We start from the raw sequence: 110,393 nt of genomic DNA, 5'->3' as shown, positions 1-110,393 counted from the left end.
TTATCTGAGGCGGGATCAAATTTTCATGGCCTTCAATATAAATTTTACGAAGATCACTTCATATTTTCGCAGTTTCACATTTGTATTAACTTTTGTACATGGATGCGTTACGCCGATAATATGATTTTATATATACAACTGCTTTGTCATTCAAAGTCATAACAGTCATATAAAATGCATAAGGGACACCAAACAAACGTTGTGTCCTTCAAAATATAAGAGTTACATGTACATATATCAGAATGTTTTGATACAACTAATTGTTCTTTCAGACGTTTTAGTGACTCAATGCGATGCAATATGAAATTCACGACGATCATATGGTTTGACAAAACAATATTGGATGAAATGACTGTTAATTTAGCTTATTAGTAATCTTAAGAATTTAAACAAATTTTCCAATTTTCAATACTGTTCTATAATGATTTATGTATAATCTAATCACTGCACCAGTTAGATAGTGATAAGTAGATTCCAATACACTTCGGGGACCGAGAGAAATCCGCCACCACCACCAGTGTTTACAAACCGTTATCTCAAAGGATTGCGAGACAACACAAAATAAAACACTTCTAAAGATAAGACAGAACTGCACAGCTGCAATCAGCACATTTATTTATCCGGCGTCATGCGAAATGCTTGATCGTTGCTCTAAGGAGAATACAATTGTTTGTCTTGTCAATTCAAAGAAACGCGCTTCACGCAGTTATGTACACATTACCGAGACAACCACAGCATACGTGACGAGATATTGATTACAACCCTGATTATAATGAATCAGCTAATCACTCAACTCGTGTGTACAATATTTGTTATAAATAGCTCCAGGAACAAGAAGTGACACAGACCAATACGCGCACTTTAAAACTGATTTACGTATTTGTTTTCAACCAATAGTAATTTTAGACAGACTGATTAATAATTTCATTCTTAACATGTTCTAATCATTTCTGCTAGAACTGCGTAAGACGTATGTCGCCACGACTAAGATACATGAGTGTATTTTGATTGCAGTCGGTCAACTGTACGACGATGTTGGAAATATTACATATTTACTGTGAGTTGTATATATGGACTGGATATACACAAATCATCTTTACCATTCCTTGCGAAACGTTCACTGCTTCCATTACACTTTATACCACATAATGATATACAAGTTACTATAATACAAAACTACAATGTGCTGTTTAGTTAAAGGATTTGAAAACCATAGACGTATACCTAAATAGCTACAGTACCGCTTTTGCAGAGCGCTCACAAGCCTAAGTAATGTTTAATTTCTTTACCAAACTGATTGTATTGCACAATACTTGGTCGGTACGTTTTGTTTTGTTCAATAAGTGGCGACGATTGAACTTCCGGGTGACAATAACACCTCTCCTGCACTGATGGAGACATTGAAAAAGTGTCTTTGGACACTAGAGAGCACATCTACGAAAGGGAAGTCAGGAAATTCAATATGAGCCGAAATAAATGCTCAAATTAAGTAAACGTGAGACTCTCAAAAAGTCAACTCGCGTTTGTAACACAAATGGTTCCCATTGTGACAGCTTCGTCTCATCTATCAATATACTTACTCCACAATATGTCATCAGACGGTTTAGCGAAAAGAAAAGACTTTTAGACTTTTTATTATATATTTTCAACTTATCGAATAAATTCATTAAATTATGGTGCAGACAGGTAAAAAAATAACTAAATCACATCAGTATTTAACAACAATAGTGTCGAAGCATGTCAAGCCGCTCAGACATTTAATAATTGAAGTCATTGTGGGCCGGTATGTGTTGACCTAGTCTCGCACGCAAATACTCAGCATATTCTGAAGTTAGGCAGGTCTCGGACTAGTATTGATGTAGTGTTTTGCATTATTAATGTCTAGAGAAAGGAACCACGCGGGCATATTAGAATCCCAAATAAAGTCGTGATTTGTTGGAGGGGCAAGTGATAATTATCACCAGTTTTATCACTAGTTATCGGAACAGAAAACAAAAGCGATGTGTGGAGAATACCTAGAAATGCAGAATTTTGTTCACAGATGTTTACGTAGTTTCATTCTATGCGACCAATGTGAATAGTGAACCTCTTTCTGCTGGTGGTATATTCGGTATCGTAGTAAGAACAAAGATACAGGGATCAAACAAAACAGAAACAAACCAAAATGGAAAATAAAGCTAGATGTTGATATGACACAAGGAAAAAAAGAACAAACCGAAGGCATTAACATGGACAAATTGTAAACAAAATAATACAGTTTTACCAAGACAAGTAAAAGCGTCGAGAAAAAAACATAGCCATATATTTCAAAAGAATAAGAATTTTGTTCTTCATCACCGACACATTCGTTGTTTATCTATACCGCAAATACAAATCATCAAAATTCAATTAAGAGGTGGTTTCATGATAACATGACCGCTGGGCAGATTAAAATGCAGCCAAATCTCGGTTAGTATCACGGAAGGAAATAGATCGTGTATACATACCTTGAAAACCATATGTAATAGCATTCAGGGAATTTATAATATCATTTATTAGGTCACTAGAACTGAACATTATTTTGTAAAGACACACTATTTATCAGGGATTTATTCCCTATCTGGGAGCTGTATCGAAGGTCAGATTTCCGTGAGGAATTACACTGCCCCCTACTGAGATGGATTACAGGCTACGACAAGTTAAGTCCCGTTAAACCTTCAGAGAGTAGCTCACATTCCACCTCTCGTTTGATACTGTCTGTACATAGTCAACAGCATAGGGGACTGGGCATGAGTCTCATTGCGGAGAGGTCATAGGCGTCAAACACATACACAGATAAATGTAGATTAAATAATAAAAACTGATTGCTTTGCTACTTTTTTCTATTTAATGTAGTGGTGAATTAATTGAGCTTCTAGTATTCAGAAAAAATACCACAAAATTTACGAGGAAGAAATATATACTTAAATACAAGTTGTATTGAATGTGTGGTAAATTCTAATACTTGACATTTTGTATTGAATGGTGGTTTGTTTTAATTCCTGTCATTTGTATGAAGACGTGGCTTTCTTTTAATTCTTGACATTTTGTATTGAATTTTTTTTCTAATTCTTGTCATTTGTATTGAAGCCGTGGCTTTCTTTTAATTCTTGACATTTTGTATTGAATTTTGGTTTGTTTTAATTCTTGACTTTTTTGTATTGAATTTTGGACATTTGTATTGAATTTTGGTTTGTTTAATTCTTGTCATTTGTATTGAAGCCGTGGCTTTCTTTTAATTCTTGACATTTTGTATTGAATTTTGGTTTGTTTTAATTCTTGTCATTTGTATTGAAGCCGTGGCTTTCTTTTAATTCTTGACATTTTGTATTGAATTTTGTTTTGTTTTAATTCTTGTTATTTGTATTGAAGCCGTGGCTTTCTTTTAATTCTTGATATTTTGTATTGAATTTTGGTTTGTTTTAATTCTTGTTATTTGTATTGAAGCCGTGGCTTTCATTTAATTATCGACATTTTTTATTGAATTGTGTTTTGTTTTAATCCGTGGCATTTGTATTGAAGCCGTGGCTTTCTTTTGATTCTTAGTATTTTATATTGAATTGTGTTTTGTTTTAATTCCTGTCATTTGTATTGAAGCTGTGGCTATCTTTTAATTCTTAGTATTTTATATAGAATGATGGTTTCGAAATCGCATAATGTTTTAACGGAGAGTTTATTGCTCACATTCAACATGACCGTGATTATTTACTTAAGAACTTGAATAAATGACAAATGAAGTTGATATTTTATTATTAAGTTTTGGTATAGACATCGTTGCTATAAACAATGATGGAAAGCAACGGATATCTATCGTTTAAACACCCACACTAACGATACCTACATAAATCCAACTGCATTTAATCCATTCGTTAAGTGTTTTATCCTAAACAAAACCTATCGCCATATCTTGAACACAGATAATTCAGACTGAGAACCACCAGAGACTGGGATATTGGACCTTACGGAACTGAGGAAACCTTCAATGATATATAGATTGCCTCCGGCAGCTTATTAGATTTTAACTATTCAATCATGATGTTTTCATCTAAAACAATATGGACAAGACTCAGCATTAAGCACCCGCACACATGATGTTATTGATTACATAGTAAAACCAAGGTAATATCTTATTTCCCTAGAGCCACGTTTTCCATATCATGTCATAAATATAAGAATTAAATTAAGATTTGTATAAAACCGTTTGCAAATCATCGCTCGGGTAGTAAAGATAACACAAATATATATAGGCATATTATTAAATAGTTTTTCACTAGAAATAAAGCAATTATGTTGCAATATAAACATGAACGCTCCCAGTCTTTTATATGTATTTCAATTATTAGGCTGAACGAACATGAATGAATTTTAAGCTTCCATCATAAGACAAAAACGTCTCAAGCGTACCTGTTAAAGTATAGATTTATCTGTTGGCATGTTTCCACATTTGTTTTGATTTTGCACATTATGAAACGTTAGTATATTATAAACGAGAAAGACTTGTACGTTTAACATTACATTACTGCAACATTCCTAACACTTCAACGCAAAATGGTTCATGTTACTTAAGAAAATGGCAATTGACTTCGATTGTTTAATTAAAGGTCATCTTTTTTCAAATATCACCCAATAGTAGGTTTGTTTTACATGGTTATATGGAGGGGAAGCTACCATCAATACCCACAGGCGATTACCCCATCATACTACTACATCGACCCAAAATAAACAATGTATAACGAACGTCATATCACTTCCGAATATGTTTGAATAAAATGACATCAGAAGTTCAAAACAGCACACGACTGTGAGCTATACATTATTTTCCCCTTTAAATTGTTGGTATATGTGTAGCCTAAACCACTTATAGGACAAAGCAATATTTGTCCCAACATTGGATGCTTTCAAACATGTTATGTGACGAAATCCCTTCTCTGCCGTTGTTACTAAAACTGGAAACAGGCCCTACAACATATTGCACATATTACCTGGTATATAGACAAAAGTCAACGGGGAAAAACTCTGATGGCCTAGAACCTGCTGGAGTGATTGGCATGTGACCAGTCCCGGAAAAGACAGTTTTACGGATGATTCCACATAATCCAGATCTGTTTAATATTAAAGCACTCTGAATTGAAACACAGGACTCGAGGGGGACATTGCCGCCCGTCAGTGGACAATAATTATTGGTGTAATACCAGTCAGAGTTATTCCATTGATAGTCTAACCACGCCTTCAACTGGAAATCAACATGTCACTGTTAAACATTAATACACAAATAAAAATAGAACACTTTTCGAACATATATCAGTAAAATTAAACATTTAACAGAATTACAATCCAATTCATTCATGTGGCGAGTAAGTAATGACACTACCGAATCACGTATCATATGCATAGCACCAGGTAGATTTTGAGGAGTAATGATATCGCATTGTCAGCCACATTATATAATCAAAAATATGTTGAATAGCAGGCTTCGTGTGGAAACATTACGTTTCTTTATATATCGGGATCATGGAGTTCTGTATATCCATATACAGTCACCTAATTCTGACAAAACAATGTTCACATTAACTAGATCCATTCGCACGAAATTCTGGTTAAACAGGAAAAAAACCTATATGATTCATACCACTACTGCTTAAGGTTTAAGGTTGGTAAATCGAAATCAGTTTTTAAAACGTTTTTTGATTTGTTATAGATATACGGTAATCGCTGAATGCCATGGGTTTAAACGTTAATTCTACAGTATGGTTACTAATCCTGATGGACATCTATGTAGTCTGAAGGAAGATGGATATTTTCTCTGAATTTCTCTTCAGTGTTTTTCAAAACACTTGATGAAGTTGGGGCACAACAAATGTACATGTCCGTGTAATTCTAATCAACCTTGTCAAAGTAAAGTTGAATGCATGTCTGAGGTTCTGTTGTTCCATCTGAAATCAAAATCAAAATGAAACATACGAATTAAGTTCAAATGAAATCCAAATGGGGCACCGGGTTCGCGCTAAATTGCTTTCAGAACGCTCCCTAAATAGAGTAATCCCCTAGTTATGACAAAAGAGAGGCATACAATTGAAGAGACGATCCCGTACCCATGTTGTTTTCCCGTTGCTCCCTAAATGGATTCCACAACACTATCAACTTATAATTATATATTTACAGTTTGCACTGACATGGACTTAATAACCATGCTTTCTAGTATCATCGTTATCCGTGTATAATGATAGTACAACACGTGCAGCGATTCCATTGTTACGAGAATAGTCGCTGGCCTAGCAACGTGGGTCGTGACCCCACTTTTGGTGGGAACATATGAATAACTCAATTGCAATCAGCTGTTCAATCGAATTCGTTGATGACGGGAGAAAAAATATAGGTATTTTGATAAAAAATATGCACCTGTCGCGAGAATAAATAATATTCATTTACGTGAAAAACTGTAAATATAAGGAAACTGGGGTTACATAATTTACATGTGCTGCATTATCATTATACTCTCATAACCTCAATAAAACAAGGGCCAAATGGGCCCGAATCGCTCACCTGCAATCTGGTAATCATACATGGCTTATACTAAACAAATAGAATAAAAATTTGTATCATCCCTAACACATTAGAGGCCCCTTTGCCTGTTGATTATTAAAAAAGAAGTCGTTTAAAGATTTTAGCATTTGACCCCTGTGACCTTGAATGAAAGTCAAGTTTATTTATTTGAACAAACTTTGTAGCGCTTCATCCCAACATGTCACATGCCCAATATCAGGTCTTAGCCCTCTTGATTATTAAAAAGAAGTTGTTTAAAGATTTTAGCCTATCTGACCCCTTTGACCTTGAATCAAGGTCAAGGTCATTCATTCATTTGAACACACTTGGTAGCCCTTGATCCCAGCATGCCACAGGCCCAATATCAGGTCCCTAGACTGTTTGGGTATTAAGAAGAAGTCGTTTGAAGGTTTTAGCCTATTTGACCTCTGTGACCTTGAATGAAAGTGAAGGTCATTCATTTGAACAAACTTTGTAGTGCTTCATCCCAACATGTCCCATGCCCAATATCAGGTCTCTAGCCCTCTTGGTTAGTAAAAAGAAGTTGTTTAAAGATTTTATCCTATTTGACCCCTGTGACCTTCAATGAAGGTCAAGGTCATTCATTTGAACAAACTTAGTAGCCCTTGATCCCAGCATGCCACAGGCCCAATATCAGGTCCATATGCCTTTTGGTAATCAAGAAGAAGTCATTTAAAAATTTAAGCCTTTTTGACCCCTGTGACATTGGATCAAAGTCACGGTCGTTCATTTGAATAAACTTATTAGCCCTTCATCCCAGCATGCCACATGCCAAATATCAAGTCTCTAGGTCTCTTGGTTATTAAGTAGTCGTTTAAAGATTTCCACCTATTTGACCCCTGTGACCTTGAATGAAAGTCAAGGTCATTCATCTTAACAAACTTTTTTTAACAAACATCCCAACATGTCACATGCCCAATATCAGGTCTCTAGTCCTCTTGGTTATTAAAAAGAAGTTATTTAAAGATTTTAGTCTTCTTGACCCCTGTGACCTTGAATGAAGGTCAAGGTTATTCAATTGAACAAACTTTGTAGCCTTTCATCCCAACATGTCACTGGCCCAATATCAGGTCTCTAGGCCTTTTGGTTATAAAGAAGAAGTCTTTTAACAATTTTAGCCTATTTGACCCCTGTGACGTTGAATGAAGGTCAAAGTCATTCATTTGAACAAGCTTTGCAGCCCTTCATTCCATCATGTTACAGGCCCAATATCAGGTCTCTAGACCTCTTGGTTATCAAGAAGAAGTCGTTTAAAGATTTAAGCCTATTTGACCCCTGTGACCTTGAATGACGGTCAAGGTCATTTATTTGAAGGAACTTGGTAGTCGTTTATTCCAGCATGCCACATGCCCAATATCAGGTCTCTAGGCCTTTTGGTTATTAAAAAGGAAGTCGTTCAAAGATCATAGCCTATTTGAGCCCTGTGAACTTGAATGAAAGTCAAGGTCATTCATTTGAACAAACTTGGTAGCCCTTGATCCCAGCATGTCACAGGCCCATATCAGATCCCTAGGCCTCTTGGTTATCAAGATGAAGTCGTTTAAAGATTTTAGCCTTTTTGACCTCTGTGACCTTGAATGGAAGTCAAGGTCATTCATTTGAAGAAACTTGATAGCCCTCTATCCCAGTATGTCACAGGCCTAATATCAGGTTCCTAGGCCTCTTGGTTATTAAAAAGAAGATGCTTAAAAAATTCAGCCTATTTCACCCCTGTGACCTTGAATGATGGTCAAGGTCATTCATTTTGAACAAGCTTGGTAGCCCTTCATCCAAGCATGTTACATGCCAAATATCAGGTCTCTAGACCTCTTGGTTATAAAGCAGAAGTCTTAACAAGATATTTCAGCCTATTTGACCCCTGTACCTTGAATGAAGATCAAGGTCATTCATTTGAACAAACTTGTTAGCCCTTCATCCCAGCATGTCACAGGCCCAATATTTTGAAGAAGTCTATTAAAGATTTTCACCTATTTGACCCCTGTGACCTTGAATGAAGGTCAAGGTCATTCATTTGAACAAACTTGGTAGCCCTTCATCCCAGCATGCTACAAGTCAAATTTCAGGACTCTAGGTCTCCAAGTTTTGGAGAAGAAGTTGTTTAAATGGAAAAGTTGACGCCGGACGGCCGGACAGACAGATGGCCGGACGACAGACCTTGCACCATAGCATAAGCTCACTTGCCCTGCGGGCAGGTGAGCTAATAAAAATATGTTCCTTAAGTAAACGAACAGAAGAAATTTGAGAAATATTCCTTCCATACTTTCTGAAAAATAGCCGTAGCAAAGTTCAGCTGTCAATATCCATGAAAGCGACCTGTCGACAATTGCTTAAGGTCTTTTGAGAAAAACTGGTATCAAAAGTCATTTATAGACAAACAAAAGGAAGGATCGAATGATGACAGACCACAGCCGATGTTCAATTGGATAACACAATCTCTGACGAAAATATACTTAAGCATTTAACCATATTCCTATGGCATCTATGGTCTATATAGATGCCATAGCTTTGCAGACAATCTTCATAATGCGCACTATCGCATTTGAGATGATTGTCTGCAAAGCTTTGGCATCTATATAGACCATACATGCCATAGGAAAATAGTTTAATGCTTATATTTACATTATCATTTCATTTTGGGGTCTCTGCATTAACCCTGTTTAAGCTAGACCAGGAAAACCATTAATCAACGACGATTAGTGACGTCATAATGGTCTCGTTTTGGGTGCCAGTTATATCGTCATATAACTGCACTTTACCTTGGTTAGTTTATATAGTAGAATTGACAAGTAAATGTAAATATTAAACTACACCGTATCATATTTAAAGTTATCTTACATGAATGGTATGTAGAATGGTGATGTTATGTAAGTATAGAAAGACATTTATGTATTGCATTGTTTGATAAAAGATTACACAACAAAATTATGATTCTTCAATATTTTTTATTATTTTTTTTGTATATGCATTGGCTTTAATCCATTTACAATTTACATATTCATGTACAACAATTACCTTCACAACATAATACCTGGTATTCATTCAATATGAAAAATATTACACATTTCTGGCAATTTGCATTCTCTCCCTTCAATCACTCACTATGAACAACCGCCTTTAAATGCCTTTTTATATGATGTGAAATGTAAACGAGCGATCAATGTTTCGTTTACGATTGAGCCATCAATGTTTCGTTTACGATTCCAATATGAAGGGCTGGCCAATAGCTTTTCCATACATCAACCATTTGAGATTACTTTCAGTTTACATATACATTAGTAGCAATTGTATGCTACTTCAGAAGCACTTCATTGAGTATCATATCCTTCAGTATCTACTTTCATTTTCCCAGTATATTACACTGCTCACAACAGAGCCACTTGTTCCTCTGTCTGTTCTTCCTCCTCTAAGTCCGGAATCTTCCACTGAATACGACGACCCTCCTCGTACATTTCCTTGATGGTGGCCCGCACCTTGTCCATACCCTCTTTTGACATCTCCTGGTACTTGAGATAAAGCTGAAGAGCTGTGTGAGCATCTTCAACTGAGTCATGGGTGGTTGACTGGATATTCAACTCTGAAAAATTCAACAACAGCTTGTAAACTTCCTTAATTTTGCATTTCAAATAATTTGAAAATTCAGGAAACTATTGCTAAACCTGGCCATTTTGTAAACCTGGATGTTGTTGTTTTCTCTTTGATGCTCTGTGCTTTAGTCCAAATAATAACAACACAAGCAATGCCTATGTACATAGTTTCCTGGAAACAAGTCGGTGATAGACCTAGAGTTACATCAATGATGAATGGTAAACCAGACATTGCTAACACAGCAGTGGAAATCACTGATATATTGTAAACATACATATTTTAGCTGTAGATCATATTTTACTGCTTTCAGTCCCAGATGTTGTACTTTAAAATATGATTATGCTCTTTGAAAATCACGTCTGTGACAATTCATCACTGATCTGACCATTTCAAAATTAATTTTATGCTAAAATTTGACTTCACCAAATTAAGTTAGTTTATAGTGCCTAATTTGGTAGTAAGGCAAATGATATTAATCTTGTTTAAAGACTGGAGATTTAAAATCTGCCATTAAGGTAATTATAAAATTAATGTCAACAAGACATATTTTTTTTAAAAAAAACAACCATTTGAAATAAGAACAGAGCCAGGACATAATGAAACAAGATAGACAAAACAGATATTGACAACTCCACAGCTTGAATGCCGTAGTGGAGGGGGCGGCATGGTACTTACTTAGAAAGTACCAGGCTAAAAACTTGAGTGAGATCATCCTTTGGCGAGGAATATGGAACAGCTCCACTGTATCTATCACCTGGTCTTTGGGCACCTGTATAGCGATATAAATAATACAATATACAAAAAGTGGGATAAAAAAGTTGAGGGAAATTCTGATTTTATATTCCATGTCCTGCAACATAAAACCTCATCAGGATGAGCTTTCATTTCATTTCAAAATATTTTATTAAGCAATACAAGTTATACAGGAATTCCAGAGAAAGATATTATATTATTGTATTGATAAATGGATTAGACAACAGGCAAAGCCTATATAGGTCGTCTCCAGAAATCCAGTTTTACTAAACAAATTAATTATCAATAAATAAATATAGATAGTGTTGTCTCAGTATATAAATATAATAGAAATGAAAAGAAAAGTGTATAATATTAGGAGCACACCCAAGCAGGCCATAGAAAAGAAAATAACTATTTACAACAGGTAGACAAATAAGTAGATATGTATTTAAATGAACAGGTAATAAATAGGCAATCTCTTTTATAGAAAAAAAAATAATTACCCGTAAGTTACACATATCACATCCACACACACATACACACCCTCTCACACTGGCCTTAAATATATCAATACATGAATATATTTTAATATTATCATAAAACTATTTGTACAATTGAAATCTCTTAGTTTTTTTAATATAATTACTTGTATGAAGTAATATCATTTCATTAGTATCATTAGAAAAATCAATAGACCCAGACAACAGAATTTCAATATTAACAAAACCCAAAAGATTAGAAATAGAGATTATGTGATGTCTAAAATCAGAAAAATGAGTGCAATCAAAAAAATAATGTTCGGAATTTTCAGTTGGAGCACCACATAGGCATGAACCATCATCAGTCAAATGATCAGAGAATTTGTCATAATTTAAGTCACTGGCATTATTGCGCAATTGGCATAAAAGGATATTTAAATTTCTTGGTTTACAATTCATAAATATGTTGGAGATTATAGATGGAAAAGTTGTTTTTAATTCTAATTTAAAGGAAGAAATAGAAGAAGATTCTCTGATAGAGTGATCTAGTGAATTCCAAAGTTTCATAGATGCTGGGAAAAAGCTATTATTATAGTTGTTAGTCCTTGATTGTGGTAAGTTAAAGAACCTTTCATTTCTAAATGCATAATTATTATTAGTATTTATGTAGGGATGTATATTGTCATATAGATAAGATGAGCTTTCCATAGACATTGCATTGCATGAAACTAAGTTTTAACTGCTTTGTCTGGAATAAAAGTCGGACACTAGCCTTTATGTTCTAGAGGAGATAACTGCTACAGTTCATCTTTATAAGCATGTATATCATATATCAGGTTTATCTCCCTTGATTTAAGTATTCGCTGTTTGCTAAAAGTTTAAATGGTATACAACAAAGATATGTATTTTGGGAAGTTTACAATTGGCAAATAAATGAAATCTATTTATGTTGCCTGGTTTCCTAACAGTAAATCGATTATATACATGTGAAATTTCTTTTGAAAATATTATAGAATGGGCTGTGAAGATTTAAGAAATATAATAAATCAATTTTCTTTTGTTGCTAATAAATTTCCTATCAAAACAAATTTCTGGAGGTGATATTACATAGTATAAAAATAATATAATAACTACATTTCATCAGCAGTTACTGGAATGTTATATGACTCTTTCATATGTACATATGTAGGATAGAACTATTCCACCCGAGGGTACAGAATTTTGGGTCAGAACCGAGGCTTGCCGAGTAGCTATGTAAGATAGATTTATCTTACATAGCTGTCTTTCATGGGACAACTCTATCTTACATGGCTAGCTATGTGAGAAAAATATTTATTTGCTGAGATTATCTTTTGCAAAATAACCTTGATTGCATATTTGCATAAGTTCTTTACATGCAAAAGGAAGTTGGTTTACTCTAAACTGAAGCTAATGATGACTACATATACATATATTTATGTATGATGTATTGTTAAACCTACCCTGATATTGATGACACGGAAATCTTTCTTTAAACCATGACCCACAAACAGACAACCAGCATCCACCAGATATCTCAACTTCTGGTACGTTGATTTCAAAGTCGTTAAATGCTTTGAGGACACAGTAGGGTCAAGATCACCTGGCTTGATTCCTGAAAATTGGGTCAAGTAATCGACAACCTGCAACAAGATACCGACAATATAACTTAGTGGGATTGGACTTATAATTCATCATTTTTTATTGATGGTTTATTTAAAATCAACAGTTAAAGCCAGCTTGTTAACTTGACATTGTTACTACTAAACCACTTTGAATTAAACGAGGTCTTTGACTTATAGTAGTCCTAGTCAAGAAATGTTCTTTAAATATCGTCTGTTTTTGTTATTGGTTCACAGATATTGAGATATATGGATTACTATACATATCACTTTTAAAAGTAAAGACTTATGGGAAAGACCAGGACATGAATGGACAGAATAGATATGGGTTTTGCTATAAACTGTCACTCCCTTTCCTTATTTCATGGCAGGGATATAACAATCGTAAGATTCCGAGCTAAAACCGTTAAATGTGAGTGAGATGACGAACCTGTTCCTGTGTAGAGATGTAGTCATCAATGAAAGGCTCGCCACACTTCTCTCCTTGTCTGTAAATAAAACAACACAATATAAAGTTTAAGAATTGTTGTATAAAATAAATATCAAGGAGAATGTGAAATGGATGAAACTGCTTAAAAAGTAAAAGAACAGACTCCTAGGAGATCCTAGCTACTGTTGACCTACCCTCTGATACAGGAGATCCTAGCTACAGTAGACCTACCCTCTGATACAGGAGATCCTAGCTACAGTAGACCTACCCTCTGATACAGGAGATCCTAGCTACAGTAGACCTACCCTCTGATACAGGAGATCCTAGCTACAGTAGACCTACCCTCTGATACAGGAGATCCTAGCTACAGTAGACCTACCCTCTGATACAGGAGATCCTAGCTACAGTAGATCTACCCTCTGATACAGGAGATCCTAGCTACAGTAGACCTACCCTCAGATGCAGGAGATCCTAGCTACAGTAGATCTACCCTCTGATACAGGAGATCCTTGCTACAGTAGACCTACCCTCTGATTCAGGAGATCCTAGCTACAGTAGACCTACCCTCTGATACAGGAGATCCTAGCTACAGTAGACCTTCCCCCTGATACAGGAGATCCTAGCTACAGTAGACCTATCCTCTGATACAGGAGATCCTAGCTACAGTAGACCTACCCTCTGATACAGGAGATCCTAGCTACAGTGGATCTGCCCCCCTGATACAGGAGATCCTAGCTACACTAGACCTACCCTCTGATACAGGAGATCCTAGCTACAGTAGACCTACCCTCTGATACAGGAGATCCTAGTAACAGTAGACCTACCCTCTGATACAGGAGATCCCAGCTACAGTAGACCTACCCTCTGATACAAGAGATCCTAGCTACAGTAGACCTACCCTCTGATACAGGAGATCCTAGTTACAGTAGACCTACCCTCTGATACAGGAGATCCTAGTAACAGTAGACCTACCCTCTGATACAGGATCTCCCAGCTACTGTAGACCTACCCTCCGATACAGGAGATCCTAGCTACTGTAGACCTACCCTCTGATACAGGAGATCCTAGCTACAGTAGACCTGCCCTCTGATACAGGAGATCCTAGCTACAGTAGACCTGCCCCCTGATACAGAAGATCCTAGCTACAGTAGGCCTGCCCTCTGATACAGGAGATCCTAGCTACTGTAGACCTACCCTTTGATACAGGAGATCCTAGCTACAGTAGACCTACCCTCTGATACAGGAGATCCTAGCTACAGTAGACCTACCCTCTGATACAGGAGATCCTAGCTACAGTTGACCTACCATCTGATACAGGAGATCCTAGCTACAGTAGACCTGCCCCCTGATACAGAAGATCCTAGCTACAGTAGACCTACCCTCTGATACAGGAGATCCTAGCTACAGTAGACCTGCCCCTTGATACAGGAGATCCTAGCTACAGAAGACCTACCCTCTGATACAGATGATCCTAGCTACACAAGACCTAGCCTCTGATACAGGAGATCCTAGCTACAGTAGACCTACCCCCTGATACAGGAGATCCTAGCTACAGTAGACCTACCCCCTGATACAGGAGATCCTAGCTACAGTAGACCTACCCCCTGATACAGGAGATCCTAGCTACTGCAGACCTACCCTCTGATACAGGAGATCCTAGCTACAGTAGACCTACCCTCTGATACAGGAGATCCTAGCTACAGTAGACCTACCCTCTGATACAGGAGATCCTAGCTACAGTCAGGTGACTTGGTTTAATGGTAGATCTAGTGCCATCACTCCTCAGCTCAGATTCTTCCTGTCAATGGCAAAACAAAGGTTTTACTGCTTACATCAGACAAGAAAATAAAATATATATCATGATATAGCAAAATTCAAGGGACATGCTTTCTATACTACAGTCTTTTTTTACTTAACAGACAGAGGTTCTTTATGTTGATTGTCAGAGCAAATGAGTTGGCTCCAGTCTGACCACTTCAAAATACTTTCTTATGTTAAAACATGCCAGTATATCAATAAAGATAAAATACACATAATAATAATCTGTCAGTATCAGCATTAATTTAAAATTTCAAAAACAATACCTGATTTAATGAAACAAATTCTGCATCAAGGGCTATTATTTCCCCTTCTTTGGGGATTTCCTCCGGACTCAGCGGTGTAAATGATACTTTCCTTCGTTGTGGGTTGACTAGAGCAGTGTCCTCAAACAATATGTCAGCTGAGATGGGATTCTTAACTGTGTATTAAAGAAAAATAAAAAAAAAATGGATCAAATTGCTGAAACACAAGTGTTCATTAAAGAAGCAAAATATCTAGATACACTCAGGTCTATTTCAAGCTCTTTTCAGGTTAAATTGGCTGAAGATAATTTTGCCTCTGTATCCCGAAAATGGCAACAGAACCTCCAAAGTAACAGGCATATGGAGAATACAACTTTCTCTTACCCTGGACAGGGATATCTGCAATTTGATAATGTGAGATTTTTCTACCTCACCCTAGGGTAACGACAGGCTGCACAAGATCTCTACACATGCTCACATAGGGTAAGAGAAAAAGAATCATTTCGCCCTCTTTGGGGTAAGACAAGAAATCTCAACCCTCGAGAGAAAATTATCAAGCTGTCAAACACTCGGCAAAACCTCGTTTTTGACAACTTTAAAATCTTATCCATCGGGTTGAGATTCTCCTGTCTCACCCTGAAGAGGATGAAAGATTCTATTATTCTTTTTAGTGTCATACAATCCACATTATACACCAGATAGTTTTTTTTTTCTCTTTCAAAATTTTTTTATTCTCCAAAAACATCATTAGAAACAATACACAAATTTAACAGTGAAGAAAACATATGAATTGATGGAATGTACAAACAGTCATTCATAAAAGATATTATAATTATATATTTCATTATGAAAAAAAACAAATGCTTGAGTTATAAAGGAGAAAAATATAAAATCTGAATGTACAACATTCACTCACACTTCCACACATGAGCTGCATCGAATTAAAGTGCTATGATAGTCATGAAATAAGACCAGATAGTTAGTTTTTGCGATATTCTCAGTATATTTACAGAAACCAACCTGGTATGTCATAGTGTTTATGAACCTGTCTTCTCATGAAGTAAATCGTACATGGTACTTTCCAGTCAAGATTAAACTGCACTGCCTCATGCTGAAAAAAACAGTCAAGGGTTGAAAAATATTCTCATACTGAAATAAATGAAGGCTTTCATATGCAAATTGTTTAGCTTATCAAACATTACTTCTTTTAAATTGTGACTACCCGTTAAATGTACTGTATATCACATGCTTATGGTGAAAGTATTAATTATTCAAAATCAAATCCTTATTAATCTTAAAACTGGCACAAATGCAGCATGCTCACTTAAAACCATTGAAAGCCCATTACATTTTAGAAACAAAAATGGTAAGTTTATTGATAACAAGTAACAATAAAAATTAATATTTCTGGCCGAAGATGAAGTTGCAACACCAAACAAATGATAGATTCCATGTGTAAATCGATGTTAAGGTTCATTTCACTGTTTTGTCACATGGTACAGTTATAGTCGACTACTGCATGGTAGTTAGGATGATAAAAGTAAATGTAATTAAGACACCCTGTGTTATAGGAATTACATTTAATTTACATATTTAAAATTGTTCAAAAAGCAATGATAAGTGTAGTATAAACCGTTACGTATATCTATTGGGACTCAAAAACACTCTTTTTGCAATTACATTTCAAAAATGAAAAGGTGTTTCCATCAAGGAATGTACCTTTGAGAGTTGATTTAAAGACTAATATTTAGTGATGTAGCAGCAATAAACTGCTAGCAAGCTGTGCTACTTACTTTTTCGACAGGTGTAATAGAAAAGTCCTTAAACAGATACTGTGACTTACTTTTTCGACAGGTGTGATAGAGAAGTGGTTAAACAGATACTGTGACTTACTTTTACGACAGGTGTGGTAGAGAAGTCATTAAAAAGATACTGTGACATACTTTTTCGACATGTGTGATAGAGAAGTCGTTAAACAGATATTGTGACTTACTTTTTCGACAGGTGTGGTACAGAAGTTGTTAAACAGATACTGTGACTTGCTTTTTCGACAGGTGTGATAGAAAAGTCGTTAAACAGATACTGTGACTTACTTTTTCGACAGGTGTGATAGAGAAGTCGTTAAACAGATACTGTGACTTACTTTTTCGACAGGTGTGATAGAGAAGTCGCCAACAGATACCGTGACTTACTTTTTCGACAGGTGTGATAGAGAAGTCGTTAACAAGATACTGTGACTTACTTTTTCGACAGGTGTGATAGAGAAGTCGTTAAACAGATACTGTGACTTACTTTTTCGACAGGTGTGATAGAGAAGTCGTTAAACAGATACCACTGTGTACATGTGACATTCTCCTTACGATAATGATATGTCTCGCCAACATTGATGTGTGTAACCAGATTTCCGCCAGACTTTGAATCCTTTATATGTGCCACTGTGGCATACAACTCGTAATACTTGACATTAGGGTCTTCTTCTTTAGGTATTGGCTCCTGCATATGACAAATGGTCATCAATATTTACACATAAAATAATTTTGCAATTTTTTGACATATTGAAGCAATAAGGAGTCCTGAATAAATTGTTATTAATATTATATAAATACAGCTCAAGTACTCTTTATTGAGTTATTTTTGCGGGTCATTGCTATGATTACAAAAATTTGATTCACACAAAATTGAGACATTGTTGAATCATATTTTATACCCTGAAAGCCAATTTGAAAAAAATTAAAACTGCTAAAATTTTAGTTTTCTTTGTATCTAAAATTGTGGAAATTTTCACCCACGTAAATAACCAGTTGTATGGTATATCTGTTCCAAAATTATTTGTTTGGTAAAATACAAACTGTTTAACTATCAGTCTCATTTATCATATTTCGATGATATTGTATATACACTTAACATTTCAAGAAATCGTATTACAAAGACAGATGACATCTGACATCAGAAATAGTACACATTTTAAGTCATTAATTGTTGATGTAGTTAGAGAAAGCTATTATTGATAATAGAATGCATACATCATCTGGAATTTCCACTAGCTCTACCCTCCCTTCACTCGTAAGCTCCACTTTAAGGCCCAGAGGAATCCAGATGGAGTTTAAGTCTTCCTCAGGTTCCTTATCTTTATCCCTGTAATATAAACTTCTGTTTAGTTGTATCTTGGATCAAATGGCAGACAAACAGTTTTACAAATATTTCAATTTCCTAATTGACAATTTTTATAAAAACTGGCCACTATTTATCAAGCAGAGTGCTTGGAAAAAAACTGTCTTCATTGAACCAGACCAAATAGAATATAAAGATGCTGTTGTTTATGCGGGTATTCTTATGACAACGGTTATGACAAGTGACGAATGTATGGCACAACAACTAGAAAAAGTTAAAATGTTATTTAATTTGTTTATAGCACTGGGAATCCACAATAATGGAATGTCCCCAGCGTTAAGCGTAACAATCTTGAAGAATAATGTTCGACGTGTAACATCATGGTCCGACATGGAAATATTACAACGAAAAGTAGCTAGGAGATGTCAAGGGTTCGAATTCGATTCACCATCGTGTGTGACAACTAAATCTTTAGGCCTATGGGATATCCAGTCCCTCGTTGACAAGTATAAACTAATATTTTGGAATCGGCTTAGTAGAGGAGATCCAAATTTCTATGGAAACGGATTCTTAATGCCCATATGTGCGATTTTGTCATTAATGAAACTATTACGTCAGAATTTATTCCAGATATCGTTAGGCTGCATAAGAAGTATAAAATTAGTAGTTTTTTTGAAGATTTCTTTCTTTATGGGGACACGACTAGGAAATTATACTGGAAAAAATTTGTGACAAATGTAATTCACTTCACCCAGGAGGAAAAATGGAGGGCTATACTGAGTGAGCGTCATGAACTTAGTGTATACTCAAATACAACATGAATATACCGCAGTCTCCCATAACATGCACCTCGCACAACATACACGCAACACACTGCATACATGGGAGGCCGTCCTTACATGACCATAGCTGTTAATAGGACGTTAATTAATCAAACAAAAAAAAAACTACTCAGATATTCAAACCAGCCTTACATTGCACCCATTGTGGCAAATTGGCGAAAAACATCCAAGGTACATTTGGAAATTGGCAGAGATGATAAGGCTGTCATTTGTATATGTCAACGAATTAGTGGTGTGTAAACTATGTGGACAACAAGGCAGTAATGTAATAGTTCATTTCTTAATTCAATGTTGTAAGCTTTTCGAAACTAGAGATAAATTACTCGAAAATGTCATCAACATACACTTGTACTTGGTACAACAAACTATATTACATTCTCAGACCTGGACGAAACAAGTATGGCAAAAGTAATACTTGGCAGTAGAAAATATCTTGATATCGAAGATAATGTCTGGGAACAGTTCATGCTCATGAACAGTGACAGCATTGCAGCTATGACAAAGCTATTATATGAGAGACTGTAATGTAAATTACATATCCTGGTAAATTATATGGCCACAGACAGGGCATAAATGATACCCATCATTTAACAATAATTGGATTTTAACAGTAATTGGTGGTTAATTGTATATATATATGACTAATGAACATAAAAAATAATTAAAAATAATTTATTTTGCTTTCGGTGCATGCGCAATCAGTACTGCATTCCATATAGAACATAGTACTACAGATTTTTTTCGGGATGCAATTAATTCTTTTTAATATTTTTTTATTGAAGTAAAACTGGAAGCTCAAACTTTTTAATGGTGGTAATTGTGTAAAGAAAGTAACTCTTGTAACTGAAGAAAAATACTAATTTGTCTGCTTCTGTTTTTGATAAAGAAAAATTACCATTTGTCAGCGGTGAGGCATCTTTAAAAACAATTATTTAATAAATGTGCCTTTGTTTTAATTTGCATTTTGTGTTTGCTTGTTTTTCATAAAAGTAATCTTCAATATAAGAATCTTTAATCCTGCACTTCAATCGACAGATGCTAAAGGAGTAAGAACGGACAAAGAATCAGTTGTTTGTGTTAACATACCCATGTCCAGGTTCATGTTTGAAGCGACATCCCTTTCTGGTACAGGAGCGGCCATAGCGACACATAACTTGGGTGGAGGCTGGCATGTGGGGGGCTGTATTTGTACTAGTCACATTCTCACCAGACTCCTCTCTCTGTTGTTTCATTAACTACAAACAGATGAAGTAAAACATCAGTAATATTGGCAGCATTGGATAATTTTGTTTACATTGTGTATCATCATTTATACACAGACCATTGTAATACTCTCATTTTTAGGTAACAAAGACATAACAATATATAGCCATAAGTTTGCAGCCTAAAAACTCTGCTGTTTGTATAAATGTTGACTTAGAGTATACACTGTTAAATTTTCTCAAAGCTTTGAGAGGATATGAGAATAACAAAATCCACTGTAATTAAATAAATTTGAAATCATTTGATTGGAGTAGCAGTGATATAAGAATATCTATCATCTTTTCTTTATTAATAACTTACCATTTGCTGAATGAGCCAAAATTCAAAGTCTCTGACATTCTCTAACCCGCAATTAAATGCCAATATATCAGGGAGATTCTGTATAACTTTCAGTCTAGTCTGGAATTAGATGGGAAAATTTACTTATATTCTGGAACATCAAATACTTACAGGATGGCAAGACCTCCCTATATGTCATATTTGTATGCGATCTAATTTCCAGCTGTCATTTACATTTAAAGGTCACGTTAACATGAATGTTTATGCTTTTAGTGATTTAATTATGAAATTGACAATTATTGTTTCATAAATTCTTTTAAGACTTTAAGTTAGTATCAACTATCGATATTTTCATATTCACAAGGTTGGTTTTGAATGTTGTACGTACGTGGGGTTGGTACCGACTACACTCATTGCACCAAGCCTGTGTTGTCTGTTCCATCATCATGCTGTGTTTCAACACCTGGGCAAAGCTGAACATCACTGGCGGCTTATTAGGACCTACCGAGAAAATTATGTACACCATAGGTTTGATTTCGTATGTACACAAAGTTCACAATTACACTGATCATCAGTGGTATACTGCACTTACCAAATTTTACCACACCTAAGATTATTGGGCCTTAAATCTCCTTCAGAATCATTTGGACTACATCAACTTACATCACTTTGTATAAAGATTGGAAAAGTATCCAGGTTCAACATGGTGATATTTATATGGAATTAACCTAAAGGAGATTCCGGAGGGATTTGTAAAATCTATACAACAGACTGGCATTTGGAAAGTTTAATATGATTGTGAGATAATTACCTGGTAAGGAACAGTCGGGGTAAGAGAGATTGATCAGAGCGTTGTGTGTCACAATTACCTGGTGGGGAACAGTTGGGGTAATAGAGGTTGATCAGGGTGTTGTGTGTCATAATTACCTGGTGGGGAACAGTCAGGGTAAGAGAGGTTGATCAGGGCGTTGTCTGATGTCTTCTGGGTCTCAAGGCCACACCGGCATTTCAACGTTGTTATCATCTTCAGGTGCATTAAATTGGACAGAACAGAAGTCTCCTCATACCTGTAGATATATACATTAAACTTCAGAACAAGTCAGTTACAAAGCTTGATTACCCTTGATATATTTTCTATTCTAATTTTCAATCACCTATCTATCAATAAATTTAGCAAATGATGAAAACAATAAACATTTTTTATCATATTGTAACTGTAACCATATAATAATGTTGTAATTAAACTTAGAATTATTTTTAAAAGCTTTAAAACTAAAGTCCTTCTGCTGTAAAGTAGACTGTAGTAATAACACACTTTACTGTTATGTAATTATAATCTGAAATTAGAGAAAATAGTCCGCAGTGTCAATCAACTCTTTTTGTACTCATTCAAATTTTCGCGCTTGCTACCGAAGTAAATACACTGTATGGGGCTTTTCCTTTGCATATTGAACAAATGCATGTTGCTGGAAAGATCAATGAAACAATACTTATAACATCTGTATTATATCCTTTACTATGTTTAATTTACATGTATCAACTTGATTGCCAATTATTTCATTAAATTACAAGAAATACACAATATAACTGACATATGTGTCACATTTGTGCAAGTAAGCAATTTTCAAAACATTGTTTTTTCACTGCCTGCGGACATTCTTTGCACGCCCAAAATTAAATAACTTATGTATTGATATTTTATCATTTTTAATGGTTTTATTTTTTTTCTCTTCAATAGTTCTGCAGAAAATCAAAACCAAATTGAGTCCGTCTTCTTGTTGTCAGTGTAAACAACCAAGCTTCAGTTGGATGGTTTTCCGTGAATTAAAACATTTGCTAAACTGGTGAGCAAAACTTATGATTTTCAAATGACTCTGAATCATGGTGTTATAATGCATCTCAAAAGGAGAAAGACATGCTTACTGCGCCTGATTACTGCATCATGAAGGATACAAGAACATTTTACTGTGGTGGTGTAATGTGTCATGGGTATAGAAACTGGAGTTTCCTGTTAATACATTATCTATGAATAAATACATTATCAACCTACACTTTCTCCAGTGGAGTTTCCTGTTTATACATTATCTATGAATAAATACATTATCAACCTACACTTTCTCCAGTGGAGTTTCCTGTTTATACATTATCTATAAATAAACACATTATCAACCTACACTTTCTCCAGTGGAGTTTCCCGTTTATACATTATCTATAAATAAACACATTATCAACCTACACTTTCTCCAGTGGAGTTTCCCGTTTATACATTATCTATAAATAAACACATTATCAACCTACACTTTCTCCACTGGAGTTTCCTGTTTATACATTATCTATAAATAAATACACTATCAACCTACACTTTCTCCAGTGGAGTTTCCTGTTTATACATTATCTATAAATAAACACATTATCAACCTACACTTTCTCCACTGGAGTTTCCTGTTTATACATTATCTATAAATAAATACACTATCAACCTACACTTTCTCCACTGGAGTTTCCTGTTTATACATTATCTATAAATAAATACACTATCAACCTACACTTCCTCCACTGGAGTTTCCTGAACTTCCTTTTCATCCCCCTGAGAGCCTCCCTTGTCTTTCTCCTCTTCTTCAGTCGGTTCTTTTCCTTTCTTCTTTCCTTTCTTTTTTTTCTTTTTCCTCGACTTTGGTGGCGTAGTTTCTGTTGGTTTATCAGGTGATTTTTCATCCTCTGTTTTATTCGCTGCCTCTGCTGCTTCGTCTTTTGTATCCTCAATCAACACCCTTTGTAGAATTTCCTGAAAAGGTGAAAGCAAAGTTGTCAAATCTCAATTACTCAGCATATTTAGAATATGTTGTATAGCATTATTTTATTCTATATCACGCCAATCAATTAAAATGAGAGGATAAATATCAATCATATTTATTACATCATTATGTGGCACCTATATCTACCATTGTATGGTTTAGGTATTTATATTATCAATAATTACATTCATTCTATCTGACCATGATAAAAAGGAAATGAAAATTGACACAAGAATGTTTTTCTATCTGTTAGAGTTGTAGACTTGAGGAGTACTTACAGAGTGAATCTGTGGGAACATGAGGAGTACTTACAGAGTGAATCTGTGGGAACATGAGGAGTACTTACAGAGTGAATCTGTGGGAACATGAGGAGTACTTACAGAGTGAATCTGTGGGAACATGAGGAGTACTTACAGAGTGAATCTGTGGGAACATGAGGAGTATTTACAGAGTGAATCTGTGGGAACATGAGGAGTACTTACAGAGTGAATCTGTGGGAACATGAGGAGTACTTACAGAGTGAATCTGTGGGAACATGAGGAGTACTTACAGAGTGAATCTGTGGGAACATGAGGAGTACTTACAGAGTGAATCTGTGGGAACATGAGGAGTACTTACAGAGTGAATCTGTGGGAACATGAGGAGTACTTACAGAGTGAATCTGTGGGAACATGAGGAGTACTTACAGAGTGAATCTGTGGGAACATGAGGAGTACTTACAGAGTGAATCTGTGGGAACATGAGGAGTACTTACAGAGTGAATCTGTGGGAACATGAGGAGTACTTACAGAGTGAATCTGTGGGAACATGAGGAGTACTTACAGAGTGAATCTGTGGGAACATGAGGAGTACTTACAGAGTGAATCTGTGGGAACATGAGGAGTACTTACAGAGTGAATCTGTGGGAACATGAAGCGTTGCCAGCTCTGTACCAGACGAGACAGATTGATGTGACCTTCATTTTCCTCGTTCTCAGCTAAGACAAGTCCGAGAGCTGCTGCCTCAGGGACAGTTCGAAATGCTCGTAGGAAGTTACTAGCCTGCAATAAATGATAGGATAATTTAAATAACAACTGAATATCAATACTGACTTATTGTCATAATACCAACAATTGTATGTTAAGTACATTTTACATTAAACACTGTAGTAGGAACTGCACAATAACACCTGTTCTATCTATAAGACTTTTCAGTGATGTTACAGGCAAAAAGTATCGTTAATCTGAGATGGCATAATTTGTATCTTGATTAAACAGATCACAGATTGATCATGAGTATGTATTGAGTTGCATAGCTAATGAATGAAAGGTACACAATTTGATGAATTTTCAATAATGATATTTCACAGAACATGTATTATATAACTTGTGGATATTTAGGTTGCTGATTGTAAGATCAAAAGCTTGACAAGAAGGTCACAGATAAAACACTGCTATTTGACGGTGATGTATACTTAGACACTGGTATGGCTAGTTACCTGTGATGCCTGCCCTTTCTGTTTATCCAGCATGTGGAACAGGAAGCCGAGCTCACAGGAGAGACAGAACTCTTTATCACACAGATGACTTAGGAGTGTACATCGCAGGGGCTCTATAAAGTACAGCACCTAGTAACGATAAAACTTGACAGTATACATCTCAGGGGCTCTATAAAGTACAGCACCTAGGAACGATAAAACATGTCAGTATATACTCAGGGGCTCTATAAAGTACAGCACCTAGTAACGATAAAACATGTCAATGTACATCTCAGGGGCTCTATAAAGTACAGCACCTAGTAACGATAAAACATGTCAGTGTACATCTCAGGGGCTCTATAAAGTACAGCACCTAGGAACGATAAAACATGTCAGTATACATCTCAGGGGCTCTATAAAGTACAGCACCTAGGGACGATAAAACATGTCAGTGTACATCTCAGGGGCTCTATAAAGTACAGCACCTAGGAACGATAAAACATGTCAGTGTACATCTCAGGGCCTCTATAAAGTACAGCACCTAGTTACGATAAAACATGTCAGTATACATCTCAGGGGCTCTATAAAGTACAGCACCTAGGGACGATAAAACATGTCAGTGTACATCTCAGGGCCTCTTTAAAGTACAGCACCTAGGGACGATAAAACATGTCAGTGTACATCTCAGGGGCTCTATAAAGTACAGCACCTAGGGACGATAAAACATGTCGGTGTACATCTCAGGGGCTCTATAAAGTACAGCACCTAGGAACGATAAAACATGTCAGTGTACATCTCAGGGGCTCTATAAAGTACAGCACCTAGTTACGATAAAACATGTCAGTATACATCTCAGGGGCTCTATAAAGTACAGCACCTAGGGACGATAAAACATGTCAGTATACATCTCAGGGGTTCTATAAAGTACAGCACCTAGGGACGATAAAACATGTCAATGTACATCTCAGGGGCTCTATAAAGTACAGCACCTAGTAACGATAAAACATGTCAATGTACATCTCAGGGGCTCTATAACGTACAGCACCTAGGAACGATAAAACATGTCATGTACATCTCAGGGCCTCTATAAAGTACAGCACCTAGGAACGATATAACATGTCAATGTACATCTCAGGGGCTCTATAAAGTACAGCACCTAGTAACGATAAAACATGTCAGTGTACACCTCAGGAGCTCTATAAAGTACAGCACCTAGTAACGATAAAAAATGTCAATGTCAGTCACGCAAAATGGGGAATAAAAGCAGAAAATACCATCAACTCGTGTAGCTTATTACAATCATGACTTTATAAAAACAACAGTTTAAGGTATGTCAATATAATAAAGATGTTATCAATTTTGTCTTTTTTATTACTCTGATCAAATCATCCACCTCATTTGCTAATTTCTTTACAAAATATTTTTGTTGTACTGATCTTTGCAGCAATAAAAATGATCCAACAAGTATAGTCTATCAAAGCCTTCTCAATAAATCACATGTCCTTACACTTAATAACTTTATAGATTTACATTACTTTTACCTCATTCAGAAAATGACCCGATGGCAGCTGTAGCAATTGAATATCAGTATGAACTTAGGAAAAACAAATAAAATTTCAGTCTGTAGCAAGTCAGTGTTTATCTAATAAAACATTATGAGTGGTAAGAATAAGTACTGATTTACCGACCTGGAGCATACAGTTACAGTAGGCATTAGGGATGTGTGTTTCCAAGCCTGCGAAATGCGTCTTGTTGTACAGTCTGAAGTCAAAGTCCTCCAGGCCAAGTTTAGAATACTTCAGGTCAACTTTTCTGAAGCGTTTGGGCACCACAAAGAATGGATCTTCACCTGTCAAACACAGACAACTATTGTTACACATCTACTGTAATACTTTTATCAAAATGACTGTAAGACTTAGTTACTTAGATTTCATGATATCTTCTATATGACTTCACAAAACACCTTTAACACTCAAAGCTAGCCATGTTATATAGTGTAGCAAAAATCATTTGAATAAAAGTAAATCTATACCACATCTGAAATTAAAATACATCTTGATATTTTGGGATAACATTTTTATCAATTTATCAAATCATCTCACCTCAAAGTGCTTGAACGAGTGATAAATCCAGTAATTTCTCTAAAACTCTTATCACAATTTAGTAAATTGTCACATGCTTTACCTCGACCTAGTGGCGACTCAGGGACACCAGACTTTCCTTTCTTCTTTTCTGTCTTCATATGATATGGAGTTTGATTGCGACATTCTTTCCCCAGATTTTTAGCATATCCAACATTATGTTGAATTTTCATGGTCCGCAGAATTTCCGGGTCAATTTTCTTTGGCTTCCTGTTTCAAAAGTATCAATCAATTCTTTCTATTTCTAAATTTGATACAATAACAGATTTTTTCCTGAAAAAGTCGGTTGGTATCTTCATACACACATCAGGTACAGAGACAGACTAGATCTGCATGGTCAAAGTTATATGGCCATAAAGTTTGAAAGAACCCTTAATTATACTTAATGGAAAACACAATAGTATACAATAAGCTTTGAACAACAGATAAGAAGGAACAGATGATGAGGTATAACAGCTATGGTAATACTTCATTGAGTAGTGTCAATAAAATCACAAGTTTCCTTCCAAAACTGGTTCCACTAAGTTTTCCTGTATCAGATATATTTATCTTTGGATACATACAAGTTCAAATCACTTACTATTAATCAACCACCTGTACATGCTATCAATATTTTATATTACTAACGGTATGAGAAACACCTGTAAAATGCTCGCCTACCTGTATGTCCTCTCACAGAAGTGATCAGGCCAATCAGATAGCAGTGTGCCATTAGTAGGGTAGACCATAGGTATGATGGACAAGGGAGTTAACTCGTCTGTGATTGAGATATGTTGTAGAGGCTCCAGCTGACAGGGAAAACAAGTATTTATTTAAAAGTCAGACAGTTTTAATTTGTCAGGATTTATAAGAAATTAGGGCAAAAAACTCCTGTAGTAAATCATGCAGAAATAACACTAAGTTGGAATCAAGATGGATAGTTACAATTTAGAAACTTCTGATAAAAAACTAAATTAAATTAAAAATAGCTTAAGTGGGTTCTACATTTGAAACTGATGCTAGCCAATATTCTGACAATATTGCTAAGAACACTATTTGACTAATCTAGTCCTACTAAATTCTCATATAAACATCCATCATGCAGTGTCAACAAAACTTTCTGCAGCTAGTTATGTATATTGGGATGTAACAGAGTCCACAAGTCTCACATGGTCAGCAAACTCTGGGGCGTGGTGGTATGTGTTGAAAGTCGCTTGCTCTCCAGTCGCGAACAGGTGTAGATAACCTAAAGACAAAGACACTTTTTCTTTTGACTAAATCTTATTTAAAGGACCATTACCTTATAGGGATAACTCATACTTTTTTTTTTTTTTTTTTTTTACTTTTCATTGTTTTAAAAAAAATTGCTTACCGGTAATTTGTTGATATTCCCTGTTTTTGATTAAACTTATATAATTCATAGCTTATAACATCTGGAGTCATTCTGGAATTTTTTACATATTTACAAATTACAGAAATATACTTTTCATTTCTAAATTGAATACAGTTTAAACTCTAATATGTACCCACTTGCTGTATCCCTAAAGGCTAATAACCCATGACGTACCCACCTCCTGAATCCCCGAGGCTAATACAGTAACCCTTTGTACCCACCTCCTGTATCCCAGAGGCTAATACAGTAACCCTTTGTACCCACTTCCTGTATCCTAAAAGACTAATAACCCATGTACCCAACTCCTGTATCCCCAAGGCTAATACAGTAACCCTTCGTACCCACTTCCTGTATCCTCAAAGGCTAATAACCCATGTACCCACCTCCTGTATCCCAAAGGCTAATACAGTAACCATTTGTACCCACTTCCTGTATCCTCAAAGGCTAATAACCCATGTACCCACCTCTTCTATCCCTAAGGCTAATCCAGTAACCCTTTGTACCCACTTCCTGTATCCTCAAAGGCTAATAACCCATGTACCCACCTCTTCTATCCCCAAGGCTAATAACAGTAACCCTTTGTACTCACCTCCTGTATCATCAAAGGCTAATAACCCATGTACCCACCTCTTCTATCCCCAAGGCTAATAACAGTAACCCTTTGTACCCACCTCCTGTATCCCAAAGGCTAATACAGTAACCATTTGTACCCACTTCCTGTATCCTCAAAGGCTAATAACCCATGTACCCACCTCTTCTATCCCTAAGGCTAATCTAGTAACCCTTTGTACCCACTTCCTGTATCCTCAAAGGCTAATAACCCATGTACCCACCTCTTCTATCCCCAAGGCTAATAACAGTAACCCTTTGTACTCACCTCCTGTATCCTCAAAGGCTAATAACCCATGTACCCACCTCTTCTATCCCCCAAGGCTAATAACAGTAACCCTTTGTACCCACTTCCTGTATCCTCAAAGGCTAATAACCCATGTACCCACCTCTTCTATCCCCAAGGCTAATAACAGTAACCCTTTGTACTCACCTCCTGTATCCTCAAAGGCTAATAACCCATGTACCCACCTCTTCTATCCCCAAGGCTAATAACAGTAACCCTTTGTACTCACCTCCTGTATCCTCAAAGGCTAATAACCCATGTACCCACCTCTTCTATCCCCAAGGCTAATAACAGTAACCCTTTGTACTCACCTCCTGTATCCCAAAGGCTAATACAGTAACCATTTGTACCCACTTCCTGTATCCTCAAAGGCTAATAACCCATGTACCCACCTCTTCTATCCCTAAGGCTAATCCAGTAACCCTTTGTACCCACTTCCTGTATCCTCAAAGGCTAATAACCCATGTACCCACCTCTTCTATCCCCAAGGCTAATAACAGTAACCCTTTGTACTCACCTCCTGTATCCTCAAAGGCTAATAACCCATGTACCCACCTCTTCTATCCCCAAGGCTAATAACAGTAACCCTTTGTACCCACTTCCTGTATCCTCAAAGGCTAATAACCCATGTACCCACCTCTTCTATCCCCAAGGCTAATAACAGTAACCCTTTGTACTCACCTCCTGTATCCTCAAAGGCTAATAACCCATATACCCACCTCTTCTATCCCCAAGGCTAATAACAGTAACCCTTTGTACTCACTTCCTGTATCCTCAAAGGCTAATAACCCATGTACCCACCTCTTCTATCCCCAAGGCTAATAACAGTAACCCTTTGTACTCACCTCCTGTATCCTCAAAGGCTAATAACCCATGTACCCACCTCTTCTATCCCCAAGGCTAATAACAGTAACCCTTTGTACTCACCTCCTGTATCCCAAAGGCTAATACAGTAACCATTTGTACCCACTTCCTGTATCCTCAAAGACTAATAACTCATGTACCCACCTCTTCTATCCCCAAGGCTAATAACAGTAACCCTTTGTACTCACCTCCTGTATCCTCAAAGGCTAATAACCCATGTACCCACCTCTTCTATCCCCAAGGCTAATAACAGTAACCCTTTGTACTCACCTCCTGTATCCCAAAGGCTAATACAGTAACCCTTTGTACCCACTTCCTGTATCCTCAAAGGCTAATAACCCATGTACCCACCTCTTCTATCCCCAAGGCTAATAACAGTAACCCTTTGTACTCACCTCCTGTATCCTCAAAGGCTAATAACCCATATACCCACCTCTTCTATCCCCAAGGCTAATAACAGTAACCCTTTGTACCCACTTCCTGTATCCTCAAAGGCTAATAACCCATGTACCCACCTCTTCTATCCCCAAGGCTAATAACAGTAACCCTTTGTACTCACCTCCTGTATCCTCAAAGGCTAATAACCCATGTACCCACCTCTTCTATCCCCAAGGCTAATAACAGTAACCCTTTGTACTCACCTCCTGTATCCCAAAGGCTAATACAGTAACCATTTGTACCCACTTCCTGTATCCTCAAAGACTAATAACCCATGTACCCACCTCTTCTATCCCCAAGGCTAATAACAGTAACCCTTTGTACTCACCTCCTGTATCCTCAAAGGCTAATAACCCATGTACCCACCTCTTCTATCCCCAAGGCTAATAACAGTAACCCTTTGTACTCACCTCCTGTATCCCAAAGGCTAATACAGTAACCCTTTGTACCCACTTCCTGTATCCTCAAAGGCTAATAACCCATGTACCCACCTCTTCTATCCCAAAGGCTAATCCAGTAACCCTTTGTACTCACCTCCTGTATCCCCGAAGGCTAATGCCTGACAAGATGATGAGATGTCGAAGCTCGTGACAAAGCCTCCTTGAGTGTTGATGGGATACATCATCATGGACGACGGTGTCATAGCAGTGGTCTCTATAACTTGGAATTGTCCGGCCTACAATGATAATGCAATGACAGGATAATTGAATCAGGCAAATGGTCAAGTCTATGAATATATTCATTTTTCAATGCCATGATGTATATCGGAACAAATCGAGCCAGAATAAATTTTATTTTACTAAACTTACAAAACTCACTTTATCACTACTTACCTGGGACACAAGGGCTATTCGATTACTAAATGAAGGAATAAACTTGAGAAACATGGGATCTATGACGACTTGTATGGGAGACATTGCCCTCATCACACGCATGTCATACACCATCAGAAATCGATCCACAGTCATACTGTTTAGGCTGGAAAATAGAGTTTAAACAATGTCATCATCAGGAAACGATCTACAGTCATACTGTATAGGCTGTAAATACAGATTAACAATGTCATCATCAGGAAACGATCCACAGTCATACTGTTTTGGCTGTAAATACAGATTAACAATGTCATCATCAGGAAACGATCCACAGTCATACTGTATAGGCTGGAAATATAGATTAACAATGTCATCATCAGGAAACGATCTACAGTCATACTGTTTAGGCTGTAAATACAGATTAACAATGTCATCATCAGGAAACGATCCACAGTCATACTGTATAGGCTGGAAATATAGATTAACAATGTCATCATCAGGAAACGATCTACAGTCAAACTGTTTAGGCTGTAAATACAGATTAACAATGTCATCATCAGAAAACGATTCACAGTCAAACTGTTTAGGCTGTAAATACAGATTAACAATGTCATCATCAGGAAACAATCTACAGTCAAACTGTTTAGGCTGTAAATACAGATTAACAATGTCATCATCAGGAAACGATCTACAGTCATACTGTTTAGGCTGTAAATACAGATTAACAATGTCATCATCAGGAAACAATCTACAGTCATACTGTTTAGGCTGTAAATACAGATTAACAATGTCATCATCAGGAAACGATCTACAGTCATACTGTATAGGCTGTAAATACAGATTAACAATGTCATCATCAGGAAACGATCTACAGTCATACTGTTTAGGCTGTAAATACAGATTAACAATGTCATCATCAGGAAACAATCTACAGTCATACTGTTTAGGCTGTAAATACAGATTAACAATGTCATCATCAGGAAACGATCTACAGTCATACTGTTTAGGCTGTAAATACAGATTAACAATGTCATCATCAGGAAACGATCTACAGTCATACTGTTTAGGCTGTAAATACAGATTAACAATGTCATCATCAGGAAACGATCTACAGTCATACTGTTTAGGCTGTAAATACAGATTAACAATGTCATCATCAGGAAACTATCTACAGTCATACTGTTTAGGCTGTAAATACAGATTAACAATGTCATCATCAGGAAACGATCCACAGTCATACTGTTTAGGCTGTAAATACAGATTAACAATGTCATCATCAGGAAACGATCTACAGTCATACTGTTTAGGTTGTAAATATAGATTAACAATGTCATCATCAGGAAACGATCTGCAGTCATACTGTTTAGGCTGTAAATACAGATTAACAATGTCATCATCAGGAAACGATCTACAGTCATACTGTTTAGGTTGTAAATATAGATTAACAATGTCATCATCAGGAAACGATCTGCAGTCATACTGTTTAGGCTGTAAATACAGATTAACAATGTCATCATCAGGAAACAATCTACAGTCATATTGTTTAGGCTGAAAATTTAGATTAACATTGTCATCATCAGGAAATAATTCACTGTAATACTATTTAGGCTGAAAATCCAGTCATACTCATAAGGCTAGAAAAAACAGATTAACAAGAATACTGAATACTTACCGATTAGAAAAGCCACATGTAACAAGCAGATTCCCCTGAACATCAAAATCAGACAGTGTACCACTATGTGCATCAAGGACATGCTCTGGGTTCATAGTGTTAGGGTCATACAATGTCACCTGGAAAACCAAAAGGACTCAAGGTCAAATCAAATCTATATAATAATAAGAGATATATTGTAGTCAAACAGCGAAAATTATGTCAATTATTCATTTATCAAATTACAGAAGTCTTTGAATTAATTTCAAGTAAGTTTTAAAGGATTTATATTATCACATGGAATCTTATATAGGTCTGTCAAATGGACAGGGATATCTCAACCTGAGAGGAATTTTTTGGCTGGCCAACATAAGGCTTAACAAGTGTTGACTAGCAAATATCTTTCACAAGGGTCCACTTAACAGACTTGTGTTTGGTCATTACTCTATATGAATGACTTTTCTTTTCTACAGTCCTAAAACCAAATCTTCAAAATACCAAACAATGTCACTCATACAGAGAGATATTTATGATTTATTCAGCTTCAACCCTGGATAAAGCCCCACTTGATTGACCTACCTTGCCTCCAGTATCACCAGCACAAATAAACTTATTAGAACTCCTTAATATAGCACATCCTGGCTCCGGTATGTCAATCTGTAACATAGACCAATTCCTCTATATACAGTAAGTGATAAAAATTATATACAATAAGTAACAGTGATTCTAAAAACAGGACTCAGCTATACTTCTCTTGCTGCCTTCAATATAACTATTGTTTATATCCATTTCATTAGCATATTTGATGTATCTGCATTTTGCCCATGATATATCTATCTGTGTATGATTTTTTTATATTTGTTTTTCACTATTTTTGGCATAACAATAGGTTCATACATATTTTCATTTACCAGCTACTGACAATTTACTTGATACAACTGTTTTTAAATATTTGATTAGTTAACTACCGTTCTGATTTCCTTGAGCATCTCAAGATCTAGTTGGAGAGCTTTGGTCTGGTGTCCACCGATCAACACAGAATGACCACTGGTCATTAACATACACTGCATGTTGTGCATATTGGCACCACTGAAAATAAATTATAACAGGCATATCTAACTCTGTTTCAACAAAGGTTTTACGTGACTTTTCAATCTGAAACTTTAAAGCTTATCACAAAAAGTCATTAACCAGCTGCAAAATTACAAAAGGTGACATTATGAACCAATCTGATTGGTGTATATAACCCATAAAAGCGCTTCATACTATCAACAAATTTTGCCTCGTCATCTTTTGTGATAATTTGGTGATTTTGGTGGTCTTTATAGACAGATTTGACTGTATATGTCTGGTGAAATAATACACAAACTTACGTATACGTGAATACAGACAGTCCTCGTCTGAGAGAACAACGTAGACTGCCCTGTGTAAGTGACAGGATGCCACGTTCAAGGGGAACAATTTGGCGAATATCTTCTGTATTGTGGACTTGAAAGGAGGTGTATTTCTGTAGCTCTGTACCATAGTAGGACGTTACATGGCCCTACAAAAATAGAAATAGAATGTTCTAAACTTGAAATAGAATGCTCTAAACTTGTAATAGAATGTTCTAAACTTGTAATAGAATTTCTAAACTTGTAATAGATTTGAAACAAGTTCTAAACTTGTAACATTACAAAGCTGTTCTATCTACATAAAGAAAACAACTTCAGTTAATGTTGAGAGAACAATATTCATTGAAATCTCTTTTTTTCATTGTTGAAAGCAAAGAATAATAGAGCTATTATAAGGTGAGAATCATATATATACTTATTATAAGGTGAGAATTATATATATACTTATTATCAGGTGAGAATTATATATATACTTATTATAAAGTGAGAATTATATATATACTTATTATAAGGTGAGAATTATATATATACTTATTATAAGGTGAGAATTATATATATACTTATTATAAGGTGAGAATTATATATATACTTATTATAAGGTGAGAATTATATATATACTTATTATATGGTGAGAATTATATATATACTTATTATCAGGTGAGAATTATATATATACTTATTATAAAGTGAGAATTATATATATACTTATTATCAGGTGAGAATTATATATATACTTATTATAAGGTGAGAATTATATATATACTTATTATAAGGTGAGAATTATATATATACTTATTATCAGGTGAGAATTATATATATATATACTTATTATAAGGTGAGAATCATATATATATACTTATTATAAGGTGAGAATCATATATATACTTATTATAAGGTGAGAATTATATATATACTTATTATAAGGTGAGAATTATATATATACTTATTATAAGGTGAGAATTATATATATACTTATTATAAGGTGATAATCATATATATACTTATTATAAGGTGAGAATTATATATATACTTATTATAAGGTGAGAATTATATATATACTTATTATCAGGTGAGAATTATATATATACTTATTATAAAGTGAGAATTATATATATACTTATTATAAGGTGAGAATTATATATATACTTATTATCAGGTGAGAATTATATATATACTTATTATAAGGTGAGAATTATATATATACTTATTATAAGGTGAGAATTATATATATACTTATTATCAGGTGAGAATTATATATATATATACTTATTATAAGGTGAGAATCATATATATACTTATTATAAGGTGAGAATCATATATATACTTATTATAAGGTGAGAATTATATATATACTTATTATAAAGTGAGAATTATATATATACTTATTATAAGGTGAGAATTATATATATACTTATTATAAGGTGAGAATTATATATATACTTATTATAAGGTGAGAATTATATATATACTTATTATAAAGTGAGAATTATATATATACTTATTATAAGGTGAGAATTATATATATACTTATTATAAGGTGATAATTATATATACTGTCATGTTATAAAGACACCTGCCTCTATAAGACCATGAAATAGACATTTCTAACATCGACAGAGACACAGACTCGGAGTACGACTTCGACGGTTTGAGGGGTCATCTCACAATGCATAACAATGTATTATTAACATATCTTTGTACCTGTTCTTATACTATAGTTACATATTCGCTATAAATTGCAGCGCATTTATAGTATCAATATCTACATGACGCTGCAAAACTACCAGTTACAAGAAACTACGATAAAACTTAAATATCCGCCAGAGTACATTATCGTGTACGCTTGTCCCGGTTGAGATACGTAAGCTTTAGCTGGATATATACTATCATATGAACAAGCCATTTCGTCACATCATACATATGCTACAAAAAGATTATGTTAGCTCTAGGCGATGTTTCATTTTACCTTTATGATTGGCCAATCCGAGAGGTCACCGGAACTTAAGCTCTTAAGGCAATTTAGTGCTACGTGAAAAAATTGTCTATTTCTTAATGTTCAATTCGCACTTTAATTCGATCCAGACATCATGTGTATATCGTGCGAGAAAGCTTAGGGGTCGCCTACCCGATCACTTGGGTCTTCCCGGGGCACTCTGGTTTCCTTCCACTCTAAGACCCATCGCCCTCTTTCATCAGTAAAACCGAAAGAAACAGGGAAATCAATTAATCAAATCAAATAGCGTTTTTTTTAAAAGAAACTTTGAAAACTCATCCTCAATCAAAATATTTATGTTAACTGTTTCCAATGGCATTGACTCCAGTAACATTTTTTATACAAGTGTTATAAAACATATGAGTGAATAATGATAGTGCAGAAAATTGATTGTGTTGGTGGAATTAATGCAATTTTATTTATAGCTACAATACTATAACCACAAGGAATACTTTTTTTTTTAATTTTGTAGAGATTATTGATAGTGAGACAGTGTTTTAAAATAGCGTTAATAACTGAAGCAAAATTAAAACTTTTTTTAAAGATATAAAAAATGCTTAAACAAAGTGATAGTAAATAATCTTGATAATTGTTTGTTTGTTTGATTAATTAACGTCCTATTAACAGCCAGGGTCATGTAAGGACGACCTCCCATGTATGCGGTGTGTTGCGTGTATGTTGTGTGAAGTGCGTGTTTTGGGAGACTGTGGTATGTTCGTGTTGTGTGTTCTTGTATAGTGGAACGCCGAAGGCACTAAGCAACACACCCCACCCGGTCATATTATACTGACAACGGGCGAACCAGTCGTCCCACTCCCTGTATGCTGAGCGTAAGCAGGAGCAGAAACTACCACCTTTACAGACTTTGGTGTGATCTTGATAATAATATTTTATTTGCCATAAAAGCAGCATGGTGACTGTGGCTAATTCGTATTATAAAAAGAAATAAAAATAATTAGGAAAAGTAAAAATAATTTAGTATCAGTGAGGATCGAACCTGAGTCCGGTATGTATTTCGCCTTATGCAGTATCCATTTGCCCATCTTTCTAACAAAGAAAAATTCTATAGAGCTGGGATGTCCTCGGCGACGTCCGAGCAAAAATTTATATTATACATTTTGAGATGATCCCCGAAAACAGTCGAAGTTAGTCTCGGAGTCCGTGTCTGATCGTCGTTAGAAATTTCTATTAGCATTATAATTTTTAGTTTAGCATAGCTAATCAAAAATTATGTTTTTGCTTAGCTTAGCTAATCAAAATGTATGTAACTATTTGTTAAGTCATCTTTTATTGGCCGAGTCTAAACTAAGCCCGTTTTAAATTTTTAAACTCTTTGCAGAGCTCCAGATAAAATTTCAGGTCAAAGGGTTTTTACCCCCTATTTTCAAACTCAATGCTGATTTTACTCCTTGATTTTTTCCCAATGCTGATTTGAAAATTCCAAAGGGTAATTTACCCTTGTGAATACTTTAAATGCTGATTTTGACCTGTTTTTGTTAAGGTTTTCAAACTTTTTTATAGACTGTCACTGTGTTCATTAATATATAAAAACACAAACAGTAAAACCTGTCATAACAACCACCTCTGTATAAATACCAACTGCTTCTGAAGAGTTGAAGACTATTTTAGTTGGGTCACAGCTGACCAAAATCAAAGACCACTTGTCTATAAACTGTTTCTCTTTGTCCCTTGGGTGGTCATTAGGTAGGTTTGACTGTACATGTTATATAGATATATTTGGTTTCTTAAGTTCTAAATCGATTTCTTTTCTTCTAAAAAAATTGTCAGAAAATAATAAAAATATGCACAAAACTAAAATCAATTGTGTATTTTCATTTTACAAAATAGGCAATAATAAATAATAAACTGAAATGTGTTATCAGAATTCTTCCTATAAACCAATTTGAAAATGGTTACAGTTCTTTATATCACTATTATATTATATATCCACCGATTTGTGTCATTCCTTGAAAATTTGAAAAGTTAATAGGCAGTGCTCAGCTTCCTTGTGAAGAATTTTAGAATAGATGTGACATTCTCGCTCTTTTTAGTCCTATAGCATCCCGGTTTTGATGCCTCCATTTTGACGCAACTACTTGCAAAAATTGAGTCTGTCACGTGTTTAAATTCATACAGAAATCAATCTAAAACACAGAGATTAATCGAACGATTATAGATCAGCGTCAGACAAACGTTTAAAGGACATGCGTCATTGATAAAGCCCGAGAATTCCGAATGGTAGACATATTTCGATTTTTGGTTTCAGTTCCAGCTGTTCTCGGAAATATTTACGCATCGTTTCAGATATCAATGCGTATTTACTTTTTCTCATGCGTATTCTGTACGCATTTAATTTATTTTCAATGCGTTTTTATATATTTTTAATGCGTAATTAATCACTTACGCATCTTATTTGGAGCTCTGTCTTTAACCTTGGTACCTATACATATTTGTATCAAAATTAGCCACCTGCTGACAAATGATCATAACAATATTTCAAATAATGAACAATGTTTTAAAGTAAATAGTAACTTGAATTAGCATACCCCCTGATTTCCCATCCACAGAAGATCCTGAGTGTCAAAACACAGATGTGACACTCCGAACCTGTCTCCTCCATCCACCAGGATACTATGAAGCTCTGAGAATGAACCAGTATCGTGATGTGACGGTGCCGGCTGGTACATACTGTTATCCTGTGAAAGTTTACAATTATATTAAGCCGATATATATAGGTGAAGTTTATTGCAAATATTTAACTATTCCAGATTAAAATTGCATTATCACAGCATTATCTGTGAATAAAATTGGCTGCCATGCCATCTTTTCTGCACAGCTTTGGTTAAGAGTTACTTCCTTGTACCTGCTTAAGCGGTAAGAATTCAAATATGCTGAGTATTGTTATCAAAATCATGTTTGATAAAACAGCAAAGGAAAAGTCACATTTTAGTGTGGTTATCATATACTTATTACTAAGTCTGATATTCCATATCAGACTTAAAGAATATCAGACTTAAAACTCTCAAAGTACCAGTACTTCATTTAGTTCAAATTATAGAAACTATCTGACTATTGAAACTATCGATATCAATAGTTATGGACTTGTTGAAGAGCTTGAATTTGTAATATTTTTTTAATGATCGAATGGAGAAGCATATACAATCAGAATTTCTTGATAGTCTGTGTATTGTTATACTCTTCAAAGTACTATTCGTGACATCAGATGTCAAACGATAATAAGAGGAAATGATTTTAATCTTTACATGAGGAGGCGGTACGTAGTGTTCTTCCATCATGCCTGGTGCCATCATCGGGTCTCCGTGTCCCATCACATCCGTAGGACCGCCCATTGGAGGAGGAGTTGGATAACCATGGCTGTGTGGTATTCCATTAAAATCCATACTCGATTACTTCCACTATACTATAAAATTAAGAAAAGGAGTGTGGTATAGTAAGTTAGTTATAGATGAAGTTGGATTTTAATCTTTATAAAGGAATGCAAAAATGATGAAGTTTTTTATCTGTTTCACCTTATCTCCTTCATTCACCTATTCTGTAATCATGCAATATCATATTTGACTATGATATACATCAGTATTCGCATTATTTCCTCAATTAGTACTTTTCTTCAGTTACAAAAGTTACTTTCTTTAAACCATTAAATTACCACCATTGAAATGTTTGAGCATCAAATTTTACTTCAAGATAAAAATATTTAAGGATTAACTTGAATATATTTTTTATGTTATGGAGATATAACACAACAAGAGGCCCAGAGGGCCTGTATCGCTCACCTGTTTGTAATGCCAAGTAAGTTCTGAATACAGGTTCATTGTTTCTTTTCTGAAGGAATTTTTATATTAACCTCTAAATCCCCTATTGGGCCCCGCCCCTTCTGCCCCCGGGGGGTCAGAGCCAAAATTTATACAAGTTCTGTTCCCCTTCCCAAAAGGATGTTTGTGGCTAATTTTGGTTACAATCCATGCAGAACTCTAGGACTAGTAGCGATTTAAAGGATTTACCTCTATTTCCCCTATTGGGCCCCACCCCTCCTGCCCCCGGGGGTCACAGCCAAAATTTATACAAGTTCTGTTCCCCTTCCAAAAAGGATGTTTTGTGGCCAAATTTGGTAACATTCCATGCAGAACTCTATGACTCGTAGCGATTTAAAGGATTTACCTCTATTTCCTCTATTGGGTCCCACCTCTCCTGCCCCCGGGGGGCCAGAGCCAAAATTTATACAAGTTCTGTTCCCCTTCCCCCAAGGATGTTTGTGGCCAAATTTGGTTACGATCCATGTAGAACTCTATGACAAGTAGCGATTTACAGGATTTACCTCTATTTCCCCTATTGGGCCCCACCCCTCCTGCCCCCGGGGGGTCAGAGCCAAAATTTATACAAGTTCTGTTCCCCTTCCAAAAAGGATGTTTGTGGCCAAATTTGGTCACATTCCATGCAGAACTCTATGACTCGTAGCGATTTAAAGGATTTACCTCTATTGGGCACCACCTCTCCTGCCCCCGGGGGGCCAGAGCCAAAATTTATACAAGTTCTGTTCCCCTTCCCCCAAGGATGTTTGTGGCCAAATTGGTTACGATCCATGTAGAACTCTATGACTAGTAGCGATTTACAGGATTTACCTCTATTTCCCCTATTGGGCCCCACCCCTCCTGCCCCCGGGGGTTCACAGCCAAAATTTATACAAGTTCTGTTCCCCTTCCCAAAAGGATGTTTGTGGCCAAATTTGGTTACATTCCATTCAGAACTCTATGACTAGAAGCGATTTAAAGGATTTATCTCTATTTCCCCTATTGGGCCCCACCCCTCCTGCCCCCGGGGGGTCAGAGCCTTCGGACCAGGTGAGCTAAAAATCTGAGTGTACTCTCATCATAAACCGCTTCACGGTTTATTTAGAGTACACTCAGATTTTTGTGTTATATTTCCATAACATAAAAAATCTATTCAAGTTAATCCTTATAGTTCAATTTACTAAAGATAATCTCTTCAATATCTATGAAATCATTACGCCGTCATCTCAGCCAATCAGAAGCAACATTATAAACGCCGACGCCATTTTTTCCTTTATGGGCTGATAAAGTAAATTTTTAAGCCAATGAAAATGCTCGTAACAAGCAAAATTGAATTATTGAAAATTATTAATTGTGTCTTGGTTAAAATCTATGGGAATACATGTACAGTATTCACTACTATATGGAAAAAAGGAATGAAGAACTGATTGTGCATGCACCAAAAGCGAAACAAATTATTTTATGTTTCAATTTATTTTAACACAAATTATTGTTCAAATGATGAGAAACATTTATGCTCTGTTGGCAGTGGAGCATCTTTCAAATCTAAGTTAAAGCTGATAGTGATGTTGAAGTAAACCGTCATTATGCTATGACCGAAACAATTATACACAGCTAGTACTCATGTACATATATGTTGATTAGACTTTATAATGTTAATGTACGCATATTTGTCAGTTTTCTTTAGTTTAGACCAGTATATATGTTGTTTTAGCTACATTTTTTAATCGTTATTTTCAAAAAATAGTGAAAAACATATATTTAACTGGTCAGGAAGCTAAGGGTGAACAGGATTTAGGGAAATTAAAATCAACCCATAATGTGAATAAGTTTAAGGCCAAAATGGGACCTAGATTTCAAAGGAAAAATGTCGTTAAGAACCACTAAATTACACAAAAAAATACAGCTAGATCCATACAATATCCATATATTGTAAATAAACTTCAACAGGTTAGGCACAACCCTGGATATGAGCAACATTTACCCATGTTATATGCTAACCTGTTTAAAGAAACACTCATATAAACAACCATAGTTCTACATCCAAAATGACAGGAATTTGCCTTAACATTTGTTTTAAAAACAGTCAAAATACTGGGATTATTAAAACTTTAGATAAATGTAGATGCAGCATCCTCGGTAACCAAGCAATGTATACACTAACGTTAATATGTGTTATCAGACTAGCCTAGATTGCTGTGTAATATTTTAGGAATATGCCAAAGATGTGGATGAGAGTAAAATTGCTCCTTTGAAAATAGATGCCATTGCAAATATTCAGATTTTGTGTTGTTTTTTTTACTGACATTTAAATGATGTCATCTCAGTCACAAACTCACAAAACTTACAATTTTGCGCTTGAAATCAAAGGATTATATTATGATGAATGTAAAGTCTAAAATCCATTCGCGTGTTGTGCCAAATAGATTCTTAAAATCTACTGTTATTTGATAGTCAACATTTTCTCTCTCTCCCTCGTAATTTTCCTATGCTGGCCTTTAATGTTTTCAAAGTTAGAGAGTGAATAAGGGGAGGTAACCCTTTAATGTTTTCAAAGTTAGAGAGTGAATAAGGGGAGGTAATTATAAATATAACCCATGATCACCAGGTGCGCGAACAGACATTTGAGTCCTTGCATTAGTGATTTTTTAGTTTCCCTATTGAAATTATCTATTTTTACATATATCTCTACTTTTAATACAGATATTAATTAAATATAGATAAATACATACAGATTTCTGCATTTTTTTGTGATAAAATCGTGGATGTAAAACTGCTTTGCTGTTTAAAAGAGATGTCTTTATTTTTATACTGTCTGTAATCAAAATGCAATTCAATTTCATATATCTAAAATTTTATTCAGATATCTCTAAATTAATACACTAACCGGCCAATGAGCGCCGCAAACCCTCCTATGATTTACATTGGAAGGAGAATTTAGGAAGTTGGACATTACTTATAAAAAAAACAAAGGTTATACTATCCTGACGTCACCATGATGTTGCGTATTAGAACAAATCCTCCTAAATATATGGTTACAATATCGTACTTTAAAAAGTATTTCAATTTGAAATGTATATATAAATGTAATCAGAAAAAAATCAATCAAGTAAACCAGCTGTTGTGAAATTCATGCAAACAATTTTCCCTTATCCCAGTGAAATGGAAAAATATAGCAACAACATAAATTGGTAACATGAAAATCATTTTCTCGATCCTAGCAGAATCATATATGTATGTTGTTTCTGGTCTCAGGTGCAGATTGCACCGTCGTAAATTAAAAACTTTTGTTCTCCAAAACTGAATGGAATCGTTGGTATAATAAATGTATTACAAATTTTCGCACGATAAACATGATGATTTTGTCAAGAATTGTGTTCGATTTTTTCCCATTTGTTTTAAAGGGCTGTAACACGCACAAAGACATGTCAAAAAATGTCACGAGTCTTGTGTTTATCGGTGGGTGTACATGTCTCTATTGAAAACTATGAACAATACATTCAAAACTGGATTAACCGCTTCGATCACAGCCGGTAATCAAGTAGATGTTGAGTATTTATCTTGACTTTACAAATGGGTACACATCCAGATCCTGATATTAAGTATCTGAAGTCAACTATTACTCAGAAATTAAGGGATCAGTTCATCCAGTCGTGGTTCCAAGATATTGAAAACTCTTCGAGAGGTTCTAATTACTCTATATTTAAAAACCATTTTGGACTTGAAAATTATTTAATACGATTAAATGAAAAAGACAGAAAAACAATGTGCAAATTCAGAACATCAAATATTAAATTTCCGGCTGAAACCGGAAGATGGATAGGAGTTCAGCGTAACAATAGAATATGTCATTTATGCAATACCGGTATTGATGATGAATTCCATTATTTGTTTTTATGTTCAGATTATAATGTAAGTCAGCTACGTGGGGATTACATTCCTGCTTACTACACAAGAATCCTTATCACATTAAAATGAAAGGCATCCATGTTCTCAATTTTTCATAAAAAATGTACGCAAATTTATGCCAATTTTAAAGGTGAAACAATTTGTTGGAAAAAATGTTATGACACACTGAATTTTGTTTGTAAAAGTTTGAATCTTTATACAAATAATGCATTTAATTTTGCCTGTCATGCCTTAAAATTGAATTTTATATGTATGACCTCTTGTTATACACAATGTGTATCTGAGTGTAATAAAAGAATTGAAGAATTGAATTGAATTGAGAACGCGAATCGTAAATCATTCGCCGCGGTTTTATACAGCAGATTGAATCTTTAGGCGTCTGATTTCGAAATGTGCTGAATAACATAGAAAACCGCCTAAAATAATTCGGTACGACCTGAAAACCTCATTGCATATAAATTGATAATTTTATAATAAAATTCTATAATCAAATAGTTCAATTATTCAATCGGATTTACCAAATGGGGCAAATGATTTAAGGAACTCGGCTAAACCAGCAGGTATACATGTACAGTCGAATCTGTACTAACGACCATCTGTATTAAGCGACCCTCTGCTCTAAACGACCACTTCATTTCCTCCCAAGCGTTTTCACTATATATTTTAACTCTATTAAACGACCATCTCTCTAACGCGACAAGCGACCACAAGATTTCCTTCCCGTAGTTAACTATGGGAAATAGCATTCTTAATGATTTCATATTACCTTCGACTACCCCCAGGCTTTTCCCCCATTGTCACAATTTTTGACACAGATGTCGACAACTAATGGATAGCTACAGAGTGAGAGATACAGGTAATGGAGAGTTTGAGAATGTTTTTTCGGTCGTCTGAATTATACTATCAATAGATTGTATTTTTTTCCTTTTACGCAACGAAGACTTGTTTTGTAGCGTTAAGATTGTGGTGCTGTTTCATTCGAGATTCTGACGGCATTGGTGAAGCGGAAAAGAAATGGAAGTTTCCTCTTTTGGAGCACCTGGTTATATCCCCTTTTACGCGGTACATGTTTTTAATTGTTGCACTATTGTTTTCCATACCAGCCCTTCTTTATATTTTAGTGGAAACAATCGCCTTCTGAGTACTTGTCCAATAGCGTCTCACAACTAACCATACACAGGTACTTGGTTCGGTTTTTAGCTCACCTGGCCCGAAGGGCCGGTGAGCTTATGTCATGGCGCGGCGTCCGTCGTCCGTCCGTCCGTCCGTCGTCCGTCCGTCCGTCCGTCGTCCGTCCGTCGTCCGTCCGTCCGTCCGTCCGTCCGTCCGTCCGTCCGTCGTCCGTCCGTCCGTCCGTCCGTCAACATTTCCTTTAAATCGCTACTAGTCATAGAGTTCTGCATGGATTGTAACCAAATTTGGCCACAAACATCCTTGGGGGAGGGGAAACAGAACTTGTATAAATTTTGGCTCTGTCCCCCCGGGGCAGGAGGGGCGGGGCCCAATAGGGGAAATAGAGGTAAATCCTATAAATCGCTACTTGTCATAGAGTTCTGAATGGAATGTAACTAAATTTGGCCACAAACATCCTTGGGGGAAGGGGGAACAGAACTTGTATAAATTTTGGCTCTGGTCCCCCAGGGGCAGGAGGGGCGGGGCCCAATAGGGGTAATAGAGGTAAATCCTTTAAATCGCTACTTGTAATAGAGTTCTACATGAATTGTAACAAAATTTGGCCACAAACATCCTTGGGGGAAGGGGAACAGAACTTGTATAAATTTTGGCTCTGGTCCCCCGGGGGCAGGAGGGGCAGGGCCCAATAGGGGAAATAGAGGTAAATCCTTTAAATCGCTACTAGTCATAGAGTTCTACATGAATTGTAACAAAATTTGGCCACAAACATCCTTGGGGGAAGGGGAACAGAACTTGTATAAATTTTGGCTCTGGTCCCCCGGGGGCAGGAGGGGCGGGGCCCAATAGGGGAAATAGAGGTAAATCCTTTAAATCGCTACTAGTCATAGAGTTCTGAATGGAATGTAACTAAATTTGGCCACAAACATCCTTGGGGGAAGGGGAACAGAACTTGTATAAATTTTGGCTCTGATCCCCCGGGGGCAGGAGGGGCGGGGCCCAATAGGGGAAATAGAGGTAAATCCTTTAAATCGCTACTTGTCGTAGAGTTCTGAATGGAATGTAGCCAAATTTGGCCACAAACATCCTTTGGGGAAGGGGAACAGAACTTGTATAAATTTTGGCTCTGGTCCCCCGGGGGCAGGAGGGGCGGGGCCCAATAGGGGAAATAGAGGTAAATCCTTTAAATCGCTACTTGTAATAGAGTTCTACATGAATTGTAACCAAATTCTGCCACAAACATCCTTGGGGGAAGGGGAACAGAACTTGTGTAAATTTTGACTCTGGTCCCCAGGGGGCAGGAGGGGCGGGGTCCAATAGGGGAAATAGAGGTAAATCCTTTAAATCGCTACTAGTCATAGAGTTCTGAATGGAATATAACCATATTTGGCCACAAACATCCTTGGGGGAAGGGGAACAGAACTTGTATAAATTTTGGCTCTGGTCCCCTGGGGGCAGGAGGGGTGGGGCCCAATAGGGGTAATAGAGGTAAATCCTTTAAATCGCTACTAATCATAGAGTTCTGAATGGAATGTAACCAAATTTGGCCACAAACATCCTTAAAAGAGGGGGAACAGACCTTGTATAAATTTTGGCTCTGACCACCACCGGGGGGCAGGAGGGGCGGGGCCCAATAGGGGAAATAGAGGTAAATCCTTTAAATCGCTACTAGTCATAGAGTTCTGAATGGAATGTAACCAAATTTGGCCACAAACATCCTTGGGGGAAGGGGAACAGAACTTGTGTAAATTTTGACTCTGGTCCCCAGGGGGCACAAGGGGCGGGGCCCAATAGGGGAAATAGAGTTAATCCTTTAAATCGCTACTAGTCATAGAGTTCTGAATGGAATGTAACCATATTTGGCCACAAACATCCTTGGGGGAAGGGGAACAGAACTTGTATAAATTTTGGCTCTGGTCCCCTGGGGGCAGGAGGGGTGGGGCCCAATAGGGGTAATAGAGGTAAATCCTTTAAATCGCTACTAATCATAGAGTCCTGAATGGAATGTAACTAAATTTGGCCACAAACATCCTTAAAAGAGGGGGAACAGACCTTGTATAAATTTTGGCTCTGACCACCACCGGGGGGCAGGAGGGGCGGGGCCCAATAGGGGAAATAGAGGTAAATCCTTTAAATCGCTACTAGTCATAGAGTTCTGAATGGAATGTAACCAAATTTGGCCACAGACATCCTTTGGGGAAGGGCAACAGAACTTGTATAAATTTTGTCTCTGGCCCCCCGAGGGCAGGACGGGTGGGGCCCAATAGGGGAAATAGAGGTAAATCCTATAAATCACTTCTTGTCCTAGAGTTTTGTTTGGATTGTGACCAAATTTGGCCATAAACATCCTTGGAAGAAGGGGAACAGAACTTGTATAAATTTTGGCTTTGACCCCCTTGGTGGTGGGAGGGGTGGGGCCCAATAGGGGATTTAGAGGTTAATATTAAAATTCCTTCAGAAAAGAAACAATGAACCTGTATTCAGAACATTACTTGGCATTACAAACCAGGTGAGCGATACAGGCCCTCTGGGCCTCTTGTTTAAAGATGCTCCACCGCCGACAGAGCATAAATGATATTCATCACTTGAACAATAATTGGTGTTTAAAAGTGTATATATATGGCTAATTAACAGAAAAAGTAATATAAAATAATTTATTTTGCCTTTGGTGCATGCGCAATCAGTACTTCATTCCATATAGGATATAGTGCCGCGGAATTTTTTCGGGATGCAATTAATTATTTTTTGTAATTTTAACTTGAATCAAAATGAGAAGCTCAAACTTTTCAAAAGTGGTAATGGTGTAAAGTAAGTTACTTTTGCTACTAAAGAAAAATACTAAATCGTCTGCTCCTGTTTTTGACAGTGAAAAAATACCATTTGTCAGCGGTGGAGCATCTTTAAATGACACGTTGAAGTACATAATATCAGAAACATACATGCATGTTTATGATAATATATTATGTACTTCAAAATGTCATTAAAAAAGAAAAAAAACGAGCCAGGTACCTGTGAACCTGGTTCAATGATTCAAAAGAATCAGAAAAGCAGGTACTGAGAGAGTAAAGTGAAGTAATGAGGTTACTAGGAAACCAACGTCACGTGAGAAGATGTGGGGTAAGTATTTATTATGACCTCTTTGTTTATAATATTATATCATTCGTGAATTATTTATTTTGAACGAATTCTACCACGTGTTTGACAGTCGGACATGACTCAATTCTGAACGCGGTACTGTTAATAGCGACGAAACGTCTGGATCCTGGTATCGCACGACCCATCCATGTCATTATGTTTACGTATTTACTATACGCTGACGGTACGACTGTTAAAGGTTGTTTACAAGTTGAAATTTAGTCATGCGTAGATGTGCTGCACATTCCTAACATAGAAAGCAATTCTACGAATGTGTCATTGACGACCTTTTTATTTTACTTGAGAAGATTGCTTCTACATTTCACACGTGCGATTAATCATAAATGTCATCTTCTTTTTCATACACGATCATGTTTTTTTATCTATGTAAATTATAACACAACCCTTACTACCAATGACTTGTGTAATTTATTTCATGTTACAAATAATGCGCTGCAGAAATATATGAATTTTTAAATACTACAATGTGTTTTATCTTTATTTTCCCTCTATTCTCCAAAATTTATAGCGGTCGTTAACGTTATACAAAGAAGACAAATCGCACTAAGATTTTTAAAATGAATTTCATTAAATGTACACGTCTCGGAGTGTTGTGAATAAAGATAAAGGCCCGCTACCTTTCCGAAATAAAAAATCAAAAATTTCTTAAAAGCAATATTAACAAAGGAAAATATGTATGGATGGTCCAAGATGTGGTTACAACACCAAACGAATGCAAGATTTCCTCGACGGTGATAACAGAGGACAACGTGGCAACGCAAATTACATATATACAAGATATTTAAAACTGGCCCATTCAAAAGAAAACACCCACTAGCAATCCTACTTCCGTCTCGCATAACGCTGCCTATGTGTTTAGAAACACTTTCATAGATGAAGCATTGGATATCATTTGTGACTACTAAAAACTCGATAGAACTCGTGCAAGAACATCAACTTGACGTCACAGAATGTCTGAAATTGGTGTCGAGCACCACATCAACTTGACGTCACAGAACGTTTGACCTTGGTGTTGAGTACCACATCAACTTGACGTCACAGAATGTCTGAAATTGGTGTCGAGCACCACATCAACTTGACGTCAGAGAATGTCCGAACTTGGTGTTTAGCACCACATCAACTTGACGTCACAGAATGTCTGACCTTGGTGTTGAAGACCACATGAACTCAGTGAAGTCACAGAACTTAGTGTTGAGCACCACATCAACTTGACATCACAGAACGTATGAACTTGGTGTTAAGCACCACATCAAGTTGAGGTCACAGAAAGTCTTAACTTGGTGTTGAGAACCACATCAACTTGACGTCACAGAACGTCTGAACTTGGTGTTGAAAACCACATCAACTTGACGTCACAGAACGTCTGAACTTGGTGTTGAGCACCACATCAACTTGACGTCACAGAACGTCTGAACTTAGTGTTAAGCACCACATCAACTTGACATCACAGAACGTCTGAACTTAGTGTTGAGTACCACATCAACTTGACATCACAGAACGTATGAACTTGGTGTTAAGCACCACATCAAGTTGAGGTCACAGAAAGTCTTAACTTGGTGTTGAGAACCACATCAACTTGACGTCACAGAACGTCTGAACTTGGTGTTGAGAACCACATCAACTTGACGTCACAGAACGTCTGAACTTGGTGTTAAGCACCACATCAACTTGACGTCACAGAACGTCTGAACTTGGTGTTGAGCACCACATCAACTTGACGTCACAGAACGTCTGAACTTGGTGTTGAGCACCACATCAACTTGACGTCACAGAACGTCTGAACTTGGTGTTAAGCACCACATCAACTTGACATCACAGAACGTCTGAACTTGGTGTTAAGCACCACATCAACTTGACGTCAAGAACGTTTGACCTTGGTGTTGAGTACCACATCAACTTGAGTCACAGAACGTCTGAACTTAGTGTTAAGCACCACATCATCTTGACGTCACAGAACGTCTGAACTTGGTTGTTGAATAAACCCAATGCAAATACATGATATTGACACTATTTATATTATCATCAGTATCAAACACTTGTGAGAAAGAAAAGAATGGCGCCATCTTCCTCCTATGACGCATTTTGAATTGAAAAAAAAGATGAATTTGATTAGGAAAGTAGAAATGTAAATATTCCCAAAAGCGCTTGCTTACCAGTAAAGGACAAGTTAGTGAACGCTATTTTAAAAAGATGGCGTAAAACATATGGATGTTAATGTAAGTTATTCGACAAGGAAGTATAACAGAGTGTTAGCGTTTCTTCGGTCAAGACTTCTAGCCAATGTCATGTATACAAGGCAGACGATCATTTCCTATTCCTTTATTTAAAAAAAGGTGACAAACAAGATCCTTCAAACTATAGACCCATTTCATTATTATGTACAATTGGTAAAGTATTTGAGAGACTAGTCGCAAAATATTTACATAATTATTTGTTAGATAATTCGCTTATTTATAAATATCAGTCTGGTTTTCAACCTGGCCATTCTACTACTCATCAATTCATAGAAACCTCTCAAAATATATGTGATAATTTGGAAAAAAGACAATCAACCTGTATAGTGTTCTGTGATATCTCTATCGTTCGACAGAGTGTGGCACAGGGGATTGGAAAACAAATTAACTAGCTATGGTATATCGGGAAAATTATTGATATGGTTAGCTGATTATGTTAAGAATAGGTCGCAACAAGTATGTTTGGGGAATGCTAAATCTAATGTTAAAATTACTAAGGCAGGGGTGCCTCAAGGGTCTGTCCTAGGTCCCCTTTTATTTATTCTTTATATTAATGATATTACTGATAATTTAGACAGCCTATCTAAGCTGTTCGCTGATGATACTTCTCTTTTATGCACTGACAAATCCCCACAAGTTATAGAACAAAAAATAAATAATGATCTCTCGAATATCCAGTCTTGGGCCGATAAATGGTTAGTAAAATTTAATCCAGTAAAAACACAGGCTATCCTCATTTCGAATATTGACCTTAATTATGTAATTGATATTGTTTTTAAAAATGTAAATATCGACTTTGTTGATAGCCACCGACATCTTGGAGTGTATATTGATTCCGAGTGTAAGTGGGGCAGACATATAGACCATATCAGTAAAACTGTCACGAAACAATTAGGTGTTCTACGGAAATTAAAATTCAATCCCTCTAGACAAACGTTAAGCAAAATTTATAGAATTTTTATTCTTCCTATATTGGAATACTGTTGTGAGTTGTGGGACGGTTGTACGGTCGCTGAAGCTGAAATCTTAGAAAAATTACAATTAGAGGCAGGTCGCATTGTTACGGGATTACCATCGTTCTCAAGCAGAAACTCTATTTACTGTGAAACTGGGTGGGAGCCCTTATCTAACAGACGGTCTCGCAGAAAACTCCAACTCTTTTATAAAATACATCATGGGCTAACCCCAACCTATCTACAAACACTCCTTCCTTCTATAGTTGCTGATAACACCCAACACCTTCTTCGTAATGCAGAAAATTACACACTTCCTAATAATAGAATTGAATCTTCAAATATATTTTTCCCCGTTTACCGTTCGTTTATGGAACCAGATACCTATAAACACCAGACATAGCGAGTCATTCTCTAATTTTAAACATGCTATCCGGAACCAAGACGTACCTGTAGTACCCGACTTTTTTTATTTTGGAGACCGTAAATTAAACATTATACATACAAACTTAAGAAATCGTTAAAGTTCATTACGTAGCCATTTTAGGGGCCGCGGTGGCCGAGTGGTTAAGATGTCCCGACATATTACCACAAGCCCTCCACCTCTGGGATGCGGGTTCGAATCCCATGTGGGGCAGTTGCCAGGTACTGACCGCTGGTCGATGGTTTTTCTCCGGGTACTCCGGCTTTCCTCCACCAACAAACCTGGCACGTCCTTACATGACCCTGGCTGTTAATAGGACGTAAAAATAAATAAACCAAACCAAACCAAACGTAGCCATTTATTCAGAGCAAATATTGTAACAGATCAAAAATGTCATTGCGGTTTCACAGTTGAAGATCCACAGCAACCAGAAAACGAATTAATCTTCATGCACACTCAGCAATATATCAAAGATACTCATAGATTTTAACTTCGTCCTTCTATTATTGTCAAATATTTCCATATCTGCTTTACTCCCAACATCTTACTGGTTTTGTATTTACACGTAAATTATATTTGTATAACCCTCCGAGAAACGAATATTCAAAGAAAGCCTAGAGTGACCAGGAGAAAGACAAACCGAAGACAGGATGATATGAACATTGAGAAGTCGAAAGTTAAGAAAAGTGGTTTAGAACTTCTGTCGTCTTTATCGGAGGGGTAGATTTTAGATTTTAAAATAATAGTATATTACGAGTTGAAACTAACACCTTGAGGAGCATACTGGTTATAAAATAGCTCTCTCCCTCCCCCACCTCTCTCTTTCTCGCTCTTCCCTCACTCTCTCCCTCTCTCTCTGTCTCAAATACAACTTTATATATTATGTATATCTTTTCTTGTAAATGCCATCTTGTCTATGTAATTTGAATGTTTTATTATTTTTGGGAACGGGCTTTATATAAGTTGTATAACTTGTGCCCAATCCCATTGCACATTTTGCAATAAAATATGTTTAAATCAAAAAATCAAATCAAACGATCAGGGATGGAAACGATCATAGAAATATCAAGGCAGTAAAACTTGATTAGCATTTTAATATGATAGATAACAACTGAACAATCAAGACGAATAATTGTACTTCTGAAATAAGACAAAGGACCTCATGACTAATGGTAACCCCATGACCTTTGCCTGTGTGACACTCTGGACTAAAAAATACCTCAGGCAGACTTAGTACTCATGGACTTGTTTTAATCAAAATTTCTTTGGACAATGACAAGGCCAAGCCGAGTCTCATGAAATTCACACGAGCAATAATTGAGAGTCGACCATCTCAGTACTTCTGTCGATCTGCAACAGAAAGCATACAAGTATATTGAGAAATCAATCTAAAGAGGAAATGTACAATCGATGTAATTATCTACGGAAAATAAGAAAATAAATGAAACAGGAAAATATAGTCATATACACATGAATTATTATAACTTTGATGTGTGTTTTAATATGTTTTAATTATCACAAAGATTATATGTCGCAGATCTAAACCATAATTTCATTATTTAACACAAGCTTTATTTATTCCTTTAAAGTATAAACATAAGCTTCAACAGTTCAGAGATCACGAAGAACCGTGTGAGTTAAAGTGCCAATTAGATCACTGATAAATAGCTGTTACACATAAAATCACGAAATAAACTCGCCGCAAAATCACATAGACAGAAATAAGTCTAGATAAGGGGAAATCGTTTAATCATAAACTTAAGTTTAAAGTACTAGAAAGGAAAATGTTTAACAAAACTATGAACCATTTAGTTTATCAAAACGATACATATCTGAAAAAACTTGTTTTTGTAGTTAAAAATTGTCATAAGCTATCTGCCATGGACAAATATTGCAAGGCTGTATTATGTAATATTTGTTACACACCCAGGCAGTGTTTATATAATTACATAAACTATACTTTCCGACCTGGAGAGAATGTTTAAAAAGAGCCCCATCTATACAGTTTCAGACGCCATCTTGGAAAATTGAGGGGAAAAATAAAAAAAAAATTTCTGCATTTACATACTGTTTTAGTGGGTAGAAGAATTTTAAAACATCCCTCCAACCAACCCTGTCCACCTTTTACATGTGTGAAGTTATGGTTGTTTTTATTTAACATGTCTTTGTGTCATGGATATTGTTATTACCATCCTTTGTTGTTTACGCTTAGGTTATATGTGTTATTTTATTTTTGCTGGTAGCGTTGTTTTAGCTCACCTTTGCTAAAAAAAAAATCAAAATTTCAAAGAATATTTTCTTTAAATAATAAATGTGTTAAAGGGACAATTCAGTGCGGCTAATTCTGTTACATGATCACGAAGCCAAATATGACATACACAAGTAAATGAATTGTTCTAAATTCCTTATGAAACATATAACAAGAAATATTGACAAATTTCACGACATTGTTAAGTATTTTGATTGATACCGTTGAAATTCCAAATCGTTGATCAATACTATTAAGCATGTACAACATGTACGTTGTACCCATACCCGAGCCAAAGTCACGCACGTTAAACAAATGTAATACATAACCACTAAGGAGTTCATGAAATTATTTTTAGACAAGAACATGCATTTAATAAGGTAAACACATTACATTAATAGGGATTTGAGTAGTTCTAGACGAAAAAATCTTTACTACACTAGCAAGGGCCAGGGTTCGGCACACAAGACATCCTACCACTATGTGTATTGGCGGACAGTAAGCGGGTTTGAACATTTCACAAACATTTCACTACAGTGGGCTTTTGTGGCATATCAGAGTAAAACCCACTAATCTAATTTCTGTTAGAACTGGCTTGTTTCCGAAATATGTGCAAATTTTGATGTACTCATAGACTGAATTGTCCCTTTAAAATAAACGGCTTCTCCTGTTTATCAGTAGTATGCCAAGATTTAAGAGCCATTCTATTCTTTAGTATTCATGTCAAGAAAATTCGAGCAAAGCTCGAGGTGTGGACCAAGAAACCTTTCTAATTTGTTACAGATATGTACATGTATTTATCTTTAGGCTTTAGCAGGACAAAATAACATATTTTAAGCTACGTAACTTGTCTCGTTTTCCTACATTATCAAGAAATTAGCTATACGAAAGAAATATTCACAATATGCAAGGCTCACATAAACCTTTGACTTCATCTGAAGTTTTATTACCTTTAATGAATTTGGTGTTATGCCCAGGTAATTTACAGCATTTAAGTCGTTATGAAAGTCCAAGTCGCCACTCCACACCAGTAGTTTTATAAAATTATGAACTTATCATTGAAAATAATTTTGGGCGAGAAATTATTTTTTTTTCATTCAAAATTACTCTTTCATTCAATTTTCATTGAAAAAAAATAAAGACATTGACTGCATCTGTTTATTGGGTATGCACTGTGAATACGTAAAATATGAACGTAGAATTAAAAATCTTGTTTTTATCATTAACAAAAACACATTATTATATGCTTCAAACATACCAGTCTCGTTGTTTTAAAAGAGGTTCCACACAATTAACTTCTCACGTGACAATAATAATATACACAATAGTGTATTTTGTTTTTGTTCTTGGCCTTTCAATGCCACATGTTAATCGCGTTTGACCGATGTGTTTATCTCAAAATATGTTAATACGGTGTATACGAAGAGTAATGTGTTGTCATAATTCGGCCTGTCAGAGAGTTACCGTAGTCCAGACTGCCAACAGTTAACTGGTCATAAAAGCTTTCGACATACCAGAGGACACTACCAACGCTCTTACAAAACAGGTATGGTGAAACAACACTTACCATAGAATTGCATCATGCAAGTAATCATCAAAAGTAGATGTTTTCCTGAAAATAGTTATTTTAATGTAAACTTAAAATCTTCATTTTTTTATGGTATAGCACTGTTAGGCCATTGCATTGTCAACGCCTTATACTTAATGCATCGATACATGTATATCATGTAGACTATTAATGCTATTTTGTTGGGTTAAAAATGTTGATGCATCAAGGGACTTTTCATATGTAAACAGCATTGAGCATTATGGGGTGTGTAGCGCTTATCATTGAAAGTAACAGTATTAATTGCGCAAACCAATCGTTCTTTAACCCGTATATTGTATGATAAGTTTTAAGAAATGGAGACGGTATTTATATAATACACATTGCTGTACTGACCTAGTTTTCATATCGGAGGGTTCTAAATGTTGTTAATAGTTTTTGCCTCCATTTGGACTAGTCTCGCGTCTCTGTCTATAAATGTAGGCTTCGTGATATTATCATATTAATAAATGTTAAAAATTATTGATTTCACGCGAATGAATTTTAAAATTAGTATTGTGTTAAAATCATGTCAATTAACGTACATGAAGTGTTTGTATGATATAAGTAGTGTTTGAAATTGATTTTAATTGACTAATTTCATTTTATCATGTTTTTTGTTGTTGTTATTTTGATTGGATATTCACGTTTTACGATAAGAAACGGAGAAAGGATATTGAGTAATAAATAAATAAGTAAATAAATAAATTTATTAGTTAACACTTTTCACTTGTTTACGAATTTTTTTTTTCGGGTAGCATTTATCATTTTCGATAGTCCAGGTGTTTCTTTCAATGTCGTTATATCCACGATATGGCAGTGATAGTAACCCCTAGAATATTGAGGATAGACAGCTGTATGTTATTGCACTCGTGGTATGTTTTCCTTTTCAATTTGATAAAAAGGCAATTCTTTCTTTCTTTGTTGATAAATTAATTATGAATAAAATTCTTTTATACTTTGATGAAATATTTTCCAGGAAGGTTGGCTACTGCCATTTACAATGTCGGTTGGTTCGATTTAGGAGTGTAATAAACCAACTTCGCGGCGATTTACCTTCGCGATAAGAGTAAATTCACGAAAATTTATCACTGCAAATCAAAAATTCCCTCAATGTTTTATAATATACATTTTCCATTAATTTTTTAATCTGCAAAAGTAAATCTTTGCGAATTTGTTTTGAAATATTTTAACATTTGCTTAGGTTTAGAATGTCAGAGTTTGGTACCACAAGCATGCGCCTTAAATGTGGTTTACCAACGACAAACAAGATAAAGACTTCACTTTCTTTTGTATATTACAGATACATCGCTGAAAAAATACTAGCAAGAATGCGTGCGCTTGTCATTCTGACACTGCTGTGTATTTGTGGCGGATGTCTGGCCAACGAAGTGGCTAACAAAGGTGAATAATTAACCGAGATCCGACAGGCGTGAAAAAAATAGGTCGAGGGACGCTAAAAGTCTGGTATCGTAGTCATAACAAAAATATTTGTACATTCGTACAAGATTAATATGGACAGATGTGTCAGTTTTAATTAGATATAGTGTTAAACATATATCTTGTCTTCACGCCAGGTAACAACCGGGGCATTTCTTTTTTTTTGGTCAAAATTGTAGAGCCCCAAAATATTATAATTAAGGAAGGAAGAAATGATTTAAAGTTTCTGCATCAAGACATAATTAAATAGTCTAAATAGTTTATGTGTATAACATAATATTACTACTGTGTATTTTATACATCTGTACGAATATCTGTGTTTTTTACTTTTACAGGGACAATCGAAGAAGAACTTATGGCATTTGAAAATGCTGCAAAGGAGAGTGTTCCCCCGTATGAAATCTATAACAAACCCGCGAATAATAAAGAGGGTCCCACTTCATACTCTGCACAGCGCAGGCGGGAGTTGGGATACACTGCCAAGAGAAGGAATCAAGTGGGATATACAGCACGAAAAAGGCGAGATCTCGCATACATAGCGAACAAGAGGAGCGAGCTCGGATATACCGCGCGGAAGAGGAGAGATCTTGGAAACGCGAGCAAAATGAATATCGCATATTTGGCCCGCAGAAGGAGAGATCTCGCCAACAAGGCATGAGAGACCTATTTGTGTATTTAACCATTTAAACGAGTTCTAAATATAATCCATTATCGTATACATATATTCTATTTTATTTAGATGTGTTTTAACCTACGATAGTCGTGTGTACAGTGTAGATAAATCAACGTGTGAAAGTAAAACGGTAATGCGTTTCTGGTGCATTGTATAATTTTATTTGTGTGTTCATTGTAACTTCAGTTTACTTGTACAAATAAACCCATGTCTATTGTTTCATGGTTCTTATTTTAAACGTTTTTTTCTTGAATACTTACCCCTAGTTCATAACTTAGTTCAATTACGCTGCTACGTTCTCTTCATATATGCTTGTATATATACAAAAGGAATTTCTCTTTACAAAGCCAATTCTGTTATGTATCTAGTGACATCCCCCGTTAATAGTTTGCTTATTACTGCGATATGTTCTATGTGACGTAATAGTATGTACGATGTGAATGAAGTCCCATCTCTTAGAAATCGTTACGTCGTTGTATGAACCTATCGGAGGCGAAGTTATAAATAATGATGTCACTGTTTTAAGTTATGTGATGATGACATAATTTTTGCCAATGGAAAATGCAGTCAATGTCAATGCTTTAAGGACGGTCTCGCACATACGATGGGTATGTGTGGTGAAAGCGCCTGTGGAAGTATGTACTGCTAAGACCTACAACAGCAAACTATCACCAACCACATTAAACTGACAGGGACAATTGGTAAGTTGGCAGATACAGCACAAGGTTCACATGCAAAATATTTATAATGAAATTTAAAATAATGTTCAATGTATACTATCATAATAGGGGTTTGTTTTATCGTTTGTTTTTAATATTACTGCGACGAAAATACCAGAGAAGTGTCAGTAACATGTCAACCAACAGACATAAGAGATGGTTTCTTTTTGGCAGACACTTTGTGTGATATACCGTTACACTACCCAAATTAGGTACACTTTTTGAAGATAATTGTTAAAATTTTCTAACGTGTGCTTGGATACAGAATTTTTTCTTTAGCATTCCACAAAACGAAGCCTTCGGTTTTAATTTCCTCATTTGTAGGTCCAGCCCTGTGTTTCAGCAGGTTCGAGTACCGAACATGGCACATCTTTTATCTGATCTGTTTAATATATATCTAGACATAATAAAAATGCCAGAATTCATTTAAGGAAAGTTCAAACAATTTTTAGTTTATCTAAGTCACATATCTGTCAAAAATATCCCATTCAGCAATTGCTTTCATTGTTTTAAAATATACTGTTTTTCGGGTTGTCACACGACGTCGTTTCCCGGATTTGTTTCACAATTACATTATTTTTGTGTTTAAATAGAGACAATAAGCAACAGGAAAGAATATGATATATGTAAAAATATCGGTTACTATTAAGCACCTTCATTTTTGTTCAGGACAATTATTGTCAGTTTAGATTGGAAACTGGAAATTCTGCTTCATATTAATTAAAAGTGTACCAATTTGCAATGGGTAGCATCATGTTAGCCGTCATAAGACCTTTATCAACGAAGAGTAAAATGGAAATCTGTAATTGGGTGGCAAAATATCTTTTATCAAACTCAATTAAAATGTTTTGCACAGAAATTCAATTTTCAATGGTTTTATTTTTATCAACACTTTTTTTTCCATTTCTAATAAATACATCTTCCTTAAAGGGGACAGATTCTGAAAATCAAACTATTTCCGTTATATTGACAAAATGAAAAAAGATAACGAAGAAATTGATATAAAGGTTTTTTTGCATCTAATTTATCAAGAGTTGCGTTAGTTAGGTTCAATATACATGTATGAAAAAAACCCAAATATTTCAAAACTTTCGATTAAATAATCCGACATTCTACAAAAGAAATAAAGAGAAAAGCAATATACTAAACTGTCCTACATTTCACATAAAACTGTCACAACTCGTATAATTATTTCAGTATTATTCATCATCTAATTATTTGGTTCTTACCCACCCATCAAATAATTTTGTTGTAATTCAGGCATAACAAACTTTAATCTGAACAATAATAATTAAATATTATCAGTTTAGCTTCGCCATTCAGTTATCCTGACTTTATCTATCCACTCGTAATAACATTTTGGTTGTATTGCATGCTAACGGTCTAGAGATCATCTTACTAATTCATTCAGCATCTAAACGTTATTTATAAACTAGAACGTATTTTACCTGTTAACTTTATTAATTTGAAATACACACTTCATACTCGATACTCCAGGAGTTACTATCACTGACGGTATATCCACCCCTAGACTATCTCATAATAAAACTTAAGACAACAAAGTCGCCAAAGGTAATTTGACCCTTTGGTGTACATCAAAGGAATTACATGTATATAACGGTTCACTGTGGTTTGGCGTCGCTCTCTCTATTTTTTTCTCCTGAACTGCCTCAAGTGTTACTATGAGATAGCCCAGGGGTGGATATTACGTCAGTGAGAGCAACCCCTGGAGTATCGTGGATGCAGACATATATTGCAACCTGCATCCAGGTATACATTAACAGTGATGTGGCGTGCCAGGAGGCGGCTGATACTTCACAGAATACCAAAGGAAAAAGATGGTCCATATTTCGTGATTTTTTTTAAAATTTGTATTCGACAAAATAAAAAATATTTATACCATATTTGATAGAATAAAAGAACCGTCTGTGCTGTATTTGACAGAACCTGTCCCTCGATGTTCCTAATATTAAAGTGTAATTATTGTATTGAATACGGCATGCAAGGTTGGCTGGTTAGATCAACGTCCTAAACAGCTGGTCAGGGTGGGTAGTATATATACTGTCACTGTGGTTAAGATGGTTTCTATGGAGATAAACCACACAGGGATATCATCACAAATCAACGTCCGTTTTATAGTGGTTTGCTGATTTTTGTCTAATTGCTTAATTAAGGAAATATAAGTATATTCTCACAGATGATGCCACGTTGGTCTTGTGTTTAAAACTGCATCGTATACATTTATTTATGTCGGTTAAGAGTCCTGTTCCAGTTCATGATATTTTATCTTAAATATACAGGAAGTCAAATAAAATTGTAATTTTGATTTATTAATTTCCAAAAGGAACAATTCAGATAATGACAGTTAGTATAACAAACAAAACACTCGAAAATGATAAAGTACACATGGTTTTATTTTGAATGTTTCTTTCTAATCAGGAATGATATAGATATTTTCCAATTTGGTTAGATTTAATAAAAGGAACTGTTCATGACTTGTTTGCTATTGCCTTATCCTGAATAGGTAGTAAACAAAGCCACGAGACAGTTGCTTTAAATCAGATTGTATCGTTTATTAGCTCATTTCCACCTCAACATACCCTGGCCCTACGAAGCATTTAAAGTAATTGAAACAAGTTACAGAAATCATAAGGGTAACACTAGAGCAATAATGATAATAATGTTGATGTTAACCAAAGTCGTTGGCATTTTCAAGTTCTTTGTGTAGAGCTAATTGAAACAACAAACATTTTTGATTTATTTACTGCATTTCATTCCTCAACAATACCTTCGGTAAAAAATACATAATACTATCAACTTGTTAAAAACTTTAATTCTATAAATCTGATTTTATATCATCAAATAATAATATGCTCCCAAGTTAACAAATTGTCTGTTGCAAACGTCCAGATAGATTTATTCGTTATCGAAATGTTGAAAGATGCTCCACCGCCGACAGAGCATAAACGATACCAATTTTTTTAACAATAACTGATGTCTAATCGTGTATATATGTATCTAATTAACACAAAAATACATATAAAATAATTTATTTTGCTTTTTGGTACGTGAACAATCAGTGCTTCATTCAATATGGGACAAGGTGCCGTGGGACGCAATTAATTATATCTTGAAGTAAAATAAGAATCTCAATTTTTTCAATGATCGTAATGGTGTACAGTAAGTAACTATTAATTTGTCTTCTACTGATTTTGATAGAGAATGTAATTTGTCAGCGGCGGATTATCTTTATAACGAAAATGAGGTGAACGAACACAAGAACGAGTTTGTTATAAACAAAGACCTCTTATATAAAATTTATGAATTCTCAGTTTGTTACACATGAAGATACGTTTTAAGCGAGTTCGTCACATGAAATCTATGAATGAAATTTGGAAACAAAAATAATGAAGCAAAACTTCTGAAGCAAAAAGGTGTCTTATCAATTAAATGTCTGCAAATGCAACGACATGTGTTGTACTGTAAGAACAAGCAAGAACACAACACTAATACTGGCTCAAGAAGCTAAGATAAAATATGTAAATTCTACATACCTAATATCAACCACCAAATGACAAACGATTCCGGGCATTAAATATCTCATCCCTTTCAATGTAAATTGCTCCACATGTGGATCTGTCTAACAAAGTTTACACTATAACTTAATGTAGTTTTCAGTGATATTAGAATTTCTATTGATACAGCACGTGATATGTTAACTGGCTACAACAGTAACACCACCTCAATGATAACAAAATACAACAAAATTATCACAGAACTAAGGTTTCAAAGTCAAAACAACAGTCAAAGCATGCACCGATTACATTGGTCTATTTATACAAATGAACAGATCAACAAGCAGAGCTATAGTACAATGCAGGGAAAAAAATGTCAATTACATTTTAACATATTACTGTAATCAATATCACAATGTAACAGTTATTATATATCAGAAACTTCCTGTGGCTATTAATTTACCTATTCTTTCAATAATTAGCTGTTACAGACTTCCAGTCTTGGATTAAGACAACTTTACATGGATGTTCAAGGGTAAGTTAAATAACACAAAATCTACATTTTCTAGAAGTATACAAGTTGCAAAATCAGCAACCAAAAAATCAATTTTGAATTTCTTATGAAAAAGGACGCCAGTGATAATATTTCTGAAAGTAATTGTGTTTGACTTTTCTTAGCTGTGGTATTGTTTGCTGTAGATAAACATCTCACTTTTCAATGTTGAATTCTAATATTAGTGCAGTCAGTAAATAAAGTATATAAGAGTGTTTCATGTGGTCAAGTGTGTTTTCAAATCACAAACTGTAACAGTATCCAGTGACTGTACACATTCAGTTGAGCAAATAAATAATGTTTGGGGAATTGCAGTAAAAAGTGTTATAGCTAGTCTAGGAAATATTTCCTCATACATATATCAAACAAATATGTCTTGAAACAGTATATGCATTGGGAATCTTATTATTTCTTGCACACAGATGATTGTACATGTATGTTTTCAAACCAAACTAGGTTAACAAATGCATACCAGACATTCCTGGAGCTTGGTTTATCAAATATCATAATTTAATCAGTCCAATTAACACACAGTCACTAAAATGTTCTATGGGGAAGAATAACCGGGCATTCAGGTATCAAAGATAAACTAAAGGATATATTATCTCAAAATTATATACTACAATTATAAGTATATTCATATGGTACGTGTATATAAGGAATTCATTTAACATAATCAAACAATAGACGCAACGTCTTCATTTGCATATCAGGTGACAATCATCATTAACTTAAATTACATGTATATACAGTACACAGTACTAATTAATGAACATGTATATACTGTCAGCATGAGAGGTATATCTTTATACTGTCAGCATGAGAGATACATCTAATAAGGGATTTACTGTCAGCATGAGGGATATAACTTATAATCACACAACATTAATGTTATTATAACCTAGGATATCATGTTGACAACACCTTTTACAGGTGAAGTGCTACGTTCACCAAGGTCAATGTTCTACCTTTTTTGTCTCAGCTGATCTGAACTTAATATAAAATATTAATATTAAACTATACAGCTAGTACTGAAATACCTTCTCATTATCCACTTACCTATACAGTCAGCCATAGACTAGAACATTATTAGTAGGGGAATAAATATGAACACAAAAGTCTATACTGTAGCAAATCTGGATAAAATCAGGTGAGAAGTTTATTTGAATAAAATATTATTATGGATACATATTAGTCAACTACCACAGTAAGTCTTATCAACTGATACCAATGTATAACCACTTTGGTCTTTTTACAAAACAGTGGAAAAGTGAAAGCATCAATCAGCTCTGGGGTTACAAGACTACATTAATTGTAATTTAAATTAAATCAAAGATGGACATACCCCTGGTATCATCACCAACAAACGAATAAAATCAAGTGTTATATAAATGTAAATTTTGAGAACAAGTACAACCAGTGATTCTGTACATGAGATTCAGTACAAGGATATCTAGATTCTGATATTCTGTATTTATTGTATTTGTTGCAGACAACAATAAATTTGTCATTAAAATTCCTGATAAAACACTAAAATATCATAATACAATTAAATACATTGGTATGTGCTTAATATCAAGTAATCAAACCGGGGTTGTTCCTTACTTACTCAAATGAAATAATCCTTATCAAGCAATTATGATTGAATTATCCCCCTTTGTTTTGAGGATCTGTCGACTTTGATCATGAGGACACAACCTTTTTATTGAAGCACTAAATTATCATTTTCTGGAATCAATCACTCCTCATAATATGCGTTACCACATTATGAAGATTGAATTTTAACATACAAACAATCAGTATTAAACTGAACATCCTTTAAGATGCTCCACCGCCAACAAAGCATAAATGTTATTAATTATTAAAACAATAATTGGTGTTCAATCGTGTATATGTATGTCAAATTAACACAGAATTACTACTTTATTTTATTTTGCCTTTGGTGCATGCGGAATGAGTACTTCATTCCAAATACATGTAGGATGTAAAGTGCCACAGAATTTTTTGGGATGCAATTAATTATTTTTCACATTTTAAGTTGAAGTAAAATTAGAAACTCAAACTTTTCAATGGTGGTAATGGTGTAAAGTAAGTAATTTTTGTAACTGAAGAAAAATACTAAAACGTCTGCTCCTGTTTTTGATAGTGAAAAAATACCATTTGTCAGCGGTGGAGCATCTTTAATAGTATGCCAGATCAATGTATGTAACAGAATATTACCACTGTGTTTGACTTATAAATTGACCTTCCACAATGCATGTAGCAAATTAGTGTGTTCCTCAGGATACAAATGAAGTGTTTTATAGCACTGCAGAGACACAAAAGATCTGCACCATCACCTTAATTAATACAATATTCATCAACATCTGCTTATTAGAAACATACATTGTACATGCAAAGCAATGGTGACTTATCAAGTTGGTTTTTTAGAAAAAATAATCGTGTGAAAAATTACTGAAGCCATATTAGTTTCAAAATCTAGAATATGTTTACTTTCAAAGTCATTAATATTTTTTTAAGTAGTTTAATATTCAGAAGAGCTATCACAAACGTTTTCAATGAATTCTAGAAATAACTAGTACTCAAATTCGAAGTGTTGAATCCATCGCCATAAGTGTAACATGTAAGTTATAAAAATCAAATTACAGTGAACTTTTATTAATTACTAATACAATGTTCTTATGAGTGAATTTGTTTTTGTTTTTGTTTTTTTCAGAAAATGACACGATCAAAATAGATTTCAGCAGAAGCTTCACTTACAGCCTACAGCAGAATAAATCATATATGGTTTGATTCAATCTGTTAGCATACCTGAAGGGTATATACCACACATGTGGTAGTAGAAAATACTACTGCAAAAATATAATTGAAATGCAATTAATACCTGTGTCTAGATATGATTTGGAAAATTGATATTAACAACACTTTGTAACAGAATGACTGAAGTTGTTTGTGACTCCATGTTTTCAATTCTTGATAAATATAAAGGAATGAATTTAAGCATTACCTTACCACTAGCATTTTAACAAAATTTGACATTCCATTTTCAAAAACAATTTATCAATTTTTTTTTACAGATAGCTGCAAAAAACAATTATGAATCAGTAATTGAAACGAGATAAATCATTTCAGACATCATTTCTTTTCATCGTCTTCTAAGTCATACTGGTCCAAAAATTCAAATTCTTCACCAATGTCTAAGTCACTAGAATCGTCCTGACCAGGTCCTGTCTGTTCATCGTTGTTAGAGTGCACATTGAAGTCTACATTATCACCGGATTGTTGTCTGTATGATACACTTTGTGGAACATTAGAGTTATCTCCCTTGGCAGAGGTCTGTTTCAAGTTTGATATTCCCGACAGAGCAGATCCAAGAGCTGACCCAACAACAGAGGACAAAGTGTTTGTCATGAAGGCACCAGCCCCTGACGATAAGACACCCCTGGAGTCTGACTCTGATACTAACATGCTGTCTGACATCAGAGATGGGAAATTTAAGTCCTCTTCCTCAGAGTCAGATGTGTCACCAAAATGTTCTGACACAAAAGTCATGTCGCCCTGTTTCTGTTGTCTGTGTTTCGAAGCTTTCTTGGGAATGTGTGGCTCCAGTAGCTCATCATCTGTGTGATCTAATACATCCTCAAATGATGGCATCTCTTGGATCCCTTCCTCAAAATCAACATCAAAGTCAACCTGACGCTCTGAAACCAAAACTATAGATTGAATGTCTGCTTCTATTCCATGACTTCTAACATCAAAACTTTCAAATACTCGTTTGTTGGACAACTGCCCCTTTAAAATTTACTCATATCTTTTTCACTTGCCCGAAATATTTTGCCCTATGTAATAAACATTATACTCATTTTGTACCATAGTCTCTTTGTCATTGAGAGAAATGAATTATTCAGTTTTTCAGAAAATGAAAGTCATTTTAACAATTAATGCAACATAGTGAGACCAGGATATAATTATCAAGTTCTTGAATATTTTACTCATCTAATGGACAAAAATGAACCTAATTGACATACATTCAGTATAAGGACATAGTTTTCCTTGAGTGGATCATGCTTACCTTGCTCATCTTCGTCCTCCAAGTCTATAGATGGCTCCTTAGACAGGAGTGGTGTGGAGAGAGATGGGTCCAGACTCTCGTCCTCGCTGTCTGTGATGGCGCGGGCCAGGGCTGCCGTGGTAACAGGGTCCAGAGAAGGTGTGAACTCTGTCTCACTGTCAGTCTCTGTGATCTCCATCTCACCAGTACTGCTGACTGATGTAGGGGAACGGGGGGCTGCAATAAAAACAAAGAAGGATTTAAAACTTATATCATGGTCGATGTAGGGGAACGGGGGCTGTACCAAAAACAAAGAAGGATTTAAAACTTATATCATGGTTGATGTGTAGGGGAACGGGGGGCTGAACAAAAACAAAAAAGGATTTAAAACTTATATTATGGTTGATGTGTAGGGGAACGGGGGGCTGTAACCAAAAACAAAGAAGGATTTAAAACTTATATCATGGTTGATGTAGGGGAACGGGGGGCTGCAATAAAAACAAAGAAGGATTTAAAACTTATATTATGGTTGATGTGTAGGGGAACGGGGGGCTGTAACAAAAACAAAGAAGGATTTAAAACTTATATTATGGTTGATGTGTAGGGGAACGGGGGGCTGTAACAAAAACAAAGAAGGATTTAAAACTTATATCATGGTTGATGTGTAGGGGAACGGGGGCTGTACCAAAAACAAAGAAGGATTTAAAACTTATATCATGGTTGATGTAGGGGAACGGGGGGCTGTACCAAAAACAAAGAAGGATTTAAAACTTATATCATGGTTGATGTAGGGGAACGGGGGGCTGCAATAAAAACAAAGAAGGATTTAAAACTTATATCATGGTTGATGTGTAGGGGAACGGGGGGCTGTACCAAAAACAAAGAAGTATTCAAAACTTATATCATGACAAATGTAGGGGAACGGGGGGCTGTAACCAAAAACAAAGAAGGATTTAAAACTTATATCATGGTCGATGAAGGGGAACGGGGGCTGTAACAAAAACAAAGAAGGATTTAAAACTTATATCATGGTCGATGTAGGGGAACGGGGGCTGTACCAAAAACAAAGAAGGATTTAAAACTTATATCATGGTTGATGTAGGGGAACGGGGAGCTGTACCAAAAACAAAGAAGGATTATTCTTCTTATTGTCTCATGAATGGACTGTAAACACAGCAACAAGATCCTATGTTTTTTGGCAAAATTGTCTCTGCTTAATTCTACCAATGGTTATCTCTAGACCTACATAGATTTTGACCAACTAATTTAATCAGTAAATTAAAGTATTTTTCTATGTATGTTATAGGCTATACTCAGTCTTTGACTTACCTACATGTTAAATACCATTGGTCATAACCATACATGCCATATTTTGCTAGGGGTGGTAAGGGAGATTGATAACCATTTTAAGGGATTTTGGTGTCAAATAAGGGAGGTATACGTGCGACATATGTGAATAAATTCAATATCTACTTTTTTATGTTGAAATTCTTTTCAAAATAAACACAAACACATAATTTTTCATGTTCTGTAACAATTTTGCTTCGTTTAGGCATCATCTTTCACATTGCATTTGCTTTCTTTGCTTTATGGAATACAGCATTAGTCAGAGTGTAGCTGAAACAGTCTTCATTCATATTGAATTTTACTGAAATAAAGGAATGTGTGGTTTTGCAAAAGTAGTCACATCCCTATATACAACCAGTTCTGGAGCAGTTTTATTGTTCAAAATATTAGAATGGGCTTTTTAATATATCTTTCACAATAACGGATAATTATCTGACATAAAGTTCTTAAATTTACAAGCACTAAATAAGAAAATACAGAGAATTGTTACAGTAGTATTCAAAATGTAACTTAATCTGAGATAGAAAAAAAGTAGAATTTAATCTGAGAGAGAAAAAAAGTAGATTTCTTTTTAATTTGATTTATTTGAATTTCATGGGATGGCAAATTGACCGAGAACGCTCTAAACGAAGTCAGTTTCAGGTTAATGATGCAAGCCTTGATAATATAGTAATCCTTTACACATCAATATAATAAATACACGAAATATATCAAAATAGAGATAAAATAAAATCATATCCATACTGAAGAAAGTATTTTAACCGGCATGCTGAAATATGAGAGAGAGTAAGCGTGGATTCGTACGGCCGCCATGTTTGTTTACACACAAGTAAGCTTACGTAATGGCAGAATAAACAACAAACAGAAACATGACCAAGTCCATTTTGCTAAAGGTATTTACACCATAGTGAGTTTTTATTTGTTATATATTTACAGTATAAGTTTACAGACAGTTTTCGTGATTATAAACATCGATAAGCATTACCGTACTTCAATAGAGATCGATCGTATCAGAAACATGAAACACAGATGGTTACGTGGGTGCATGGGCCTAACTTTTGGGTGCGGCTTATATTACGGTGCGTCTTATACGAGTACAAAACCTGAAAAAATCGTAAAAAATGCCTCTGCGGCTTATACACAGGTGCGGTTTATTGTCCGGAAAATATGGTACCCAAAATTGCGGCCATTACGATTGTAAAGCTTGCGACATCCATCAGATATAGATAGGCCTATTTAACATTAAAAACGTGAGTAAATCATTTACAGTTGCAAGCAGTATTTGTTTTGTATTAATGCTCACTAGCTGTAGTCATAAAAGTTATTGAAAGGCCAGCTGATTGTTTTCTAGGCGGCCGATCGGTTGCTTGACTTCAATTTACGTAATACACAGACGTGAGTGAAAGTTACACCACAGGCAAAGGTGGAAACAGCCCGAGGCTGCTAATCAGGGCCATTGGGGTGTTTATCAGAGGGTCAGGGAGTGGTTACTCTCGTGCTAAAATTAACCTAGCATGTACACAAATACGGTGGCGATAATAAAAAGGAGGGGTTTACGGAATACGGGAATTTAGGCTCTCCTCCCGGGAGACAATAAAAGGCCTTCAAATACGGGAGGTTTTGTCTCACGCAGGGAGGTATGGCATGTATGCATAACTATGATTTTTGTATATGAAATACTGCTATTATTATACAAAACCAAAGAAACGCATTTTAAAATCAGTTTTCAGAGTTCTTCTACCCTAAGATTCTGCACCGCATGACTGTAAGGTTTGTAAAGATATTTGGCCCAAAATTTTTAGCCAGTAGTCAAATCATTGACAGATAAAAGTAATTGGTATTTGGAAATGTCGCTTGGTTGGTTGCATCCATGGGACATTATTTACCAAACCATAATTGACCTCTATATCAAGGGTATAGCCTGCAGAGGGAGCTTTCTTATATCCTTAATATATACCAACGTGGCTTTAATCATGTCATCTTTATACATGAAAACAGTTTACATAATATGTAATACGAGCATACCTTTAAAAGCCCACTTATTCTTCAGCTTGATGGAATAGTCCATTTTCATAAATATTGGTTCAAACTTGAGGTAGACTCTCTTGAGAAGGTTGTGATAAATAACACTGGGACACAGCAAGGTACTGATTACTGTAAAATAGACATGGTATATAACACACAGAGACACACTGCTTTACACATGTATAAAGCAGGATTGAATTAATGGTGGAATCACAATATATAGTCATATTGTACAGTGCAGTGGAGTAGTCACCATGCATGTGCTTATACAATTGTCAAATATCAACATATGATACAGGTTTTATTAATTAAAAGAAAAATTATGGAAATTTAATATTATTTCTTTTGAAACAATTGGTTCAAAATACCAATACAAGACCAGTGCTACTGTATATGATTTGTTACTTACCTATAATATAGGCTAGCATTATCCCTGGTATATAATGTCCGATCATTGCCAGGGTTAGGAAAAATGTACTGCTCACAACACAAAACTGTAACAAAAGCACATTTTTTTATCAAATAGTTTACAGTTTTGAATTGTAAATGCACTGTTCAAATGTTAGTGTTTCAAACAAGTTAGCACAATGATCAATTCGCATATTTGCAATAATTACTAAATTAATTGTATACATAAAATATAATAAACTCAATCATATTTTAGCATAAAATAATTAAAATTTTGACATCAAAAGCACTTAAATAAGAATACCACTTCTATAAACTGTATATGTTTCTCTATATAGTCTCTGTATAGTGGTCTCGATGTCACAAAGACTAAATTTTAACTAAATCAGAGATTTTTTTGATCATACAATATGATGGTAACTAGATAAAGCGACTGTGTCATGTCAAGCTGTCATTACCAAATATAAAAAAAATACTGCCTAGAATCAGTTAATACATAGATTGAATTTATTCTATAACCAGCTACCATTTTCAAAGGGACGATGTTTTTTTGCCATATTTCGAAAAATTGCTATGGTGGTGAGCACAGAAATTTAATCTGTGAAACAAAGAGAAATGGATGAAATAGGATTCCCTTAAAACCAAATCCCAAAATTTTGAAGACACTAAAGTAAACTTTTCTCGTTTTAGTCAAAATCGCAAAACAAATATATGATCCCATAAAAAGTCAGTTATAGTAACAGTTTTTAAGCAGTTTGTTGTTCAATTCCAACATAACAATTACCAGTAATACATCTTACGTGAAAAAAATTCAAAATGCATATTTGATTTTTATACTCCTACATCATCATCGGTAACCCAAATTAATCAGCCTATGGTCTAAATGAAGCATAGTGGAGTTTAAACACGATGTGCGATGTTCTCTAATAATAGATATTTAATTCTATGAATATTGATACTAAAAATTCTGATACGTTAAAAGAATTGTTGATAATTAACAATTAACAATGAGATGTAACATTATTAATACATGTATCGATAACAATCAAAAATAATATCGATATATAATTCTAAGAATACGATATTTATTATTTCATATGGATATCGATATCGTTGTTATCTTTGATTGGGAGCTTTGCTTGAATTGATGACAGACAAGTGAGATGACATTCTAGTGATTACTATTGAAAGCAACTGCATATAAGTACCGTATCTAGTTAGACATCTGAATAACTATTAGGTATCATTTGGACAAGAACTTGTGTTTAATCATGTATATTTATGTATATTTAACACAAAAATACATATGATACATAAAAACATATTTCGACATTTTTCGCAATGATAATTTTTCTTTATAATTGTGCATCTAAATGTATATAAAACATTCATTTTATCAATACTTGGGAATTATATTAAACCACACAAAGTTCTGATCAGGGATGTGCACAGATATTGGCAGGTGAACACATGAATAGAAGTTAGAAGACATCATGCAGCCAGGTTATAGTACAGAGCCTGGGTACTTACCAGAAAAGGATAGGCCCTTCTAAATGCCAGCCAATAGTGTACAATATGTGAAGCGGAGCACCATACATGTGCCATGTATTTACTTAGTTCTGGTACACTCAGGAGGCGTGGATGTACTGGTGTCCAGCTACAAACACAAGGTTATATCATATCAAATTAATCGTATACTACACATTATTTTAATATATTCATTGCTGGTACAGCTGTACTTTCTCATGAATGCACATGTACATCGTATGTCATATATCAAGCACATCAAGTGGAATTGAAGATCTACATAATTTTACATTGTATGTTCAACTGCAATCACTCCATTCTCAAAATAACACTATATATGCCTTTCTAAACAATATACAACTGTATTAATTTTAAGCCATTTAAATCATTCACCCCTGAAAACACATTTGAAATCTTCTCAAATGAATTGTAGATCAAGATTTGTCCTGCTGAAATTTACTACATTCTGTATTTGCTAATCTCCCCTTAGTTTCAATTTCCTTTCTAAAATAAACCTTATTATACCTCTGAATGTCATGAAGAAATAAAATTCTGGTTTGTATTTGTCCACTATGTTTTTGTAATTGAGGTACCGGTAATTCAGTTCTATACCAATCTAATTAAAATTTGATGTTTATTATCTACTCTGTAAACTCTGTATGAACATACACAGATAATTAACATAAATTTTAATTAGATTGGTTCTATACAAGTATTTAAGTAAAGATGATAAAAAACATAAATCTATTCCTAAATCTTTAATTATTCTAATTTATTTTTTCTGACTTGTTTCGAAGGCAAAAAGGTGTTCCTTCTATCCGGCCTAATGCCTAAAGTTACACTCCCAACTTGTACTATTTCATGGTAAATAAAAGCTGGACCACATTACCTGTCTGGGTCTTCGGGGACTGCTGGCGGTACTGAAACACAAGGAATAGGATATTTAACAACTGGTCAAATAAAAAAAATATCCTAGTTGAAGAACTAGATTGAAAAGTTGTTCTCTCATTATCTGAAAATGTTAAACATTTTAACAAGCTAGCACATTTTTTACTGCAGACACAGACACCTATAACAGACAGAATATTAAAATGTGTGGAAAAAATATAATAATTCCATTACCATTACATAAATAAATTGTTTACGCAAATGACAATTATGCCCTATTTTGATTATATTTATGGCGATGATTTTCCTAAATTCAAAGACGTCAACTTGTGTGGGATGGAAGACAACAGAATAAGAGAAATACAAGAGGCCCAGAGAGCCTGTATCGCTCACCTGATTTTTTTTAGTAATCATCACAAAGACTCTTACAATTAGAAAAATTAGCAAAATTGACTCTAAAATTTGTTCAATTTTGAATCGCAATCACAGATTTATATATCCCATATAGATATGCTTTCCAATACATAGAGAGAGAGTAATTTATATGAAAATAGTAGCCTAGATAATTGACCTTTTTGGCCCCGCGTCTAAGACCCCTGGGGTCAGCCCTATTATTTGAACAATATCAAATTCCCAGCTTATAAGGATGCTACCATTGCATTAAGAGTGCTCTACCATGCTTAGATGCAAAGAAGAAGTTGTTTAAATGATAACAGCCAAATTGATCCCTTTTGACCCTGCCCCTCAGGCCCCCATGGGGTCAGTCCCACCATTTGTACAATTTTGAATCCCCACCATATAAGGATGCTACCATTGCATTATGAGTGCTCTCCCATGCTTAGTTGCAGAGAAGAAGTCGTTTATATGGTAACAGTCAAATTGATCCCTTTTGACCCTGCCCCTCAGCCCCCAGGGGGTCAGTTCCATCATTTGTACAATTTTGAATCCCCACTTTATAAGGATGCCACCATTGCATTATGAGTGCTCTCCTCTTCCATGCTTAGTTGCAGAGAAGAAGTCGTTTATATGGAAATAGCCAAATTGATCCCTTTTGACCCTGCCCTTCAGCCCCCGGGGAGGGGGAGGGGGGGCAGTTATATCATTTGTACAATTTTGAATCCCCACCCTATAAGGATGCTACCATTGAATTATGAGCGTAATCCCATGTTTAGTTGCAAAGAAGAAGTCGTTTATATGGAAATAGTCAAATTGGCCACTTTTGACCCGCCCCACAGGCCCCCGGGGGGTCAGCCCTATCATTTGCACAATTTTGAATCCCCATCCTGGCACCCTATAAGGAAGCTACCATTGCATTATGGGTGCTATCCCATGCTTAGTTTCAGAGAAGAAGTCATTTATATGGAAATAGCCAAATTGACCCCTTTTAGCCCTGCCCCTCATGCCCCTGGTTGGTCAGCCCCATCATTTGTACAATATTCAGTTAGTAGCCTAGAAGGATGCTACCAGTCAAATTTTGTTGAAATCTGAGCAGGGGTTATATATTTATGGAGAAGAAGTCGATTCTTGCCGGACGCCGCAGTATATCCCATTAGCTCACCTCGGTCCTTCGGACCAGGTGAGCTAATTATGATATGTAAAAAGTATTTAATTCTGTAACTATCATATACTAATAAACATTGAACTTCATGAAAATATGAATAAGAGAATGTACTACATTTATACAGACGTGAATGATAAATTGAACTTTCAGCACTTATCTCAATATGATATTCTACATTTTTCTACATCACATTCAAAGGAAAGTTCTAACGTAGCATGCATATGATGCTAACACATAAATTACTAGGTAAAACCAACATCAACAAGATGCATTTCAAAGAATTCTACCATTTTTTTCTACCAACTAAAGCAGATATCTATATGTATGTCTAACTGATCTTTAATACATGCATTGATTAATCTTAAGTTTATATCATTAATTCATAAGTTTATATTATTTACTGAGTGAAAGTTTGTCTAGGTTAAAACTAGAGCTATCATACAGGTAAGTTTCAATATAATAGAGTAATTTGGTCCACATATATATAGTGTACTAAATATAATCCTAACAACCTCCTAAATCCTGAATGACAGCTAGACATGATTAAGTGAAGTCAGAAGTGATTATAACTATGGCGCTGAGCACATTTATTAAGTTACATAAACAAACAAGAATACATGCTGAATGAAGACATGTATACCTATTGACATCTGAATGGTGTGCATCCAGTACATACTGTATTGGAGTAATTACATCGCTCCCTCCCATCTTCAAACAGAAACCTATCATACTAACCTCTTATCTCTGGCCAGATCTTGTGTTTCCATGTCCGTACCAAATAAACAATGTAGCTGACAGTACTGACCACAAAATAAAATCGGCATCCTACTGCCGCTAAAAACCTGGAAAAAACACAGATCTGTTTAGCATTTAATACACAAATATCCAAAGCTAGACATTGTTGGGTTAATTGTTAGTATAGCTATATAGAGAAAATATTGTATTAGTAGTTCACAAGCAAGGTTATATTATATCTGTAGTCAGAGATTTTCGTTCTGAGATTTCATTCCAGATCCTTAATTAGATAATCAAGGATTTCTGAAAAAGAAACACCAGGAAATAACTAATGAAGATCTCTGAATCTACAGGTGCATAAGGTACAGGTTTGGGTATAGTTTGGTTACCGATAAATTTTTGGCCATATTTTTAACTTCCACGTCAGAACCAAGTACAATATGATGAGGGTGGTACTGGCGATGGAGTAAAACGGACATCCTTTCACTGCGAAAAACCTGAAATTAATGAAATGCTGTTTTAATATGACAGGGAACAGCAATACATTACTAGAACAGCATCCCTACTAAACCTACTAAAATAAAGATTTGTTTAAGATATAGCTTGAGAGGGAAATACACTTCAAAATAAACAGAATTTCACAACACAAACAAAATAAACACACAAATACATAAAACATACAAAATTATTTATATTGAGTAACATGTCGACGACATCATGTAGATATTTTTATTTAAGATCTCTGTAACAAAATTATTACTATATATTATAAACTTCAATCATCTCATCTGACACAGGTAATATCAGGTCTCTGGACCTCTTGGTTACAGACAAGATGTAATTGTTAAAAGATTCAAGTGAATTTGACCTATGTGATCTTGTAATTGAATGAAGGTCAAGGTCATTAATTTGAACAAACTTGGTAGTCATCCAATCATGCAGTAGGCTCAAAATCAGGTCTCTAGGTTTGTTGGCTATCAACAAATTGTTTAATGCCAATTTGACCCCTGTGACCTTGAATGAAAGCCTAGGTCATCCATTTGTATATATACTTTATACTTATTGGTAGATTGGTAGCTCTTCATATATACTAGCAAGTTCAACATGCTATAAGTCTAATATCAGGTCTTTATAGGCCTCTTTATTATTGATAAATTTAAGACATTGTGTGAAGATTTTGGACTATTTTACCCCTTTGATCATGAATATACAAATGTCATCCAGTCATGCAGTTATCCCAACATCCTATCAGAAGTTGTTTAAAAGGTGATGTTGGCTGCAAGGGCAGATGACGGACACTGCACCACAGCATAATAAGCTAGCTCACTTGCCCTTTGGCAGGGGATCTAAAAACAATGTACATGTACAAGCCGGTATGAATGTACTATAATTTTATTGTTTCTAAATGTTTATTAACAATATCCACATTAATTCATTCATCTAAGTCTCCTCTTTAAACACAAACAATGGAATCGTAGTTCACAAAATTACAAACTTTTTTTGGTTTAATATTGTCATAATCACTGATCATGATAAAAAGATTCAATAATTTATTTGCCTTTAGGTCGTGTGTGCTTTAGTGTTCTTTGGTTGAACAGCTTGAGCTAATGTAAATTAAGTTGTAATGGCAGGATCAATATATTTTTTATTTGATTTAATTAGTTTTTTACATGTATACATTTAACTGAATACTGCACATAACATGTAGCAAGGCCTGAATTTCAACATTAAAGGATATTCATTAATTTGCAAATAGACATTTAAATAGGTATACAAACACACTAGGACAATATTTCAACTCAAATCTGTTTATTTATATGCAGAGATTTAAATTATGATAAATTTATATCTCCGATTTTAAGTGTATATCAACTATGTTTATGACTGCTGACTTACACACTGACAGCTGTTACTACAGTACACGAATGACGAAACACTAATGTTTACATTCTCAATGGCCGATCAACTGTCAAAGGTTTATCAACCAATCAGCGGTCATTATTCACTGCCAAAGAAAACCCTCCCATGCTCTGCCAATACACAACGCAATCACTGATCAGTGGAATTATTCGTCAAGACGCATTGGTCTTGTGGGTTTTTAATCGTGAAAGAAAACAAAGTGACAAATATCTCCCTGATTTATGCAAATCAAAAAGAAATGCTTAGGTGTATCAGCGATCTCAGCGTAAATGTAACCTACCAAAATATTCCATGAACAAAAATAAATAGGACAGCGCTTTTCCTCGGATATTCCCACACAAGCAAACTCTGTACACGCATTACAAAAGGTTCGATCGGATTCAGCATTCTCTTAAACATATTCTCTGCCCGTTGGACATCATCGTCACTGCTTCGGGTCCCTGAATTTTCCATGGTGGGCACATATATCCTTCGACAGTATCTCTATCAAAGTCAGTGCCCAGTATTTTTGTTTTGGATATGACGTCAGACCATGTGACAGTTCAGGCATTTAGGGCATGGCCTAGTTAATTATCGGTCGATTTCATATCATACGAATATTAAGATTTGACGTACACAATATAAATGTTGTACAAACTGCACAATCTTTAACATTCTACTAAAATTATGACAGTAGAAAAAAATCTCGCTTGACAGAGAACAGGAAATGAAAATGACAATCTAAAATGATTTTTTTTTTCGACGATATTGTCCGGATAATACCTGTATAACGTTAGTACCTGTAAAACAAATCAACCATAATTTCAAAGAAATCAAAACTCATTATGTCGTACTTATGTCACTGTTACTAACAAACACACTGTTTTTTTAATTTTTTAATTTTTTTTTATTTCATAATGAGTTTTTTAAGGCTCTACTAAACAGTTAGAACTTTATTACTGGAAGACAGTACTTAGTATAGTATTGCAGTTTAACTGTAAAAAGTCAAAGAGTAGTTTCCTTGTATATAATTTAAAAGTTTGAATACTTCTAAATGTTCACTTGTTGACATTAAAATATTCAATATTCTAATCACTCAAAATCGAAGTTTTTTCATTTAAAAAAATCAGTTTAATATTCCGTCATTTTTTAACCGTATTTGTTTTAATTTTAGTTATTACCGGAAGTGCTTCCATCCTCTGCCGCCATTTTTCGAGTATCAACAAGTTTTGTCTGACGAGATTCCAAAAGAAAGATATGGTGTGACAGGATAATAGTTGATAATCAAGATGCCACGCGAAATCATCACCCTCCAACTAGGACAATGTGGCAACCAAAGTATATCAAATTCTATATGTGACATTATTTATCGTCCTTTTCTGATTTTTGACACAGAACCTGTGCTGTAACGTTACTAGATATGTCTTGCAGATCACAGGGCCATGTATAGTTTCTATATGAAAAAATAGCCAGAAGTACATATAAAATGTATTTCTGGCTATTTTTTTCATATAGAAACTATACATTGTCCTGTGTGCAGATGGCAGCCGTCGCACATCGCATTCGTTATTTTTACAAGATTTTAACTGCGAATCTGGATGTAGGCCTATAAAAAAAGACAATTGACTCAGTCGATTAGGTTATACTTCATTTTTAATTTTAGAAATGCATTGAACAGAAGTTGTCCTCTTTCATGTGTTATAAAAGGAGCTGGTCGGTTTGTTACAGTCTCTGTCCACTCGGCTGACAGAGCATGCTTCTTTGGCTCAGTCTGTAGAGCCGTATTCAATTCCTGGTCGGGACATGAAATTGCAAATTCCCCAAAAAATGTAATACAGGTATCAGGCTCGGATATGGCTATAACGAACTCATGATCAGGGGACCATCAAAAGTTAAAAACCACTCTGTTATAAACACAATTCGTTATGAACATGTTTTACTGTAATTCATCAAATTATGACATGTCATACAAGTTGATTTTTTCCCCTATTTCAATCTTTCGAACATCTGCATTCAATGTTTAATATCAAAACAGCATGTGAATTGAAAATACATTTTGTAAAGTTAAATTGGAAGCAATTTCATCTATTTAAACAACTGGAACAAATCTTTCGAACATCTGTATTCAATGTTTAATATCAAAACAGCATGTGAATTGGAAATACATTTTGTAAAGTTAAATTGGAAGCAATTTCATCTATTTAAACAACTGGAACAAATCTTTCGAACATCTGTATTCAATGTTTAATATCAAAACAGCATGTGAATTGGAAATACATTTTGTAAAGTTAAATTGGAAGCAATTTCATCTATTTAAACAACTGGAACAAATCTGTTATAATGAAAAACACAGAAAACAGGGCATCCTTCCTGTGACTTTTATCAGTTTCAGATGTCAAATAACTATTTCTAAGAATCTTTTAAAAGAGTCAAATTTAAATCTTATATGACAAATAGACATATGTGCTTCAAACCAAAAAAGTTGATAAAGTCAGATTTTTTAGTGTCAAAATTATAAAACATACTCTCAGGGATTTACTGGATGCCTTGAGTGAGGAGCTTAACTATTATTTCAAAATGAAGGAACATCTCCATTTAAGCTAGCTGATATATAATACAAACATATACTTACATATATGATAGTCTTATTATAATTTTAAGTAAAATGAATTAAATATTCATTTTCAACTTTCAGTTGGTATGGAGTTCTGGAAACAGCTCTGTTCAGAGCATGGTATAAGTCCAGGTATGTATTTAATGCAGTATAGCTGGTTAATTATTTTTACTGAAAATAAAATTTTGACTTTGGTTTGGTTTTTAGGTCATCTGACCTGAAGTGTGATTTCGCTGAAACTTGCATGAAATGATCCTAACATGGTCCCGACAAAGAGTTGATTTATTTTCATGTAGATCTGAAATCCAAGATCGCCGCCACAGCCGCCATCTTGAAGACACATTTTGAACTTCTTCTCAAGTTCTACTGGTGCGATTAGGCTGAAACTTGCATGAAATGATCGATCCTGACATGGTCCCGACAATATACATGTGTTGTTACATCTCTGATTGATCCCAAATCGAAGATGGCTACCATGACACTATATCTAATAATTTGTTTTCTATATGATTATTGCCATGGTATTCAGATGACCGTTAAGGCTCTTGGGCCTCTTGTTTCGGTTTAACATCCTATTAGATTAAACAGAATATAATTAACAGCCAGGGTTATTTAAGGATGTACACCTCTGAGAAGTCAAAATTTTCTTGTATTAAACTTTTTTTCTCATATAGATTTTTGGAAAAAGGAGTTAATTCCATAAAAGAAAATGGAAGAAAAAACATATGTCCGTGTGCTCGTTTTTGAGCTTTTGTCACTCAAAGACACCTAGTTGACAAAATACTGGATTTTATGGGAATTTTGCCGTTTTGGCCATATAAGATAGAGATTAAAGCCATAATTTCCTGATGAGGTGTTTGATATGTATGAATGTTTGTAGAATTCATTTTCCAGTAGTCTTCTTTAAAAATATACCAGTTTTGATCAATTAGACTAATATTTTTCTCAGAATAACGACATATGCTACCCCTACCCCTTAATTTTGTGCTACAAAATGCACCATTTTCAGCCATTTTTGCCAGATTTAACCCTTTACAAAAAAAAGTTCTGGTATTAAACTTTTGTTATTATTTTGCATATCAATAGGGAAAGAGTTGATCTTTCTAAATCAGGAAGAAAAATTGGGGGTCAGTGTGCTTACTTTTTTGCCCCATTTGAAATTTTGCTATTTTTCAGTATTTCAGAGTAAAAAATAAAAGTGCCCAAATTACCATTCAATATAAATATAAAGTCACAAAAGTGTATCGTTTCACATATTAATGCTCAATATTTTAATTACTACGAACCTAGTAATGATTTGCAGCAAAAATTAGCTAAATACAGCTAAAAATGCTTGCGCAGTGATGATTTGAGTAAAAACAATTTCAGTAAAAAATGGTAAAACTGTGACGCTACTTGAAGCGAAAAAAGACACAATTTCAAAATGGCCGCCAAATGGGCCATTTCTTAAAATCCCCGTATGAAAAAATCTACTAAAACTAGAAATGTAATTTTTTAACAAAATTTGCATATGGCAACTTGCTACAGATACTGATAAATTATATTTGAAAATCTCATAACTTCTTTGATCTATGTCGAAACGAGACTTCAACAGGACTGAAACCTCAGAAGAATACATCCTTAAAGACTAAATTTTAATGGGTTTGGCTTGGGCAATTTGACTTCAAAACTACATTATATTGACTGATTTGTTGTTTCACAGATCAAATTTTTGAAACTATGTCCCATAAAATCAAGAAAATAAAACACACACATCTTTAAGTATTATTTTGAAGTATGAAAAGATGATTATAAAATCATTTTGGAATTGATTTATAAATTTAAAACTTGCAAATAAAAAATTACACTTTATTTTTGTCTGAAAATAAAACTTGCAAATAAAAAATTACACTTAATAGCTATATATAAGACACTGTAGATGCTATAAACAGGTATATGCCACTCTGTTTCAATATAAATAATTCATAATATAAAAATAACTGAATAAGTAAATCAATATCACTTTGATTAAAATACTAAATGATTAATTGATGTATTGCAGAGGGTATTTTGGAAGAATATGCTACAGAAGGAACTGATAGAAAAGATGTCTTCTTTTACCAGGTATGTCTTTATATATAATTATCTACAGATTTTTACACAAATACAAAAAAAGAAGTATATAATTGCTAATATTTACAGCAGCTGCAACATTCATCAGTTCACTGTAGATTGGTAACTTTCAATGTGAGCTGGTTGCATGAACATCTATGTATATTTAGCATTGTTATACCCCTATAAAATAGTTTCTATATTAACTTTATTGAAAAAAATGCCAATAAATGAACTGTTTCGTTGAGCGGTCCAAAGAACTGTTAAAATCGACTGTTAAAATGTGCTGTTGGACAGAAGTGACTTCACACCTACAATTCATGATGATAGTGCATTGTTTTGAGTCAATGGGTATTACAAAACAGTTATTACTGAGTTTTCGGGCAACAGATGATTTGTTGAACCCTCAAACAAACTGTTGCCCTTGGCCTTCGGCTCGGGCAACAGATTGTCTTCGGGTCCAACAAATCATCTGTTGCCCTCAATTACAGTCAACAACTGAATAATATAGTGCACACAGTGTGTTATTTCAAAGGAAATATGGAAGATAAGAACAAAAACAAATAATGCTGTCAAACCTTTACATTTATGACATGTTGCATGCTGATAACAAACCTGGGTCTATGTTGATATTTGAAATGCTGATTAAAACATCTTTAATGTTATGTGTTGGTATTTAACAGGCCGATGATGAACACTACATTCCCAGAGCCGTCCTGCTTGACTTGGAGCCTAGGGTCATCAATACTATAATGAATTCCCCTTACGCCAACCTGTACAACCCAGAGAATGTGTACCTGTCGAAACATGGAGGTGGGGCGGGGAACAACTGGGCCAGTGGATACGCCCAGGCAGAGAAATTGTACGAGGAAATCTTTGATATCATTGACAGGGAAGCTGACGGTAGTGATAGTTTGGAGGTATTTAGATATATACATTTTGATAGACGTGAATTTGTTTAATGCTTTTCTTTTGAGAATCCTTGAAATTTTAAAATAATTGTTTTGAGCACATCTGGCTCCAGGCTCCGATATCTAGAAACAAAAGTGCAGACTTAAAGTTAAAACTTAATTTTATTTTCCTCTATAAAACATGTGAAAAATTTTGACAGAAGTCAGTTTTTGACAATTGTTTTGAGAAATCGGGGCCTGGATCATGAAACAAACTTATTGACTAAATTTTTTGTACAGCCAATAGAAAAATAATGTGTGTTTTTGTGACGCTCACTGTGATTGGCTAAGTCTAAATTCAAGACTGTTTTAAATCTAAGACTGTTTCATGTTCTGGGCCTAAAGTTCAATCAAGATAACTCACAAAACTCACTGTTTTAAAAGCATGCAACATAACTAAAGATGGTATTCTTTTAGCGTAATAACTTATTGTAGGGAAGAAAGTTTGGCACAATATGAATTATATAGAACATAAATTAAATCCTCAAAATTCTCATAATGATATTATCTTTGTTAATTTGAAAAAAGACAATAATGATTGAAATATGACTAATTGTTATATGTACTTGACAGGGTTTTGTGGTGTGTCACTCCATAGCTGGTGGTACTGGATCAGGTATGGGGTCCTATCTTCTGGAGAAACTTAATGATAGGTAATACACTTCTTATATATAAGGTAGAAAATCATATCGTTAAAACACAACTTTTAAAGATCTTCTTTTCATTAGCAAGATAATAAGATATATTGTAAACTAATGTCTGGCCAACACTTACATTCAATGTTATCGAAATGTTGTTTTTCTGTAAAATCAATCCAGTTCAAACTTCAATAAGCAGTGACTCATGCTGTCGAATAAGTAGTATTCGCCTGCTTGATAATCATCTGTTTTTAACCTACCTTGTAAAATATCATGGGAAATGAAATGTATAAACTGTAAACCTTTTATTATATTCAGGTTTCCTAAGAAGCTGATTCAGACCTATTCTGTGTTTCCTAACATGGACGAGATCTCAGATGTGGTGGTGCAGCCCTACAACTCTATACTGACATTGAGACGGCTCACACAGAATGCTGACTGTGTGGTGAGTTCACCAGGGAGTTGATCCATGTTGTTGGGAGATATGGGATGATAATACTATTAGCACTGCATGTAAATGGAAGGGCATTATAAACAACTATGCGGCCATGAAGTATAGTGTATCTTAAACAGGATTTTAAGAAAAAGGCATTGCAAAATAACTTTTACCAATATTTCATAGTATATGTTATACATAATATGGTGTCGCGATCCTTTGGTAACCTGTATATTAAGACACCTGTCTAATAAGACATTTTTGTCTGTCCCTTGGGATGTCTCATTACACAGGTTTGACTGTACATTGAAATTAAATTACAGAATTATTTCAAGACAGTTGTCAGATGCACCATGTTTAAATTAAATACATACATGCATACATACCATACCCATATTCCCATCCTACCAGGTATTTGTACTGCATTGTGGTTGGCTGGCATGGGGATAGGTAATTGTGTCATATTCTTCTTTTTAATACCCTTATTACAAATAGATATTTTGTAAATTACCAAATATTTTTTGAAAATATGCAAAACTTCTTTAATCTTTAATCTTATTGCATGGTGAGTAAAACTATAAAATGATTGTTTTTGCTTGATTTCCAGGTGGTTTTGGATAATACAGCCTTACACAGGATAGCCGCTGACAGACTCCACATAGACACACCATCGTTTGCCCAGATTAACCAACTGGTATGGTTGATTTACTCTTAAATGTTGAAAGATAAAAGGAATTCTTGCGTTTGAAACTGTTGGGAAATAAATAGGTTTGACGAACAGTGGAAAGTTTAATCATTATATAAATCCTAAATTGATACATCCAGGTTAACTGAAAATTTCCTACAAATTCATAAACTCATTTGAGGATATCTTTATTTACAAATATCCACCAGAATCAACATTATTTGTTTATAATATATCCAATACATCGCCATTTGATTAGGATTCTGTTACAGCCGTAATATAGTAATATTTATATGAGAATGTTTACAGTTTCTTGATGTCCAAAGAAATGAATGTCCCTTCAATGCCTCTTAGGCTTACTGTATCATTAATATTTTGTAAAATCATTGATGATGAATGAGTAGAGGCAGAATCTTGCACTACACTGCGATCATAACATGGCCTACTATTATGCTAATCACATTTTGTTTGTTACAGGTATCAACAGTAATGTCTACCAGTACGACGACACTTCGTTATCCTGGCTACATGAACAATGATCTGATTGGCTTGATAGCCTCCCTTATACCTACACCACGTCTACACTACCTGATGACAGGATACACACCCTTAACAACAAATTCACAGGTAAATATCTATTGTCATGGGTAAATATGTGACACCCAAAGCTAGTTACTTTTCTTTGGTTATAGACATGCCAATCACTGTAAAGTGATTATATGTATATTGCTACACAAGATAAACCAATTCAGTTGCAGAGACGCCTTGTGTAGAAAATGAAAAAATAGGATTATGATTACTATCTACCTGACTTTGAATTAGTACAAAAATCATTTTTATCTATGGTAAGCTTTTCTACCTCAGCTTGAAAATGATTGCAATGGATAATCTAAACCCAAAGTCCATTTTTTGGGAGACCGATAACTTAGTGGAGGAGATGACACTTTATTTTGACTTCAGGTTGCGAGTGTGAGGAAGACCACTGTACTGGATGTGATGAGACGATTGTTACAGCCTAAAAATATGATGGTATCAACACACATCAACCGCCAGGCTGCTCACTGTTATATCTCGATTCTTAACATCATACAGGGCGAGGTCGACCCAACACAGGTACAAGCCAAATTTGTCACTGTTATATCTCGATCCTTAACATTATACAGAGCAAGGTCGACCTGACAGGTACAGACCAAACTTGTCACTAATCAGGACAGCGTGTTGATAGAATTGAATTGTCATAGTACCTATACAATGTATAGAAATGTGGAAAAAAACTGTTTAAGTTAAAATATTATCCTATATAGCAAATTCATTGTAAAACTACAATTGTTGTGACTGATTAAATTGCTAAAAAATGAAATGTTCTGATAGGTTCACAAGAGTTTACAGCGGATCAGAGAGAGAAAACTTGCCCAGTTTATCCCCTGGGGTCCAGCCAGTATCCAGGTGGCCCTCTCACGGAAGTCTCCATATACACAAACAGCTCACAGAGTCAGTGGCCTCATGTTGGCTAACCACACTAGTATATCCTCAGTAAGTGTATTACTGTTTGTTTTTCTGATTATTTAATCATTGTACATTGTAAATTCGGCAGTATATCACTATGAGTATTCCAGTTATGTTAAGTTGATTGTCTTGTAAAAGGTTTCATCATGTTTATTCATTGCAGAAGTTGTTGGGCTTGTATCTTGATCTGATCATGCTTGAGTACTTGAGTTTTAATTTTCATCTTCTGTTCTAATGAAGTCTAATCCAGTTTTTTTGTCAGTTGTCAATTAAAAGAATAGAAGCTCCTTGAAATCTTCATTTAGTAATTGAATTAAATAAATGATAGAATTTATATCATTTCAAAAATACAATTGAATTTTTGTTTTATTTCTTGTAGCTTTTTGAACGAACTCTTCGACAGTACGACAAACTAAAGAAACGGGAAGCTTTCATGGACCAGTTTAAGAAAGAAGCTATGTTTAAAGACAATTTAGATGAGTTTGATAATTCCAGGGAGGTAATTCAGCAACTCGTGGATGAGTATGAGGCTGCCACCAAACCTGACTATTTGTCATGGGGAACACAACAGGTAGACTGCTTACTGTAATAGTCTCGTTAGATTGTAGTTGGATTCTAGTTATGGTAGACTTGTAGCGTGTGAGAATTATTTTGTTACTGTTCAATAAATTACTACAATTTCAAGCTTTTCGCAAAAGACCGATCATTCAATTTGTAAAGTGAGCCAAATCTAGCATTGATTTTCACAATCACATTTTAAAGGTGAAAAGATGCTTTTCATTGTAGAAAGTTTTCATGTAATAAGCGCTAGTTTATTCAGTATATACTGGCTATATGACTACCAAGAGAAAAAAAAGTTTGATATTTAGGTATATTGTATGTTAAACTGGTTAAAGAAGGAATTTTTTTAGCTAAATTCATTTAATATTATAATTCACTTTGTATCAGTTAAATTTAAATTAGATTTCCCAGAATAATAATGATAATTAGTACTCACTAATGAACCACAGACTTAAGTTACCAAGCTAAGGCAACTATTATAACTACAATAAGTCTAATTGCTTGTCTTCAGTAACAGCCCCCAGGTAATAAGCTATCCGGTATCTGCTGTGTAAACTGCTAACCTTGGTGCTCCAACTGTTCCAACTGATAAGTCCCTGTAATCCTGCCTCATCCGTACATGACATTAACTAATTATCACTTTTCTGTATATAATGTTGATCAGCACAGAAGATAGTTTTAACCTAACATGAGCATCGAGCAGATTTTAAGTGGTAGCCCAAATATAAGTACTATGCTTTCATTAAAATATTAAATTGTTTTGATTAGATTGAATTGAATAAAAATAATTATGATGCGATATATTTCTGGAATACATTTTATATGGATGACTAATATTTGTATATAAAGTCCATTGCGTTCCTTGAACAATTGAAGAGTTACTAAACATTATGATCAATTTGTAATTTTATTGAATTTTATATTGACTCTTTTGTATGAAAAAGTAATTTCTTATATTAAGTGCGATATATATATTTGGTTATGTTTGTTTTTGTAGGCACCGGCCGCTGAAAGAATCTAAGGAAAAGTATTCTATGTGAAAGTGGAAAGACACTGAAGCCTAGAATGCTCCAAATAAGATTGTGAGAATCTCAATGTGCTGATATTCGAGGATGAAGAGAGAACTGATGACCATATGTCTCTGGATAGTGCCTTTGTATATAACATGATAAACCATAACTATATATTACACCAGCCTGTTATTATCCCTGGAGACTATACACATTCAGCACATTTGTACAGCAGTAATCGAATGGTCTGACATAAACCCACCTATATCTCTGTACTGTTCATTGGAAGTGCAAACTTATTGTACTTAAGGCTGTTGACTTTTGTTTGCATGTCACACTGTAACGTCTATCCAAGCCCTGCAATAATTGGACATCTTGATAATTCTGTGGTTAGAGCTATCTAATAGATATAGATAAACTGACATTGATTATTTTGGGCCAGATATTGTATCTTAAATTTGAAAATTTGGTTTGTTTGTGGAAAAAAACTACACATGTGGTCCTGTCACCTACAGGTGTAGCAACTTTGTAGTAGTCAGAAGCAGTTATATGTTGGTGCAAGTTACAATGTTAGGCTATGTGATGCAGATTAATACCGCGGTATGTATGTTGGTACAGTTCTAATGTATCATGTTAGGGAAGTGTTAAAATCACCTGTGTAGAGACCATGACATTTACGATCTCGGGGGAAATACCCAGATGGCTATTTCTCTTTAATCTACATACTTCATGGGTGAGGTCCTTGGAGCCACTCGTTCACTTAATGTAAATAGGATACCCATGGTTGTGGTCTGACAATATCTGGAGTTAAATTTGATTCTATAGCTATGATAGTAGTTAGGATAATTTTCATTTCATGGTTAACTGCATGCACATCAGTATCCGAATAATCGGAATATTTATGTTGTTTAATCTCATTGTTTTCATCAAAATTTTAATGTACAAAAAAGAAAACTGATCATATAAACATTGTTAACACTTGCTTGTTAAGAATTTAAAAAGGTTTTGAAGCATATACTGATTATTGCTTTCATTCTTTCTTGTATTTGAGTCTCATGAAATATGAAACCAACCTCTAAAACTGAGGTATAACTTTATACTTATCAGTGATGATTGAATATTTGTGGTTCATAGAAAATGGAGTTGTACATCTGCTTTTACAAAGAATTGTACATCTTTTGTATATGTATGAATAAAAGTGAGAAAAATATTTATAGATTTAATTGCTTTTTAGTGTAAATGTTGAGATACTGTTATCTGGAACAACTGAACTTAATTTCTACATTGGTATATGATTACAAGTGTTGTGATGGATATAAACAACTATTTAAAAAAGAAAATGATGGATTGAGACCCAATGTTCCAAGTTAGTTCAAATTAATGACCTTGACCTTCATTCAAGGTAACAGGGGGCAAATAGGCTAATTATTTAAACGATTTGTCAATTCAACGACTAAGAGGCCTAGAGACCTGATATTGGGCCTATAGCATGTTAGGATGAAAGGCTACTAAGTTGGTTCAAATGAATTAAACTTTATTTTCATTCCATGTCACAGGGGTCAAAAACAAATCTTTAAACGACTTCATGTCAATAACTAAGAGAGCTAGACCTGATATCGGGCTTGTAGCATGCTGGGATGGATGGTTATTAAGTTTGTTCAAATAAATGACACTGAACTTCATTCAAGGTCACCGGCAGGGATTAATCTAGGTTTTGGGGGAACTACCCTTTTTCGAAATAGGGGAAAAGTTTTGCGAAATATAGGGGAACTTGACTTTTCTTATTTTTATTCAAAATTATATTCATTTTCATGAAAAAGTACTGTAAAACAACTAATTTTTAGGTCATCTGACCCGAAGGATCTGGATGACCTATAGTCATGCACCGTCCGTTGTCGTGCGCTGTCCGCCGTGCGTAAACTTTTTATTCAAACGACTTCTCTATAACCGAATGGCCCAGGGTACGTACTGATATTTGGCCTGTAGCATGCTGGGATGAAGGGCTACCAAGTTTGTTCAAATGAGTGACTTTGACCTTCATTCACGGTCACAAGGGTCAAAAAAGCTATAAAAAAAAATAAACGTCTTTTCAAGAACCAGAAGGCCCAGGGTACTGATATTAAGCCTGTAGCATGCTGGAATGAAGGGCTTCCAAGTTTGTTTAAATGAATGACTTTGACCTGCTTTCAAGGGCACGGGTCAAATAGGCTAAAACCTTTAAACAACTTCTTGTGAATAACTAAGAGGTCTTTAGACCTGATATTTGGCCCGTGACTTGCTGGGATGAAGGGCTATCAAGCTTGTTCTAATAAATGACCTTGACCTTCATTCAAGGTCACAGGGGTCAAATAGGCTAAAATCTTTAAACGACTTCTTCTCAAGAACTGAAAGGTCCAGGATACTCATATTGGGCCCATGACATGCTAGGATGAAGGGCTATCAAGTTTGTTCAAATGAATGACATCGACCTTCATTTAAGGTCACAGGGTTAAATAGGCTAAAATATTTAAACGACTTCTTCTCAAGAACCGAAAGGCCCAGGATACCCATATTGGGCATGCAGCAGGCTGGTATGAAGGGCAAAAACAAATCTCGTTGGTATGAAATCTACGATTAATATATATAATAGCCCCAGTATCACAGGAGACAAATACTGATAAACCAACAAACGGTGGCGACACAACTTACACATGGACACCGTGTTGGTGTTTTCTTTGTAATTTTGTAGATATTCTCCTGCAACTTTATCCTTAAAATCCTTGTAGACATTTGGTTCTCCATTTGTTCTGAGCTACAGAAATGTTCGGGGAGCTGCATCAATATATTGATAGTGTGGCAACGACCTCTTTAATAGGAATACATTTTCATCTTCCAATTTTTAACTTATTTCAGGTCTATCCTACTTTAGTAGCTGCCACCCTTCTCCCCTTCTTATTTCAGGTATATCCTAGTTTAGTTACTGTATCCTTTTCTCCCCTCCTTATTTCAGGTCTATCCTAGTTTAGTAGCTGTCACCTTTTCTGCCCTCCTTATTTCAGGTCTATCCTAGTATAGTAGCTGTGTCTTCTTCCCTCATTATTTCAGGTCTATTTTAGTTTAGTAGTCGTATTCTTTTCTCCATCCTTATTTCAGGTCTATCCTACTGTGTAGCTTAGTAGCTGTATCATTTTCTGCCCTCCTTATTTCAGGTCTATCCTAGTTTAGCAGCTGTTTCTTTTTCTTCCCTCCTTATTTCAGGTCTATCCTAGTTTAGTTGTATTCTTTTCTCCATCCTTATTTCAGGTCTATCCTACTGTGAAGCTTAGTAGCTGTATCCTTTTCTGCCCTTCTTATTTCAGGTCTATCCTAGTTTAGTAGCGGCATCCTTTTCTTCCCTCCTTATTTCAAGTCTACCTAGTTTAGTAGCTGTATCATTTCTCCTCTCCTCACTGCCCAGTACTCTTCCTCTTCTACTCGACGAGGTTTGTTTCGAGAATTAAAATTTAGTATCTGTAACCTTTTTCTGAAACCTAGTCGGGTATTTTTCCCCTCCTTATTTCAGACCTATCCTATATGTAGTTAATTAGCTATTATGTTTTCTTCCCTCATTCCAGGTCTATCCTAGGTTAATAGGTGTAGCATTTTCTCCCCTCCTCATTTCAGGTCTATCCTAGTTTGGTAGCTGTATCCTTTTCTCCTCTCCTAACTGCCCGGTACTCTTCCTCTTCTATTCCCTCCCAGTTCTGATTCTCCAGTGTTTTCATGTATCTAGATATCTAGAAACAAAAGTACAGACTTAAAGTTAAAACTTAATTTTATTTTCTTCTGTAAAACATGTGAAAAATTTTGACAGAAGTCAGTTTTGACAATTGTTTTGAGAAATCGGGGCCTGGATCATGAAACAAACTTATTGACTAAATTTTTTGTACAGCCAATAGAAAATAATGTGTGTTTTTGTGTTCACTGTGCTCACTGTGATTGGCTAAGTCTAAATTCAAGACTGTTTTAAATCTAAGACTGTTTCATGTTCTGGGCCTAAAGTTCAATCAAGATAACTCACAAAACTCACTGTTTTAAAAGCATGCAACATAACTAAAGATGGTATTCTTTTAGCGTAATAACACGTTGTAGGGAAGAAAGTTAGGCACAATATGAATTATATAGAACATAAATTAAATCCTCAAATTCTCATAATGATATATCTTTGTTAATTTGAAAAAAGACAATAATGATTGAAATATGACTAATTGTTATATGTACTTGACAGGGTTTTGTGGTGTGTCACTCCATAGCTGGTGGTACTGGATCAGGTATGGGGTCCTATCTTCTGGAGAAACTTAATGATAGGTAATACACTTCTTATATATAAGGTAGAAAATCATATCGTTAAAACACAACTTTTATAGATTTTCTTTTCATTAGCAAGATAATAAGATATATTGTAAACTAATGTCTGGCCAACACTTACATTCAATGTTATCGAAATGTTGTTTTTCTGTAAAATCAATCCAGTTCAAACTTCAATAAGCAGTGACTCATGCTGTCGAATAAGTAGTATTCGCCTGCTTGATAATCATCTGTTTTTAACCTACCTTGTAAAATATCATGGGAAATGAAATGTATAAACTGTAAACCTTTTATTATATTCAGGTTTCCTAAGAAGCTGATTCAGACCTATTCTGTGTTTCCTAACATGGACGAGATCTCAGATGTGGTGGTGCAGCCCTACAACTCTATACTGACATTGAGACGGCTCACACAGAATGCTGACTGTGTGGTGAGTTCACCAGAGAGCTGATCCATGTTGTTGGGAGATATGGGATGATAACACTATTAGCACTGCATATAAATGGAAGGGCATTATAAACAACTATGCGGCCATGAAGTATAGTGTATCTTAAACAGGATTTTAAGGAAAAAGTCATGGCAAAATAACTTTTACCAATATTTCATAGTATATGTTATACATAATATGGTGTCGCGATCCTTTGGTAACCTGTAAATTAAGACACCTGTCTAATAAGACATTTTTGTCTGTCCCTTGGGATGTCTCATTACACAGGTTTGACTGTACATTGAAATTAAATTACAGAATTATTTCAAGACAGTTGTCAGATGCACCATGTTTAAATTAAATACATACATGCATACATACCATACCCATATTCCCATCCTACCAGGTATTTGTACTGCATTGTGGTTGGCTGGCATGGGGATAGGTAACTGTGTCATATTCTTCTTTTTAATACCCTTATTACAAATAGATATTTTGTAAATTACCAAATATTTTTTGAAAATATGCAAAACTTCTTTAATCTTTAATCTTATTGCATGGTGAGTAAAACTATAAAATGATTGTTTTTGCTTGATTTCCAGGTGGTTTTGGATAATACAGCCTTACACAGGATAGCCGCTGACAGACTCCACATAGACACACCATCGTTTGCCCAGATTAACCAACTGGTATGGTTGATTTACTCTTAAATGTTGAAAGATAAAAGGAATTCTTGCGTTTGAAACTGTTGGGAAATAAATAGGTTTGAGGAACAGTGGAAAGTTTAATCATTATATAAATCCTTAATTGATACATCCAGGTTAACTGAAAATTTCCTACAAATTTATAAACTCATTAGAGGATTCTTTATTTACAAATATCCACCAGAATCAACATTATTTGTTTATAATATATCCAATACATCGTCATTTGATTAGGATTCTGTTACAGCCATAATATAGTTATATTTATATGAGAATGTTTACAGTTTCTTGATGTCCAAAGAAATGAATGTCCCTTCAATGCCTCTTAGGCTTACTGTATCATTAATATTTTGTAAAATCATTGATGATGAATGATTAGAGGCAGAATCTTGCACTACACTGCGATCATAACATGGCCTACTATTATGCTAATCACATTTTGTTTGTTACAGGTATCAACAGTAATGTCTACCAGTACGACGACACTTCGTTATCCTGGCTACATGAACAATGATCTGATTGGCTTGATAGGCTCCCTTATACCTACACCACGTCTACACTACCTGATGACAGGATACACACCCTTAACAACAAATTCACAGGTAAATATCTATTGTCATGGGTAAATATGTGACACCCAAAGCTAGTTACTTTTCTTTGGTAATATTGCTACACAAGATAAACCAATTCAGTTGCATAGACGCCTTGTGTAGAAAATGAAAAATTAGGATTATGATTACTATCTACCTGACTTTAAATTAGTACAAAAATCATTTTTATTTATGGTAAGCTTTTCTACCTCAGCTTGAAAATAATTGTTATGGATAATCTAAACCCAAAGTCCATTTTTTGGGAGACCGATAACTTAGTGGAGGAGCTGACACTTTATTTTGACTTCAGGTTGCGAGTGTGAGGAAGACCACTGTACTGGATGTGATGAGACGATTGTTACAGCCTAAAAATATGATGGTATCAACACACATCAACCGCCAGGCTGCTCACTGTTATATCTCGATTCTTAACATCATACAGGGCGAGGTCGACCCAACACAGGTACAAGCCAAATTTGTCACTGTTATATATCGATCCTTAACATTATACAGAGCAAGGTCGACCTGACAGGTACAGACCAAACTTGTCACTAATCAGGACAGCGTGTTGATAGAATTGAATTGTCATAGTACCTATACAATGTATAGAAATGTGGAAAAAAACTGTTTAAGTTAAAATATAATCCTATATAGCAAATTCATTATAAAACTACAATTGTTGTGTCTGATTAAATTGCTAAAAAATGAAATGTTCTGTCAGGTTCACAAGAGTTTACAGCGGATCAGAGAGAGAAAACTTGCCCAGTTTATCCCCTGGGGTCCAGCCAGTATCCAGGTGGCCCTCTCACGGAAGTCTCCATATACACAAACAGCTCACAGAGTCAGTGGCCTCATGTTGGCTAACCACACTAGTATATCCTCAGTAAGTGTATTACTGTTTGTTTTTCTGATTATTTAATCATTGTACATTGTAAACTCGGCAGTATATCACTATGAGTATTCCAGTTATGTTAAGTTGATTGTCTTGTAAAAGGTTTCATCATGTTTATTCATTGCAGAAGTTGTTGGGCTTGTATCTTGATCTGATCATGCTTGAGTACCTGAGTTTTAATTTTCATCTTCTGTTCTAATGAAGTCTAATCCAGATTTTTTGTCAGTTGTCAATTAAAAGAATAGTAGCTCCTTGAAATCTTCATTTAGTAATTGAATTAAATAAATGATAGAATTTATATCATTTCAAAAATACAATTGAATTTTTGTTTTATTTCTTGTAGCTTTTTGAACGAACTCTTCGGCAGTACGACAAACTAAAGAAACGGGAAGCTTTCATGGACCAGTTTAAGAAAGAAGCTATGTTTAAAGACAATTTAGATGAGTTTGATGATTCCAGGGAGGTAATTCAGCAACTCGTGGATGAGTATGAGGCTGCCACCAAACCTGACTATTTGTCATGGGGAACACAACAGGTAGACTGCTTACTGTAATAGTCTCGTTAGATTGTAGTTGGATTCTAGTTATGGTAGAATTGTAGCATGTGAGAATTATTTTGTTACTGTTCAATAAATTACTACAATTTCAAGCTTTTCGCAAAAGACCGATCATTCAATTTGTAAAGTGAGCCAAATCTAGCATTGATTTTCACAATCACATTTTAAAGGTGAAAAGATGCTTTTCATTGTAGAAAGTTTTCATGTAATAAGCGCTAGTTTATTCAGTATATACTGGCTATAGGACTACCAAGGAAAAAAAGTTTGATATTTAGGTATATTGTATGTTAAACTGGTTAAAGAAGGATGTTTTTTTTTAGCTAAATTCATTTGATAAGATATTTTAATTTACTTTGTATCAGTTAAATTTAAATTAGATTTCCCAGAATAATAATGATAATTAGTACTCACTAATGAACCACAGACTTAAGTTACCAAGCTAAGGCAACTATTATAACTACAATAAGTCTAATTGCTTGTCTTCAGTAACAGCCCCCAGGTAATAAGCTATCCGGTATCTGCTGTGTAAACTGCTAACCTTGGTGCTCCAACTGTTCCAACTGATAAGTCCCTGTAATCCTGCCTCATCCGTACATGACATTAACTAATTATCACTTTTCTGTATATAATGTTGATCAGCACTGAAAATAGTTTTATCTTAACATGAGCGTCGAGCAGATTCTAAGTGGTAGCCCAAATATAAATACTATGCTTTCATTAAAATATTAAATTGTTTTGATTAGATTGAGTTGAATAAAAATAATTATGATGCGATATATTTCTGGAATACATTTTATATGGATGACTAATATTTGTATATGAACTCCATTGCGTTCCTTGAACAATTGAAGAATTACTAAACATTATGATCAATTTGTAATTTTATTGAATTATATATTGACTCTTTTGTATGAAAAAGCAATTTCTTATATTAAGTGCGATATATATATTTGGTTATATTTGTTTTTGTAGGCACCGGCCGCTGAAAGAATCTAAGGAAAAGTATGCTATGTGAAAGTGGAAAGACACTTGAGCCAAGAATGTTCCAAATAAGATTGTGAGAATCTCAATGTGCTGATATTCGAGGATGAAGAGAGAACTGATGACCGTATGTCTCTGGATAGTGCCTTTGTATATAACATGATAAACCATAACTATATATTACACCAGCTTGTTATTATCCCTGGAGACTATACACATTCATCACATTTGTACAGCAGTAATCAAATGGTCTGACATAAACCCACCTATATCTCTGTACTGTTCATTGGAAGTACAAACTTATCATTGTACTTCAGGTTGTTGACTTTTGTTTACATGTCACACTGTAACGTCTATCCAAGCCCTGCAATAATTGGACATCTTGATAATTCTGTGGTTAGAGCTATCTAATAGATAAAGATAAACTGACATTGATTATTTTGGGCCAGATATTGTAACTTAAATTTGAAAATTTGGTTTGTTTGTGGGAAAAAACTACACATGTGGTCCTGTCACCTACGGGTGTAGCAACTTTGTAGTAGTCAGAAGCGGTTATATGTTGGTGCAAGTTACAATGTTAGGCTATGTGATGCAGATTAATACCGCGGTATGTATGTTGGTACAGTTCTAATGTATCATGTTAGGGAAGTGTTAAAATCACCTGTGTAGGGACCATGACATTTACGATCTCGGGGAAATACCCAGATGGCTATTTCTCTTTATTCTACATACTTGATGGGTGAGGTCCTTGGAGCCACTCGTTCACTTAATGTAAATAGAATACCCATGGTTGTGGTCTGACAATATCTGGAGTTAAATTTGATTCTATAGGTATGATAGTAGTTAGGATAATTTTCATTTCATGGTTAACTGCATGCACATCAGTATCCGAATAATCGGAATATTTATGTTGTTTAATCTCATTGTTTTCATCAAAATTTTAATGTACAAAAAAGAAAACTGATCATATAAACATTGTTAACACTTGCTTGTTAAAATTTAAAAAGGTTTTGAAGCATATACTGATTATTGCTTTCATTCTTTCTTGTATTTGAGTCTCATGAAATATGAAACCAACCTCTAAAACTGAGGTATAACTTTATACTTATCAGTGATGATTGAATATTTGTGATTCATAAAAAATGGAGTTGTACATCTGCTTTTACAAAGAATTGTACATCTTTTGTATATGTATGAATAAAAGTGAGAAAAATATTCATAGATTTAATTGCTTTTTAGTGTAAATGTTGAGATACTGTTATCTGGAACAACTGAACTTAATTTCTACATTGATATATGATTACAAGTGTTGTGATGGATATAAACAACCATTTAAGAAAGAAAATGATGGATTGAGGCCCAATGTTCCAAGTTAGTTCAAATTAATGACCTTGACCTTCATTCAAGGTAACAGGGGGCAAATAGGCTAATTATTTAAACGATTTGTCAATTCAACGACTAAGAGGCCTAGAGACCTGATATTGGGCCTATAGCATGTTAGGATGAAGGGCTACTAAGTTGGTTCAAATGAATTAAACTTTATTTTCATTCCATGTCACCGGGGTCAGAAACAAATCTTTAAACGACTTCATGTCAATAACTAAGAGAGCTAGACCTGATATCGGGCTTGTAGCATGCTGGGATGGATGGTTATTAAGTTTGTTCAAATAAATGACACTGAACTTCATTCAAGGTCACCGGCAGGGATTAATCTAGGTTTTGGGGGAACTACCCTTTTTCGAAATAGGGGAAAAGTTTTGCGAAATATAGGGGAACTTGACTTTTCTTATTTTATATTCAAAATTATATTCATTTTCATGAAAAAGTACTGTAAAACAACTAATTTTTAGGTCATCTGACCAGAAGGGTCAGGATGACCTATAGTCATCATGCACCGTCCGTTGTCGTGCGCTGTCCGCCGTGCGTAAACTTTTTAGCCCACCATCGTCAGATGGTGGGCTATTCAAATCGCCCTGCGTCCGTGGTCCGTGGTCCGTCCTTAAACAATGCTTGTTATCACTATTTCTTAAAACCTACTGCAGGGATTTTGTTCAAACTTCACATGGAGGGTCCCCTTGGTCCATATTTGTGCCATACAGATTTTGTGGCTGATCGGAAAAACAAGATGGCCGCCAGACAGCCATCTTTGATTTTGGCAGTTGAAGTTTGTTATCGATATTTCTTGAGAACTACTGAAGGGATTTTGTTCAAACTTCACATGGAGGTTACCCTTGGTCCCTAGTTGTGCCATACAGATTTTGAGGCTGATAGGAAAAACAAGATGGCCGCCAGGGAGCTGGATCAATATATTGATAGTATGGCAACGACCTCTTTAATAGGAATACATTTTCATCTTCCAATTTTTAACTTATTTGGGTCTATCCTAGTTTAGTAGCTGCCACCCTTCTCCCCTTATTATTTCAGGTCTGTCCTAGTTTAGTTACTGTATCCTTTTCTCCCCTCCTTATTTCAGGTCTATTCTAGTTTAGTAGCTGTCACCTTTTCTGCCCTCCTTATTTCAGGTCTATCCTAGTTTAGTAGCTGTATCTTTTTCTTCCCTCATTATTTCAGGTCTATTTTAGTTTAGTAGTCGTATTCTTTTCTCCATCCTTATTTCAGGTCTATCCTACTGTGTAGCTTAGTAGCTGTATCATTTTCTGCCCTCCTTATTTCAGGTCTATCCTACAGTGAAGCTTAGTAGCTGTATCCTTTTCTGCCCTTCTTATTTCAGGTCTATCCTAGTTTAGTAGCGGCATCCTTTTCTTCCCTCCTTATTTCAAGTCTATCCTAGTTTAGTAGCTGTATCATTTCTCCTCTCCTCACTGCCCAGTACTCTTTCTCTTCTACTCGACGAGGTTTGTTTCGAGAATTTAAATTTAGTATCTGTAACCTTTTTCTGAAACCTAGTCGGGTATTTTTCCCCTCCTTATTTCAGACCTATCCTATATGTAGTTAATTAGCTATCATGTTTTCTTCTCTCATTCCAGGTCTATCCTAGTTTAATAGGTGTAGCATTTTCTCCCCTCCTCATTTCAGGTCTATCCTAGTTTGGTAGCTGTATCCTTTTCTCCTCTCCTCACTGCCCAGTACTCTTCCTCTTCTATTCCCTCCCAGTTCTGATTCTCCAGTGGTTTCATGTATCTTTTGATAAAATATGATAACAAAATATTGATTTATAAAGCGCTCACTTGGGAAAGGTGACCCAAGAAACATTTAACTACGAACATATTTTAAAGGGCAAAACTTAAAATAAAAAATACCATTGTAACACTCGTCAATGTTTTGACATTTTTGATTTGCAAGACTACTGTTATAATATTTATTAGATATGATAAATAGATAGGTAAGTATTAATGTAACATTTGTCATTTAAATCTGCATGCCGATAGTGTAAAAAGAAAACATGCATGTTCCATTTCAAATAACTTTCGCAATAGAAATAATCACTTTACTCGTCAAGCAGATCGTGCTGATTTTACCTCGAATCGATTAATATTTGTTAAGGTTTATTTTCACATTTATTTTCTAAAATAGAACCTTTAAAACTATTTAATGTAGTTATTACCTTTTCATAATTTCTTCTTTTGTCGTACGTTCCTTTTCACTCAACGGCACAAAAACAGTATCTAGATTTTTCCGGGCATTCGTTAAGCTTTAAGGTAAAAATGCATTATTTTAAAGAGTGTAGTGTAAAAAATTTAAACCAGTTAAAATAAAAACGTATTAACAAAATACATCCCAATGATGTCATCAAGATCAAGATGTCATCCGCACAATTTTCCAAAGTGTTGGCAGGTTGAAGGATCGAATAACTCTTTACAGTACGTTTATACGATATTTTATTTTATCTTACGACTTAGGACAAATGTAAATGAAAAATTCGCTTCGTTGTTTCATCTACTGTTGCTTACCTAGCAGAACTAAACAGTGTGGTCGGGAGTGGTAGGTCCAGGGAATAAGACAAAGCTAAGCGAGACAAATCTGAACCCATTTTCTGTAAACATATGAACCATGGGGACAAATAGTTTACAAAAATGCTAAAAGTGTGAAACTTGTGATCAAAAATACGCAATCGAGGCTGTCACCTTACTATGTTACACACAGATACAATCACAATCAAGAGTCTGCGTTTTTACCAGTGTATCCATGAAACAATTGTCAATTCAGCATTGACCCAAACACTAACCCAAATATTTACACTCGTCTTAATATTTACACTCACCCTAATATTTACACATCCAGCATAATATTTTTACACACTTACCCATATATTTACACACTCACCCAAATATTTACACACTCAGCCTAATATTTAAACTAAACCTAATATTTACGCACTCACTCTAATATTAACACTCACCCTGATATTTACACTCACCCTTATATTTACACACTCACTCTAATATCAACTCTCACCCTAATATTTACACACTCACTCTAATATTTACACACTCATCCTAATATATACACACTCACCCTAATATTTACACACTCACCCTAATATTTACACTCGCCCTAATATTTACACACTCACCCTAATATTTACACTCACTCTAATATTTACACACTCATCCTAATATTTACACACTCACCCTAATATTTACACACTCACCCTAATATTTACACACTCACCCTAATATTTACACACTCATCCTAATATTTACACACTCACTCTAATATTTACACACTCATCCTAATATTTACACACTCATCCTAATATTTACACACTCACCCTAATATTTACACACTTACCCTAATATTTACACACTCACCCTAATATTTACACTCACCCTAATATTTACACACTCACCCTAATATTTACACTCACCCTAATATTTACACACTCATCCTAATATTTACACACTCACTCTAATATTTACACACTCATCCTAATATTTACACACTCATCCTAATATTTACACACTCACCCTAATATTTACACACTCACCCTAATATTTACACTCACCCTAATATTTACACACTCATCCTAATATTTACACACTCATCCTAATATTTACACACTCATCCTGATATTTACACACTCATCCTAATATTTACACACTCACCCTAATATTTACACACTTACCCTAATATTTACACACTCACCCTAATATTTACACTCACCCTAATATTTACACTCACCCTAATATTTACACACTCATCCTTATATATACACACTCACCCTAATATTTACACTCACCCTAATATTTACACTCACCCTTATATTTACACTCACCCTAATATTTACACACTCACTTTAATATTTACACACTCATCCTAATATATACACACTCACCCTAATATTTACACTCACCCTAATATTTACACTCACCCTTATATTTACACTCACCCTAATATTTACACACACTCACTCTAATATTAACACTCACCCTTATATTTACACTCACCCTAATATTTACACACTCACTCTAATATTTACACACTCACCCTAATATTTACACTCACTCTAATATTTACACACTCGCCCTAATATTTACACTCACCCTTATATTTACACACTCACTCTAATATTTACACACTCACCCTAATATTTACACACTCACTCTAATATTAACACTCACCCTTATATTTACACACTCACCCTAATATTTACACACTCACTCTAATATTAACACTCACCCTTATATTTACACTCACCCTAATATTTACACACTCACTCTAATATTTACACACTCACCCTAATATTTACACTCACTCTAATATTTACACACTCGCCCTAATATTTACACTCACCATAATATTTACACACTCACCCTAATATTTACACACTCACCTTAATATTTACACTCACCCTTATATTTACACTCACCCTAATATTTACACTCACCCTAATATTTACACTCACCCTTATATTTACACTCACCCTAATATTTACACACTCACTCTAATATTTACACACTCATCCTAATATATACACACTCACCCTAATATTTACACTCACCCTAATATTTACACTCACCCTTATATTTACACTCACCCTAATATTTACACACTCACTCTAATATTAACACTCACCCTTATATTTACACTCACCCTAATATTTACACACTCACTCTAATATTTACACACTCACCCTAATATTTACACTCACTCTAATATTTACACACTCGCCCTAATATTTACACTCACCCTTATATTTACACACTCACTCTAATATTTACACACTCACCCTAATATTTACACACTCATCCTAATATTAACACTCACCCTTATATTTACACACTCACCCTAATATTAACACACTCAGCCTGATATTTACACACTCACCCTAATATTTACACTCACTCTAATATTTACACACTCACCATAATATTTACACACTCACCCTAATATTTACACACTCACCTTAATATTTACACTCACCCTTATATTTACACACTCACCCTACAATATGCTGAAGCTGCTGCACAGCTATGTTTGATGTTGTCCGGTGCTGGGTGCCAGTCCGGAGGTCCTCTGTCTGTGAGAAGCCCCATACTGACAGGAGATGCGTTGATTAGAAATAATAAAATAACCGTTATATATTGTTGCATCCTACATCATCAGTGACAATTAATGTTTGTAAGATGGAGCACGTAAAATATAAATACCGGACTTAAATCAAACTTTCAAATTTTGTTTTTACTTATTATTTTTACTAATATGAGAAAAAAGATAAAAATTGTACAAAGACAGCCTTTAAAACACTAGACCAGGTGCATCAAAATATCAAGCACTAACTGTTACCTTGACGACACCCACCAAAAATCTACATATCTGGGTAACGTCCCCATCTCTATTGCATCCTTGATACTTCATTGGTTACTGTCACTATCGCTATATACACTCCTGGACTATGTAATAGCAAAACAGAAAGCTCTTTGTGACACAGATGGGAGAGGTAGTTTGGCACTTTGATCAAATGAATTGAATACAGTATGGCTGACTGTTTGACTTTGAAGTTGGGAGCGCTGTCTCTGTAATCTTCAAAGGAATTCTCTGAGGGCCAGGGATTGGTCAGAGTTTAGCCTATCATCATGAGATAGTGGGCTATTCAAATCGCCTTTTGTCAGTGATCCGTGGTCCGACCGTCCTTCCGCCCTTCCGTTCGTTCACAATTCTTGTTACCGTTTTTCTTCAGAAACTACTCAAGGAATCTTCCTCAACTTTCATATGCATGATATCCTTGGACTTAAGTTCTGTATATTCTATTTAAGGACCGTCATCTTGGATTTTGATAATTGAAGTTTATTACCGCTATTTCTCAGAAAGTACTGAAGGGATCTTTCTCAAATTTCATATGTATGTTCCCTAGGGCCGATCGATCAACAATATTACCGACAGACCGTCATCTTGCATTACGACAGGCTGCCGTCTTGGATTTCATAATTTGTTATTACAACTATTTCTCAGAAAGTACTGAAGATATTTTTCTCAAATTTCATATGTAGTTTGTAGCTGAAGCTTTAAAAGCAGAGAAAAGATACCTCTTTCAATTGTCAGACATAAATCATTCTTTGTTGGACGTCAATATCTGGGATATCTTGTTTCATCATGAGTTGCCTTTAAATTTGCTATGACATATTCCGATGGTGGATTTAACGACAGTGATAGTAACCTGGGATATCGGGGACGCAGATGATGATCTTACCTCGAAAAATGGAAGGTAATCTAATAATGAGTTGTCGTGCATGCAGGCTCTACAGTAGGATAGGACTGTGTCCACCTTCACAGTACTCTTGGTTACCACATCCCTGTAAACAAGTACAGTGTCAATCAATGTGACACAAAGACACGGGCTTCTTGTGAAACAGGAACAGTTGTTAGATATTCAAAGCTTTTTTACATTCATTTGGCATATCATGACTATTAATCTATTTGTTAAAAAAAATCTATTCAAGTTAATCCTTAAGCATTTTAAACATAAAATCACAGCATAATGCAATTTACGTTTCCAGCGCAAAATAAAACCATCTGTGGTTTTCTGCCATATGGTATTAGACATTAGCGTCGGACTTCATTCACTCAAGCAATGACTACCATTGTGAAGATATTCTGGGAGGTTAAATTATACATTGTACTTCAAAGTAAGCTTACTTGAGTAGTTGTATTGGGTATCCAGTGATGCCTATATACCGAGCCTTTCCACTTTCCTTTACCTTCTGCAGTGCCGGTAGTGTCTCATTTATAATAATGTCTATGTTCTCGGCAAATTCTATATCGTGTACCTATAGCAACAGACACGGTCAAAGTTTATTTCATTCCTTTTTATTGTGTTACATATTAAAAACAAATTTTCAAGGGATTCACAAAAAATATAAACTTTATTTATTTTACATCGATTGAGAAACAAGTTATACAACTTATGTAAATCACTCTCGATGGCCCGGATGTAAGCGCGCGAGGGGTCTTAGTGTGGGAGGAAACCGGAGTGCCCGGAGAAAACCTACGTGATCGGGCAGGTGACCCCTGACCTTTTCACGCCCGTGTCGGGGATCGAACCTCGGCCGGCTAGGTAAAAGGTGAGCGGCTTAACCACTACACCACCCGATCACCATGATCAGCTTTACAATAAAAGATTCAATAAATGGTTTGTTGTTTTTTAAGACGAAAAAACATCGTCAAACAATCCCGTTTACTAAACACTATTTTTCCTTTATTTACTTCTCGTATTAAAATGTTTCAAAAGATTTACAATACACATTTCCCCCCTCAAAGTCATATTTCAATTGATCTTTTTGAAGTACATACGACTGCAACCTCTACACGGAATCTGCAGAACCATGTTTGTAAAAGAATCTGTGTAGTTGGTACGTTGTTTTCATATTCTACGTGTTTAGTTTATAGTTTCAAAATAAGCATAAACTGAAATTATCATTTTGACTGCCTTTAATTTAATTTCTCTCTCATGAATCCAACTTTCACAATACACATTTGTGACGGTCGGGGGTGAAATATTTCATATCAAATCTGACGCATCTTTTATGGTATATCAAGTAGATCTGACCCTGTCACGGCCATTAGGTTTACAGCCATACATACATATTAATTAAGTAGATGATACCTGAATAAGGTCCACACTGTCCAGCCCTAGCCTCGTTAAACTTTCATCAACACTTCTGATTGTTCGTTCTGCCCTGAAGTCAAACATCTGATCGATCTCTGGTAGGTATCGGCCGACTTTTGTGGATAAGTAATAGGATGACCGAGGTATATTCTGTAAAGCCTGGTAAATAAGTAATAGGATAATCGAGGTATATTCTGTAAAGCCTGGTAAATAAGTAATAGGATGATCGAGGTATATTCTGTAAAGCCTGGTAAATAAGTAATAGGATGATCGAGGTATATTCTGTAAAGCCTGGTAAATAAGTAATAGGATGATCGAGGTATATTCTGTAAAGCCTGGTAAATAAGTAATAGGATGATCGAGGTATATTCTGTAAAGCCTGGTAAATAAGTAATAGGATGATCGAGGTATATTCTGTAAAGCCTGGCAAATAAGTAGCAGGATGATCTAGGAACAGTCTGTAAAGTCTGGTAAATAACTAATAGCTAGTGGTAAATTAAAATCTCCAAATGTTTACTGTAATTAAAGTGTTGGAAATGTGATCATTGTTTTCACACAAACAACAGATTTTAATACTATACACCTGCTACATGTATGTATCTATCATAGTTATACCAGGTATTGAGATTTGTAGTTAATTCCATGCGAATTTGACCATTTTTAGTTTAAAAGTAGGATTTTTAGTATAATCTGGATAAAAGTTTAAAAAAATGAAAAAGCTATTTCTCGCTTATGCATCGATTTCTTCTATTTTCAGACATAAGGAATATCTATTTTTAGATGATAGTTGTAAATACATTACATTTAAATTAAACACCTCGGTTTTCCTGAACGTAGAAGAATATTTTTACGAACGTTTAAACATGCTAATCCACACTTTTTTGTGTCTTTTTGACAGTTTGTTCAATATCCTACGACAGATATTTGATGTATTTATAGACCTACCTGTCCTAGAACTTTCTCCGCTTTGCCGTGGCCATACCATGGTGCCACATCAATGTAGTTAACGCCATGTCTGACCACGTACTCCACTACACCTACTCCCTCTGTGTCATCAGTAGCCCTAAACACACTCCCCAGGGCTGCCGCGCCTATTAATGGAGGATTTCATATTCAAACACGAGTTTAAAAATTTGTGTTTTAGCCCGAACCTTGTCTTAAATACGTACATATTTGGTATCTACACGGACCGGTTTTTAAGGACTGCTTTAAGCTTACTTGGTGTCCTTAAAGAACGATGAGATTTTGTCAATTATTTCAATAAAATAGAATTGTAATAAAAGGACGTATACTTAGCTAAAATGTAGTAACTGTGAACTTCTAATAATTTTGGTTGACTTAAAATAGTAGAAAATGGGAGTGTATTTTATGTTCGTCTGTTAACGCACTATTCAAACTATCCCACTATTACTCTTGTGTCTGTCAAACAAACCATAAAATGCTGTTTTATGGATGTTCACCAATCCATCCATTCACTAACCCGGCAGATTAAGTAATGTGTTGTAATCATACAAAGGCATTTGATCTGTACGACTTTCTAAAGCATCTGAATATCACCATACTGGTATGTATCTTTAAAGGAAAATCACTGTATATACCCACCATAACTTAGTGAGGAAACCACCATATCTGTACTCCCCAGTTCGTTATATCTCATTTTCCGGACAGATTCTTCGACGTGAAAATCCTTTTGGAATGTGGCTGGAAGACTGTTCATGTATACAACAAAAATATGCCTAGTAAAAATCAATCTATCAGGAGTAGGAATAACTCCAAAGTTATTCCGTACTGCTGAGTTACATGTTATTGACATATTTCTCAGCTTGATTTATCATTTGATCATACCTTTTTAAATATTTTGTTTCATTGGGACTAAACTGGCATGTAGGCCACACTACAGAGATGTAAGACAAACACCATGAACAGAGGTTGGAAAAGGTATTTCCGATAAGGTTACATAGTCAAATTGTTTTTTGACCTGGCACTAATCTGGATATGTATCACAGGAACAGTGGAGCAGCTGAAGACGCTCAGTCTTCCGAAGCACCTGGTCCTATTCACTTGTTATCACGAGCCACTGAACGTCTTAGATATAACCTGATTATATGATTGTTCAAATTATTAATCTCCCTATTTGGTCTCAATTTCGATATGCTTGATTTAGGTTTCGCCTCTATTGCATTTTGATAGGATTGACTTTCTGTTAATGTGCATTTTGTATGTAACTATTGTTGACTGACTAGAAAAAATAGAAGTTATGATTATAAATTTTAGATAGAAATAAGATAAAGACGTAATTGATAAGAGATGTTATATTTTACAACGTAAGATTTATTTAGAGTGCATTGATGTTTTGCTGTCTCCATTCATTAACTTGTTTCAAGATGACACTTTAAAGAATGAATAGTGTTCCATAAGGTATATACACGCATCGACAACTGAACGAACATAATTGACCGTGAATGAAAAACCAACAAATTACTTAGATTATGAAGGTAATTTCACCTCTGTGCGAAGAATCTAAAAATGAACTCTTAAAAACTCATCTCTAGCTTTGTGTCATTAAATACTACATTTGTGTGTAACTTGTGTTACGGATAACTGTTTGTCGTATGTTTACCTATAAATAGATAAGAACAGAGGTAACATACGTCGTAACCAACAGACTGCATAAGTCGCAGTTCGAACACAAACTGAACTCTGTTGAAGTAATGGAAGTTTGGTGCAGTAGTAGGAGTATGGTCCACTACGCTAATACGTACCCAGTGTCTGACATCTTACTATTTACTACCGGTACTCCAAGTACGGTCGACGTTCTCACTGATGATAAATAAACTCCTATAACGATAACCTTCATGACCCAGTTAGTTATTTATAGAACAGTGCTCGGCACATACGATGTGATGTCGTTTTATTAATAGATGAACTTAAAAACACTAAATTCAGCAGAAAAGAAAAAAAATCTCTCTAGTTCTATCGATACAAACTACATCACTCATGTCAACTGATGCGCCCAGAATACTGTACAAATTGAAATGTTGGTGGGTAAGTTGTTTCGTTGTTATGGAGCTTTCGGAGAATTTCGTGGGTAGAACTATACATGGTTGCGATTCCAATACAAACCAAATTAGGTGCTGTTGAGCGTTCGTGGCTCAACATCAATCACAAAAACAACGAAACGAAAGCTTCTACCTATCGAACATTTAATGCTATGCAGTGCTACTGTACCTAGTTTGGTGCTTCAACAGTTCTTATTAATTAAAACAATAATTTACAATTTCCAAAATACGCAATAAGAGTTACAAACTGAACAATAATCAATGTGTATCAAAATTTGGTTTTTAGAATAGGATGTTTTAAGACCAATAATAGTTCAATGTATTTAATAGGTCGAAGCATTAAATCCATTCCTTTTATAAGAAAAATGTATGCACAGCAAAACAAAATGTACGTTTTGTGTTAGTTATGTAATAACAATGATCTTTAAAATATTCATTTTAAAGTTATCTAATTTATGCTCATTTTATATGGGGTTTTATGGAACTCGTCAAGGCTCGCAATATATGAATTGGCATAAATGTTTTGTAAGCTTAAAACACCTCTTTTATATAATGTATTAGTATTGGAGTCACGTTTTTTTTCGGGAACAGATCAATGCATGAAAGAAACATTCCACAATCAGTAAAAATTACAATACATTATATCAAGACATGTAAGGTGTCAAATTTTCAGATTTCCTCTGTAAGTGGTTATACTGCGTACTATATAAGTAATTCATGTTATTGATATTTTACCCTGCAGCGGCTATTGACATTTAGTGTCGAACTGATTATAAGTTTAATAGATGTTTATTGATTTAATGACTTATCAACACGACTGGGCAACTGCTGTGGTCTGTAAACAAAATAATTCGATAATATTCCATTAACTTAATTTGATAGCTTTGGTATATATTTCAAGAATAATAATTATTCTCAGAGTACGCAATTTGTTACTGTGGAATTGTTATCAGTGTCATTCAAAGAAGGTAAGTGAAAACTGTATCTAAAAACCAAAATGTTGCGAAAAGAATTATTTTTATACAAGAAGCTAAGTAGAGCGTTTGTTTAATTTCATATGTATCGTCCTCCGATTTTGTTTATTAAGTTTTTAACATAAATTAGTTTCCTTGGTACCACAAGTGCAATATATCATATATATATTTCTTGATAACTGAACTAATTGTTAAAGAAAGCGTTATCTGTTTCTTTTTGTCACCAAAAACATGCTTTTAGATTTCAAGATGAATCCGACTTATAATTGAGATTTATTAATATTTAAGGACTGAAGTATCTTTCTGGTGGTTCTAATCCAATCATTGAAAGATATCTACAATTATAATCATATTGGTACTGTATAATTACAGAATGGCAGTCACCGTGACGATAATGGCGATGCTAGTGACTGTGCTGGTATGTGGCAGTGCCAGTGGTACCACGGAATCTACAAGTGAGACAGGTGCCAGTAAGGATCTGCTGCACGAGTGTTGGACTCACTGTAGGTAGGTATATTTGGTGAATCTACGATGTTTATCATAAGGAGATAAAAACGGTATCAAGCTAGTATATTAATAATGCGAAATAAAAGGCCAAAATAAATTCAAAGTAAAGTCAAAAATCATTCTTATGGAATATATATTCAGCCACTATAAGGCCTTCTTCAGTCCAAAATAACACTAACCTGGATGTTTATATTTATACTATTTACAAT

The 110,393-nt window shown here is 35.0% G+C and overlaps 6 protein-coding genes across 7 annotated transcripts; 3 read left to right on the top strand and 3 right to left on the bottom strand.

Annotated features, from left to right (window-relative positions):
• Nucleotides 1–9,504: 9,504 nt before the first annotated feature.
• Nucleotides 9,505–43,131, bottom strand: LOC138315050 (PAN2-PAN3 deadenylation complex catalytic subunit PAN2-like). The gene is made up of 29 exons (XM_069255778.1): nucleotides 42,978–43,131; nucleotides 40,084–40,241; nucleotides 39,367–39,516; nucleotides 34,807–34,976; nucleotides 34,402–34,522; nucleotides 34,013–34,090; nucleotides 33,455–33,573; nucleotides 31,804–31,948; nucleotides 31,505–31,646; nucleotides 28,550–28,626; nucleotides 28,062–28,189; nucleotides 27,445–27,611; nucleotides 26,949–27,109; nucleotides 25,282–25,410; nucleotides 24,695–24,844; nucleotides 23,556–23,794; nucleotides 21,937–22,076; nucleotides 21,398–21,510; nucleotides 21,031–21,129; nucleotides 20,554–20,702; nucleotides 18,538–18,649; nucleotides 17,807–18,007; nucleotides 16,535–16,625; nucleotides 15,536–15,690; nucleotides 15,164–15,249; nucleotides 13,452–13,509; nucleotides 12,863–13,042; nucleotides 10,843–10,936; nucleotides 9,505–10,156 (listed from the first exon to the last, which is right to left on the bottom strand). The coding sequence occupies exons 2-29, from the start codon at nucleotides 40,219–40,221 to the stop codon at nucleotides 9,945–9,947; spliced, it is 3,804 nt and encodes a 1,267-aa protein (XP_069111879.1). The 5' UTR covers nucleotides 40,222–40,241; nucleotides 42,978–43,131; the 3' UTR covers nucleotides 9,505–9,944.
• A 12,945-nt stretch (nucleotides 43,132–56,076) lies between these two features.
• LOC138315049 (uncharacterized) lies at nucleotides 56,077–58,601 on the top strand. The gene is made up of 3 exons (XM_069255777.1): nucleotides 56,077–56,230; nucleotides 57,573–57,673; nucleotides 58,045–58,601. The coding sequence occupies exons 2-3, from the start codon at nucleotides 57,601–57,603 to the stop codon at nucleotides 58,365–58,367; spliced, it is 396 nt and encodes a 131-aa protein (XP_069111878.1). The 5' UTR covers nucleotides 56,077–56,230; nucleotides 57,573–57,600; the 3' UTR covers nucleotides 58,368–58,601.
• A 2,896-nt stretch (nucleotides 58,602–61,497) lies between these two features.
• Nucleotides 61,498–78,274, bottom strand: LOC138315047 (reticulophagy regulator 3-like). 2 transcript variants are annotated; one of them, XM_069255773.1, is made up of 9 exons: nucleotides 77,912–78,274; nucleotides 76,101–76,208; nucleotides 75,712–75,818; nucleotides 73,417–73,447; nucleotides 72,531–72,657; nucleotides 71,002–71,086; nucleotides 70,593–70,721; nucleotides 67,242–67,457; nucleotides 61,498–66,870 (listed from the first exon to the last, which is right to left on the bottom strand). In XM_069255773.1, exons 1-9 carry the CDS (start codon nucleotides 78,082–78,084, stop codon nucleotides 66,305–66,307), a joined length of 1,542 nt encoding a protein of 513 aa, XP_069111874.1. In that variant the 5' UTR covers nucleotides 78,085–78,274; the 3' UTR covers nucleotides 61,498–66,304. The 2 variants fall into 2 exon arrangements, with proteins under 2 accessions (XP_069111874.1, XP_069111875.1); XM_069255774.1 differs by lacking the exon at nucleotides 76,101–76,208 and having other exon boundaries at nucleotides 77,912–78,267.
• Nucleotides 78,275–78,788: 514 nt separating this feature from the next.
• LOC138315048 (tubulin gamma-1 chain) lies at nucleotides 78,789–89,311 on the top strand. The gene is made up of 12 exons (XM_069255775.1): nucleotides 78,789–78,948; nucleotides 80,306–80,356; nucleotides 82,266–82,327; nucleotides 82,999–83,235; nucleotides 83,839–83,918; nucleotides 84,222–84,348; nucleotides 84,947–85,033; nucleotides 85,502–85,651; nucleotides 85,985–86,137; nucleotides 86,396–86,557; nucleotides 86,910–87,101; nucleotides 88,089–89,311. The coding sequence occupies exons 1-12, from the start codon at nucleotides 78,900–78,902 to the stop codon at nucleotides 88,110–88,112; spliced, it is 1,374 nt and encodes a 457-aa protein (XP_069111876.1). The 5' UTR covers nucleotides 78,789–78,899; the 3' UTR covers nucleotides 88,113–89,311.
• Nucleotides 89,312–92,318: 3,007 nt separating this feature from the next.
• LOC138315044 (tubulin gamma-1 chain-like) lies at nucleotides 92,319–97,780 on the top strand. Its single transcript, XM_069255771.1, has 8 exons — nucleotides 92,319–92,427; nucleotides 92,731–92,857; nucleotides 93,457–93,543; nucleotides 94,011–94,160; nucleotides 94,459–94,611; nucleotides 94,870–95,031; nucleotides 95,384–95,575; nucleotides 96,569–97,780. The coding sequence occupies exons 1-8, from the start codon at nucleotides 92,393–92,395 to the stop codon at nucleotides 96,590–96,592; spliced, it is 930 nt and encodes a 309-aa protein (XP_069111872.1). The 5' UTR covers nucleotides 92,319–92,392; the 3' UTR covers nucleotides 96,593–97,780.
• Nucleotides 97,781–98,781: 1,001 nt separating this feature from the next.
• LOC138315045 (uncharacterized) lies at nucleotides 98,782–108,880 on the bottom strand. The gene is made up of 10 exons (XM_069255772.1): nucleotides 108,407–108,880; nucleotides 107,247–107,353; nucleotides 106,590–106,735; nucleotides 105,642–105,803; nucleotides 104,675–104,805; nucleotides 104,213–104,331; nucleotides 102,982–103,097; nucleotides 100,489–100,571; nucleotides 100,143–100,229; nucleotides 98,782–99,718 (listed from the first exon to the last, which is right to left on the bottom strand). The coding sequence occupies exons 1-10, from the start codon at nucleotides 108,499–108,501 to the stop codon at nucleotides 99,616–99,618; spliced, it is 1,149 nt and encodes a 382-aa protein (XP_069111873.1). The 5' UTR covers nucleotides 108,502–108,880; the 3' UTR covers nucleotides 98,782–99,615.
• Between the last annotated feature and the right edge of the window lie 1,513 nt (nucleotides 108,881–110,393).

This window comes from Argopecten irradians, chromosome 2 (assembly GCF_041381155.1).
Source record: "Argopecten irradians isolate NY chromosome 2, Ai_NY, whole genome shotgun sequence".
Classification (NCBI taxonomy): Eukaryota; Metazoa; Mollusca; class Bivalvia; order Pectinida; family Pectinidae; genus Argopecten; species Argopecten irradians.
Note: the sequence above shows the minus strand (reverse complement) of the source record. Positions and strands in the feature narration are given on the sequence as shown.

Excerpts from the sequence above, each read along its gene's own strand:
- LOC138315047 (XM_069255773.1), bottom strand. The coding sequence starts at position 78,084 with ATGGAAAATTCAGGGACCCGAAGCAGTGACGATGATGTCCAACGGGCA. Across the intron at positions 67,458-70,592 it reads GAATAAGTGGGCTTTTAAAG|CCCCCCGTTCCCCTACATCA; the intron begins GTATGCTCGTAT and ends TTTTTATTGCAG. Across the intron at positions 66,871-67,241 it reads GGAGGACGAAGATGAGCAAG|AGCGTCAGGTTGACTTTGAT; the intron begins GTAAGCATGATC and ends TTTTGGTTTCAG.
- LOC138315048 (XM_069255775.1), top strand. The coding sequence starts at position 78,900 with ATGCCACGCGAAATCATCACCCTCCAACTAGGACAATGTGGCAACCAA. Across the intron at positions 82,328-82,998 it reads AAGATGTCTTCTTTTACCAG|GCCGATGATGAACACTACAT; the intron begins GTATGTCTTTAT and ends GGTATTTAACAG. Across the intron at positions 85,034-85,501 it reads TTGCCCAGATTAACCAACTG|GTATCAACAGTAATGTCTAC; the intron begins GTATGGTTGATT and ends TGTTTGTTACAG.
- LOC138315049 (XM_069255777.1), top strand. The coding sequence starts at position 57,601 with ATGCGTGCGCTTGTCATTCTGACACTGCTGTGTATTTGTGGCGGATGT. Across the intron at positions 57,674-58,044 it reads CAACGAAGTGGCTAACAAAG|GGACAATCGAAGAAGAACTT; the intron begins GTGAATAATTAA and ends TTACTTTTACAG.
- LOC138315050 (XM_069255778.1), bottom strand. The coding sequence starts at position 40,221 with ATGGATTTTAATGGAATACCACACAGCCATGGTTATCCAACTCCTCCT. Across the intron at positions 31,949-33,454 it reads ACATGTGGCTTTTCTAATCG|CCTAAACAGTATGACTGTGG; the intron begins GTAAGTATTCAG and ends TCTATTTTCCAG. Across the intron at positions 28,190-28,549 it reads CCCCAGAGTTTGCTGACCAT|CTGGAGCCTCTACAACATAT; the intron begins GTGAGACTTGTG and ends TTTCCCTGTCAG.
- LOC138315045 (XM_069255772.1), bottom strand. The coding sequence starts at position 108,501 with ATGAAGGTTATCGTTATAGGAGTTTATTTATCATCAGTGAGAACGTCG. Across the intron at positions 105,804-106,589 it reads CGGAGAAAGTTCTAGGACAG|GCTTTACAGAATATACCTCG; the intron begins GTAGGTCTATAA and ends CTTATTTACCAG. Across the intron at positions 103,098-104,212 it reads CGAGGTAAGATCATCATCTG|TAATCAACGCATCTCCTGTC; the intron begins CGTCCCCGATAT and ends TTTTATTATTTC.
- LOC138315044 (XM_069255771.1), top strand. The coding sequence starts at position 92,393 with ATGGGGTCCTATCTTCTGGAGAAACTTAATGATAG. Across the intron at positions 94,161-94,458 it reads CCTTAACAACAAATTCACAG|GTTGCGAGTGTGAGGAAGAC; the intron begins GTAAATATCTAT and ends TTTTGACTTCAG. Across the intron at positions 95,032-95,383 it reads ACCACACTAGTATATCCTCA|CTTTTTGAACGAACTCTTCG; the intron begins GTAAGTGTATTA and ends TATTTCTTGTAG.